Raw genomic sequence first — 144,179 nt, 5'->3', positions numbered from 1 at the left:
AATGTCTTCCTTCAACTACTGTGAACACTATGAAAGTCTTATGTGAGACCATTTGGAGACCACTCTACAAAGTCCGTGAGACAATCTGGAAGCAGGCGGTCATCATATCTTTTCTTACACAAAGCAAACCAAGACAGCAGAATACTGAGACGTTCTAAACAACCAGTTCTTGCAGGGTGAAAGTCCTGGCTTGAAGTGCTGGTTTTCTGTGGTATAAAGTTGGTGCCAACTTTAAGCCATCAGCTGAACACGGAATTGGGAAATTCTACACATCCATCAGTACCTCTCGGTCAAATGAGCTGACCCCATCATGCCACAGCTCCACCTGTGTGACCGTCCTGGGACTCCCATACACATGCAGGACTTGAGCCTGAAGTGGACTGTGGGACTAGCGGGGTGAGTTTAAGAAGGTGGGCTCTGGGTTAGGGTTTTATGTCAGTTTGTGTTTTACCAGTTTCAGTCCTGAGTTGGATTATCTCTTAACTTCCCCTGTAGTAAGAGACACTTCTCTCTGCCTAAGAGCTTCCAGCTGTACCTTCTTCTTGCTGTTGGGCTTGAAAGAAATGTTAGCTCTTCCCAGGTCCTCAGAAGCTTCCAGTTGCAGCTGGAGTCTGCTCTATTGCCTCTCAGCTGTGCACTACACCCTGGCTACGTAATCTGTCTTCCTGGGGCAGACTGTGCTGCTTCTCCAGAAGCTCTTGGGAGTCTACAGCCTTTTAAATTGCATGGGTTAAATCTTCATGAAATAGTGTTCTTTCATTAAAATCTGTCTCTCTATCCACTCCCAATGTCTGGTCTGCTTCCCCTTCTCAGTGAGTTTCGAGCATCCTTGGGCCCTCCTTGTTACTTGGCTTCCTTGGGTTTGTGCTTTGTAGTATGACTACCCTGTACTTTATGGCTAACGTCCAGTTATTTGGGAGCACACAGCATGCGTATGTGCTTCTGGGTGTGAGTTACCCAACTCAGGATGATATTTTCTAGTTTCATCCATTTGCCTGCAAATTTCATGATATCCTTGGTTTTTAACAGCTGAGTAGTACTCCATTGTGTAAATGTACCTCATATTTCTATCCATTCTTCAGTTGAAGGATGTCTAGGTTGTTTCCAATTTCTGGCTAGTATAAATAAAGCTTCTATGAACATAGTTGAGCAAATGTCCTTGTGGTGTAATGGATCATCTTTGGGGTATATAACCAAGAGTCTTGAGGTAGAACTATTCACAATTTTCTGAGAAACCACCAAATTGATTTCCAAAGTGGTTGCACAAGTTGGCACTCCCATCAGTAATGGAGAAGTCTTCTTGCTCCACATCCTTGCCAGCATGTGCTATCCCTTGAGTTTTTGATCTTAGCCATTGTGACCAGTGTAAAGTAGAATCAGAGTCATTTTGATTTTTAACTCCTAGCAGTAGAAGATATGAAACTCGAACCAGCTGCCTCCTGTAACAAGGCAAGAACTCCAATGGAAGGATGGAGACACCAACGTATCCACAAAAACTTTGACTCACAATCAGTCCTGCCTACAGGATGCACAGGGATAAAGATGGAGCGGAGATTGAGGGACTGGCCAACCAATGACTGCCCAGGTTATTGGGCTGGAAAAATGGTTCAGTTGGTAAAATGCTTGTTTTGCGAGCACAAGGACCTGAGTCCCATCCCAGAACCTACATTTTATAAAACAGTCAGACATGGTGGTGCACTGGTAATCCCAGTGCTGAGCAGGGAGAAATGGGTGGATCTCTGGGGCTCAACAGCCAACCTACTTGGTGAATTCTAGACCAATGAGATACCCTGTCCCCAAAGAAATGCCTAAGGAACAATAACCAAGGTTGATATATTGCCGGGGCCTAACCTTAGGCTTGGTCCCCTCTGAAGCATCCAAGGGGGAAGAGTTTTGTTGGGGATAAGGGTTGGTCTTGCCAGAGAGTAGGGCTGCTTTCTATAATAACTATGCTTATCTTGACTTTAAGTTACTGAGGTCAGAAGCTGCAGGCCTCTAGATCTGTTGACACTTGTTACTAACAATAGGTGATTAGATAAAGGATTTATTGCTATTGCTCCCTTCTCTGTCCAAGCAGCCAGAGTCTCTTTGGTTAACTCTTTGTGAACCAGAGAGGAAGGAAAGGAAAAGAATCAAAATGCTTTACACAAGCAAATATGCATATATACATTCATACGCACACAATCTGGCTGGGCCCAACCATCTGTCTCAATCAGTTCCACAAGCATTTATGTTCTTACATACATACACATTTCCCTACACATACACGTACAAATAGACATATACATATGGATGGATGGATGGATGGATGGATGGATGGATGGACAGACAGACAGACAGATGGACGGATGGATGGATGGATGGATGGGGCAGAGCTCTCCAAGCCAAACCAACCAACCAACCAACCAACCAACCAACCAACCAACCAACTTTATTTCTTTTCTCTAGCTTTTTTATACCTTCTTAGGCAAAAAGTTCTTTAGAAAATCACTTCGTAGATAAAATGTTACATAAAATGGGAATTACAGAAGGATATTAAGTTCAAAACAGTGTTTCATTCTAATATGCTCATTATAAGTTCAAAGCAACAGTTGTTCTTAAATGGCCTTGCCTTATCATAGTGCACACCTATGGCTATATCCTTGTACCTAAATGTTTTTCCTTGAACACAGATTTGTCCCAAGTCTATCTCTCTTTTTAGTGTGATTGTGAAAACTCATTGTTTTTCTTTTTATGCAGCCTTTACTTAGTGTTCTTGACTCTAACTTCATTACATCTTTCTAGCAAAGCAACCAAGACCATCTCTCAAAACTTTCTTCCTAAAATTATTTGAACCAAATAAGGAATTCTATAGAATCATCAATTCATCTAAACATCATTAATTCATGTAAGTTCAACTTTATTTTGATCTGTAAGAAATTTGATCAATAGGGTGAACTAATGTCCATGGATTATTACATTAATTTAATAATGTCAGGAAAGGCATATCAGCTGCAAAAGGCAATCCTGAGATGATGCCTCTTTGGGCCTTGCCATTTTGCTCACCCATTGTAGACCATACAGAAATGGTGGACAGCCTCCGGGAAGGCCACCTGCTATCCTTAACCCATCCTACATGGTTCCTGACAGCAGGAACATGCACAAGAATTCATGCGAGCAAACACACATGTATGCACACAGATATGTGTGTGTGTGTGTGTGTGTGTGTGTGTGTGTGTGTGTGTGTGTGATCTATTAACTACCCTGTGACTCATAGTGTTGATCCTACTAAAGGCCATATACCCAATGTCTCTTGCAAGGTGCAGGGAGAATATGTATCTTTAGGCTTGAGCAAGTCAGTGGTTGTGATGGGAATTCTGTCTCGTGGAGAATACTGTCTGTTCATTTTAGAAATGAGCTGCCCTGCAGACAATACCTCTGTCACCTCGCCCACTGCACAGACAGATATGGTAGCTCTGCAGCCAGGTCTGGTCATACAGGGGTCAGTTCCTCCTTCCACAGAAAGTAGACATCGTGATGCACTCAGGACAGGGCTTCATCTGCTACGAAGAGGGAATGAGTACTTTGCTGGCTGCGTGTCCTTCAGTACTCTCAGCATACTGCTTCTCTTCTGTTCCTTTGTTCTTTCTCTATGCAGTCCTGGCTGGCCTGGAACTCACAGAGACTCCCCTGCCACTGTCTCCCAGGTGTGGGCATGGAGGGTGTTTGCCACCATACCTGGCATTTCTGTTCTTGGAGCAAAGAAATCTATGTCTCCCAACTCAGAAAAGTGTGGCTTCTCTAATTTTGGCAGTGCTAAGTCCTATTCAAAGAGAAAGAAAAGCAATGAAGCAATTAGATATATGACAGAATTAATCTTTCTCTCGCTTCCACCTCTACTCTCTGAAATTGCATGTGATTATCTCTTCAGTTCTGTCTGGCTCCCAATAAATTACTTTTAAGATGTTATTACCTCATGCTTAGAATAGCATATCAGCTGTCAAAAATATTGTCTAGATTTCAGTTTTGTTCATCAGTTCTTTTTTATTTTTTTAGTTACATCTTTGTTTTAGTGTGACCGTGTACATCTGTATGTGCAACCATACCTGTGTGTGTGTGCGCGCACGTGTGTGTGTGTGTGTGTGTGTGTGTGTGTGTGTGTGTGTGTGTGTGTCAGAGGACAGGTAGTGATAATTAGTCATCTCTTTCTACCATGTTGGACCCAGGGATCACACTCAGGTCATGAGGCTTGGCAGCGAGAGTTTTTACATTATAAGCTACTTCTCCAGCCCCTGATCATTGGTTGTCTGAATCTTCTGATGTAGGGCTTCAGGGTGCAATGCTAGCATCATTTGGGATGCACTGCACATCTGAGAATCCCATAGGAAACAGTTCTGTGTGACCCCTGATCTCGCAGCACCGTCACTCCATCAAGGCAGAGAAGCAACAAGCATGTCTACAAGCAACAAACACAGTCACCTTGGGCTGCTGACATCCCGGCGCAGGAAATAACGAGGATTGTGTGGCAGAAAAGAGAGGCTTCCTGGCTGAAGCCTGCTCAGTACTCTGAAGAGCAGGAAGCAGCGCAGAGGAGAACCACAGGTCTCAGGAGCTTAGCAGCAGCCAGCAGTGCCCTCCGTAAGCACCCGCCCATCCCCACGACTTCTTCATCTGCGAAGCCTGTAGCACACCGGCGCCTCATCTCCTTCTTCACAGCTTCTTGCATTTTTTTACTCATTCCATTTTACTCCTTTCTTGTTGCCGTGGCCTCACCATACATACAACACCCATGCATTATTCAGGGAGCAATTATGAACATTTCCCTCTCTGGGCATATTTTCTTTGCCATATTATAATTCTTTCGCCTCTCGTGGTCAGTAGCAACTACTGATCAGTTGGCCTGCCTATCAATGCCCCCAATATGGAACAATCCATGTCTGGTTCTCTAACGACCACACACTTTAGTGATATGTCCAGCAGATTTCTAACCAGGGGTGCATGAGTAAGAGCTAATATCTAATCCAGTCTCACAGCAGAAAGAATGGTCCTGTCCTGCAGGCATTTTCCCTTGATGCTGTTGGTGCTGCCAATTCTCCAGGAGTTCCAGGAATAAGTATCTATCATTCCTCCTTCTTGCTTCTCCTTGTGACGGTGCCCTGGATTTACTCCATACTCCATATTCTCTCAGCCTCACAGCATAAGGACACAGGACAGGCAGAAGTGAGGGATCCTGACAAGGGAAACACAAGGAACATTTTTCTTCACTTCCAGAGATACCTCACTACCCAAAAAGTTGGGCTAGCCACACTACAGAAATTCTTAAACCCTATTTTATTCATATATGAAACAAGGGGTTAATAGATATCAATAGCTCAAAAGCAAACAAAACCTAATCTGAAAGATTTACTTATGTATGTGAATACACTGTTGCTCTCTTCAGACACACCAGAAGGAGGCATCAGATCCCATTACGGATGGTTGTGAGCCACCATGTGGTTGCTGGGAATTGAACTCAGGACAGGCAGTCAGTGCTCTTAACCGCTGAGCCATCCCTCCAGCCCACAAACAGAACATTTAAAACATAAACTCCATAGAGAAGAAAGGCATTCCGCTCACACCTGCATCCCATGCAACTGCAGCTGTGCCTCCTACATGGTGAAGACGGTTCCTCCTCTACAAAGAAGGGAACATTTACTGGAAGGGATTTATGTGAAGACACAGTTACAGACGTGTGTAAAGGTCTTACGGAGCTGCCTAGAGTAAGAGTCGTTGAGGTAGTGTCTTATATTCACAAGGCCTAGCAGAGAGCTGGAGAAGAGAATGGATCAGAAGGCTCTGCCTGACCTGATCCTGGCCCAGTCACTGGCGTTAGAAAGACATAGATGCCTACCTCCATGACCTGGCTCCCAGCATTCTTCATTTGCCAAGAGTTCACTCAGACACTTCTCTGGCTGTGGAAACTCTGCTCCCCATTTATATCTCTGAACCCTTTTGCTCCGATGACCTTGAAGGACTCTGTATCCATCCTTGTGATTCAGAACCACTCAGTCTGCATCCACAAACATTCCAACGTGAATACTCTCTCCCATCCCACCCAGGGAGGAAGAGAGGTGGCCCCAGTGTGCAAATGGAATTCGAGTGAGTGAAAACCAGAGCATCCATGACCTATGCAAAAAGGATGCGAGTCAAGTTTGTGCTGGTTCTTGTGCTAGTTACTAAAAAAACACAGTATTCCACATTTTAACACCAGGTATCTGCTTACCACTCGTACAAGCTCATGGTCACTGTTGCTAATTATCTAACACAACTCATAATACACAAACTACGAGTGGCAAAACTTCTTGCAAAGGGTAACCACGCACAAATAGAAGACAAAACAAAAACAAAAGCAAACAAACAAAACTCTGAACTTGTTAAATTTTGTCCGTTTCTTTAAACACCATTTCCTGCTTGCCTTTGCTGGGAGCTGCTGTCCTCCTTGCTGCTTAAGTTCCAGCTCCTTGTGAATGATTTCCCCTCAGGAATGGACTGACATTGCCTTGAGGTATTTTAAGTGAAAAAATAAAAAATAGAAACACTTGGTTCTTAAAATACAATACCCCCAGTGATATTTATACCTCTATAAGAAACTCTTGAAGGAAGACCCAGAGGAATGACTTTCCTCTGGGTTAGATTTCAGATATAAAAAATAAAAAATTATCTCTATTCCTGAAATTATATCTGTTGTGGGGTTGTTTTGTCCCTCTTCCACAAATGCTAAAACCCAGACAGAGCAGACCAAGAGCAACAGGAGGTGTCATGTGTGAAACAATACTGTTCTCTCCTCTCAGGTGACCTCTAAGGTTAGAGGCAGTCCTCTCTTCACAGTTGCTCTAGGATGGATTTTAGAACAATCAAGGCTAGCTGTGAAAAATCCTCTCTGGTTTAGGATACCCAGTGTTCTGGTGAAAAGTCACAGCTCCTTTTCCTCGGATAAAGTGTGAAAGGATTGTGCCCTCTGTAAAAACCCAAGCTGACCAGTGGTTCTGGGAGAATATTATTCTAATTCTGAAACTAGCAGCACAGAAAAGGCAGATGTGCCCATCTGAGTCGCAGCCTGGCACAAAGACTGCACCGATGCTGTTTAGTCTCCGCTTCTCTGGATTGTTTCCAGAGAGCTAAGGGAGCTCACATTTGTAAGCAGGAGGCCAACAATGTAACACTGCATCTTCCCTGTTTATTTTGACATCACTAGACATTCACGGAAGACAGCCTGTGAAGGAAAACCAGTGCAACCAGGAAAGGGGTACAGAACGTGCAGAAGCTTGTCTGAGATTTCAGGGAGTCAAGAATGAGGGAAGTTGTGGTATTTGGTGAGTGAGGCTTCAATACTAGAGACAACTGCAGTCAAAGGAGCAGGAACTATGGAAAGGAACAGTGACAGAGGCTGTGTACTCCTCTGGCAGCACATCCAGGAGCCAATGAGGCAGTGGCATCTGGAGGTGCCAGCACGATGTTTTCTGATACATTCATTCATTATTGGCACTGAAGGTCACAGACTCTCACAAAGTCAGAGACATTGATATAACGACAGTTAATATCAATACTGGAAACTGCAGAACTCCCCACCCCCAAAAAGCCAGGCGTGAACACATCTTCTGCACAATATTGTAGGTCCTGAGGGTTCTCTGTCTTCCTTCTCCTGGGCTTCGCCAGCTGTTTTGCTTCAGCTCTGTGCTCGCATAAACCTGCCTCATTTAGCCATGGTTAAAAAATATTGGGCACAGTCAAGGTGAACAGCAAGCAGAAGGCTTGGAAACCCTCTAGGAAGAAAGCTAAAGGCATTGGTCACCACAGCAGTAAATGAAGGATGGTGCGAGTCTTTGGCTTCTTCAGCTCCGCATCACCTCTGCTGTTACTTAGTAACCAGTGCTCAGTGTTTGTCTTGAGCCTCCCATGAAGGAATGCCAAAGGAACAGAAACCAAACTATCCATCTTTTTCATCTTGAATCCACCGAGAAAATATGACACAACTTCTCTCACCTCCCCTCAAAGGGATCTCAAGATGCAGCACTGAGCTCCTCACTAGGTAAAATCTGTTCAGCAAGAACAAAATAAAAAGACTGGCAGAGCTGGGGCAGCAAAAGACCACATGGTCCGCGTCCCGCCAGCAGGGATGATTTTTCTCCCAACTGTTAATAGAAGAGGGATATAGGTTTCTGTCTCATTTAAAGCACAAAAAAAAGTATCTAAATAAAATATTGGGAAGTTGAAAAGTTGAATTACTAGTAAAATACAATTCTGAGGTTGACAAACTTTAAACAACTTGCTTTTCTGGAAGGAAGTTCCTTCTCTGACAGAACAAGACAAATATTCCTCATAAGTATTCAAAGGGCAAATGATCATTTCTTAATCAGCCATGTCAGAGAAAAGAAACAAAAGATTCAGAAATCTGGAAAGATCGACCTTGGCAGGAGGCTACTTAGTAGCTTCCTTGCTCTTGGGACTTTGTTCTTGTCCTTACATTACACAATGCCGGAATGTCTGCCCTGCACCATGTAAGGGCTACAACGAACTGAACCCAAGAAAGAGCTGCTTCCCACTCCCCCTGAGCAATGTGGAAGTCACCGTTCATCAGATATCCACCGCGTGAGGACAGCCGGGCTTGCAAATGTTATCTTTTACTATGTATTTTCTCTTCCTCTGTCTTCAATTGAGGAAACTAGGACACAAGAGAGTCAGGCAACTGCCTCCAATTATACAGCTCATGGGAAGGAGAGAGCGGATTGGATCTCAATGTTACCTAAATCTGAGACCTTGACTCCTACCAAGCCTCCATCCAAGGCTATATATGCCATCCAGGAACTTTCAACTCACCTCTAAAGGCAGTGGGAGATGCTTTAGCTAAATGTAAAAGGAATTTCTGAAAAGCAGAATCTATTGACTGTGAGGTACTTTTCCAAAGTTGTCCACAAAACTGCTTTGAAATGAGAAGGTACCAGATGGGGGTTTCCTTTAGCGTAGGTCTGCCTCATGCATAGCAGCAAGTGAGAGCAGTGTATCTTGGGTTTGATCCCACACCATGACCTTAAGGAACAAGAATAGCAACAAAACTAACTTTCCCTTCTGTTTTCCTTGGCATTCAAACAAGCAGAAACTGATAAACAGACTGCAAATGGAAAGACTAGCAATGTTCTGGAGAAAATGCACACGAACTTTAAAGCGTTGAGGAGATGACAGTGATTTTCACTGGTGTCGAAGTTAGGCAAAGGTGTGTTTGTGTATGGTGACTAAGCCTGTGTGTATGGGAAGCAACCACTCCAGATGGCTGGAAATATGGTAATGTTGGAAAACACATGTAATGATTGGCACCCTCAAAGAGAAACAGATGTCTCCGCCTAACAAAGATTTTAGAATAACTTGCCTGCTGACCTCTTCAGATCTCTTTAACTGGATCTCTGCATCAGTCACACAGGGACACTGTTGACCCTTCAACTCACTGCACTGAGCCCGGGGAAGGAAAAAGAGCACAGGCCAAAAGGCAGCCAGTGCTCAAGTGCATAGATACAATAGGTAAACCAAAAATAAACATCCGACAAAATTTTATGTATTTTGCAGATTGCAAAACAGAGTAAGTGCTCTCACCAATTTTATGTCTTAATCAAATGAGATTACCACAAAACCAGAATTTTAACCCCAAAACACAACAAAATCAGTCCTGGTGGACATCAGGCTATCTGGGAACCACACTGTGCCAATTCTCCTTGGGCAGTATTCCCCAGGAGCTTTAGCGTAAATATATGTCTTATTGCTTCTAGCGTCCTCTCTGGGTTCTGAATGCTGGGAAGTAGGTTGTGATAGGAACAGAAGCATCTGGAGTTTGGGAAGGCTCATCTAAGAGGCTGTCCAGTCCACGCTTCCCCAGAGGCCTGTGGAACTGGATAGCGATGAGTGTGACCTCATACAAAATTGTACACTTTTTAAAACAAAAATTGTGAGGTTTTTTTTTTTAAAGCAATCGTTTTGTAACTCAACTGCATGGTTCAAGCATGAGTTTTACAGCTGACAAAGTTATATTGCTACGCCATGCAAAATAAGTACATGTATGATCTCGCATCCTGTGGACAACCATGGATTTCAGGTGTGCCCACAACAATCATTTATCCAGTGTATTTCAGAGAAGCCATAACATTAAACATTGTTGCTAGACTCTAGATATGAAATGACACATGAATGTTTTTATTTCATGAGGAGGTAGCAAAAGTAATAGAAGTTATTAGCTTTCCTAGTGGTTGGGTTTCCTAATCCACTAGCTCACTTCCCATAACAAATCTACAGCCTGACTCAGTGGATAAACGAAGGCCAGCCCTAGACACTGAGGAAGTTTGTCGCTCCTCACCCTAAACTGGGAAAGCAATGAGTAAGTGTCAGTGCAGAAAGACCGGTCATCTATTTTACAGAAAAGATGGGAAATGGCTTCAATTGAAGCTATTTAAAGACATCCTGACTTTTATCTATTTAAAGTCCTCACTGCCTTTTCTTAATATCTTTTCTCCCGTCTGTCCTTCAGGTGATAAAAGTTCTCCAGATGAGAATGCAGCTGTCTAATGGGGGCAGCATGAGAAGACAGCAGTGAGCCCCAGAGGGCTCAGGACATGGTGATAAACAGGGCTTGCCTGTGTGGGCTTGATCCAACTGGAACCAGCCTTTGGGACTCACTTGCTGAGTGCTAGAAAGCCAGAGAGAACTCTGGGGCATGTAGGTGAGAGAAGTGGGTGGGAAGGGGCCAAGGAAAGACATAAAAAAATTAAATTTTAGAAAGAGCGCAAGCTGGAGCCAGTCCAAGGGGAAAGTGGAAGTCAGTAGAGGGCCTAAGTGCAGTCCTCTCCTCACTCTCTCTGCACTTTTGTGGACACCTGTACCCTTCCCAGCAGCTCCGTACCCACCCAGGCACCTGAAACAACAAACCCTTCAAATCACTACTAAGTCTTGTGTATACAGTGGAGGCTCACTGTGCACAAACATAACATATTCTGACTCTCAAAACTAGGATCGACACTAATGCTTTCTAAAATATTAAACCATAAATAATTCATTGGCTTATGCTATGTTCCAATGGCTTCATAATAAAAGCCAGACCAGGATCCACCCTGAAGCAAATGTTGGAGTTCATACCTACTTTTCTCCCTACAATGATTCCATAAGTACTTCCAGGGTAGACTGCTCTGGAGGGCCATATCACCATTCCTCATATACTCCTTTTATCCCACCTTTGGTCTAGGTCAATTGTGATCCAATTTCAGTGTTTCTGACAAGTACTGAGTGAAAGAATCCTCAAAGACATCTAACTGTACTTCATAGATGAGTGAGTGCTTCTAAGAAGAGTTAAAAATATAAACCATGTATATTGTGAGCATGCCCAGGCGTGTCCATGTGTGTCCATGCATGTCCATGCCTGGGAGCCAGAGGATGACAGTGGGCATCTTCTTCAATCACTCTCCTTGGTTGGTGAGACAGGATCTCTCACTAAACCTGAAGCCCACCAATTAGGCGAGCCTGGCTATGCACCAAGCCCTAGGGACCCCTGTATTCCCAACTCCTCAGTCTCAGGTTGCAGATGTACACTGCCATGCCTAGGATCGATTGATTGATTGATTGATTGATTGATTGATTGACTTCTTTCTTTCTTTCTTTCTTTCCTTTCTCCCTCCCTCCCTTCCTTCCTTCATTCCTTCCTTTTAAACATTTACTTCTTTATTTTGATGTATGTGAGTACACTATCACTGTCTTCAGACACACCAGAAGAGGGCATCAGATCTCATTACAAATGGTTGTGAGCCACCATGTGGTTGCTGGGATTTGAACTCAGGACCTCTGGAAGAGCAGTCGTGCTCTTAACCACTGAGCCATCTCTCCAGCACCCCAGGTTTTCTTTATATGGGTGCTAGCGATCAGACTCAACATCGCATGCTGAGCCACCTGCCCGGACTCTTTTTTTTTTTTATCTTTATTAACATGAGTATTTCTTTTTTTTTTTTTTTTTTTTGGTTCTTTTTTTTGGAGCTGGGGACCGAACCCAGGGCTTTGCACTTCCTAGGTAAGCACTCTACCACTGAGCTAAATCCCCAGCCCCAACATGAATATTTCTTATTTACATTTCGATTGTTATTCCCCCTCCCGGTGAGAGGCCAACATCCCCCTAACTCCTCCCCCTCCCCTTCTATATGGGCTTCCCCTCCCCATCCTCCCCCCATTACCACCCTCCCCGCAACAATCACATTTACTGCAGTCTTGGCAGGACCAAGGGCTTCCCCTTCCACTGGTGCTCTTACTAGGCTATTCGTTGCTACCTATGAGGTCAGAGTCCAGGGTCAGTCCATGTATAGTCTTTGGGTAGTGGCTTAGTCCCTGGAAGCTCTGGTTGCTTGGCATTGTTGTTAATATGGGGTCTCGAGCCCCTTCAAGCTCTTCCAGTCCTTTCCCTGATTCCTTCAACGGGGGTCCCGTTCTCAGTTCAGTGGTTTGCTGCTGGCATTTGCCTATGTATTTGCTGTATTCTGGCTGTGTCTCTCAGGAGAGATCTACATCCGGTTCCTGTCGGCCTGCACTTCTTTGGTTCATCCATCTTATCTAGTTTGGTGGCTGTATATGTATGGGCCACATGTGGGGCAGGTTCTGAATGGGTCTTCCTTCTGCCTCTGTTCTAAACTTTGCCTCCCTATTCCCTGCCAAGGGTATTCTTGTTCCCCTTTTACAGAAGGAGTGAAGTGTTCGCATTTTGGTCATCCTTCTTGAGTTTCATGTGTTCTGTGCATCTAGGGTAATTCAAGCATTTGGGCTAATAGCCACTTATCAATGAGTGCATACCATGTGTGTTTTTCTGGGATTGGGTTACCTCATTCAGGATGATATTTTCCAGTTCCAACCATTTGCCTACGAATTTCATAAAGTCATTGTTTTTGATAGCTGAGTAATATTCCATTGTGTAGATGTACCACATTTTCTGTATCCATTCCTCTGTTGAAGGGCATCTGGGTTCTTTCCAGCTTCTGGCTATTATAAATAAGGCTGCGATGAACATAGTGGAGCACGTGTCTTTTTTATATGTTGGGGCATCTTTGTTATATGTTTTGGGTATATGCCCAAGAGAGGTATAGCTGGGTCCTCAGGCAGTTCAATGTCCAATTTTCTGAGGAACCTCCAGACTGATTTCCAGAATGGTTGTACCAGTCTGCAATCCCACCAACAATGGAGGAGTGTTCCTCTTTCTCCACATCTTTGCCAGCATTTGCTGTCACCTGAGTTTTTGATCTTAGCCATTCTCACTGGTGTGAGGTGAAATCTCAGGGTTGTTTTGATTTGCATTTCCCTTATGACTAAAGATGTTGAACATTTCTTTAAGTGTTTCTCAGCCATTCGGCATTCCTCAGCTGTGAATTCTTGGTTTAGCTCTGAACCCCATTTTTTTAATAGGGTTATTTGTCTCCCTGCGGTCTAACTTCTTGAGTTCTTTGTATATTTGGATATAAGTCCTCTATCTGTTGTAGGATTGGCAAAGATCTTTTCCCAATCTGTTGGTTGCCGTTTTGTCCTAACCACAGTGTCCTTTGCCTTACAGAAGCTTTGCAGTTTTATGAGATCCCATGTGTCGATTCTTGATCTTAGAGCATAAGCCATTGGTGTTTTGTTCAGGATTTTTTCTCCAGTGCCCATGTGTTCGAGATGCTTCCCCACTTTTTCTTCTAATAGTTTGAGTGTATTTGGTTTGATGTGGAGGTCCTTGATCCACTTGGACTTAAGCTTTGTACAGGGTGATAAGCATGGATCGATCTGTATTCTTCTACATGCTGACCTCCAGTTGAACCAGCACCATTTGCTGGAAATGCTATCTTTTTTCCATTGGATGGTTTTGGCGCCTTTGTCAAAAATCAAGTGCCCATAGGTGTGTGGGTTCATTTCTGGGTCTTCAATTCTATTCCACTGGTCTACCTTTCTGTCTCTGTACCAATACTGTGCAGTTTTTAATCACTATTGCTATGTAATACTGCTTGAGTTCAGGGATAGTGATTCGCCCAGAAGTACTTTTACTGTTGAGGATAGTTTTAGCTATCCTGGGTTTTTTGTTATTCCAGATGAATTTGCAAATTGTTCTGTCTAACTCTCTGAAGAATTGGATTGGTATTTTGATGGGGATTGCATTGAATTTGTAGATTGCTTTTGGTAAAATGGCCATTTTTACTATGTTAACCCTGCCAATCCATGAGCATGAGAGATCTTTCCATCTTCTGAGGTCTTCTTCAATTTCTTTCTTCAGAGGCTTGAAGTTCTTATCATACAGATCTTTTACTTGCTTGGTTAAAGTCACACCGAGGTATTTTATACTATTTGGGACTATTATGAAGGGTGTCGTTTCCCTAATTTCTTTCTCGGCTTGTTTCTCTTTTGTGTAGAGGAAGGCTACTGATTTATTTGAGTTAATTTTATACCCAGCCACTTTGCTGAAGGTGTTTATCAGGTTTAGTAGTTCTCTGGTAGAACTTTTGGGATCGCTTAAATATACTATCATATCATCTGCAAATAGTGATATTTTGACTTCTTTTCCAATCTGTATCCCCTTGATCTCCTTTTGTTGTCTGATTGCTCTGGCTAGAACTTCAAGAACTATATTGAATAAGTAGGGAGAGAGTGGGCAGCCTTGTCTAGTCCCTGATTTTAGTGGGATTGCTTCAAGTTTCTCTCCATTTAGTTTAATGTTAGTGACTGGTTTGCTATATATGCTTACTATGTTTAGGTATGGGCCTTGATTTCCTGTTGTTTCCAGGACTTTTATCATGAAGGAGTGTTGAATTTTGTCAAATGCTTTCTCAGCATCTAATGAAATGATCATGTGGTTTTGTTCTTTCAGTTTGTTTATATAGTGGATTACATTGATGGTTTTCCGTATATTAAACCATCCCTGCATACCTGGGATAAAGCCTACTTGATCATGATGGATGATTGTTTTGATGTGCTCTTGGATTCGGTTTGCCAGAATTTTATTGAGTATTTTTGCGTCGATATTCATAAGGGAAATTGGTCTGAAGTTCTCTTTCTTTGTTGTGTCTTTGTGTGGTTTAGGTATAAGAGTAATTGTGGCTTCATAGAAGGAATTCGGTAGGGCTCCATCTGTTTCAAGTTTGTGGAATAGTTTGGATAATATTGGTATGAGGTCTTCTATGAAGGTCTGATAGAATTCTACACTAAACCCGTCTGGACCTGGGCTCTTTTTGGTTGGGAGACCTTTAATGACTGCTTCTATTTCCTTAGGAGTTATGGGGTTGTTTAACTGGTTTATCTGTTCCTGATTTAACTTCGGTACCTGGTATCTGTCTAGGAAATTGTCCATTTCCTGCAGATGTTCAAGTTTTGTTGAATATAGGCTTTTATAGTAAGATCTGATGATTTTTTGAATTTCCTCTGAATCTGTAGTTATGTCACCCTTTTCATTTCTGATTTTGTTAATTTGGACACACTCTCTATGTCCTCTCGTTAGTCTGGCTAAGGGTTTATCTATCTTGTTGATTTTCTCAAAGAACCAACTTTTGGTTCTGTTGATTCTTTCTATGGTCCTTTTTGTTTCTACTTGGTAGATTTCAGCTCTGAGTTTGATTATTTCCTGCCTTCTACTCCTCCTGGGTGTATTTGCTTCTTTTTGTTCTAGAGCTTTTAGGTGTGCTATCAAGCTGCTGATATATGCTCTCTCCTGTTTCTTTCTGCAGGCATTCAGAGCTATGAGTTTTCCTCTTAGCACAGCTTTCATTGTGTCCCATAAGTTTGGGTATGTTGTACCTTCATTTTCATTAAATTCTAAGACGTCTTTAATTTCTTTATTTCTTCCTTGACCAGGTTACCGTTGAGTAGAGCATTGTTCAACTTCCATGCATATGTGAGCGTTCTTTCCTTATTGTTATTGAAGACCAGCTTTAGCCCGTGGTGGTCTGATAGGACGCATGGGATTATTTCTATCTTTCTGTATCTGTTGAGGCCTGTTTTATGACCAATTATATGGTCAATTTTGGAGAAAGTACCATGAGGAGCTGAGAAGAATGAATATCCTTTTGCTTTAGGATAGAATGTTCTATAAATATCTGTTAAGTCCATTTGGTTCATGATTTCTCTTAGTCTGTCTATGTCTCTGTTTAATTTCTGTTTCCATGATCTGTCCATTGATGAGTGTGGGGTGTTGAAATCTACTCTTATTGTGTGTGGTGCAATGTGTGCTTTGAGCTTTAGTAAGGTTTTTTCTATGAATGTAGGTGCCCTTGTATTTGGGGCATAGATATTTAGGATTGAGAGTTCATCTTGGTGGATTTTTCCTTTGATGAATATGAAGTGTTCTTCCTTATCTTTTTTTGATGACTTTTAGTTGAAAATCGATTTTATTTGATATTAGAATGGCTACTCCAGCTTGCTTCTTCAGACCATTTGCTTGGAAAGTTGTTTTCCAGCCTTTCACTCTGAGGTAGTGTCTGTCTTTGTCTCTGAGGTGTGTTTCCTGTAGGCAGCAGAATGCAGGGTCCTCATTGCGTATCCAGTTTGTTAATCTATGTCTTTTTATTGGGGGAATTTAGTCCATTGATGTTGAGAGACATTAAGGAATATTGATTGTTGCTTCCTGTTATATTCATATTTGGATGTGAGATTTTGTTTGTGTGCTTTTCTTCTCTTTGCTTTGTTGCCAAGACGATTAGTTTCTTGCTTTTTCTAGGGGGTAGCTTGCCTCCTTATGTTGGATTTTACCATTTATTATCCTTTGTAGCGCTGGATTTGTAGAAAGATAGTGTGCAAATTTGGTTTTGTCATGGGATATCTTGGTTTCTCCATCTATGTTAATTGAGAGTTTTACCTGCCAGGACTCTTAAGCGAATTCTTTGTCTCAGTGGATTTTTCATCTGGTTTCAAATTTTGAATATGCCCAGCTGCAAAAGTCACCTCCACGTACAACAGTGTGTTCTGCATACAGGATACATTGCTTTGGAGCTTTCTCTAAAAAGCTTGGAGGTACACGTGAAACTGTCTGAAGAGCAAAGGGAAGTAGGGGGAGGGGAAGTGTAATAACCAGTAGAAGAGAATGTGGATGGAATAGATTTGGTGTAAAATGTGTGAAATTTGAAAATACATATAAATATTAAAAGAAAGACGGAGAAGGAAGGAGAGAAAGAGGGAGGGAGAAAGGAAAAAGCAAGCAAGCTACCCATAAGAGAAGTCTGGGATCCAGGACCACTCTCAGCCCATCCTGGCAGGAAGAAATGACCCATGAAGAACTGAAATACCTCTCAGCTCATAGCTGGAGATCACATCTGTCCTCCTGACCAAGGTGAGGAATGTGCCGGTTCTGTGCTTTCTGGAGTTTTCAGGTCACACTCTAGAATAGCTGTCTGAAGAGCAGAGGTCATAATCTTGCCATCACCGCATCCTGGACCAGGGCAGAGTGCTGTGTGCGCTCCTCCTTCAAGGGGAAAGGGAAGGAGGCTGTGAGAAGCCACTTGTGCTAGCATTGGCACTCAAAGCACTGATGCTCAACTCGGGCAAATAGAAGAGAAAGTCCCATGTGCCTTGATGGAGAGCCTGGGAAGAAGGTGAACTCGAGGCCAGAAAGATGGCTCAGCAGTCAGAACCGAGTGCTGTTCTTCTAGACGGCTGCGTTTCACGTCCAGTACATCAGTAGGTGGCTCACGAGTGCCCGTAACTCCAGGGAGTCACACACCATCTTCTGGCCTCACCTTTTCTACACAAACTGTCTCTATTTCCATGACTAAATGAAAGTAGTACGGAAATGATAGTTTTACGATGGCATTTTCATACATGTATTATCATTATGTTCTGTTCGTGTCCTCCCCTCTTTACTTTCCCTGTCCCTGTCCCTCCTACTGGTCCCTCCTCTGCCTTTATGTCATATGTGTATTTAAAGTCTGGGTCCCACCTAAAAGAGAAAACATGATGTCTGTCTCCTCTTGCCTCACCTCTCCTCAGTCTACTCTCCTTTCCTCAAACACTCCTTCCTCCAAGCTCATGTCATAAGTAAGTCTAGATCCCCCAAGGACAGAAAGCATATGGTGATTGTCTTTCTGGCTGCATGGAGAATATGAAGATGTATATATATATATATATATATATATATATATATATATATATATATATATATCTTATTCATTGGATATTTTCACCAACTCATTAGCAATGACAAGATTAAATATTATCCTTATCTCCCCTCTCCTAGTCCTAGAAATTGACTTAGTACAACATTGGAATGTCTAGATCCTTATCCATAACATGCCTAAAAGTCATTTTACTAAGCCTGTAGAAGAGAGGACACTTGTCACTCACCACGAAGAGTATGTGAGACTTCTGACAGAGCTCCTGCGTTAGAGGAGCTTCAGTATTGGGACAGGCAGGGAGGGGCAGAGGAAAAAGCCCCGAATCACAGTGGTTGCTTATTTGGCAGCAACTTCTCCCTTAGGCAGCAAAACAGAAACAGGGGTAGTAATGAGTGAGTGTGTGTGTGTGTGTGTGTGTGTGTGTGTGTGTGTGTGTGTGTGTGTCTATCTCTATGTGTGCATTCTAGTGAAATACTTTGAAGGGCATTCTGAAGTAGTCCATAAAGACTTTAAGGTCCAGAAAAAAGGAAATGTCTTTGTCAGTGCTGCACTGCTGTGAAAATCCACCATGCTTTCTTTCCAAGAGCTGCCTGCTTACAGTTTCTGAGCTTTAGCCCATTACCATCATGGCAGCCAGTAGGGCATTAGAATAGTAGCTGAGAGCTCTGTCCTGATCTTCAGGCTGAGAAATAGGGCGGGGACTGGTAAGGGCTTTTGAAACCACACTTTCTCCAACAAAGCCACACCACCTAATTCTTCTCAAATAGTGCCACTGCCCACAGCCAAGTGGCCCACTATAAGAGCCTATGTGGGCCATTCTTATTCAAACCACCACACTCCACTCCTGACCCTCATAGCCTTGTAGCCATATCATAGCGCAAAATGTACTTATTCTGACTTCGGAAGGCCACATACTTTATCCCAGTCTCAACATTGTCTGAAAGGCAGAGTCCCTTCTGAGGCTCATGGTAATCTCTTACCTGTAACTCCTTGAAAATCGGAGTAAGAAGGCAGATCACAAGCTTCCAACAGACCACGGCACAGAACATACAATACCATTGCAAAGGGGATGAGAATGGGGAAATACTGAACCAAAGCAAGACTGAAAACCAGCTGGGCACACTCCAAACTCTGCACCTCCATGTCTGATGTCAAATAGCTCTTCAGATCTCCAACTCCTTTCAGCTCTGTTGACTGCAACATGCCTCTCTCTCCTTGGCTGCTTCCACTGGATGTTGGCAGCTCTTCTCACCAGGCATCTCAAAGCTCTGAAATCTCTCACATCTTGGGATCTCCAAGGCAATGCAGGCTTCATGTTCACAGCTTCATGCAAATAGGCTCTCTGAGCCTCCCTGCAGGGACACCCCTGCTGTGCTTCAGTGGCTTCCTGAACCATTGGTGAAGAGTCACCGCTTTGTTGTATTCTTGACTCGCCTGCCGTTTAGTTCTGTTGCTTGTTGGGCATCAGCTTCTGTTGCTGATGTGTTCCCTTCCCTGCTTAAGCTTGTCTTTAACGCCTTTTCACGAGGTGGAAGCTTAGCTGGGTGGGGTCTTGTCCTGCAGCCACCACCACCTTGATTCCTTTTAATACCAGACTTTTCTTTATACTTGATCATAGGCTTAGCTCCATTACACTTCCTGTGGCTTCTTGTCTCCTCAAACTTTCCAACTTGTTTTTCTCTTTGTCCACATTGCTCCTTTTCCTTGTAGATTTGTATTGGAGTGATTACTAATCTGTCTCAAATGGTGCCACTCATGATGACTAAGTGTTCAAATATATGAGCCCATGGGGCCATTCTTACTCATGCCACCACAGGAAGACAAGCAAAGGCGGAACACATTTGTCCCATTCCCCACTCCCCCAGACCAGCTGTGGCTCAGGAAATATGTCATATGCCTCTAGAAAATTGGGAGCCGCTCTCATCTCTATAGCTGTGGGATTTCTGAGGGACAGCTCTTCACACTCCTGGGAAGTCGTTTGGTTTGCAAGCCTGTCCTGGCATTGTGGGAACCCCTGATACACTGCGGTTCAATCACCCTTGGCTGCTCACGAAGTCCCAGTGCCTCACACTACAGCCAGGTGAAGTTTTCCACTCATCTTTACCCCTAGTAACACTCAAGACAGAAGGGCACAAGTCAGCTGGTGATGTCAGGAATAGAGTGGCAAAGATTTCTTGAAGACTAGAACACACACGTGGCGTTCATTTAAACTATGTACCATGCTGGACAGTGTGTTCCTGAGAAGCAGACACATTTCAGTGCATTATGGAGAAGGACAGATGCTACTTAAACATTGATTGCTTTTAAACTCTACAACAAATTCATTTGCAAAGGAAATCATCACTTGCCTATTAATTGTTGGTAGATTCATTCTGTCTCTTTGGGAGACCTGCAGAAAAGGCAACGCAGAAGTGAGGAAGTCTAATGGATTTCAAATCGAATGGAGGAGCAATATTGTCTACAGTGAACTGGAATTGGGCCCTGAAAAGCATCTTGCAGATGGGCTTAGGCCATTTCCTTGTACGGAAGGTAGGAGCATCTGCTGCACGTCACAGAGCTCTCTGCATCAAACTGTGTAGAAGAGTGGCAGTTCACTGGGACTAGGAAAACAGATGAGCAGGAAGCCACTTTCTGCCTAGTTTGAACCCTGGGACCTTCAGGGTGGAAGATGGGACGACCAGTTCACATTTCTTTTTGCTGTGTTATATATGCATGCCCCTGCAACATACTCACTCACTCGCTCACGCACGCACGCACGCACGCACGCATGCATGCACGCACGCACAGGCTCACACGTCATGCATTCACACACACAAATGTAACCAAAGATGTAAAGAAAGAATGTGTGTGTGTGATCAGGAACTGTCTTGTAAACTGCTTCACCATCTGGGTAGTTTTTTGAAGCTGAGCAAACGTTAGACTGTAGAATGTAATTTTAAAAGAACCCATGCTTTTCTCTGGCTAGGTGCCAGCATTGGCGGTCTCACCCATCCTCCACCGGCTAGCTCCAAGCAACCGGCTGGCCCTGGTTCCCGAGGCTGGCCTACAGAATGCTATCAAACACTCTGATCTCACCTAGCTCCCTATAGCACTGTGAAAGGAACACATTAGTGGGGGGAGGGGGAGGAGAATTAGCATCGAAGTACAAATAGCACAAAAGACCAGAGCTTTCTCTTTGCACGTGCCACCCACAGGTCTTTGTTTTTAAAGGAAGTAGCAATTCTATAGTTTACCTGCAAATTTAAATGTTAGCAAAGTGCAGCACAGGGCTGGGCATGTGGCTTTGTTGGTAGAGCACTGGCCGTGCATGCATGGGTTTGATCCTCAGCACCTCATGAAACCAGGTCGAAGGTACAGGTGGGTGATGGGAATCTCAAGGTCATCCATCCATCCCAGGCTACCCAGCAAGGTCAAGAACCTACCTTTTAAAAATTTAATAAAAGGTTCAAGTTGCTGAATGGCTTAGCAGATAAATGCATGACAACCTGAGTTCAGTAGTAGAAGGAACTAACACCCAAGGGTTGTTTTCGGACCTCCACAAGGTGCCATAGCGTGGACACACACACACACACACACACACACACACACACACACACACTATGATGAAAATAGATAAATCACTACAAACAGTCAAGAAAAACACCACAAAATCCAGTATTATACTTTGTACTTTTAAACCATGGATACACACACACACACACACACACACAGTACCACCGACAATACAGCAATGTTTAAAGTTTACAGCTTCTCTCCAGCTCTAAATGAAAGCTTCCCTAGGGGCTAGAGAAATGGCTCAGTGGTTAAGTGCACTGGCTGCTCTTGCAGAGGACCTCGGTTTGGTTCTGCGCATCTGTCAGGTGGTTCCCAGTGCCTGTAACTCTTCTGGCCTACACACACACATACACATGAACAAACAAAAAATCTTTAAAAAGTAAAGAAAGAAATCTTAGATAAACTGGACATGCCTTTTCTGTTTTCACGGGAATAATAACCCCAGTTTCAAAAAATCATATTTTTAATAATTTTATTATTTAAATTTTAAAAAATCTTTTTTAAAAAACGCAATGAATTGCTAGACTAGATTTCAAATAGCTTTTCTTCTTCATAACACACAGATGCTGTGGCCACTCGTCACTGCCTACAGTTCAATATTTGCATTTTTGCAGACACAAAATGGGCCTCAGATCTGCTCAAAACCAATGTGTTTCAATTGCAAGGTTTATCCCAAGAGAAAAATTAGAATACATTTCGCATGATAACAATCATTGATTTGCATTCCACAGCCTAAGCTGACTTCTACACTAATGTGGAAGAATTACAGGAAACCACCTCTGGAACACGCCCATCACTAAGTTTCCCAAGAGACAAATGCTTAACGGGGCACAACAGGAGCTGGACTCATATTCTTCGGTGCTGAGCACTCTTTGTCAAACACATTCTGTCAGAGTATTTATCTCCACACAGGACGTTGGATCTTAATTTTAGGTGTTCATTAAATTTCATAAAGCAGGTACATTTGTATGCTGAAATTTCACTGATACTCACCATCTGCTTGCAGACAGACAGACCTGCTTGCAGACAGACAGACCTGCTTGGACACAAACCCACTTGCAGACAGACAGACCTGCTTGCAGACAGACCTGCTTGCAGACAGACAGACCTGCTTGCAGACAGAATTGCTGTGCTCCTTCTTTGGCATTTTAAAAAGTTCTTTGATTTCAGTGCAGCTCGCACAGTCAAATCCTGTTCTTCTGAAGGTGGACCGGAAAGGAAACCATCACTCCTTAGAGAAACTGTCTTACTTCCTGCTGCTGTATGTGCTACCACCTGACTCACCTTCAAATCCAAAGAATTCGAGAACAGGAAACGACCTTGTGGATTACTGAGCCACCAACCTACTTACTTTAAGAAGTAATTAAAGCCCAGAGCTGCCTCTTCTGTAGATACCAATGCTTGAGAGATCGGCAGAGCCCTTTCTTCGTTAAGCCTGAGGGTTCCTGGAGGCTGATCCTCTTGGGCCCTGCTTAGCATGCCCCATGCTGTTTCCTAGCACAGACTCCTTCCAGGCTGAGGTGCAGGCTCTCTCTTTCCATCAGCTGCTCTGTAGATGCTTTCACAGCTTGGATTGTTAAAGCAGGTTGCTGGCTGGGTGTAGTAGCTCAGGCCTGTAATCCCACGATTTGGGAGGTGAAGATAGGAGGGCCAGAAAAGTTCAAATGTTATAGAGAGTTTGAGGCCAGCCTGGGCTATAGAAAACAAGAAATGCAAGCAAGCAAACAAAAAACTATGTCCCAACAAATCTAAACAAAAGAGCTGTGAGATGTCTTAGGGTTACCCTTGCAGAGAGGACTGGGGTTCAGCCCCCTTTAAGATGATTTTTCTCTAGTATTTTGGAAAACAGACTAATGTAATGGTTATCATAGATTATGTAGAGTATTCTGTATTTGGACTCTAATACATAGTTCTAAATACCACCCTGTACACCGCCTTTCTGTGTTATCTTTGGACAAACAAACTGGCAACTCCAAGCCTCTGGTCTGTGAAATAAATAAAGTATGGTACCACTCCAGTGGGTCGTAAAGATAGTTTAATGAAATCCAGTTCTGTAGCCACCACTGAGCATATGTTAGCTCCTGTTTGTCCTTCTGATTTCAAGTACCCAAGGAGAAGCTTGATTTTCATCTAAGGAAAACACACAAAACACAAACATCATGTAGGCACAAACAACCTTAAAATAGCCACTCTATAATTAACTCGGTCCTCAGAAGCAAAAACAATTTCATGATGACAGAAGGGAAAAGAAGACTTCAGTATCAGCTCAACGGGTAGCTGAACAAAGCCTGTTGACCTCCTTATGATATCCAGCTGCACTGTTGGATTTTTACAGCCCCACAGAATCCAGATGCATGGGTCACCTAGGCCATAATCTTCTCAACAATCTAATCAACCATTCCCCATGGGACAGTGAGCTGCACAATCAGAAGAGGATGTGACAGTCACCAGGCAGGAAGATTATTTTTTTCAAGTCCAAGTTTCTTGCAGTGGTTCTTTCCTAAATTTATTGTGCTTTATATATAAAATATAAAATCATGATAATCTATAGCGTGACATCTTGACCAACTTCAAGAAGGGGCTTGTTTTAAATCAGGGATCAAGGTAGGGAAGCCGAGGCAGCAGGAAGGAACTAGTCACATCGTATCAGAAGAACAGAGCAATTGGTGGTTGCCACTGTTCAGTTCCCTTTCTCCACTTGTACAGTCCAGAATCCTAGCTAGGGAATGGTGCCACCCACAGTGGGAAGGTCTTCCTTCAACACAATCAGGGTAATGCCCCATGGACACACCCCCAAAGCCCATCTATTGGGTGATACCAGACTCTGTCAAGCTGACAACTAACATTAACCATCACGCAACCTTTGTCAGATGTACAGTTTGTCAATATGCCTTGTGCTGCTGGATCGAGTTTGATGCTGTTTTGTAGAGGATTTTTGTATCTATTTCATCAAGGACGTTGGTCTATAGTTTTCTCCTGTTGTGTTCTCATCTGGCTTTGATAGCAAGATAGGTTGAGATGAGCTGATACTTGTTCTTCTGGAAATGTTTAATGGAACCCCACAGGAATGTGGTACAAGCTCTTCTCAAATGCATGGTATTTAAGTATCAGACTCAAAAGTCATGGCTTGCTGCTGTTCCATCCAAGGTGTCTGTCTCTTCATGACTCAGTGCTAATAGCATCTGTGTTCAAGTATCTGTCAATACCTTTAGGTAACTGCATTTTTGGAATCATCCCTAACAATCCCTAATGGCCATTGAATCTGTATGCTATCAGTTATAATGTGCTTCTCTCTCATTTTCTTAGCTAGTCTAGCAAAGAACTTATTCTGTTTGTCTATCAAAGAATCAGATTTTTGTCATTAATCATTTGAATTTTTGTCTCTGTTTTTGTTGTTGCTGCTGTTGTTTTAATTTCTGCTCTAGTGTTTTTTAAACCTTTCCTTCTATCAATTAAGGATTTCAATTGTTCCTTGTGTTTCTAGTTCCTTGAGATGAAAGGAACTAAGCTGCTTATTTGAGACCCTTCAATTCTTTTGATTTGAACACTGAGGCCTTTAATGTTTCTTGTCTTTGCTATGCTTCATTTCCATTTAAAAACAAATTATTGAGACATTTTTGTGGCCCATCTTATGGCTTGTCTTGGACAAGCTGAGTGTTGATGACAGGTGTATTTAGCAGCATCTGGCCCATGGCCCTGTCTGCCTTCCAGAGTGGGACTCAAGAACATCCAGGCCCACGGCTCCGTCACCACCACCACCTAAGAAATCCTGTGGACATCAAAGACATTCAGCAAAAACCAGGGCTAAACGCCAGGGCAATGTGGCACCACCAGAGCCTAGCTATTCTACCACAGCCAAAGCACAGTAAGATGCTCTTACATCCAATCTTATGAAGACGATACAGGCCTTCAAGGGGGAAATGAATAAATCCTTAAAGAAATACAGGACCATACAATCAAACAGGTGAAGGAAACATAAAGTATTCAAACCTGAAAATAGAAATAGGAGCAATAAAGAAAGCACAAGCTGGAGATTGCCTAGGGACGAGAACAGGAAATACAGATGCAAGCATCACCAACAGAATACAAGAGATGGAAGAAGGTGTAGAAGATACAATTAAAGAGATCAATAAATCAAAAATGTTCCCGACACAAACCATCCAAAATATCTAGGACATTATGAAAAGACAAAATCTAAGAATAATAGGAATAGAAGAAGATTTCCAGCTACAAGGCCCAGAAAATATTTTCAACAAAATCAGAAGAAAATTTCCCCAACCTAAAGAAAGATATGCCTATAAACACACACAAGAAGCTTTAAAAACACCAAATAGATTACAGCAGAAAAGAAAATTCTCCTGCCACAAAATAATTAAAACATAAAGAATCAGAATTACACTGACTTCTCAACAGAGACTCTAAAACCCAAAAGCACCTGGGCAGAGAGTATAGATGTCAGCACAGACTACTATTCCCAGCAAAGATTTCAATCACCATAGATGGAGAAAGCAAGATATTCCATGACAAAATCAAATTTAAACAGTATCCATCAATAAATCCAGCCATACAGGAGATACTAGAAGGATAATTCCAACCCAAGGAAGCTAACTACACCCAAGAAAACAGAGGAAATGAATAACCCCATACAGCAAACCAAAGGAAGGAACACACACACACACACACACACACACACACACACACGCACACCACCACCACCACCACCATTGAAATAACAGGAATTAACAATCATTGGTCATTAATACAACATCAATGAACTCAATTCCCCAGTAAAAAAATCACAGACTGACAGAATGGATACATAAACAGGTTCCATCATTTTGCTGTGTACTAGAAACACATCTCAGCAATAAAGATAGACACTACCTCAGAGTAAAGGGCTGGAAAAAGTTTTCCAAGTAAATGGTCCCAAGAAGCAAGCTGGAGTCATTTTAATATCAACCAAAAGTCATCAAAAGAGATGGGAAAGGACATTGCATGCTCATCAAAGAAAAATCCACTACAATGACATCTCAACCACTTTCTTGGAAAGCTGGGAGAGAACCAGAGGGTTCGAGGATACCATATGAAGGCCTATAGAGTCAACTAACTTGGGCTCATGGAGCTTCATAGATACTGAACCACCAACCAAAAAGCATGCATGGGCTGGACCTAAGCTCCCTAAACATGTATAGCAGATGTGCAGCTTGGTCTTCATGTGGGTCCCCTAACAAGTGGAGTGGTGGTTGTTCTAGTCTCTGTTCCCTCCCATTAGATCCCCCTTCTCCTAGCTGGACTGCCTGGTTGGGCGGTTGTGGGAGAGTGCTTAGTCCTGCTGGGACTAGATGTCTCAGGGTTGGATGGTATCCTTTGGGGGGTGGGGTGTTTCCATGTCTCTGAGGAGAAGGGGAGGGGGTACTGAGTGGAGAGGAGAGATCAGGGCTGTGATCTGGAAGTAACATGAATAAATAAATAGAAAAAATTGTGTTACCTTTCTGTATAGAAGTTCAAAGTAATCTAACAAAATCTGCACCAGAAATGCATTTGCATTTACTAAGCAGCACTTTCTAAATGTATTCAGCAAGTCATCATTTGTGTGTACATGTGTACATGTGATAGGCATGCATGTGCAAGTATGTGTACAGGTCTGCACACATACATGCACACATTCATACAAGCGTATGGAAACCAAAGACCAATATTTGCTGTCTGCCACAGTAACTCTCAACCTACTTTCCGAGGCATCTTCTCTCATTGAACCTGGAACTTTGCTTGCTGGTTGGAGAGTCCTTGGGATCCCCTGGAGAGTCTCTGTCCCCCAGTGGGATTATGGGGATGAAATGGCACATCCAGATTTTTATGGGAGTGCTGGGCATCCAAACTCGGGCCCATCTGCAGTTGTAGCAAGCACATTACTCACCTCTACCCATAGTACTAAGCACTGAGCCATCCTCTTAGCACAGATACAAAAATTCTGGATATCTGCTGTAGGATTGTAAAGTTAGCTAGGAGCCCTGCACTCCTCATACCCAAATGTTGGGGGGTGGGGTGAAAGTAAATTGACACATTAGTTACTTTTCCATCTCTGATAAACACCACAGCCAACAGCAACTTACAAACGGAGGTTTTTACATGGTTATGGCTTCGAAGGGAGGGTTCATAATGTGAGGGAGGCATAGCAGCAAGTGGTGGGAGTGGAGAAATGGCTGGTCAGAGAAACACCGAGAAACAGGGAACAAATTTGAAAGTGGGGTGTGTTTGATTGGGGCCTTGTTTGCCTCTGCACAAGCTGGGAAGACTCCATCTGCCATCCTTCTCCAATCTTACCCAGGCTGAAAAACTCCAAGCCGTTCTAACATGGACAGCCTACCCAAGCGCCCGCCCAGGTGCCCAGGTTCTGACCACACTTGGGCACAGTCCCGGATCCTGGCTGACGTGATTGCCCTCGCCCGAGGTCTATAAAACCTTTGCCTGTGCATTCTTGACTTCTCCAGCCTGTTCTTTGGGACTGCCTGGAGTTGTGCCAATTAAACTTGCATTTGTTTACTTTTAATCTGGTCCGATCTGGCCTATATTGTGTCAGTGGAAAACCTATTAGGGTGATGTTATAAACACTTAAGGTCTATCCCCAGTGATGTACTTCAGCCAGCAAGGCTGCACCTCCTAAAAGCTGCATAAACCCCCTTAACTGCACCACCAATGGGGGCCCAACTGTTTAGATGCATGAATGTAGGAAGGAGATTTCCCATTCAAACCACCATACTCAGTAGCAGAGATCCACTGGGTAATTCAGTGCTGGGCACATTTGTTGGTGGCCCCTCACTTCACCCCAAGGACTCTTTGCTCTCCCAGTGCAGTTGCTTTTCAGCGTCAGGCTAGGCTAAGTGCCTAAGCAGGCTTCCCCTACTTGTACTGCTGTGCAAAGGTACAAAGCTGAGGTGCCGGGACACCCACACTGCTTCTTTTCTTCCTCCCAGGGAAGGAGGGCTCTAGTCTGCTGGGCAAAATCTGAAGAGAGCTGTTACACACATATTTGTCCAATTTCCTGTGCTCTGGGTCAAGGGAGCAAGTCTGCCCTCAATACCGAGTTACATCTGGAAATATAATGCCAGAACTGTTTTAATCACTACTACACTTTAGGCAAAACAGCTTTCCAATTAAAGTAAGAGTCGCATGAATCCATTGAAGACTTAGCCTTCTTCTTCAAAGGCCATGGTAGTCCCTTTTAATCACCGAGCAGAAGCCCTAAGGTGATGAGGTTGGTAGGGCTTCTATTAAGAAGAAAGGAGTTTCCGGACCCTTTCCACTGAGCAACCGTCACTGCCAAGTCGCCCTTTCTCACCTGCATCCCTGGTTCTGAATACCCCACTTCCTTCTAAAAGTCTCTTGATAGAATGTTCCGCCTAATTATCCATCTGTTCAGAGTCCAAGTGCCCCACTGGGGGACTGTATGGGTGGCTGCACCCCAGGGATGTCTTGGAGACCTGCTCAGGGTTATTGCCTTTTCTTTTTCTTTTAAAGAACACCTGTTCTTTTAGGAAAATATTGCTGGAGATAACAGTTCTGCCTTTACTGTTTAATGCAAAAGAGAATGTCTAACCCACAGAGGAACGGGAGCCTCTTTTCCCATCATTTAGAGGTAACACTTTAATTAGGTTTGGACTTAAATTTATCTCCAGAAAGACAGCTAATATTATCGGAGAGTTTTTAATAACAATTAACCAAAACACACTTCTCTCCTTCCAGCCAGCACAAGAGCAATGGAAGGGACTATTCAAAACACTGTTTACCTAATTGGCCTCTGGAGAATGATAAATTACACCTGGCAAGTATTTATAGGTTTTTAATTTGGGTTTGTTTTTACTCTTTTAAGAAATTCACCAAGGGATATATATGCATAGAAGCCTAGGTTCATTAACTCAAGAAGTGTTTACTCTTGTGTTGTGTCATTCCCAGCGCTGGATTGTCCCTGGGGATAAAGTGAGTGTGGTCCAGTGGCCAAGGAGCACACAATCTCCGGAGGGAACAAGGTAAGTAACTGGGTTACAACATGTGATTATGACAATATGTGTAAAAGTACAGTGTGGGTGCTTTCATCTAAAAGAGACAGGCTTAGATAGCTGCCGGAACACAGAAGCCTGAAGATTAATTCTTCAGGTCATGGAAAAGATTTCTGGAGATGGCACCATTCCCTCAGTAGACGAAGGACAGCACACCTGAGCCAGTTATGCACTGGAGAGACGCAAGGGGTACAGAGAGGGAGCACTAAGTTAAACACTGTTCTGTGGGGTCATGAGGGACTGTGGGTGTAAAGCTAGGACAGGAGACCCTTTGTATGCTCAGACCATGGCCAAGAGGCGGGGCCAAAGCAAGCGAGCAGGCCTGACAGACACAGGAGGGAGGAGTCAGGCTGTTTGACAGGTGACTAGAGGGAAGGATGGAGAAGTTAGCTGTGAAGGGAAGTGACACCCACCCACCCACCCACCCAAAGATGGACTTCACTCCCCGAACTTGCCTTCGAGTGTGCCCCTGAGCAGTGAGAGTTTATGTGGCTTTGAATGGAGCAGCATGGCGTGAAGACCACTGCTGTGCTGACTCCCACATTCCCTCGACATGATGAAGTGATAGGAAGCCAGAAGGCACAAAAACTAGACTGGTCCTCCTCAAGTAGAGGTGAGACCTTGCAATTTTCCATAAAAAAATTTTTTTGACTTGGACAAATGCAAATATTTTATGATTTATTCTAAATTTTTCATTTCTCTGTAAAGCACAGCAAATCCTATCTGGAGGTTAGCTCCTATCTGCACGCATAAACATGGATGTATGGGTTTGTGTGTATGCTTCCAAATATTTGTTTTGGTGGGAAAGATTACAAACATATATAGAAGGAGAGAAAACAAAGAACTCCCACGTGGCTATTACTGGTTTTCACAATTATCAACATGTAGCCAATATTGAGCCTTCCATGCCTCGATCCCTTTCTCCCCCCTTGTTATGAGGCAAATCTAAGAAATGACATCATTCTATTTGTATATATTCTAGTATGCTTCTGAAGGACTCTTCTTCCCCCTTTCCTCTCAGAGCCAAGGCTGGCCTCAAACTCACTGTGCGGGTGCCGATGATCATGAGCTTCTGATCCCTCTGCTTCTGCCTTCACAGGGCTGGAATTACAGGTGTGCAGCACATGCCTGATTTACGGAGGACCAGGGAGGGAGAGAGCCTAGGGATCATGAATACGAGACAGAGCATCCTACCAACTGAGCTAATCTCCAGTCCAAGAACTCATGTTAACAGAATGAAACTACCATTTAAACATAAAAATAGCATTGTTGTCCTTCAAGTATTATAGCCAAATATTATAGCTCTCCTTCACTGTTTTAAATGTCCATGGTTGCTTCGTTTTTTTTAAGACCAGATCTCACTGTGTATCCCTGATTGGGCTGGAATTCACCATGTAGACAAGTCTTGAACTCACAGGGATCCAATTGCCTCTGCTTCCCAGGCTGGGGTTGCAGGTGTGCTCCACGGTTATTTCCTTCACACAGAGGACAAACAACAGCCATTGAGCTTTTGCTGCTGGGATTCCACAAGTTGATCTTGGCCATTCTTACCATCAGCGTCCCCAGGTGTTCCCCCTGGGAAGCCCCCAGATCTGACCAGGGCCTGTAGCTGAAGCCTCAGGGACCAGTGGGCTCACAGGAATTTTTTCTCTCCTTCCTTGGGAACGTTTATCTTCTGCCTTGATTTCCTGAAGGAAGCCCTGACAAGTTGACCCCATTTTTAATGACTGCCTGTGGCTAGAAACCATTTGACATTTGACCTTAGATAGTATGTTTATGCCCCTGTTGTGCCTGCATGGGTTGCTATGGCCAACACAAAACAGAAAAAGTGACGGAGTATGACACACACAGGTGGCCAGGAAGCTTCTACCTTTTTTTCTGGACAATTCAACCATTACATGAAACTCAAACTACATGAAGGGACCTCATGTAGGAATTCCAATTGACAGTCCCTGCAGAACCCAGTCCTAATGCTACCCCATTAGCTTCTGTGCCTGTGTGTAAAGACGCATACAGGTGATTCTGTCTTTTGTTATTGGGTTTGCTCCAGGTGCCTCAGAGTTGTTGTGAAGTAAATAAAAGCCATCTTCGCTTAGGCTGTATTAAAAGAGTTCAAGGCCTAAACACGGGCCTAGGAAACCACAGGCACAAAAGGTGGTGTGTCTTGTGCCGTCATATTTGCTGCAGCTTGATGCTGCATTAATAACCTCTCTTGTTCTTGCCTTGCCTGCTGTGCTTACAGGATTAAATCCCTCCACACTTCTGACTCAACCCAACCCACCGAGTGACTATAACTTAGCTGAGAACTCAGATAAGTAAGTGAACGTAGATCTTACCATCTCTCTGTGAAATGTAATGCCATTCCCATCTCTTCCGTGTTGCCTCACTCTGGCCTTCGGCCATGTCTGTCACTCATTGCAGAGTGTCTTGATTTAATTATTCTGGCGAGCAAGCCTCCAGATGACTATCTTGATGGATTTCAAATAGTGTAAGTCTTTATCAGTCTTTCATCCAGCTCACCCCTCCCTCTTTCCTGGGTCCTGCGCACCATAGCAGCTGCCCCCTGAAGCTCCCCTCTGCAGGCTTCAGATCTCAGCTCTTCTACCTCTGAGTCAGAGGCCAAGCCATCCACTTTCTTATCAAGTACTGTTGGTGTCTCCTACCTGACACCATACCTGGGAAAGTGGCCAGAGGGCCTGTCTTTGTTCTGTGTGGATTTTCATGACGAACCCCTGCTCCCTGTTGGCCTCTCGTTTCAGCCCTACTTAGGCAATTTTTGGGAGTCTTGCTGTAGGTTTTGGAATGCTCTTCTCAGCTTCAGCCCTGAGCTTCATTCCCACCCTTCAAGGTTCTTGATGCTGACGTGCTGAGTCTTGCAAGGTTTCTGTGGAGGTTAACTCATGCTAATCCCCAGTTGTAAAACTCTTTGTGCCTGCTAAGGACAGCTAACATAGATCACACACTGGCGAGTATCCAATCTGCACTGTGCTGTCAATAACAGTACCCAAGTAGGGGCGTTTGAGAGAGCCAGTTATGTCTTTTACAAATTCAGAAAGACTTCCTTTTCACTACCGGCCTGTAACTAGCTGCTGAATAGTTCATATAAAGCCCTGGGTTCAATGCCAGGCAGTGAAAAGGGGTCCATGCTGTAAAGTGAAAATGGGAGGAGAAACACATATAAAGAAGGTTAAGATCAACACTCAAAAGCCATTAGTAAGTTTCCGGTGGATGAACGAAAAGAACTCCAGCTCTGGGTGTGTCCCTGGAAGCCAGGGACAGGAATGCTCGGCGCAGAGAGCACGTGATACTTACAGGTACTTACTAAATACAAAACAACAACAACAACACCAAAACAACAACAACAACAACAACACCAAAACAACAACAACAACAACAAGTTCTGCATGCCCCCTTAGGTACTGAGTTACTTCATTGTTGCAATACTTTGAGGCCTGTCACATCTGCAGCTCAGCCCTGAAGGAACCGTAGGTGGTCACGCTGGGCAGGATGGCCAGTTTTACAGCTCGCTAATGGTAGGGAAGTTCTGTGTGATGCTCCCACGACTTAAGTTGGCAATTGTAGCTACTTTGGTATGGTGAGGTTGACACTTTATTTTTCTTCAAGGTTTTGTTTGTTCTTTAGTGTTCTGTCTGTCTGTCTGAGTATGTATATGCGCAGTATATGCACATATATGCATCCATGTGGAGGCCTGCAAAGACCTGAAGAGGGCATCAGATTTCCTGGAGCTGTAGGGCAGGGGACTGAGCTGCCCAGAGTGCATTCCCTGGGCCAAACTCTGTCTTCTGGAGGAGCTGCAAAGACACTGAGCATGTCACCAGCACTAATTTAAAATTTAATGTTGTTTTGTATGTAAATTTTAAACATTACAGTTCACTTTAGTTTTTGATATTGTCTACTATAAGCTGCAGAGCATTCATGAACTATACTTTAAAATTGTGCATGTTCTGCGACGGAAAGTCAGACAGTACTGCAGATCAACAAATGCCAAGCCTTCTCAACAGTCAGATCACACCACATTCCCATTCCCCCCCCCCCCCAGCAGGGGAAGGAACCCAGGGCCTTGTGCTTGCTAGGCAAGCACCCTACCACTGAGCTAAATCCCCAATCCCCACATTCCCATTCTTATGATTCCTAAAACGGTCTATCTCTCCTTGTAAATGCCACATGCTTAATGACAGACTCATCGGGATACTGTCTTACATTTTACAGAATATGACATTGTTGTGTGACAAAACATTTCCCGGAGAGACACACATCTACTCACCCCAGGTAGGGAGCCCAGGACAGACCAAGGTGGGCTTTTTTTACAGGAATATGGGGAGGGCATCGTGGTGCATACCAGCAATCTGTGTGTAGGAGGTAGAAGCAGGAGAATCAGGAGTTTAACACCATTCTTACCTATAGTGAGTTCAAGGCCAACAACCTGAACTCACTATAAAACAAAGTAAAACTTAATGCTTTCTGCTCTGCTCGCCCTGATTTGGTGCAAGCTGAACCAAACAGTAGAATGAGGAGAGATGGCGGACGCTAGCTGGAGAAGGGCTGTGACTCTCAGCAGACAAAAGAAACCTCTGGAAGCACTTGAGGAAGTGCATGAACTAACACTGGAATTAGGAATATGTGTCTACATATTACTCATAACAATATATAAAAGTCATGACTGCAGCACCAAGACACACCAGACACTAGACAGCCAAGGGCCTTAGCTCCAGCTTCACATCTGTCCCACCCCTTATTAAACTCTTTACCTTCCAAAAATCTTCTGAATTATACATTGACTAAGGTGTAACATGTCAGGAACATTATTCAGACCGCTAACACACTAGACCACTTGGTCCAGTACAACCATATGCTGGACATTCACTCAAAATAATGTTTTCATCTGGGAACATTGATATGCTTATCTTGGCCCAAGTTTTATAGGTTTTCACATGACAAAGGAGACAGTCATTTGAGCTGCATCGAAAGTGAACAATACAAGAAGGATTTACAACAGAAGCTCAACAGTCTGGTTTTTAAGGTTGTCCTATTAGCAATGCCTAAGGCAAGCTTCATCATACTGGGAAAAGCCAGTTACCTGAAATGGACAAAACCAAGAAACAGGCACAGGACAATGACCTTTTAGGAATTATCTAAAGCAGTGGTTCTCAACCTTCCTAATGCTATGTCCCTTTAATACAGTTCCTCATGTTATGGGGACCCAGCAACCATAAAATTATCTCATTGCTACTTCATAACTGTATTTTTGCTGTTGTGAAGTGTAATGTAAATATTTAATATGCAGGATCCCTCATCTAACTCAAGCGACATCTTAATTCAAAGCATGCAACTTCTAATGCGGTGGGCACTAAAGCACGGGAGGACTTCCATGACTGTCCAAGCTGAGTGTTGACCGGCACCAGGCTGTAGCCGCAGAGCAGCAGTGATGCACACTGGCCATGCCACACTTTCCCACAGCACACTGCCTTTGCTAGAGATGTCGGCTTCTGATTCAGGGCCACTAGGTCCTGGTCCACTGCGTTTGCCCCCAGCACAATAAGAACAGGGATATTAGTGTGCATAAAGGACAAATACGCGGTGTACTGAAAGCATCAGTGGGACCAATGAAAGGGAAATAAATGTTCAACATTCAGTGCGATGTTCCTAAAGCAACTTTAAAAATACTAACTCTGAATTCAAAAGCAATCCATCCAAAGAGAAAATCTTTTCAAATTCATTTTTATTGAGCTTATCAGTTGACTGGATTTGGGGTTGGGGGGATATTATGGAATTGCTCAAATCTGTTTCTGAAAACATACTCTCACGTATAACAAAACATTCAACTATAAATTAACTAGAGGACTGGCGATGACTCAGTCTTTAAAGGCTAGGCTCACAACCCAAACCAAACTGGCCAGGGAAGCTTGCTCCATCTGAAGCAGGTCTTGGGGCTGGGCTGGCTGTGAAGGAAACCACTGCATAGGTAGCATGGTTTGGTAGCAGAGTTCTCCCTCTGGTGGACATTGGTAGGAATTTTCAGAAAGGTTAAGATCGTTCCAGGACTCTTCATTGCCTGACCTGTAATTTTGTAGTTGTTTTAAAGTCAAGGTGTTTGGACTATTGGAGAGCTGAGATGTAGACCCATTATGGGGGCTTCCGGTTAGGGATTTCATTTGCTGTCTCTTCAAAATCCCTCTTCTGGATCTCCAAGTGATGACTGCAGAAAGTGGGGGAAGTAAGTAGATCATGCCTTGTGTATGAGAAGACAACTAACTCCCTTGATTTTCCACTGTCTGAAGATGTGATGAGAAACCACCACCTGAGGATGAGCGCTCTCCACAAGTGCCTTCATCGTGTACATGGCCTGTGAAACCGTGAGAATCATTGTTGTTAATAAGCTTCTAATCTAAGGTCAGGAGATCTCAACCTGAGCTTGCAGCCATCTCTACTAACAGCCCTTGGTTATATAGGCTGTTCGCTGGAATGTAGGAAGTAGACCAACTTTTATTCCCTTGATCCCCAGAGCAGCCCTCTCTAGCCCTATCTGTCCTGATTGTCCCTATCTGTCCTGATTGTCCAAAAACACTGGAGACCAAAGGTTATTTAGTATGCTCACTCTCGGAACTGGCTATAGCCAAGTGTCAGCAGAGGAAATGGTCGGAGGCAGGGGAGAGTAGTTAAATTCTGGTTATGTTATGAAGTTAGGTCTGGCAGAAATTTTGAAAGAATGGTCAGAGTATGAGAAAGAGTCCAAGACAGTACTGAAGATTTGAGCCCCAACAAATTGAATGGTTTCCATCTAGGGTGAGAACATCAAGAGGGGCTTCCATTTGGACTGGGAGTCAGGGTCACTGCTAAGCACTAGGACACAATTTTGGACATATTAAATTTAAGAGGCTTAGACTGGCAAGATAATTCAGTAAGTAAACCTGATGGCCTGTGTTCAAATCCTAGGGCTCACACTGGAGAGAACTGACCCCCGCAGGTTGTATTCTCACCTTCATACTGTGATACACACACACACACACACACACACACACACACACACACACACACACACACACACACACCACAGATTAAAATGGTAAAATGAAGGTAGATCTAATCTATTATACGTTTATGCAGCACTAGACTCAGAGATTAACACTTAATAAAGTAGAAAATGAGTATCGTTTTTAAAATCTAAAAGGAAACATAGGAAGGAGGCTTGAACACCTCCAGCCCTCCAATGTAAGGGATGAAGGGGGACCAAGAACTGGAACAAGGCAGGAGACACAGCCAAGTGTGGGAGGCTCGGCTTTTAGTTTGCAGAACGCACCACAGTTCCTTTGGCAATGCCATCCTTTGCAGACTGCACTCCCTGTAGTAATCGGACGCTTGCAGATCCATGCACTTTCACCTCCTTGCAGTGACTGGCACATGGCATACCAAAGTGATTGCCTGTGCTCTACCGCAGTGATTGTTATGATGGAGAAATGGGAACCAAACTACACTGCAGCATGATGACGGTCATTTCTCAGACATGAATGTCTTTTTACTTGCTTACTTGAATACTGCTTTTCTTCTTCAGTGAGCATGTATTGAGTATAATTTTATAGGGGCCGTTGGTGCCAGTGTGTTGTCTTTTAAGTCAGGATCTCATTACATAGCCCAGGTTGTCCTCAAACTTGGAGAATGATAAGGGTCAGGATGACAGGCATGCACAAGGCCATTTGTGTTGCTTTCATTAGAAAGCTCTATGAGAAAAGTGGGACATGCCGGGCATAGTGGTGCACAGCTTTAATCCGTCCACCTTCTTCCAGGAGATGGATCAAAACCAAGTGTTTAATAACAGTCACAAAAACCTGTAAAGAATTAGTAATATCACTACCAATATTGGAAAATAGCCAATATGCAAACTACATTTGTATAAGTTTTATAAAGAAAAAAATTTAAATTTGACTCGCATTCTAACTAGGAGCCACCAATGTGATTAATGTGGTTGGGTATTTCCTGAGTGTTTTAGGCTATAGGTCCCTCCTCTATTGCTTTCACACACATCCCCCCCTAGCAACTAATGACGAAAATGTCAATTTCACCCTTTGTGACTTTCGATATGACCTTGGGTTCTATTTCTAATCTGAAAGCTCCTAACCCTACCAACTGGGCAACTCTTTGTACAGTCTCTCCATCAGAAACATTCAGTGTCACCAAGGTCCTGCCTAGTTTTACTATTGGTGCTCTCTACTGCAAGTTGTAAAAACAAGAGATCATTATTGCATCATAAGTTTGGCAATAAGTAGATTTTCCTCCCAAGAGAAATTGCACGTAGTCGATTTGCCTAGTGGTTTTAAAATAATGAATACTAGTGTTCAAAATAATGAATTAGTCCCTAGCCATTTGCCAATGGTGACCTATTACTGCTCTGGTTTTGTTTCTCGGCATTGTAATTATATATATAAATTCACTGAATGTTTCATTCCATTGGTTTTACCTTCTGTTCACACTGACTTGGATCAGCTTACCCATCTCACTAAAGCAGGCTGTACTAGCTAGGATGTTCCTTTAATGTTCAGTCCCAGTCATTTCCCTCATAGCTGCTGTTGGGACTTCACCAGGAGGAGGAAAAGCCACAATCTTCAGTATGCTCATAATGCCTCACCCCAAATGTCCATAATATTCCTAAACATGGAAATACATCGCTCAGTTGAACAGCTGGGACTTTGCAGACATAGCTAAATGTGAAATGGGGGTATAATGCAGACACAGAATGACACAACAGAAAAGATTAGAGTGGGACCAAAGAGCAGAGGTTTCAAGAATCTCACTGGGCTATGGAGGAAGAAGACCAGTGAACAGGACGAAACCAAGTGACGAAACCAAGTGACGAAACCAAGTGACGAAACCAAGTGACGAAACCGAGTGGGGGTGGGGCAGGGAATGGAAGCCCCTCCTACTGTATTCAGAACCACCCGGCCTACGGTGATTTCAGACTGAGGTCAATCTGTATCTGTGGTCCCCAAGACTTACATGTGTGTGTGTTGCTACTCAAATTACAGTAATTCATTTCAGCAGAATCAACACAAAGCTTTTGGTGTATTTTTATTGTGAAATGTTGGCTTAGAAAAAAAGTACAAAATGTCAACAGTCAGATGTGTACAGGTACAGTATTTTGTTAATCTATACATGTGACCAGCTTAACACATTCATCGTAAAATGCATATTTAGACCAATATACTCTAAAAAATGACTGTAATATTCACAGGCTATTCATACATGATAAACTGGAGCCCATATGACCCTCACTGGGATGTGCTACCTGCAGCAAACAGGCTAGAGCACACTACAGCACACCACAGTACCTCTGCACAGGCCCACGTTCACAGAGATCAACTCATTAGAGCAACACACTACAGACTTGGGACTGAGACTCAATGACTTATTTATACAATTGCAAAAACAAATTAAGTTATAAAATAGTCATGGAATAATAGTCTAGGGCTGAATACTGTAAAGCCCTAAATTTTAGTTTTACCTTGCACTTTACAAAGCTTCACTATTTTAAACTGATTTTCAATTTCCACGTCCACTAATAAGGGAATGGGGAGATACCGTTTCTACTGTCTCCAGCAAGGTATTAGAACTACTATAGTTCATTTAGAATTGTGACTACTGTGGATTGAAAAATGGCCAGGAAACTGTAATATAAATCATAACAAAACTTAAAGCAATGTAATGACTACTTTATGGATGCAGCAAATCCTGCAAACAATGACCACCCACAGTAAGGCGTTACCTACCAAAGTTCAGAACAGTTAAATGAAGGTGCTTCTGAGGCCTCATGACGGCAGACTAATTCAACCGCACTGTCCCTTGAAAATGACGTGTTTCTGAACTTGAAGATTTCCTTTCGCTTGTAGTAATGTACTGTGGGAAGTTTACTAAAACTTGAATAATCTAAAATGAATTGTTATATGTACTCTTAACACTAATCTTTACTATGAAAACCATATAAACATTTCTCTAAAAATAAACCCTTCGGGACTGATAAAAACAAGTACAACTGTCTGCACATTCCTAAGAGAAAGAAGTCATATGGTGTGGCCAGCAGTGCCTGAAGGTTTAAAATTCAACTTGAAGCCAGAACTAACCGTGAGCAGGTGTTGGTTACTGGCTGAAATCCACTAGAGTTCAGAAGCTGATCTGTAATTTTTCAGAACCTATCCCACACTATCTTAATCTTTTATAGACAATTTTATTCTTTTGAGACAAATTTATAAATAGTGTCTGAATCTTATAGATTTCAATTATTCAGACTTAAGCACAGATTTGATTATAAAAAGTTATTTAATTTTCCAGATTTGTATTAAATTTACAAAGTAAGTATGGTGTACATAAATATTAACTTAGAACACATTATAAAAAAAGCAGATATATGGACCGTTATAGAAACGTTATAAATTTTAAAGAAATTTTATATAAAAATAAAGCAAAACATGTAACTCACAAAATATAAACATGAAGCCACACAACATAAAAATAAAATCTCTATGAAAATGGAGTTAGAATTAAATCTTTAGGAAAGTATTCCAACACAATTAAATGACCTCAATGACCAACAGCTCCCCTTACGCTACAGCAGCAAACCACAAAATCATCTGAAGTCTATATGCATTATCAGTTCATTCTTAATATGCAATCTTGCATGTTATTAATAACTTTGATTTCTTTTTGAAATTCAGTTATGTACATATGCACTTATATACAAACACTTATTAACATGATTTTTAAACAAACCATATGTACAAAAGATCAGCATTCCTATAAATAAAAACATTAGGTGGCAAAAAGGCACTTGTAAGTAAAAATCTACAGTTTTTACAAAACAAAAACACATTTTACCTTGGATGCTGTACAGTAAACATCAATCCTATAACAGCAATGAAATGTTGATTACTAAACTGATGTTAGTGATGTCACTTTAAAAACATTTACATATTCTCTTAAGCTCTTTTAATAAAAGCACCATGATTCTCTAAATTCATGTTGATATGAAGTAAAAATACAATTCCCAAAAAAAGTGTTTACCATTTCCTTGTTTAAAAGTTTTGCATTTCTAAATTGAAAACTATTTATTTGAAATCAGCATAGTGTTAAAAGCAAAACACAACCCCTGCTGCTGTTCTGACGACCACTCCATTATTGCATGTTGCATTTTATACAGCGCACGCACACACGTGCACTCCACAACTATTGCTAGAAAAAAGTTCCGGGTATCAAAGAATTAAGAAGTCACTCCAAACCAGCTGAAGTTTTATCTGCATGTTTACAACTTAAAAAATGCTGTGTGTAAGTTATAAAAGTGAATAGGAGACATACCAATTTAGTGGCATGTAAAAATATCTTTCCACTGTACAGAGGTCTGTCATAGGACACCTCGAGCACACACTGTCAGGCAGAAATGCTAAACAAGTGACTTTTTCAAGGAGATGTTAGCACGCTTCCACTCTTGTCAAACTTTTTACCCTTTGACAAGGCTGCAACCTGTTTGAGTAGTTCTCTGTTTTTGGCCTGTGAGAGACAAAAATTCAAGATTTAAAAGTTTTGAACTATTAATCATGCTGAAAACTACTACTCAATATTATTTAATTTATATAAAAATTATATCAGTGAAACACTAAGAGACCCATGAGTTGGTATATTTCATCTTTTTAACGTTAGATAGGCAGAAAATTCTAGATTGGTTTATCAGCTCTTGGCAAACGTCAGTATTTGTCCACAACTAGTTTTGGACAAGAAATGGTAAGTGGCTCTCTCACTAGAAGTTTCAAATTTAAAAGGAAAAACTTTTGGTTTTTTAATGCATGAAAGCTATTTAAATGCATGTTATTCTACATGCATTCTATTTGATAGTATCAAAGGATGAATCAAATATTTTGGAGAATTTTCCAGCAAGCTGAATGAGGTGTTCCATTTGCTGTTTACATACAGAAAAAGTCTGAGACGGTTTTGTAAAAATCATTCTATCACTCTGCCAAAGGCCCCTTTAAACATTTTCCTAACTTACCTATTTGCATATACATGGATGTGTGTATGAGCGCGTGCCTATGTGTAGGCCACCATATGAAGGTCAAAGGGCAACTTGAGGGCATCCATTCCCTCTTCCCACCACATGGGTCCGGGAAATCAAACTCTGGTTCTAAGACTTGGAGGCCAGATGCTGCTCTTTCCCATTTTCACCAGCACCAGTGGTCCCGACTTTAGTATCATCTAAGCATTTCCTAACGGAGCTGGTATCATTTCCTAACACCCCATTCCCACCCTCTGCTGCTGCCACCAAAGACTGAAAATTTCACTTTAGCAATGCTGACTTTTCAGCTGGTTAAGACAATGCCTGCTCATCAGAAAGAACACTGCCTGCAGGGGGCGCTGTTTGGTACTGCTTTTGTTCCTGGGGGACTTTACAGGTGGGACCTTCATTCAGTCTTTTCTCATTCTTCTGTTGGTGCTACTCTATGCAGCCTCTGGGAAGTTAGATAATGAAAGTTCCTCTTGTAAACTGCAAATCATCAAGGCCCTCTGAAGTCTCTGAGCCAAACGAAACAGTATGGATCCCGTGCACCACTAAACTATCCCGTGCACCACTAAACTATAACGCTACTTTAAAATCCCCAGGGAAGTCCCTGCCACTCATTGCATAAACCATCACTCTGACAATCCTAGCCCCTGCCAGAGATAAAGAGTAACAATGTAACTATGTATTATTTAACATTAGCCTCAACAGACCCACTGGCAAGAAACAAACTTTGGAGTGCAGAGCAGTGACCCGAACAGACAGGCCTTAGCCAGGTCTGCGGAGGCAGGCAGTTAGCAGCAAGCATTTACCCTGGCTAACCAAAGAATCAAAACTGCTTTCAATCAAGGAAAAGTGAATTTACATTTTCCTTTCTTAGAACAAAATGCAGGAACTAAAATAGATCTTGAAAGCAGTTTTTCTCTTGAGTACTTTTGAAGCTAATTTTCAATATGTAGTTAGTCTCCCAATGACATCAGTAACGTGTTGATAAATTATATATACAACAAAGGCTTTAAGAAAAACAGTGCATTGCTGTTATCCTGAGTACTTTATTTTGCAGATAAGCTTTTTATTGCAGGGGTTAAATGCATACATTGAAATTTCATTCTAATACTTATTTTGCACCCTACAGAAGCCAATGTAAGTATTGTAATACTTAAGTCAGAAACATTTAAAAATGTCAGCCTAAATAAAGTTAAGAAACTATATAGACCCTGCCTATCTATCTCCAGGTTCTACTTACCTATGACTTAAATGGAGGACACCTTATCCGTAACAAGTTGAAAAATAATTACACAGACATGGTACTACAGTCTGAACACAACCACATTCACACACTATTTCCTTTCTCTTTTTAGCTTATCATATTAAGAACAGAATTTTTACTTGGCATTATTGGTACTTAGGATTTATTATCATTTGGGGGGTGAATTTCAGTTTATATTTCTAGGTTTGATAGTTTAAAATATTTAAAAGAGCTGTTAGAGCAAGATAATTTTATTAATTGTTAAATTTTCTGTATCATAAAAGATTAAGACAGTAGGTAGGAAGGAAAAGGGGGCACAAACCCAAGTACTTGGAGGCTAAAGGAGGATGATGAGTCTGAGGCCACACTGGGCTACATAGTAAAGCACTACCTCCAAAACAGAACAAACAAATCAAAGAGATAAAGATTTAACTAGGTCTACTCACCTCGGCAACTGCTAGTAAAGGTAGTAGGTGGGAACTACATTTAGCTGTCAAGAGTGTCTCTAGCAGAAACTCAAAGTACACAGGGAAGCAGCTGATAGAGGACATTCAGATACCCGAGTAACCTGAGGGGTGAGGTGACGCAAGCCCGGCGACCGTACAGGTAAGCCTGAGACACACAATGTAGGGTCTATGTCTCACTGACAACTTACGTGACTTGTTTTACCTGTAAAACTCAGCTATTATAAGAAGCAAATATGAACAAACCTATGAAACACATTGACTACACCTTCCCTCTGCATGAGTGGCTGCTATGGTGATAGCATAGGAAAATTCAGTTAAGAGGAAGTGGGTTGAAGACACCAACCAGGCTAAAACAAAAAATGGTTCCCTTGCAACTCACTTTAAAAAGGAACTGTTCTTTGGAGCGGTGGAAGAAAATACCTGGTTAAGGCAAACCTAGGAAGTGCTTACCATGATCATGGCTACTCTATAACTTACATGCGGTTGACTATATTCCAGGGAATCATTCACCATAACTTAGTAAGTATACAGTTAAAACAATCGCTTGTGGGTGAAAACAGTAACTAATGCACAGGCGGCCCAGCTCATGATGGTAACTCTCTGCGGAAGGAGGTCAAGTGCCTTTCCATGAACCATCACACATAAACAAATTCCCTGGACGCACTATGCCCTGGCTCTACAGAGGCTCCTTTACCAATTTCTGTCACTAGTAAGAATGGTAAGCAGGGACTATACATCTGGATTCCAAGAAGTGCGTAAATTCTATTCATTACGACGCATACCAAACCACAAAAAAATAGAAAATATACCTTGGTGTAATGAAAAAAAAATCAGCAAAAAACAAAGCATACAAATGAAGCAAAATTCATGCATTCCTTTCAAAGCTGCACTCTCCCTTCAAGTCTGAACTCTGAATACGACATCATCTGGAGTTTAAGACTGAAAGCTTCTTCACTTAGGGGCTAAGGTTATGTAGCACTTGCCTACCATGTGTAAGAGCCAGGACTTGCTCACTAGAACAACAAAAATAAACTAATAAAACAACCCTAAGCTTGTCACTCAAAGATTAACTCCATAAATGTCACGATTTACAACTATAGAACATGAAATCAATATGCTATGGTTTCATGCCTGTTTATAGAACAGATAAAAACAAGTTGCAATGAGGGACTATCATTCCTTTCTCTGCTCATGTTCACTATCTACTCTTTGGTGACTCAGCTTCCACTGTGCAGTTGTTGCAGATATTTAAGGCCTATGAATCGACAGTGCGCTAGTACTTACTACATATATTAATACCTGATACACCTTCAACACCTTCAGAGAGCCCACAGTTAAGCACTGTCTTGATTTGCAGCACTTGCACACAGTACAATGGCCCTTCAATCATGGTCTGGAGACCTGGCTTTTGGGGGCGGTGTGCAGGAGAGGTTTTGACATATAGCTCTGGCTGTACTGAAACTCACTCTGTAGACCAGGCTGGCCTCAAATTCACAGAGATCCACCTGTCTCTGCCTCCCAAGCATCCAACAAGAACCAATTTTCTTTATCTACCTCCCTTCTGCACATCACATAACACCATTTACCTGAAGCTGCTCCACAGTTTCTTTGTGTGCTTTTTCCATACTGTTCATCTTAGCTCTCAAGTTTGACTCTTGGTACTGAAAGTCTGCCTTCAGTTCGGTTAACTGAAATTAAAAATAAGGCATTCATGCACACACATCTGTCCATACACTAACACAATAAACATTCTTCCCCACAGGCTTGCCTTGTTATGAAGGCAGAGGAAGTTGGTAGCAACTGCATATTCTGTGAGACCAGTTGTTGCTCCTACTGCAGTCACGATTTTAACGTTAAGGATCTTTGAGAAGTTGCTGTGGGATTAATTGGTTACACTTCCATAACTAGCATTCCAAAGCAAAGCTTAATGGCTTGTAAAGTGCTTCAACCACATACACTTCAGATAAGTCAACAGGTTTCCAGTTAAAATCATCTTCAATAATGAAAGGAAAAAGGCTCCATAATAGGTACATTTCCCCAACAGTTACCAACCAAGGGAGATGGTGTTTGTAATTGTTAATTTGTGCCCAATATTATGTGCATGAAGCCATTATACTACAGTTACCTATCAGGACAAAAATACAGGCAATGTGGCAGGAGGAAAAGCAATTATTGTGAAAAGTGAACAAAATTAGACAAGTACTAGAAATAAACTCAATGGTGTAAGGAAGCAGAGACCACAAGATGATGCTTTCATTAATTTGAACACAAACAAAAGGACAGCATCATAGAATTTTAAATACACAGTCTAAGATGCTATTAACTCTTAGTAATTACACCAGGTAATTACTAAGTACCTAGTAAATAAAAAGGTACAAAAGCTCAGAGAAAAAGTCAAGAGTTTTATGCTCATCCTTCCAAACAAAAGGCTTCAGTCCCTTTCCTGAGTCAGTAGTGTATTTATAAAGAGACTTCTGTTCTGAAATGCCAATTCTGACACCATCAACTTTAATAATTATTTTAGTTGCTGTACTGCCTCCAGACCATGAGCTTCTGCAAGGGAAAGATAGTGTCTGTTTATCTGCCTGTGATTCTTTCTGACTTAGTACAGTGAGTGCCTGGCTTTGGAAGTCACTCAATAGAGAAACAGAGACAGGAAAATAACTTGATCCTTTAGACTACAAAGAAACCCTGCAAATGCAGGTTTTAGATACATAATTATTTTCCTTACAACACTAATTATAAACTTGCTGGTGCCTTTTGTTTTTAAAGGAAATGTTAAGCAGGAAATTCCAACAAAGTAGCTAAACACAACAGTGATGCTGGGGATGAAGGGTCAGAGTCTCCAACAGCAGTTTTCAACCTGTGGATGGTGACCCCTATTAGGTTGTTGGAGAGTTGTTGAATGACATTTGCAGGGGCCACCTAAAGCCATTGGAAAACACAGATATTTACATTACAATTCATAACAGTAACAAAATTATAGTTATGAAGTAGCAACAAAAATAATCTTATGGTTGGTGCAGGAGGGTCACAACACTAGGAAAGAACCACTGGTCTACATTTGTTAATGTTTGGTTCAGAATTACTGCTATTTTGCACTAAATCTGATATTTTATTCAACTTTTGTTCAAAGTTAATGCAGATATATTTGGCTTTGTGTTAAAGTTTGTGTACACATTTTCATAAAAGCAAATTAATTTAAAATTGTCACTCATAAAGAACCCTAAAAAAAACCCCTACAACTATCCAATTTTTACCTTGCAAACCAATGCTAATTTTCACAAACTAAATTTACTCACACTGTGGTACATACTAAAATAAAGAGGTGGGGCGTGTCTTTAACCTCAGCACTTGGGAGAAGGCAGGCAGATCCGGAGTTCCAGGCCAGGCAGAGGCACACACTGAAACCCTCGGTCAAAATATAAAGAATGAAGTAATACAGTAAATGAAGGCCATCAGTCATCACAGTGCTAGTGTGGGAGCGTAGCACAGAAGCTGCTGAAGGCAGGCGCCAGGACTAATTCTGTCCTAGTGGACCTGTCTAAATTTTAATCTCTTTGCTGATGGCAGGCACCTTTTAAAGATTCTACCTCTTCTTTATGTTCATTTCTTTTGTCTGTTAAAAATACAATTAATGCTATTTAGGAGCCATTAAAATTGTCTTTAATGTTTTCACTATTTTCCCAGTGGATGCTTGTCTGTAACCTAAGTATGCAGTAAGTTCTCTTCCACGGTGATGAACAGCAGCATCAACACAGCATTTACATGTGTCAAGAGCTTAAGAAATACTTCTTACACACATGATCATCACAGTCAGTCCATCAAGCAGCATGGAGCACATTATCTATAAAATGAGAAACCAAGGCCTCAACTAATGAACATGTTCTTCTTAAGGCCACACAGAAATGGCCAGGGTTGGAATTCCATCCTGAATGTGGCTAACTATCTATAAAGCCAGTGAGTACACCCACTTCGTACAGACTGCTCTTAGACCCCTACTGCTAATTACTACCACAGGACACTGAAGTATTATTACTTCTCATTGCCTAATTGATACAGATTGACATAGAAACGCAGTCAATATACATCAAAGACTGTTTTCAACTACTTTTAAAACAATGATTTATATATTCCATTTATATCTCATTCTAAGATTAAGATATCAGACCTACTTTAAATTTGCATACTAACTGAAAACTAATGCTTAAAGAATTACTACTATAATCAGCTCTCAGTTAATTCTTAGAACTATGAACATTCTGAAACACCATTTTTACTTATTTTCATTAGATGGCTTAGACTTCAATTTGGGCTTCTATAAAAGTCGTGCATTGCAAGCTAAAGAAATTTAACTCAACTAAAGAAAATTTGCAAGGGTTAAGTTAAGATGCAAATCTTACCAGGCTTCAGTGAACTATATCCTCACCTTTTTATCTTTTTCCAAAATGGTCTGGTCTCTCTGCTGTAAGAGACGCTTAAGTGACATCACTTCTTCTTTCAGTTGACTGATAAGGACAAAATTGTCTGTTCCCCCACTATCTGCTGACTGATTTATAGAGCTACTAAAAAAGAAAAAAGTAAAACAGAATTACATAAAGTAGAAGGAAAATCTGCACATGTTCAAATTGCATAAATTAGACAATTCCACAAACATCCTTAAGGCTAATGCAAAAAAATATGTACCTGACAGAAATGGATGCAACTGGCAAATTACCTTACTAATGGCACACATTACATACACCTGCAGAAATATAATTGAGTATTAGCTTTTAGGGGTCAATACTTCTAGCGTAAAGCAATAGGCAGCCAATTTGTACAGTAACATCAGCAAACGTCGGCTAATGAGCTCGAAACAAGTCACACGCATAGCTTTAATCAAAACATTTGCTAAGCAGGTCAATTGGGAAATACCACAGTCAGATTTGTGTCTCTTTTCCTTGAAAAACTACAGTAATGTTTTCTATTCAGATTTTTTCTTTCCTCAGAACCCAAATTTATTCCCCAGTTACAACAATCAATAGTTCAGTGCCACTTTCTTATTGCCAAAAGTTAAGGTTTTCTTAACTGATTATGTATGCTTTACTCTCCAAGGTGACTTAAAAGGGGGGTCAGTGTGTGAGACCCATGTTTCTATTCTCATATAAAATATGTAATAATAATTGATAATTAACCAAAACTATTCAATTAAGTTCAGTTTTCATAGCACTAAAGAAATCTGTTTTTACCTATCTCCATTAGATGGCTTAGATTCCAGTTTGGGCTTTTTCTTTGGAGTTTCATTCTGAATTGCTGCAGAGGATTTATGGCTGAAAGCAAACATTAGCAGAAGTGATTAGAATAAAATAGACAGAGGCATCAACTTATAAGCTATTACTCCTCTGCAACGACACCGTTCCTTTCCAGTCTGAATAAGCACGTAGAGAGACTGACTATACACCGCGCACACACCAGCACTCACCTCTGTTTCCACAGTCCCTGCTCCTGCTCAGGACTTAGACTGCTGACTCTGAAAAACACATGAGCAACATCTGATCATATTTACTTAACACATTCTTCCCAGAGGAACCAAACTGCTCTAAATCTACTCATCAATTAATATATGAAACAAATCACATTTTAATAGGATAACCTCTAATTACTAGCCAGCCTACATTTTTTAAATACAGGTATAATGGTAGATTGTATTTTCTCTTTAAGATTTCCAATAACTCAATTTAAAACTGTACTCAGTTTTGGAGTACATGAGCACAAGAGCACAGCAGGATCATGTAAGAATCTAGGAATGACTCTGTCAACTGCCCTGGCTACACTACACAGAGGTCTGCATCTGCATGGTTATCCAAATGCAGATAAACTTGACCTAACTTGAGCTGCTAAGGATCCCTGTCAAGCTGGACTAGGAAGTAGCTTATTTCCTTTCTTCTTAGTCTCCCTAAGCAGCCTTCTCCAAGTCTACAGATGTCTCTTTGTCAGTACACAAAAGTCACACTCATCATACTGGAAAACTTCAGAAAGACAAATAGTTTCACTCAGAATGCTATGACTTCTTTCCCATTTTTCTGTAATATTAATAACTACTAAATAGCCTGAGAGTTGAAACACATATTCAACTTAAGAAATGCACATCATCTAAGCTGTAATACCATAAAGTTATTTAAAGTCCCCAAGTCTTACTTCCATATCCGTGAAATGGGTATAATTCATTTTGTTTATGGCTACAGGCACTTATACAAGTAAGACAACCTAATACAGCATGAACATGTATCACAAATATATACATTTACAAGTGTATGAAAACCAGTCACATTTTCTTAAGTAGAAGTAAAATAGAGAATTAAAATATACCCAGAAAACCAAAACAAACGAGAAAAACACTGAAGTTCCAAAGACTGAGCTGTAACCCTATTACCCTGGATCATTCTCCATCAGGCATCAAATTGCAGGTCTAAGGAGGGATTCCTCTGTACATGTATAAAACAAATGAAAACAAATCTCACTATGTGTACGAATTCCCAAGTCACATAAGTACTCACTTAAGTCCCAATAGCACAGTAATGACATATCAGAAACTCCTAGAATCGCCATCTTAGTGATCCAAGGCTGTCATCCTGGATCCAAACTGACTTTAGTGCTATGCCCTGCACGACAGAACTTAACCATCAACCTTCCTCTATTATATCACACCCATTCTTTCTGATCTACTCAACTTAAGATAGGACCCAACAAGCTGGCTTGCCTATTCATAATATGGTCTTTAGTCATCAGATACACAACTGTACCACCAGCCTTACGCAGTGACAGGTTCTGTATCTGAGGATCCAATTAACTACAGAGGAAATGTAGGTCAGCCCACAGTGGTCACTGCAGTGAACAATACTGAACTTTTGTCTCTTCTGCATAAACAGCACATAGTCAACAACGGGTTCTAAATATAATCCATTGTGTTAGGTATTCTAAGTAATTTACAGATCACTTACAGTACAGGTCATACAACACTAGACGACATCATGAAGGAGACTGGGGCACTTTCTCTTGTGAATAACAAGGGAATAATGTATCTGTATTTCTTAAGTACCCTTCCAAAAGAGAAACGAAAGCCAGCATTGTCTTTTTCCCTTTTTCATTAGAAAATTGTTATCCTTTTAAAAGATTAAATGGCTGCCACCTAAATTTACATCTTGGTTTTTTTCCCATCACGCTAGGAGAAAATCATTCTAAAGACAGCCAGGGAAGAAGAGATTCTAGGGTCTGAGGAACAGAGTATATACTGAGAACAGTATATACTTTTTTAACATTCTTCTTATAGCAAGGAACAGAATCAAGGCTTGTGCTCTTCTGCTCCTCAGTTCTCAAACCCTCCATTTTCTTCCTCCGTGAGAATGCACGCAGTCTACGACTGCCACCCTAGGAAACACTACAGCACAGCAGCAAGCACCACGGACTCAATGAAGCCTCACAGTCTAAGAGGTGTTTGCTGGTGTTAAGCTAAAACTTTTGTGTTGCAAAATGTGTAAGCCATTTGTTTCCTGCACATAAAATATTTTAAATAACTATCTGAAATTCTAAAGATGCATAGAAAAATTTAGAGAAAAAAACAAATTCTTCTGAAAAATAGGTATACATCAAATCCTTATTTGCAATTTTCAAACTAAATTTGTTTTAATGTTGTTTTTTTCTATAAACACTACAATTACATCTTAAAATCTTCTTAATCATACAGTTAAAAATTACTACTATATAGTTTCTCTCTATGTGAAATCACTTTAAAAACTAAGTAAGATGTTGTATTTGAAGTTTTACAATGCCACCTATGCTTTAAAAAAAAAAAATCCAACAACAAACAAAAGTATAAAACGAAGTACCCACAGTTAAAATAATGTCTCTTACAGTTTGGAACTGGAAGACTAAGAATGCTTCTGCAGGGGCTGGGCAGATAGCTTAAAGGTAGAGCCTGTGCTTAGCACAGAGAAGGACCTGGGTTCATACAAAATAAATGTATGTATGTATGTATGTATGTATGTATGTATGTATGTATGTATGTATATATAGTCTGTTCTCTGGAAGGATTAAATATGTATTCCTCCAGGTTGCTTTACATGTGTTTTTACTACGGTAAACAAAGAGCAAGTGAAATAAACTTCAAATACTCAGACAGAAAACAAGGGCTTCCCATGAAGCCTGCGACCTAGAGCCAAACTTGTTCTACAAAGTCACTCTCTATCCTCCAAGGTCGCGGTGTCATACACATACCCATAAGATTAAAAAAATAAATAATTTTATATAAATAAAACCTAAAGTTATCTTTTAAAATGGAAGCTTTTGTTAATTGGCATAACTGAAATGTCAATGCTGATGTACCTTGATTTTCATACATGGTTTTATAAATGAATTCTGCACTATTTTAATAAATACAGAATACACTGTGGACATCTTTCAGAGCATCATGTGCAACAGAAACTGGCCACTAGGAGGCAAGATAACAGACACAGTGAAAGCTCATTAGCAATGGCAGGACCGGTTATAACAAAGGATTTTAGTGCTTACTTGTGGTGGCCACTGCTGTGGCGATGGTGGTGATGGTGGTGGTGGTGATGGTGTTTTGAATGGTGCTGGTCTTTCTCAGTAAGAGATGAAGATGAGGAATTGGAATGTGAAGACCCCAAACTCTTCCTCTGTTCTTTTGTCTTCTGTAAAACCCTCTTGTATGATAAGGTGCAGAGCCAACACAGTAACTTCCCATCCACCTTCGAGGAAAACAGCTGGGTAAGTGCACTTGCAAACGGGCTGCAGCAAGTCTAGCAAGCCACTCAACCTGCAAGCACTTCACTCCACATGTGCAACTCTTACTTTCGTGAAATTCCAGAATAAATGCACGTATGCAGATTTTTTAAACTGAGCACAAATATATGTTTGGATTAATACTGTAAGGGGATTATAAAATTAGCTACGAGCACTGATTTATAGACCTCCAGCACTGTTCAAAGTAATTTTAATTTTGAGAGACACTGCCTTTATGTAGTCTAGAAGGTAAGTACAACAGGGGCTGGAGAGACAGCTCAGGAGTTGAGCGCATGTTTTGCTCTTACAGAGAACCCAGGTTCAGTTCTTGGCACCCACATGGTGGCTCACAATCAGCTACAACTCCAGTTCCAGGGCATACAGAAGTCCCTCTGACTTCCTCGGGTATTAGATAGGCACATGGTTCACACATGCAGGCAAAACATTTATAGACATAAATCAGTCTAAAAAAAAAAGGAGTACAAATGGCTGATTATTTCAAAGAAATCTAGCTGGAATGTTTTAGTAGTGAATTACCAAAATGACAGTTACTTCCCACAAGAGTAAACACTGACTTAAACAAGAACAGAAGCTGTAACAACAATCAATTCTCATTATATTCAGAGTTTATATATCTGTAGATTTGCCTATTATCTAAGTCTAGACTCCTATTTATGGTCATTCACATAGATGTGGAGCAGCACAAAACTCCTGTTAGCAGGCGTCACAGCCCCACCTATAGCAAAACAAGCCAGGATTCTCTTCCGTGCTTCAGCTCTCACACCGTAAACCACTGTTCTTTCCAGAATCATTCAGTACTGCCATTCTTAGTTTTAAAAAGGCTGTGATGGACCTTAGAAAAAAAAGCTAGTTATAGTTTTGTTCAGTTATTATTACTGCTCCTGGCCATGAGTTCAATTAGGTTCACATATAAGTTATCTTCAACAGACACTAAAATCACAAATGTATTGGATAATTGTAAGCATGTTAAGATTATAGGCAGGAACTTACTCCTGAATTCCTCTTAAAAACTACAGCTTGCTATTCACTGGTGCTCCTGGCAACTTTACAGACAGGAACTACTGCAAATAATGAGAACCAATTGTGTGAGGCCAGCGGAGAGAAAGTGACTTCTTTCCAAAATTAAGGTCTAGTTTCTGCCTTTCCTCATTCCATACAGGAAATGCTGGAGGGACATGTCTTACAACTAAGGTACATACAGTGCTGTGGGGGATCTGGGTAAGCCCCTCAAAGTGACAGTCATCCTCCAAAGCAACTGAAACTGACACACAGGAGGCTTGTGTGAATGCTCATCAGCAGAGGAATGGCACATACACCTAATAATTACGTCACTGTAGGCAGAGAGAAACAAACAGGAGTTTCAAACACGAGCCAAACAAAAGGCAGACACTAACTCTGAATCTTATGTGCTAATATGCCATCTGGTGTTTTTTCTCACAGCAACAATTTCAAGTAACCAGCAAGCATATACGTAAAAGGATTCACTTCAAAACGGAACTGGAATGAACAGTGCAGAACGCCTATCACAAAGGATTATAAGCATTCTCACTCAGGACAGTTCTACTGTACTGTCTAGGCTGGTCTTGAATTTCTGGGTTCCAATGATCCTCCTGCTTCACCATCCCACAGAGCTGGGACTATAGGCACACACCATATTCAGCATGACAGATCTTTCGGGTATAGTCATCCTAACTGGTCAACATGAACCCACACATGATGCAAAGTCATAATATGCTACTCCTCCATTTCTGTTTTCCAGTAGCAGGAACCAGGGTCTTAGAGGTGTACTGATTATAACAATTGCCAAGTTTGGTGCTTTAATTCTAGAAGATATCATAACGTAAGTAAACATACTTTTCTTCTTCCTTCCTCCTTCCGATCAAAAGCACACTGCTGTTTGCACTGTTCACAGGTTTGAGGTGCTCCATATTTTTTTTCTGAATTTGTACAACGCTGACACTTGGTACCAATAAATGCTGCAATTATGTTACAGTACTGACAAGGCTTAGGCTGAAAAATAAACATATTTTGTTTAACTGAGATATTTAAAACTTTGTTGCATATGACACATCCAGTGTTAGTAATCTACTTGGGGGGTTAATGAAGAAAAGTGTTAAGTTAAAAACATTTGTTTCTGCCAAGTATATATTCAAAGACAAATACTATGGGTCTATTCATTCAACTAACATTTATTGCTACGGTCATGAAGCTCACTACCCATGCTCAGAAATCTGACCACTGTGAGAAAGACAACGTGCGTGAGTCCTCAGTGGACTTATACGGCATTTTTACGGCATTTTTATACAATATAAAATTTGTTTATGGGCTTAAAGTTATTCACAGTAAAGTCTCATAACCTTTAACTTGAGGATATGAACTTAAGAGTGATTTACTAGCTAGCTTAACTGTTACATCATTTATGCAATCAAAAATAATTTTACCATGCATAGGTTGTTGCCACAGTAAACATAAATATCTTTTCAATATTAAAGAATTGTATTGCATATTCAATTTAAGTAAGAATAAGCATCCTTGATTTCTTGTATATTCAGGACAGTATAGAGTCTTAAGGTCAGCACTTTGACCAATCATAAACAGCACCGATATTACTATCAACAACGCGCACGCGCATTAGTCAATTTGTACCAAGATACTGTCATTGGTTTTGAACACTTGAATGGTGCTGCCATATAAAAAGTCCCAGAAATCAGGAGAAAGTTTGATTATTGAAAATAAATATGTTCACATTAAGGAGCTTGCCTCATTGGTACTTTTAAAAAATACCTTCACAAACTTCACACTGAAATAAGCTATAAAGCATCTAAAGCATGCAGTTGTTTTTAAACAACTTCATTTTCCCACTAACAGTACAGAAAAAGTTTTCCAAGAACTATGTTGATATGTGCAGATTAAGTACAGAGACTGGACTGTTTTGTGAGAAAAATCATGAAGAACTGAAACTAGTCAATAATAAGGACTTGAAATGAAAAACATACTTACTGTTCCAAACTGTTTGACATTTTGAGCACACTTCTTACAAATTGTGTTAGTTTTGCTGAAAAGGAATTGTATTCAGATGATTACTCATGCAGCTTTCCATGTAGGTATCATGTGCTGGCCTATAATAAATCTGTACATGACTTATTTTGGGTTAACTTTAGGATAGTTTTCTGTAAACCCAGTTTTCTTTAAGACAAATTTTCCATATACTATTTACGTACTACAGTGCCTCCAGGTCTCAGGATATATGCCCAGGTTGGTCTCTAAGTGGTAATTCTCCTGCCTCCACCTCCAAACACTGTGCTTATAGGCAACCAACTTACTGCATATTTTCTGTAAAGAAAACAAAGCAGAAGCCCTAATGTCTTCCCTCTGGTTCTAAACATTCCCTTACCAATACGAACACACATTCTCATGCATCAGGGCCCACCTCACTTCCCAGCCTGCCCTTTTCCACTGCCATGTCCACATACTCAGTAAGAAAACCACTTGTTCTCTTGAGTTGACTTTGTGTCCTCTAAAAGAGGGGTCTACTGTTAAAAGCATCTGTGCTAATCACACTGCTAAAGGCAGAGACTGCAGTCTTAGAAGGCAGTTGGAAAGACTGTAGCTCTTTCCTTAGGCTAGTTAGCAGTTTCCCCTTAAAAACAGTTTAAAAGTAATTGTTTATATTTTGATTGTTGGCAGAAGTATACATTTTCCATCTATCAATTTATCCCTTATTTTCACGTGTTCAAGTTGAAATCTGGTTCTAAAATAAAACCAGGATTTCTTTAGTTAAATGTCTTCTCTCATACTGCACATAGTAGCTTTTCATTTTAAATTTCAGAAACAAAAGCATTTTTTCGAAGCGCTTTAACACAAATATTACAACCCCCAGTTATTCCTTATACAAATGTGTAACAACGAAAAACTGCTCAGTATACAAACCTCTCCTGCTGAAATTCTGATCTGCAGTAAGTACATTTTACAATAGGATGTGCAATCCGACATTCCTGTAATAAGATAATACATAAGTCAGTTTTTATCTCAGACTCCCAACCTTGCTCTTCTGCTAGAAATTAATCGACCTAGTCAAGTGCCTGAAATGTCAAAAAAACCTAGCTGGCAACGTAAACAACTGGTGATTTATCACATTAACTGCCAGTTAGAGTATAATTCCATGGGGATATTTTTGTCCTTAGTGGATGCGGAGGGTCGAGGAGAGATATGGAAAAGATAAAAACCAAGGAAGCTGTCAGGACTGACTTCCAGGGGGTGATTTACATGTGAAACTATTAGTTATTTTTGTACAGTTGCTCACAGACAGCATCCCAGCTTTTATGGGATGGGAGGAGCTCCAAATCAGAGCACTCTGTTCCCAAACCAGTCGCTTCACTTTCCGGGACAGAAAAGCAGGATGCCATCAGCTCTGCAGCTTCAGGTTCGGGTTCCTAGCAAGAAAGTGCAAACACGGCCCTGCCTCCCAGTGGAAGGAGAAGGCAGTCCCTCCCAAATCTGGTATGAGAGAGTCTGCACCGGATCTCTGCGACACGGTGGACTGGTGGCCTCCTGGCTCAGCCCCACCCGAGACCGCCAGGCGCGGCCGAGTCAGCCCCAGTCTGAGAGCAGGCGGGACGCGGTCGAAACGGGTCTCGCCCACATAATGCCCGGACCCTGGCGGGGAGCGGTGCGCTGAACGCCCGGCGCCCACCGACCTTGCAGAGCTGTTGGCCCTGCGATAGCTCCTCGAAGGGGTAGCGCTGCGTGCACTTGGTGCAGGCGTACAGGGCCGACGCCGCCATCCTGCTTTCCGGCTCCTCCGCGCGCGCTCAGGCGGGGCCTCCGGGAACTCGGCTGCCCCGCCCGCGGGCTCTTCTGCCGCTGCGGCCCCGGCCTGGCAACTGCCGGGCCCCCTGCGTCCCCCTCCGCCTCCGACGCCGTCCCGGGACACCTACTACCGCCCGCCCCGCCGCTCCAGCTTAGGCCCGGACCGTGGCGGAGGGAGACGAAGCGGGAGCAAGGCTGTGGATTCCGCTTCCTCCTCGGTCTCGCGTCCCTCCCTATGATTGGCTACAGAGAGCCCTCACGTCACTCGGAAGCTCCGCCCAGTCCCTTGCTTCGGTTAGGCAGGGAGCGCCCACAAAGAGAGAAAGAACCAACCAATAGGAGGCTGCCGCTCTCGGAGCGCGAACTCCGCTTTGAAAAGATCCCGCCCACAAGCCGCGGCCAGTCATCCTTTGGCTGGTGCGCCTGAGCCCATTGGGCACAGGTTCACGAAGCGCCATTTTTTTTTCAGTCCTTGGCTTCCATTGGACCATGTCGTTAAGCCCCTCCTACTCCTGTTTGTCATTGGCCGAAAGGTCAGTACTTCACCTGGAAAGGCAACGCTCTCTGGAGTTTATTCCTGGGATGTTGATGGAGTGTATCAACTTTCCAATCACCTTTATTCAGCTTCCGTCATCCACACCAGTAGGCGCTGAAGGCTCCAGAAGCTCTACCCTTTGCTTCCTCCTTCAAAACATTCATCCCTTTCCAGAAGCTCCCAGAGCAGTCTGCCAACTCACGACGTTGCCGTCCCCGCAGGCTCCGCTGTGCGCTACCTTGTGACGTCACCGAGAGAAGAGGCGGGCTCTCCCCTGCCACCAGAAGTTGTCCTCTTTTCTGATTGGTCACTGGAAGGCGCCTGTCAAGACGCGTTGCCTTTCCCTTGCGCGCTGAGTGTGGCATCCTTGTGGTTTGTGAGACCGAGGCTCCTATAAGGTTCACAGCTCGCCCGCCCTTTCCATCGGGGACTTGGATTCGGCTTGCCCCAGGCGTGCGGCTGTCGAATCCGGGGGAGGGGCTCCAGGACGGCGGCCCGCGTTGCGCAGGTGGGAAGATGGCGGCGGCCTCGGTCTCGGCGGCTTCTGATTCTCAGTTTTCGGTAAGGGGTGGCGTTTGTGTGGGTTCCAGGTGGTCTTGGACGGCTCTCTGGGTTGCTTCACTTTTCAGGCGCCTAGATCTGGCGTCAGCCCTGGTCCCGCAGGATGGCGGGTTGCCCGAGGACGCGTGCCACTCCGGGAGGCTGCAACTGTGTCTTCTGGAGCAGCAGCCCGCCTCCTTTCCCGCTCTGCGCTCGCAGGTCCTCGCAGCCGGAGCTGTGGAGCGTTGTCCCGAGCCAGGCTGGTGCACGCTCAGGCCTGCTAAAACAAAGCCCCGTCAGTCACGTGAGCGTAACGGCCCAGCTCGGAAACCCTCAGTAACAGGTAGATGTGCAGGTCTGTAGAGTGACAGCCGCTGAGGCGTCCGTGGTCCCCAGAGTGCATTTTCGCCGTTGCTACAGGGCCTCTCAGTGTCTGTTGCGCGACCCTTGCAGCCGGAGCCCGGGCATCCCTACTTCCCATGGCATGACTAGGATACAGTGTGGAAATGTTGTTTTGGAGAAGCGATCGGGGAAATTAAACCGGCGAGATTAGTCACTGGTGTTTTAAGAGTGGATTGTGGAGCTCAGTCTTTTGGAAAACGCTCCACTAAGAAGAGATAGGAATTAAATGTGAGAACGCTCGAGTTCTGTTTAGAGATGCCCCTGTGCCTAGCTGACCCTTGGTCCTAAAGTTACAGGGAAGAATTGAATAGAAACCCCATTCTAAAGAAGGAGCAAAGCACCGTACTAATTAGATAATTGCTGCGCTACAGGCTTGGGTACCAGAGGAGTCTGGGAGAGATTGATTAGCAGTATTAGGAAAGATAGGATCTTGAAGAGAGGGTGAGCTGGCTGCCCTGTTGAGAGAATTTTAAAAGAAGAAAGCACTGCAGGTTTAAGATCTATGTGGCTAGACAGTAGGAACGTCCAGGACCCCAGAGACATCTAGAGGTAGCAATGATTAAGAAGAGCTAGAAATACAGGTGAAAATGAATAATGAGGGATGTCAGGAAATTATCAGGGTAATTTTAACAGCGGATGAGGTAACTTAGGAATCGTAGTTTCAACTTTCTGTGGCTACTAGAACTTGTGAGAAGGTCAGAATATTTCGTTTTCCAAACAGATCTAAGATCTAGAGAAGAGATGAAGCAAGTCATTGGGAGTTAATCCAGTGTCAGGTCAACGGAAGGTAAAAGAAAAACTACCAGAACTAAGTGCCAGCAGATGCATGAATTATACGAGATACAGTTGATTAAACCTGGGGAAGGAGAGCTCTTTCTTTGCTCTCAAAACTTAGAAATTGGAAACTCAGGCAACTTCGATTGAACTGCACTCAAGGCCATCAGGGCAGTGCCACAGGGATGCAGTTAATCCCTAGTCCTTAGGGTAGACCCAGCAGAAATTTAAAGCCTGTTTCATGGAAAAATAGATCTTGTGACTCTGTCTGGAGTTGGGAACAGAAGAGAAACTATTTTTACTCCACCATAGTAAATGTGTGTAACAATAGTGTTTGAAATAAAAGGTTTGGAGATGCGTTGATAGAAAGATGCTGTTAGTAGGGTAACAAGAAAATGCCTCCGTGTTAGGGTGTAAGCAGGCAACTGGAGGTAGGAAGGGACCTTTGCAAGCAGAATAATTGCAGCAATGAAAATAAGAGTAGGGCTGGAGAGATGGCTCAGCGGTTAAGAGCACTTGACTACTCTTCCAGAGGTCCTGAGTTCAATTCCCAGCAACCACATGGTGGCTCACAACCATCTGTAAAGAGATCCGATGCCCTCTTCTGGTGTATCTGAAGACAGCTACAGTGTACTTATATATAATAAATGAATAAATCTTTAAATAAGAAAATAAGAGTGGATTGTGGGTATTTGAAATCAAAGTCCGTATTGCTGAAAAAACTGGTAGGGAGACTATCAAAAGAAAGTGTCAGGAAACGATATAAGGGTTAGCCTGGTACTTGCTACATTATGTGGGAATTGTGTGAGTGGTAAGAATTTTGAGTTGTAGTCCATGGGGTTTTGATTAGATCTATTAACTTGACTCAGTTTTTTAAGGATCATTATCACTAGCAAGCTGATTGGAAGAGCAGACTTAAGAAATGTAAAAAGTGAGGGGTTGGGGATTTAGCTCAGTGGTAGAGCACTTGCCTAGCAAGCTCAAGGGGTCAGTCCTCAGCTCCGGAAAAAAAAAAAAAAAAAGAAATGTGAAAAGTGGTGTTTCAAGTAATTCAAACTAAAAATAGAGCTATAGCAATATTAAAGTATAAAAGATTCTAAATATGTTATGGAGAAAGAACCCTGGATGATTTGCAGAGAGTAGATGAGAGGTAAATAAAAATTACCTCTATTGGGTTTTATGTTTGTATGGGTTAGTTTGGTAAATGGCAGTGGTCTTTGTTTTGGTATGCTGGCAGAGGAGCAGATTTGGGGACTAACCAAGACTTTAGTTATAACCATGCTGCATGTTAGTTGAGACATCCAAGTAGCTAGTGAATAATGTGAATTTAGAGTTTTAGATTGAGATCTCCATTCTGTGTTTTAAATTTGAAAGACAAATAAAAATGAAGAGCCTGAGAGTAGATGAGACTTCCCAAGCGGTTAGAGATCCAGGGAGTTGATGAAGGAGAGTCTATGGGATTAAGGGGAAATCCTTGTTGGGTTCCTCCACTGAGGGTTATGTGAACGATCACAGAAATGTGATCCATGCTTCTGAGAGATTGCTGACTTCAGCAATGTAGAGGAACTGGTGAGTTTGATGAGCTGTTTGCTTCTTAGGAATGAGTAAAGAGGGGTGACTTAAAGTAGCAATTGCAAACATCCTTTGAAAGATTATTTTACTTAAAATTTTGATAGTTTTAATTGATGTGTGCATGATGATGAGGGGAGGTGCACCTGCCACAGTTTGTTTTTGGAGATCACAGGACAGTTTTGGAGTTGTCTCCTTTCACCATTAAGTGGATTCTGGGAAGTAAACTCGGTTCATTAGGCTTGTTCAGCACGTACCTTTATCTACTGCACTAGAGTTTGTTTTAAAAAAAAAACTCAAGATCAGTCTAGGGTTGAAGAGTCTTGTAGTTCAGGAAAAGGTTTTGTCTTTCCCCTTTCCTGGCCCTGGGACAGATGTAGTGGAGAAGGGAAATAGAGACACCAGGAGGGGTTTAATCTGAGGAGGTGAGACTTTGAAAAGCTAAGTGGAGACAGACAGGTTGCTTGCTGCTAGTTTTGAAAGAAGGAAGAGCTAGTTCATGGATTTTCTTTTTAGAACTAGTTGTTTATTCAGTTCAAGTGATCACATAAATTTTTTTGCTTTCGTGAGGGGGAACTAGAACAAAATCACTTAGTTTAGCTTGAATGTTAAATGATGGGATTCTAGCTGTGTCTAGCTAACCAATAAAAACACAGTGTTCGGGGCTGGGGATTTAGCTCAGTGGTAGAGCGCTTACCTAGGAAGCGCAAGGCCCTGGGTTCGGTCCCCAGCTCCGAAAAAAAGAACCAAAAAAAAAAAAAAAAACAAAAAAAAAACAGTGTTCTCTGTTAGTTATATGTAAGATCAAGGTACCAGACAATTCATAATAACATTGACAATATTTTAAGAAGTGAAAACTTAACTGTTTTTCAGGTTACTTTCAAAATAAATTTTTATTATTATACAGGTATTTGGAGAGTTCTGCTTACTCCAGGACATACATGGTTTATTGTTGCGAATACCCATCATTCCTTTGCAGACTTCATTAATACAAGATTGAAAATCCTAATGTGTTATGACACTGAGAAGGCCGATGAGTGTGTGAGAACTCTGAACAGCTGGCAGTCATCCTGTCTTCTACCTTGGCTCCTAGAACCTCCATGACTTCCCTCTTTCCTGAGTGTCCAAACTATAAACTCACCACTGCTAAAATTCTCGTTAACATTCAGAGGTAGACTGTGGTAAATATATGTCATGTAGAGCATAATGTCAAATCTGACAGATTCATGACAGATGCTATGAGAATATCTGATAAGCCTGAAGGTGTTTTACAATTGTTTCCCCTTTTTGGGAGCTAAATATAAATTCTTTAAGAAAAGAACATGCTGGTATCTATGGGCTGTGTTGCTGTAAGAGGACCATGTCTGGGTCCATGGTCTTCCCGCAGCTGGAGCCTTGTTTCTACAGATGTTACAACCGAGGGCCATTTAGATGTCGGTGTTAGAAGCTGCTACCCGAAGCCCATACTGCCAGCAGGGGCCATCTTGGACTGTGCAGCCACCTGAGGCCACTGCAGCAGGGGGGGCTTTGTTGATATCCATGGACTGGGCTGCCACCTAAGGCCATACAAATGTCTGATCTGTGCTGCTGCCTAAAGTCATGTTGATGATGTGTGTGGGTTGTGTGGGACTGTATGGGCCTTTGTAGCCTGTGTTGACCCCGGAGGTCATGTGCTGTCCTTGACCTGTGCAGCAGCTGAGGGCTACAATGGTGTCTGTGGCTTATGCTTTGATAGGTGGCCATGTTGATGTCTTTGTACTGTCACTGGAGACCATGCTGAGGTCCTTGGCATGTGCAGATGCTGGAAACCTTGATGATATTCATGGTCCATGCTCTTGTCAGAAGCCACATAGATTAGAAGTCCATGATCCGTGCTCATGTGGACAGTACAGGGAAGGGAGGTTCTTTTTGTAGTGATATTGACAACTACAGATTCACAGTTGAGAAAGGGGGACATAAAAGGCTTCTGGGACAACCCTTCACCCTCCCTCCCAAAAGTAACAGCCTAAACAGGAAGTAATTGAAAAGAATTCTTAAAAACTGTGGTAAAGACTACACAAAGATAAATTGTGTGTAGATCTCCACAATTGATGGCCTCTGGGGTACAGGTGGAGAAAGACTCGGTTTTCTTTGAGGGTCTGGCCACTGGGAATTTGACCATACTCCAGTGAATATATGGACAATAGTTTCTTTGGGTAGAGGGTGCAGTTCAGTAGGATGGGGGGTTGGGCATAGGAGGACTGGGAAGTGAGAGTGTCAAGAGTGCATGCTTTGAAATTCCCAAGTAATCAGTAAAAACATTGTATTTTATCGAGGATAGAGTAATTCAGCAATTTGTACCTGTTCCAGATCTGAAAGATTTAACTTGCCTAAATATTTGTATTTAGGTTGTTTGAGCATGTGTAAATTGGTAAACATTTAACCCTAAAAATTATATCTTGACATTTGGTTTAGATATTTGAAAGATAATTGCAGTATTTTGTTTTTCAGAGCGTCCTAGCTGAACCATCAAGGTCTAATGGAAATATGGTTCATCATTCTTCATCACCATATGTATTGTATCCACCTGATAAGCCTTTCCTTAACAGCGATCTGAGACGCTCCCCAAATAAGCCCACGTTTGCCTATCCGGAAAGCAACAGCAGAGGTAATCAACCGTGACAAAGTAAACGCCATTTGTTCCCTTGTTAGTGGAAACTTCCTCAATATGACGCCTGTTGTTGTCCCCTTTACTTCTGTGAATTGTGTTTTCATATAGACTGCTGAACATTCTTCACCAACTCATGGAACCTAAAATACGTTGTTACTTATACTAGTCTGTCATCTCCAGAATCAGTCAGGAACCAGTCTCAGGTAGGAGGCAGAGAGATGGCTCAGTAGTTAAGAGCACTAGCAGCTCTTCAGGAGAATCTGAGCTCAATTCCTGCCACTCAGATGGCAATTCACAACCGTTTGTAACTCTAGTCCCAGTGAATCTGACACTAGTTTTATGTACAGGCTACACACACACATTCACACACACACACACACACACACACACACACACACACACACACACACACACAAATATGCAGGCAAAACATGCATACTTACAATACCTCTGTAAAAGTAAGGATCATCTGTAGATAGCACTATTTGGACTCTGAATTACATTTTTCTACAGAAGACAGACATTGGGAGGGCGTGTGTTGGTGGGGGCCAAGTCCTAGGAGAGTGATAGGAAGTGTTACATATGATCTAAAAAGGTGTCAAAGAGTAAACAAAAGCAATACTTTTTTTTAAGCCAGGAACTTTGTTGCTATTCCCAGTGCTGTGTGGCAGAGGCAGACAGCTAGATCTCTGGGGCTCACTGCCCAGCCAACATACCTTTAATCAGTGAGCCTCAGTTGTGGAAGCCTTGACAGAACAAACATGTGTTACCTGAGGATGGTAGCCAAGTGCATATTTGACCTCTACGTGATATATACTTGTGTGTACATACAACAAAAAGACCGAGACGTCTATTGTGTGCCTGTTGCCAGGGATACACGAACAAATAAATGTCTGCCTCAGAGAGGTATCAACAGACCAGAGATATGTCTTGGGGTTTCCATTGCTGTAAAGAGACACCACAACCAAGGCAAGTCTTGTCCAAAGGACATTTAATTGGGGCTAGCTTTCTGTTCTGAGCTTCAGTCCATTATCACCATGATAGGAAACATGGCAGGCATAGTACTGGAGGAGCTGTTTATATGCTTGGCCCAGGGAGTGGCACTATTAGAAGGTGTAGCTTTGTTGGAATAGGTGCGCCACTGTGGGTATGGGCTTTAAGATCCTTATTGTAATTGCCTAGAAGCCAGTCTTCTGCTAGCTGCCTTCAGGTGAAGATGTAGAACTCTCAGCTCTGTCTGTACCATGCCTGCCTGGATGCTGCAATGCTCCTGCCTTGATATGGACTGAACCTTTGAACCTGTAAGCCAGCCCCAATTAAATGTTGTCCTTTATAAGACTTGCCTTGGTCATGGTGTCTGTTCACAGCAGTAAAACCCTAAGACAGGTATATTTGAGTTCTACACCAGATCCAAAGGTAGCAGGGAGAGAGAGAGACATTGAGCCTGGTTTAGACTTCTGGAACCCCAAAGCCCACCCCTAGTGACATTTCACCCAACGAGGCTCTATCTATCCCAACAAGTAGTACCATTCCCTGTTCACCAAATATAAGCCTACAGGGGCTTTTCTTACTCAGAGCACCTTAGGACAGCTGTGAATTTGTATGTAATTAGCCAAGATTTTTGGTTTTGTTTTCAACAGTTAAAACTCTGATGTGATTTAACACAGTGATGGTTTTTAATTTTTACTTGAGTAACTGGTAGAACCTTTGAAATGACTTTGCATGGGAAGTGCTTTGTAAACACAGAATTCTGCTGTGTGACTTGCATCAGTCCTCTGAAAGTCTCTTCAGAGCTGGGCTCTCTGGCTCGCACCTCTAACCCAGTCCTTAGAAGGAAGGCGCAGGCAGGATTACTGTGATTTTTTTTTTTTTTTTTTTTTTTTGAGGTCATCCTGGGGTACAGAGTAAGAATCTTTCAGACAAAATTTCCTTTTTTGGTTAACTTATCCTTGTGCATACCTAACTTACTGTGTGGTGTGCTTTTTATATTTGGCAGCCATATTTTCTGCTCTTAAGAATCTTCAAGATAAGATTCGACGCCTGGAACTGGAAAGAATTCGGGCAGAAGAAAGTGTGAAAACCTTGTCTAGGGAGACAATTGAGTATAAGAAAGTATTGGATGAACAGATACAAGAGAGGGAGAACTCAAAGAATGAAGAATCAAAGCACAATCAAGGTGTGTTTAATTATAAAAGAAACTAAAATCTATCCAAGTATTGTGAAGTTATTTCAAAATTGCACACTGGTATTTTATAGTTGACACTGTCTAGCCATTACAGAATTACATCATAATCAGGTGTATTGTGAGGAGCAGGTGACATCATACATAGTGCTAATAAGTATGTGGCAATGTGTGGCATATCTGACTCTCGAAAGGAAGAACCTAAGTCGTCCAGAAAGGTTTCTAGGAGGACTGAGAGGGAAGGGACTGGAGGCATGGGAGGGCTGCTGTTTTGTTTTGTGGTACTCTGGCATACTGACCATGGCATTCCACCATGAGCCTTACTACCTATGCCCCATGAATTTACTGCAAGTCCAGTTCCTGCTTAAAAGCTGTTGGGACAAGTCTGTGTGTTAGCTAATTCCTACGTTTTTGTATGTATTCATTTTAGAACTGGCATCTCAGTTGGTAGCTGCAGAAAATAAATGTAATCTTTTAGAAAAACAATTGGAATACATGCGAAATATGATAAAGCATGCAGAAATGGAGAGAACATCTGTCTTAGAAAAGCAGGTATGGCACCTCTGAGATGAAATCAAGAATGGTGACACGATCAGCAGACCTGGAGGTCTGATGGCACTGTTATTATAACACATGCTGATAATAAGGCCTTGGGCTCGGTGGAATAGATTGGCTTGATTGGCTCTATTACGATTCTTGTACATGCTTATATTTGAAAGATAATCATGTTAATGTTTGGAGCCTGCATTATACCTTGTAAGTAATTGGTTATTGAAATAGGATCTCATATAGCCTAGGCTGCCTCATTTATGTTGTCCAGGAATAACCTGGCCCCTCTGATCTTCTGAGTCCATCTGCAGAGTGCTGAGATTGTAGGTACACACCACTGCTCTATACATGGTGTGTGAAGTGCTCTGGCTCACATCCAAGGCCTCTCTGATGCTAGGTAAGCACTCTACCAGATGAGCTGTGTGCCCAGTTACTACACTTGTTACATTTTAACAAAATATTCCTTCTGTTGCATCAGTCTTTGTATTTAAGTAACTAGCTACATTTGTAGAGGACAATTTCAACATCAGTGCCCATTATATTTTTTAAATATCCTTTTCATGTGGACAATTTAATTTTACTATGGAAAGTTTGATTAGAAATTTCTCTTGTATAATTCCCTATTGTCATGGACATGTGGAAAAATGGCATACTTAGGTTCTTAGTGTTGGGCTTTTACAAATATATCCATTTAGTGTATTTGCCCATTTATTTTGACCCTGAGACCATCATTCTTTAAGTATATGGGCAGTCTTTCCAAATCAGATCCTAAGTTTGAAGGAAAGGAAATAAATGAATACAAGTTCTCATATCTATTAAGAAATTATTTAATAGGACCCAACTGACTAGAAGTCTTTGTGTATTTATATAGTCTGTGTGTCTGATAGAATCTCCTTATTATAGGGTATAGGCATGTTTTTCTTATATAAAACTGCATACTAGGTAAAATACCATATGTTGAGAACAATATTCCAAGGCTGGCCAGATGGCTTAGTGTAAAAAGGTATTTGCAGCGAGGTCTGGAAAACAGATGTGATCCCTCAGACCCACATGGCAAACAGGAACAGCTTGTATATGGTGTCCTCTGACCTTCCGAGGCATGCCATGATACACAGACAGTGAGACACAGAGATCGTTATACCCTTGAGGTGTTAGTGTTCTATTCCTAGAACGTCTTTCCATACCAACAAATCTGAAAGGATAGGCAATTACATATAGTATGATGTTGGCTGTATGCAGAGTCTACAGCTTTCTGATGATCATATTGTAATATTATATCTCGATGCTGTTTCTCAGGTTTCGCTAGAAAGAGAACGGCAGCATGATCAAAGCCATGTTCAGAGCCAGCTGGAAAAACTGGATCTTCTTGAACAGGAATATAACAGACTCACCGCAATGCAGGCCCTTGCAGAAGTCAGTGAACATGACTTTACCTACTGATGTAGAATGCTGTGGCTGTCAGTTGTTCATAAACATGGGTATTTATAATGTAAAGGTCTTTCTTATACATAGTCTTTAAAGAGAAAAAATAATTTGAAAAGGAATGTTGACATTCTGCAATTTTGGTGGCTGAGCCTAAGGTAGTTTTTTGTTTTTTGTTTTTTTTAAACTGAAAAGTGAAGTGTTTTTGATATTTAAATCTGGTATCATGTAACTTTTTTTCTGAACTAATTTTATTTCTATGTTTTACCCTGAAGATATTTAATACTACAGAATGAAGATCTAGATTTGTCTTTATTTGTCTTTACCTTTATACAACCTGTGTTCTTCGGTCACAGATTTCCTTCATAATTTGGCCACTTAACTCACAGCTACCTCACTAATTACTGTCAGTTGATCTAGTAGGACACTATTAGGGGAGTGTCATGGAAGTTATCAAGGCCTGGACCACTAGTGGCACAAACTAACATGCTTATTTTAACTAGCTTTAAAATTCTACAAAAAGATACTTTTAACCATTACTGTTTTGATATTGTTATTACTAGAAAAAAATGCAAGAGTTGGAGTCCAAACTCCATGAAGAAGAGCAGGAAAGGAAGCGTATGCAGGCTCGGGCAGCGGAGGTGAGTGGAAGGACAAGCAGGGGTTTTAGTGGTGAACAGTTATACACGAGCACAGCAGAGTCATGTGATAGCTTAGTAATGGAAACTAGGAATGTAATTTACAAAGTAAAATTTGAGCAGTCTTTTGATGTTTCAAATTACAGAGTCTGAATTAGTAGTTTAAAACCTTTGAGGTTGGAGCTGGAGGGATGTTGCAGAGGATTAGAACATTTTGTTGTCTTTACAACTGACCTGATTCAGTTCTGAGCAACCCACATGTGGCTCACAATCACCTCCGCCACCAGGCACATGCACATACATAAATGCAGGCAAAACATCCATACATGGAAGTTAAAAAAATACTTGTGAGGTAAAAACAGGTCAGACACAGTACTGTTCATGTAAAGCTAAGGTATGATCCAGTCCCAGATCATTGCAGTGTCCAGTATAAAAGTGTGTCTTGGGTTGGAGGTAAAGTTGAATGGTAGAACAATTACCTGGCATTCATTCATAAGACACTTGGTTCCGTCCTCAGTACTGCAGCAAAAAACTGCCACTTCCCTTGAGACTGTTAACATACCAGAACAGAAGTGTTAAGCTAGTGGCCTGTCCTAGTAGAAGAGCAAACTACTCTTGGAGGTAGAATTGTGTAGATTTAAAGCCTCAGTTTATGTATTCCTACCAGAACTGCGTTATCCAAGACACTGCAAGAAAAATAAAGTACTACGTAGACTCTGTACAATAAAGTTGTTTTATGATTTAGCTAGAGACATTTCTTTGATTATTTACTTGTTAAGATATCTTCCAGATAGTCTCTCTTTTCTAACCTCTCTAAAGTTATGACAGTGTGACTTTTATCACAGTAACCCTAGAAGCAGGTTCTCATCGCAGAACTTACTGGTAGAGGCTTTATAGTTGTCTGTGGCACTGTGTCTAGTGTCCAGCATTCTCATAGATGCTCTTGTAGAAATAGAAACATTGCATTTTTTTTTCTTCTGGTGCTTCTTTGAGTCATTCTTTTTTTTTTTTCCTAAAACTGATAGGATTGTAGATTTACTGTCTGTGTACTTGTTGAGTTAATGGCCATTTAACCAGTTTTGATTTTTAGAGAATTTCTTCCTACTTTCGAGAAAATTATTTTACTGTTTCTATTCCTTAGATGTAACTGTGCATATGTGTTCTTTATTAAATTATGGTGTATAGCCCTTGTGTGCCAAATAGGAATGGTCACAGATTCATTGATTAATGAATTGTTAACAGTTTGAGTTCTGATGGTGAATGCCATAGTAGTGGAGGCAGATACATTTCTGTATCTCGTTGGTTCTGATTTGTATAATCCCAAACAAATTAGTTAGCCTGGGTTTTATATTGCTAGGGAACTCAAACAAGAAATGATAATAAAGCACTTTAAAATTCAGGCATACATTCAGGAAGTCAGCTAGGAAAACTAGATATATAAGCTAGAATCAAAAAGTGTCTCGAGTGGTTTCTGTTACTGCTGACCCTTGTTGACATTGTAAGGATGATTTCCTGTGGGGTTCTTCTCATACAAACTGTCACTAAAGTATGCCCAAGAATGGCATGCTCCTGAGGGTGGAGAGCCTGGCATGCCTCAGAATGCATGAGATGGGGAAGGAATGTTCTCAGTGTTCTTTATGTTTCATTCATTACTTCTGCTGTTTCTTAAAGCTCAGTGATAACTTCTGGGGAACTTATCCTCACATAGAAATTGTAAACTCTTTAGAGGACAAATCTGCCAATTGGAATTTTTACCAAACTCCAGGCTTTCGGGTATATAGAGAGACAAAATAGCCCCTTTATGAATTCTATGGAGAGCAGGGCTATTGAAAGATAGTTTGGAGGAAGTTGCGGCTTTCCCCTATGATTTATTTTATGCATGTGGGAGTTTTGCCTGCATGTTCTGTATATATGCCACATGTGTACAATGCTTGCAGAGGCCAGAATAGGGTGCTGGACCCTTGAATATGGGATTAAATAGTTTAAAAAGCTGCCATGTGGGTGGGAACAGCCAGAAAGTGCTCTTAAGCCTAGCAGTCTATCCAGCCCAGAAAAGTGCAACTTTAAGAAAAAAAAAAAAAGATAACAGTTGCTGAAACAATTATTGCTGCTTTTGAGCTTTAAACGGGAAGGAATCTATTTTGCTCTTGAGTTGCCGTGGGTCTGCTTTTACAGTAATCGTGATTGTTAAAAGAGAACATAGCGCGCTGTCAGTTTGGAGCTGCATACATTCCATTTACTTTCTGAACTAGAATTTGCAGACCACCAAACAATGCTTCCAGGCAGTATACAACCAGCCGTGGGTCAGCAGTTCACCTATGAGAGACCGAAGACATAGTACAGCCATGCTGTCTCTGTCATTGAGATGACTCACTGTATTATACAGACTTACTTGGCATCTCAACTGTGAATTGTGTTTATTTTGCATCATTAACTCCATGCTATTTTTTTCTAGTTACAGAGTGGTATAGAAGCGAACAGACTTATATTTGAAGATAGAAATACTTCATGTGTTTCAACCAGCACTAGAAAAATAAAGAAAAAGAAGTCAAAACCACCAGAAAAGGTATGAAAACCGAACCAGTCAAAGTACTAATTTTGTAATAATTTGTGTGAAAAATACTCAGAGCTGTGTGGTATTAGAACCTTGGGAAGTGACTCTCATTCTTAGTTTCTGTGTTCAAAGGTGAGGATAAGATTTACTCATGAATTCTTACCTTGGTCGTGAGGACCTATATGAAAATTGGAAACTATAAAAGATCATAAAAATACTAGAAATACTCAGCCTCTTACTACCTTTGCTCTTAAATGCTTTTTTCCACTACATAAACCTGACAACTGTTTTGTTAGTATCCTTCCAATGCCCTTAGCCGTCAAGTAGTAATTCTAGGTTCTTCAACACTTGTATGATCCCAATATAAACAAGTGTGGTTTAAATGTAAAATGTCCTCCATAAGTCACTGGAAAGTGGGCCTTGAGGTTCTTAGCCTGACCCACTTGTCCTCTGTCTTTACTTCCTGTTGGTACAGTGTGATAAATGCACACTATCCCCAGACCTATGGTTGCCATGCTTATTCCATAATGAGCTGAATCCTATTAAACTGTGCCAGGTAAGTAGCTTGCTTAAGTAGCTTGGTTTCTGCAGAGAGAAAAAAGTGAGTGGTACGACAAGGAACCCAATAGTATGACCCAACAGTGAGCAGGAGTCATGGATTGGTTTACCAAAACAAAATAAAATAAAATGATTTTCTTTTTTCTCCATCCAGAAAGGTTTTAGGAACAACTTTGGTGCACAGCCACATTACAGATTGTGCTTAGGTGATATGCCTTTTGTTGCTGGAACGGTGAGTTGTAGCTACTGATTTTTATATTTAAATTATTTTCACTGTCTTTTGCTTTTTTATTTCCTTTTAAGTGTATGTATATGGGTGTTTTGCCTTTGCCTGTCTCTATGTGTATGTCTGTGTTTAGTGCTCATGGGGGCCAGAAGAGGGTATTGGGTCCCCCAGGACTAGAATTTCGAGGAGCAGCTTTTAGAGTAACCTGCCATGTGGGTACTGGAAATTGAACTTTGAATTCCACTGAAAGAGCAGCCAGTGCTCTTAACTGTTGAGCCATCTCTTTAGACCTTGTTTCAGTCTTCAGAACACATTTTAGGGGACATGAACTAAAAGAAAAATCCTGCATCGGCCTTGGGAGTGCTGGACTTATAGATGTGAGCCACTATATGTGGTCCTAGTAAAACCTTCTTGTAGAAGGCACCACCTTAGGTCTTTTTCTTGAGTCTTTGTATAAGCCTCTATAAGTATATATGATTGTGAAGTTATTCGTGTGTTTATTTCAGACTTTGTTTTCAATATAAGAAATGGGGAGTTGGGGTACTTTGACCCAGTCCATGGGAAGGTCAGGGTACAACTTGAAGGGAGCTCTCTTTCTACCACAGGTTCTGTAGATGGAACTCAAGTCATAAGGCTTGAACAGCAGCTGTTTGTACCCACCAACCATCATGCTGTCCCTGTAGAGGATGTTTAAATCTGTAATAATCATTTACCTACCCCATTGACGGTTCCTCTTTGTATTTGTCCATAAAGTCCTGTATAGAGTCCCTTCCACCCATTTTGTTGTTTTGGCTAATTGTCATTGAAGCCTTTAATCACACAGGACTCTTTAATGTGAACTCCTTTTGAAGTTGTTTTATATATTCTTTAGAAGTGTTATTCCAAAAGTTTAACAATTGCTTAGTTCTCGATGAGCTCTGAAGAACCCCTTTTACTTATGGTTACACAGGCTTGCCTATGTAAAAAGGAGTCACTAGAAAAGTAAGACCATAAGCCCAAGTTTTTCATTACTAGACTCAACTGATCATAAAGTTACACTATGAATCAGAAAACTAACAGTGACAGAACTTTTCATCACATACTAAAGTATACGCACTTGTAAAGTATACGCACTTGGCCCACTGGCCGAGAGAGAGAGAGAGAGAGACAGACAGACAGACAGAGGTGTGTGTGTGTGTGTGTGTGTGTGCGCGCGCGCGTGCATTGTGAGTGTTTACTGGTAAGTAGTGAGTACTCTGATTGTCATGAGCCACCTTTTCATTCCTAGGATCACCTCATTTGAGTTTGCTCTGTGTGATTCTTTTCCCACAGCAACCAGTCAAGACAAATTGACAAACTAAACAAGAAAGTTTAGTTTAAAAGTTTAAACAAACTAAACTAAACATTTTTAAGCATCAAGCACATTAGGTCTTAAGTTATTCCTCCAAGTAAGTTGTCTGCTTGACCTATGCAGCTAAACAATCCCAGCCAGGTACTGAAATTATTTCCTACTGGAAACAAGAAGTTCAAGAAAGCATCAGGTTTTATTCTATTTTTATGTTGTGACTGATAAATGTTAGTGCTTCCTACTATAAGGAAGCTGAGGCAGGAGGTCATAGTGGAAGCCAGTGACAGAGAGGACAGAGCTATAGTAGTGGAGACCATATGCCAGACAGTGGTGGTGCACACTAGAACCCCAGTACTTAGGAGGCAGGGGCAGGCAGATCTCCAGGTTTGAAGTCACCCTGGTCTACATAGTGAGTTCCAGGACAGCCATGGCTGCACACACAGAGAAACCCTGTCTAGAAAAAACAACAAAAAAACTAAAAATCTGGTTAGAGTCTTAAGATAGGGTTCTCAACCCCTTTGGGAGTCAAATGACCCTTTCACAGGGGTAATATCATCAGAACAGAATTACATTATAATCATAACTGTCACAAAATTGTAGTTATAAAGTAGCAATGAAAATAAATTTATGGATGGGGTCACCACAACATGAACTATATATAGTAAAGGGTCACAGCATCTCTATTGCTCCAGGAACTGAACAAACAGTTGAGAATAGACAAGCACATTGTGCTAAACAATAGACAGATGTAGAACTTGTCAGTGGGCTGAGAAGTGCAGTAGTTAACCAGCCAGACCATTAGAAATGGTATATATGAACTAGGCTTTTAAGGCAGGTTATGAGAGTTGCTTCACCAAAGAAATGTCATCTGCAGACACAATTTACTCAGAATAAGTCAGAGACCGGAGAAGGCGACGCAGAAAGTAGAGCTGTGCTTTTTACAATTATAGAGCCATTTTCTCCATCCTAGTTGTTTGGCTTATTAGGAGCACATCACAGGATTTGGGGTAGAAAAATAGGGTGGCGCCAGGAACAGAAGAGGCAAGAAGGCCAGTTGGCTTTTTTGTTTGGTTTTAGATGTGGTCTTGAACCCTCCTGTAGCACAGGATGAGTAGTTTGTGGTTCTCCTGCCTTTGCCTCTCAAGGGCTGGAATTACAGGTGTGCAGCACCACAACCAATTTATATGATGCTGGGGACCAAAGAAGGGTCTCTTACATGCAACTTATGGACCTGCCAGCCAAGCTGCATCCCCAGCAGGACGTGCTTTACTGAAGATGTCAGTACATCAATCAACTACGTGGCTTTTGATACAGGTGGATGGCTGGTTGCTAATTTACCACAGCATAGTACTTAAGCCTTAGGATTTAGAGGAGGTGTACTCTTACTCAGGGTAAGAACTAGAACATGGGAATCAAGGACACTGTTTGCTTGATGTACTTTTCTCTTTAGTCCACCAGTCCCAGCCATGCCGTGGTAGCCAATGTTCAGCACGTCTTGCATCTGATGAAGCATCACAGCAGAGCCCTGTGCAATGACCGGGTTGTTAACAGTGTGCCCTTGGCAAAGCAAGCTTGTTCACGAGGTAGTAAGAGTAAGAAGTCAGTGGCGCCTCCCTCCAGCAGTGTTAACGAAGAACTTTCGGATGTCTTACAGACGTTACAGGATGAATTTGGGCAAATGAGCTTGTGAGTTTACACTTTTTAAATTTAAAATTACATTTAGTTCTAAAATCACATTTTTTAGCTGCTTGGATATATTAATCCTAATTTATTCACTGATGTTGAAGATAATCCTTACACTAGCCTGCTAGCTGGGAGTACATAAGCCTGTCATTGCTAAAAACCTCCCTTTCTCATTTTGTTAGATGTCGAATGCCAAAGCTCAGGTAAAAGCTTAATAGTATTGAGGGTTAGTCAAATGTCACTAATGAGTTAGGACAGTGTTTGAAAACACTGGAGAATTTGCTTTATAAGTAATTCTGTGGGAGAAGCAGATCAAAGTGCAATTCCAGGTGTGCCACACCACAACCAACTTATATGATGCTAGGGACCAAAGAAGGGTTCATATTAGTCTGCAACCCTGGCTGGACCCAAAGTTGTCTGGAATTAAGAAGACTTGCCTGTGTCCTCATTTGGTAAACATTTGTCTTTATCTATGTGTATATGACATGTGTGCAGGTGCCCAAGGAGGCCAGAAGAGGGCATCAGAGCCCCTAGAGCTGACGTCACAGGTGGTGACGCGCCACCTGTGTGTGATGCCCTTGCAGGGGACTGAGCTCAGCAGTTAAAAGGGGCCATTGAGTCGCACAGTGACATAGAAAGGACACCACCGTTGACTGAGGAGCTCAGTAGTCTCTTGTGTTTTGTATGCAGTGACCACCAGCAGCTTACTAAACTCATACAGGAATCACCCAGTGAGGAGCTGAAAGACAACCTGGAGTGTGAACTGGAGGCATTAGTGAGAAGAATGGAAGCGAAGGCCAACCAGATAACTAAAGTTCGAAAGTACCAAGCCCAGGTGACTCCTGCCCTCCTTGTGTCACTTCTACCCTTTCATGCATAGTAACTGATGACACTGAGGTGTCAGTCTGTGTTAAGAGGTTTGGTAAAGAAGTGTTCTTATGTTTCATGAGATGTGTCTTTACTGACTATAAATTCCTTAGCTTTATGAGCAAATCTAAGTAGTTTACTTTGACTAAATTGTCTTAAAATATGCCCGAATTTTCAGTTTTCAAAGTCAAAATATGTAAAAATAGTATGTTTGCTTGTATTAAATAGTGACTAAACCTAAAAGGTTTACTCGGGTTTAGTAAGCCTACTTGGGGTTCCCATCTAGAGAAATGGGCCATGCATCTGAGATTACTGTGAGGCAGAGGTAGAACAGGAGTGGGTCCAGCTCCTCGGCTGACAGTAATTGGAGTCTGGGGAGAAGTGAACAAATTTGAAGTAGGTTTTAAAAGTAAAAATACCTCCCAAGCTTCCAAATCTGTATGATATGGAAGAACTGTTTCACTGGCACAAAACCAAGTGTATTGAGAATGCCATCTCACTTAATTTCCTTAAAACCCATTATACAGGTACAGTAACTGGGGCCATATTTCTGGGAGCTATGGCTGTATCTCAGTGAATGAAATAACCTGCCCAAGGAAATCCTGACTGTGTGGTTAATGTTGGGGCTGGACTGCCAATTAACTAGCAGCTCTACTCAAGAGCTTACAGTCTGGTCAAGCAGGGAGCACTCTTAAGTATTAGAAGCCTGCGGGAGAATATTACAGTATTTATATAACACTTATTTACCTGGTTGTCTATTTACATAAGTGATTTATAATTTCTGTAGATTTATGTGCTTTAAAAAAAAACGTAGAATCTATCACTTGAGTGTTAGAGGGAGATTATGTAAGTTAATGGTGTACTTAAGAAGTTGAGGCAGGAGAATTAATAGTTTAAGACTAAACATAGCAAGAACCTGTATCAAAACCAAAGCTAAAAGAAAATGTTTTTATTGAATTCATTATTTTCCTTGCTTTGATTATTTGCCAGCTGGAGAAACAAAGCACAGATAAGCAGAAGGAACTAAAAGGTAACAAGAAGACTCTTGATGAAGAAGGAAACAGCAGCAGTCGTTCATCTGTAATCACAAGGACCACAAGTAAGAAGGATTTTACCAAACAGAGACCTGGAGAAAAAAGCAGGAAAAATCTTCAGTTACTGAAGGACATGCAAACCTTACAGAATTCATTACAGAGTAGTAATGTGTGTTGGGATTACTGACACCAGGTCATATGATGTACCTTACTGGTCATAAACAATGTACTTACTGGACCATGAGCAGACTTTCCAGGTCTCGTGCTTGCTAAGCTGCCATTACTGGCCGGTGTTAGGGCCAGGCTTCATTACAGTGTGATGTGCTGTGCAGCACAACTAAATGGACATGGAGTTCTGCAGCAGAGAAGCCGCACTGTGTCTTTGAACTTGCTGGATTCAAACACTGCACTTTGTAAACAAATGACCAGTTTTTTACTTGTGGGTGTGTTTTTTAAGTAGGTATATATGTAAATTGGGTTTGAAAATTCAGAATATGAGGGTGTCCCCATAGTCAGTGCTTGAAGTCTTATTTTTAAATCTCCCCAGAGCATGAAGTGCCCACTACTTTCCCTTCTCCAGATGACCATTAAATGTACTGTTTTCAAGAGGACTTTGTTTTGCTTTGGTATTTCAGACATTGATCAATAGTAAATTTACTATTAAAGACCCAAACATTTTAAGTCAGTTCCCCATGAAATATGTTACAATGTCTTCATAAAACTCTAAACAGTTGTTAATGAAGTAAATGAAATTTTGGAATAAAGAATGAGAATGGGGGGTGTTGGAAAATGTACGCATTTGCAGGTTTTAGACAGTACCTGTTTGTAATCATGTTATGCTAAGCACTGTTTAATTTGACTCTTAGAGAACCCCATGCTTTTTCCATACAGTATGAGGGTAGTATGTGAACTGAATACACACATCTATCATGTCAATGTGAATTATTAATTTTGAATAGATCGACATGTTAATCTTTATGAATTTGGTACTTCAAGTCAATAAAGCAATTTTTAAACTTTGCTTAACAGCCACCTAACAAAGGCTTTATTTGTTATACAATCTCAAAAAGTGCATATTAGTCCCCTGACTGAGAGACAAGAATATTGATGTATGCTGTCATTCTTGTGCTTACATAGACCCAAGCCCAATGTTCCTGAATGGTTTAGACGGGCTGGTGAACATGTCAGCTAAACACTAAAGTAATTGAGGAGATTGTGGTTTACAGTTGAAAAGTATGAATTATTTGTGCCACTTGGGCACTGGAAGGCCCAATCTCTTGAATTAATTTTCTAGTTCTTAAGAACCCACATAGGGTAAGACTTTTTTTTTTTTTTGAGATTGATGAATCTCCTGAAATTGTATATAAACTTTTACTTGTGTATGCAATTTTCTGATGAGCAGGTTTGCAGCAACAATGAACTGAAAACAGTGAGCCCATAGATCCCAGGAAGGTGAGGAACTGCTGTAGTGACATAGTAAATATTCCAACTACTGGGTTGACTCCTTATTTGGATTTCAGGACCTTAAACTGTATAACTGTCATTTGAATGATAATGGCTCTAACTCCTAATCAGAATAGTAATAGAAAGATACTGAATCCTACCTATCTCCAGCTGGAACCCAACTGTAGGCTTTGGGTTTTGATCGGCTTCAGTTTCTTGTTCATTCACTCATAGCAGAGCTCCTCTATACTCTGTACAAGATGCCAATATGGATCCCGTGCTGCGTAAGGAAGGAGAGCTTTCATGCGGGTGGTGGGGGTGGGGAGGGAGGCAGGCGGGGTTTTAAGTCTACCAGGAATGCAGTTGAGTCCCACAGAAAGCTCGTTTCGTGTGCACATTCCACAGAGGATTTCTTGGAGGTCACAGAAGATAGCTGAAGGTTTTGGATGGATGAGATAGATAGATAGATAGATCGATCGATCGATAGATAGATAGAGAGAGATAGATAGAGAGATAGAGAGATAGATAGAGAGATAGATAGATAGAGAGATAGATAGAGAGATAGATAGAGATTCCTTTAAGTCATACCAAGATGGTAAAAGGTTTCAATGAGGAAAACAGACTAGGGAGGAAAGTGAGCTACTACAGAAATGTTAATTGAATGCTGGGAACATAATAGCACCTCAAAAATTTTTATAGCTAATACACCAATCAAATTAGTTGGTACCAATTTTTGAGGATACTGGGTACTGCTGGGGTACAGCTTTTGCCTGGCAAGTGTGAGGCTCTAAGTTCAATAGCCACATAAAAAGATGCAGGGAAGAGATCCGTGTGCATATATGTGTGATGTACCAATTTCAGCATCATCATGGCTACAGTTCAACAATGAACGAGAACAGTGGTTTATACAGTCTGATTTAGATGTTAAAGCCGGGGGGGCTCAAATTGGACAGTTGCAGATTAACATTTTGGGGGTGGAGGTGGGGAAGACACTTTAGACTACTGTGGACAAGGGTAAAGTTTGAAGTCATTTAATTAAAAGACCAAGTGGTAAGAAGCTCGTTTGTTACAGTACATTACATATGGCTCTTATACAGAGTGAGACAGACACCAGGAGTCAACTGTTCACACCAGCACCCAACTCAGGCGAGCAGAGAAGCGAGGCTTTACTTGCTGGCACCGAGACTAACTCACATGCAGAGTGGTCTTTGATAAAATGTTCATGTGAAATTTAAATATAGCACTTAAGTTTTTAAAACTTGCCAATCAGCATTAAGATAAGTGGAGTAATGGTAAGGTTTTAAAGTGTCTGTGGTATTTGTGATCAACATACAAATGGAAATTGGCTGACGGGAAAGAATATTTTTGAATTCCTGGATGACAGTTACTTTGTCCCTTTACCCCCAAAGCAAATATATAAGGCATCGTTTCCTAACTGCTGTTGAAAATACGCTAATTACAATGTCAGCAGCAATTTCCAACTACTACTATGCTGTAACAATTTTAAGACACTGCTTTTTACTATATTAAATACCACAAAAAATGGGACAGTTGAGATCAAGGCTTGGTATGTATGCTCTCAGGTGCAAGAACAGCCTTGCTTTTCTCCCCACCTAGAGCTCTTAGCAGTGCTTTTAAGACAGCTTTAAATGAAAAGCTGGCTCCCAGGGTGAGCACAGGACTGCAGTACTTTAGTATTCTTTGGGGGACTTCAGATTAGTGTCATCTTTAATTACAAATGAGATCATCTTCATTGTCACTTGCACCGCTATGTTTCTAAACTCATCTAAGAGAGATTTGAAATAAATACAGCATCTGAAGGATTCTCCCACAGATGGGTTTAAAACACAGAAGGCTTTCTACGCATAAGGTGCTGTAATGTCAAGTTCCTGGCAACATGCCTAGTTCTTTCATACAACAGTTTGGACAGGAGTCACACACTGTGCGGGAGAGCTGGCTCTCTCTGAAGAGGAGGTTGAGCGGTTGGAAATTTCTCTCTGAAGTTCCTCTACTTTTCTTTGAAGCTCTGTTCTTTTGGCAAGAAGTTCTTTGTATCTGCTGTGGATAGGTTCCTGCAAGAGCAAACAGAATCACTGCAACAGGAATCCAGGCAAACTTGAGGTCTTAACCTTCCCTGAGCTTTGTGGTATTGCCTGTTTAAGCAGCCGGACAGCCCCACCTCAGGTTCTTAGTGGAATAAACTTGTGCTTTGTTGTCACCTCTGCTTGATCTTTCAGTGACTTCAGATGTCCCTGGAAGATGCTACTTTATACATATCATTTAGTTAAAACTCTTGAAGGACTATGGACCTGCAGTTTTTAGGCTTTTATAAAGTTATTTTCTTCTATATACTGAAAGACCACACCACACAGAAAGATGTGTGCAATTGGGAAAGTCTTGTAACTAAGGACAGAGTGGGAAATTTTGAGTGTGACAAACCTAGTGGGGTCATACTGTATATTGTAGATGTGTACCTGTGGTTTCATCCGGGGGTTCCACCTTATATAATAGCCCACCCAGAGCTCTAGGTGGCGCATGCTGGCTACTGGGTAAAGGACATGATTGGAGTAGCTCCCAAAAAGAGGATTAGTGAAGTCTTCCAGCTGGCTGTTTATATAGGACCACAGTGACACTGTCTTCTTAGGAAGATTCTGCAAGAGGGAAAGAGTGGTAAAGATCCCCTCCCACATCAGCCATTTAGACCTTAGGTGAGACCTGTGTAGGGTTGTGGATTGTAAAAATTAAAAATAGAGAATGCTGGAAATAGGATCAGGATTCATCCACATGGGTAGATCCAAACCTTAGCTTCAAGGCACCCTCTCCTGTTCTCCCCATACACATGGACCACACATTTTTCCATGGACAAAAGAAGCATGCTCCACATGATTAAGTCAGTATTATTTATAACAGCCAAAATAAAGAACAACCCAAAGGACCCCCAACTGATAGGACATACACAATGGAAGATTGACCATTAAGAGGAAGTGCGTGGTATGACATAAATGTTGGGTAGTAATGAAAGGAACTAGACGCAAAGGTCACGTTGTGAGTGATCCCATTTAAATGAACTAGTCAACGTTTATATGAATGACTCCATTTAAACAAAGTGTTCACAAGTGGCCATCCATAGTGAAACCTAGTACTGCCCAAACCTGGGAGAACACGGACTAGCAGTTGTAGGATAATTTCGGTGTGATGAAAAATGCTCTAAATTAAATGGTGATGGCCTACAATTCTGTGGTTATACCATTGTATTGTCACTTTAAAGGCAAATTTTTTATTTAAATTTTATGATTTAAGACTTTTAAATCAAGGGTAGTTTCTCAAAAAACGGACTAATTAGAATACTGCTGTGGTATTTGTGACTATAGCCCACAATATACTGAAAGCCTACCAATGCATAGAAATATATTCACTATCAAGTATAACACCTGCAAAGTAGGCTCTTGGAAGAATTTATCTCCCTGTGTTACAGAAACAAGTGAACTCAGATGTCAGTGAGTCTAATGCCTGACCCTGGTAGTAAGGCTTTTCAGTGTGAGTGCTCTCCCAGAATAACCTGCTTTCTGACAGCTTTCAGAATGACAGCTGACATGCATGAGGGTCTACCAATACCACTAGGAGTGACACCTTTACAGAGAGTGGTTCTTTTGTTTTGCTGTAGTAGCAGACTTGAACGCAGCGCTGACCCTGTATGTACTTCTCCAGCATCCTCTCTACACTTTCCTTCAAATTATTTTGAGATGATATGTGGTTTAATGGGCTGGCTTCAGACTGTGATCCCTCAACCTTAGCCTCTGGAATATCTGGGAATATAAGTGTGATCCGTTATCCCTAGTTTGAGTTGAAATAATCAGTCCTTATCCACCTTGTGAGATACAATATAACAAACACATACCAAGTGAGAGTCGGAGATCATACTTTACCTCTTTTCCCCTCTGCTGTTCACTGTTACAGAGGAATGTCCCAAATAGACAGCTGTACAAGTGGTCCAGGATGGTAATGAGAAAATACTCATTGAATTCAAATGCGGTAGGGAACTGCAAATTGAGCACCACAAACTTGAGACGTTTTTCACGCACATTTATCCTGAGTAGATCTTTTATTATAGTATTTAGACATTTAAAACTACCTAAGCTATCGTGGCATTATCTGTTTTCCTTCCCAAGGTAAAGTCTCTCTCATGCAGTAAGTATTGAATGGTTTTGTGTTTGCTCTGCCTTGACACTATAATTGCCAGCCACTGATTTCTGACATGTAACAGTTCTGATGAGTCTGGCATTCTTTTAGTTTTCGACATGTCTTATTTCTAAGAATTAAAACTATCAAATGTGCCCAGCAAAGGCCATCAGCATATACACAGGAGTACCAGCGGTAAACTACAGCTGTGCAGATAACTTACTAGTCAACCTACCTGTTCTTAAAGTTCACAACTGGTAGCATTGGTGCAACTCTGAGTTCACCCTCAGTGGGTAATTCAATTTTTGGAGCCATTTTTGGAGGGCTGTCAAAGGAATTAAGGACTTCCCAGAGGTAGTAAAGGTTTAATTGAACCCAATCCTATTAATATCACAAAACCATCCAAAACTTATTTGTAAGTAAATCTATTAATTATGAGCTTTGTGTAAAACATTCCACAATGACCTAGGAAATACTGCCTTCGTATTTTAGAGAAAGTCTCTGTTCAACCTAACTAAAAGCTATAGGGACATGTAGTTTACTGCTAAGCCTTCTTTAGATATGTGATTAACATATCTATGAGCTCCTTTCAACTTTTTGGGCCCCTTTCTTGATTTAGAATTATATCACATTTTTAAACATCATGTTCCCATCCTACCCAAACAACACCCGAATCAGTTCTAACTCGCAGGTCACACCTGGTGACCTGGTTATGGGCTGGATTTTACCAATCCAGACAGCTGGGCCGTACCTTACTTGTCTTACTGGCATGTCTCCAGGGACAGAAACTGCGCCTAAAAGCTTAACCCTACTTCTGGCTAAGCCATTTTCAGACCCTACAACTCCGTATCCTATCATGAACCTTGCTAGACTGAGTCATTTACACAACTATTTCAAACAAGTCTGCTGCCTAAAGGCGGCTAAAGGGTTTCTAATAGCTCCATGATTGACAGGACCTAAGTCACCCCTGCCTTACACTTTCTGCCCTAACACTTCTTCCTTTTAACATGGCTCAAAACAGTGCTTATTTTTGGCTGAAATTTGATGTAGTTTATTTGTTCATCTTCCTTAGCAAAGAAACAGAACTCTCAGTAAGCAAAGAACTTCATTTCAAAGGAGGAATACTTTTAATTTTTATCAGTGTCCTGTGCAAGATGCCACTAGAATCCAAGTGTTTATTAATTGTTTATTAATACTGCCCTAAAAAACAAGTTTTAATACCCAACAATTACAACAGCTATTATCTCTGGGATTCTATCTAAGAATCATAAGCCAGTCAGGACCACTCTGAGCTTAGAGATGTGTGGGCAGGGTGTTAGCAGATGACGTGTTTTACCTGTCTTGTCATCTGCCAGACACAGTCAATGAACTGAAGGAAAACAGGTGATCGGTCTGCATCAGCATGGTTCTTATCGCCATGGCCAACTCTCTGAAGCAAAGACAAAGAAGTGTCACATGTAGGATATTTCACTTCTTACATTGCTCTTTTCTCAAAGTATAATTTGGGCAGTACTTTTAATTTCTTCAGAACATCTTTTGAAAGTATTATAAAGTAAACAACTCTACTGAGCAGAGACATATCTTCACATATGCAAACTTAAGATGACTACTTTAATAAATGAAACCTAGATTCTAAAACAGAGAAAGTCGTTAAGAGCCCAGATTTTTGTCTTAAAGATTTCACTTCTCTGTGGTAAGACATTTCTTATGGTCAGTCACTGGACAAAGGGCACCTAACTATATAGCACGAGTCTCAAGAACTTTCAGAAGTACTTGGATCTGCTCTTCACAGAAATGGGTTCCCACCCATGCAAGTGGAAAATCACAAAGCAGGGATCCATTCAAGAAGTTGGGGTATACAACTTCTGGGGCAGCTTTCAGTGTAAAAAGATACTGTCATAGTCCTAAGATGTTATTTTGGTTCACACTGCCCAGTGTGCAGTATTGGTATTCCTGGTGCAAATGTGTCCTGCTGTCAGCTGTCAAACTGGGCAGTGGGGTGGACCACAGCAGACTGTCTTCCATCTCGCTAGATGCTCACCACTGAAGGAAGAATGTCCAGTGTTCTTAGACAAGTATCATTGTTAGCAAAGCAGGGAAAATTAATGTTATTAAATAAACACTTTAATTACTGTGATAAAACCGAGAAGGTACACATTTCATCTGCTATTATCCTGTGCATCAGGATGAAACAAAATAACATTTTTAGCGTTAAGTATGGATCGTAAGACTTGAGGATTTGAAGTTTTCCTTAAAGTGAAGTACAATGGACAGCATTTGTTGCTAATCAGATGAAGATTAGCGTTTTAGTACACATTTGCCTTATCTACTTCTCTGATACAACCACATGCCTATGCCTCTGATAACAGTGGAACAAAACAACAGACAGATCGAGAGGCTCTGTTTAACTGTGAGCTAGTATTTTCTGTGGAACAAAGGACAAAAAAATACCACCCCCCTGGATTTCACAACCTTTAAGACATTATATAAAGTAAATATCTGCTAAATTTTGACAGAGTTCAAAACATCCTTCAATTCTCCAAAAATGCTACTAAAGATACTGTCTACCTACATAGGAAAGGAAAAATTTCCTTTACATTCTTCATTAAGGAAGAATTTGTTTTAAAGAGTTTTCTGGTAAGTACATCATTGTGTAGAGAAAACTGGGAAATGTAAGCTATTGGGAGAGATGCCTACCGTGCCTAATGTTATGTGACAGTTCACATTCAAAAGAGCCAACCAATTTCAAGTGCCAGTTCCTTGGAGTTCCTTACAAATACTGTTAGTAAACCCTTCTAAAGACTAGGATTAAAGAGCATCCATGCAGACACCAAGACCCACATCCCTCAGTGACTTCTAGGCCTCTAATGTTCTGGCTTCTCCCTTAATTCAACTCTTGCCTTGTTCATCATCCATCCAATACCATGTAGAACAGAAGCCACTAACATCCCATTAATGAAGGGCACGAGCCCATGGCACAGTATGAGAAAGCAAAGGCGAAGAGCTTTCTCTTCAGGACATTACTGTTTTCCTAAATAACTGAGATAACTGTGGGCACCACACGTGTAGACAGCCTTAAGTAACTAACATAGGCACACAGCTGGGACAGGAGAAAAAGAGCAAGGATGTGCATCCTGAAAAGCTTATGGGTGATGTAGGGACACAGCTCTGGCCAAGTACTGACGAATAACAACGAATGTTTCCCTTTGTCTCCAAAAGGAAGCAGGATGCCTCATTCCATCACCACGAAGAGATCCCAGCAGGGAGTCTAAGGGGGACCATGGCCTCAGGAAAGGGTACGAGCGTGCTTCTGGACATGTTAGTGAATCTAAGTACTAATTTGGTAGGTACACCTTAGCTGGTTGAGGTATAAACTTTGGATTCATGGCTAAACAAAAACTTTAATCCAACTAACACTCTCAAGACTTAATTTTGAAATTTACTGTAAAATCTGAGCCTAGTCCCAGTGGCACAGACAGGAAGCTAAGGCTGGAGGTTCACAAGTAGAACTGTAAAGTAAATGTAGGGTCAGCCTTGGAAATTTGGCAAGACCCCCATGTCTCAACACTTTTTAAGTGGTAGAGTGCTTGTCTAGACTATGTATCACCAGTTTTATGTAATAAATTTTGAATAGTACAGGGCTCAAAATTTTATCATGTCCAAGTTTATGGAAAGCATAAATAGGAAACTATATTTTGGTCCAAAGGAGTTAAATTGTAGTTAAACTTATTTTATTTTTATGTGTATAAGTGTATCTGCACATGAAGACTGACACCCAAAGGCCAAGAGAGTCAGATCCTCTGGAGTGACAGGCACTTGGGAGCCAGACCTGAGGGCTTGGAAATGAAATGAAATCCTTACAAGAGCAAGTGTTCTTAACCATTAAGACCCCAGATTTTTTTTACATGATTACTTTAGTTCCAAATTACCTCAGGCATTGATCTATATTAGTAATACTTGTTTGTATAACTGAATTAGTATCTGTACCACTGTCATTCTTCTCACAAGCCCACAGGGAAAGCTAGCAGTATTGTATAGCCTCATTTAGAGGGACAGCACCATGACTATTAGTGACAGTTTAATTTCTAGGCAGGGATCACAGAAGAGACAAGGTCAGACAACTAACAAATGCCCCACACTCTAACACTTTACCAAATATAGTACTCTTATGACTTCACTTGCTGAGTAAATGGCCAAATTTATACCCTGCACGAGATACATGTAAAAATTAAAAATGGAGGCTCAGGGTGGCTCAGTGAGAAAAGTATTTGCCACAAGAACATAAGACCTGAGTTTGGTCCAAATGCCTAAATAAAAGTTAGGCCCAATATGCATGCTGTAATCCCAGCATGGAGACTGAAATGGCAGATCGCTTGGTTTGGCTGGCTAGCCGCCTACCCCAAATCTGGGGCCTCCCAAGGGTCAGTGAGGGATCATGTCTCTAAGTTAGAGTTAAAGTAGAAAGTAACTGGGGAAGAAAACTGACCACCTCTGAGGTACACACAAATGCACAAGCACACATGAGCACACAATGACCAAACCCAGTAAAATGAATTCTTTACTCACTAGTTGGAATCGATGTCCAAAGCTTAGCCACTCTTTCTCCACAAGGACTTCAAATCCTCGTATGGTTCGATAGTATCCATCCAGCATGAGCATGGCCAGGGACGTGAGCTGAGCTGTGCGATCCCACCCATCACTGCAGTGCACCACCACAGACGTCTTCCCAGACTCCACCTTGTCAGCAATCCGAAGAGCCCCCGCAAGAATGAGCTGGAAACGAGTTTTACAATGAAAGTTAAAAAAAAAAGTTAAGCACTTCTTAAAATAAACTAATACAGTTCTGTTAGATATATGACCTGCACAGATTAAGACTTCTGTCAGTCACAGGGAAAGAAGCATCAATCAACAATCAATACAAAGGAGGCAGGTGCCAAGGCTCATGCCTATAATCCCAAGAGTCTGAGGTTAAGGACTGCCTGGAACCTGTCTCAAAAACAGGCCAATAAATGAGGAACAGCATATTAAATGGACGGGAGTTGAGAACAGAGAAGACTGGAATTGGATACAAGGTGGGAAGACTCAGAAGTGAAAGGCACACTATCTGGAGGATGGGGAGAATGCAGATGGACGGGAAAGAGGAAACAAGCAGTAGCCATTGCAGACCTGAGTGTGCAGTCATTGCCTCCACTACCCAGCAAGTCCTTCCTACTACGTTCCCAAGAGCCAAGGTAGACAGGGATGGAGGCTTTGAGAGAGAGTAGCAAATACACACCTTGATGTGTTCCAGCCAGTGTGTAGATTCTAAGTTAGACAACCAGTGAGTTTCCTCAATGTTGGGGTACACAATCTCCTTAAGCTTCCGTAATGATTCTCTCATAACATGGATATTATGAATGTCCAGGAAAACGAGTTCTGCATTTTGATAAGCGTCTTCACTTTCATAACCTCCGCCCTTTGCCTAGAAAAGGGCACACATCACAGAAAGTCATAAGAGTGCATAACCATCTTTATCCATTACAAAGTTCTATCCTAAAGTGTACAGCATAAGAAGACCCCTGCTATACATAAGGAGACCCTGTGGGGAGCATGAGTAGCTCAGGCCACTTGGAATAAACACATGAGCCTCCCACTGTTTCTGACACAGAGCCGTGCTAAGCCTATGTGGCCAGCACATCAGCATTGTAAAGACGTCCCGTGCCTATCAATCCTATCTACAACCTAGCAAACATTTCCTTCAGATTTACTGAAATAATCAATTAAAATTCCATATAAATAATCCAACCTGCTCTTTACATCATTTCACATTTAATTAGAAGACAAAACTTCTTATAGCCATAATGATTTCCAAGTTAGTGTCCGGTTGCTGTGACAAAATTCTCAAGGAAGGATTCATCTGAGGAGGATAACTTCACTTCCAGTTCCAGTTTTACTGGCAGGTCCCACATTTCTGAAGTGGGATGCTCACCGTGGGAAAGAGCATGGCAGAAGAAAACCATTCTCCTGTGCCAGCCAGGGTGAGGAGAAGAGGAGGGCAGAGGGGGCGCTCCAAGCAGCTTGACCCCCAGCCCAGCGCCATGTTCTATACTCCACAACTTTCCAAAATCTAAAGTTTGACTCAAATGCATTAACCTACTGTCAAGTCAGAACTTTGATTTCTCAAAATGCCCTCATGGACACACTAGCCTTCTTTCCAGTTAAGTGACAAGATTAGCAGCAATCATAGTTTGCTTACACTATAAGCAGCTAATTCATTTTAAATTTTAAAAAGTATAAGAGAACCCCACTGACATTACTCTCTTCAAATGTACAAAAAAGAAAATATATGCTTTTCAAAACAAACTGTTGTAGGGAAAGACGAACTAATTTCCTCAAGTTAATATTACATTTTATGTTAAAAATTTTGTCTTTCGGGCTGGAGAGATGGCTCAGCGGTTAAGAGCACTGACTGTTCTTCCAGAGGTCCTGAGTTCAAATCCCAGCAACCACATGGTGGCTCACAACCATCTGTAATGGGATCTGTGTGTGTAATCGTATACAAAAAATAAATAAATCTTAAAAAAAAAATTTTGTCTTTCCTAACTCATACATAATCACGCTTTGTAGAGCCTTAGCAGAACAAATGAGCACACTAGAGCAACTACACTAACATGACCCTGACTATGGTGCCTCTGAATTCTACTCCAAACTAATTTTAGAAATGGGACAGATGTCTAATCTACAGAGTAATGTATATTCAAGATTGTCACAGAACTTAATGTCAAATGTCAGTAGTACTTGTTAATGACAACTTGTGAAGAGCGCAGACGGATGTGAGGGTTTTACATGGTATGCCACCCGTAGGCTGTGTGTGGTATACCTGCTCCCTGGCTGGTATCTGGAAGATTGCTGGAGGATGTTTACAATGGGAGGCTCACTAGGGGAAGCAGGTCTCTCACAATGCCTCTCAGGAACTGGCATGTGCTCACAGCAGCACTTACATTTCAGGATATAAAAAGTCACTAACAGCAACTCTCACACTCGGGTCAGAGAAACTTGCAAAGCAATTTGGTTGCAACAAATCCCAGAAGATGCGGAAGCCCAGCACAGAGACAGGAAACGCTAGGGTCCTCATCATGGCTGTAGTTACTTTATAAACCCACTACAGAAGCAGGATGGAAGTAATAAAGAACCCACAGCCACGACGAGCTGTGAACACACTAAGAGTTCGGTCTCCACTAAGTATTGTTTTTAAGTCGATTAGATGATAAACCAAAAAGCATGACAGTCATTTAAAACTGGCTGAACGACTAAGTCAAGATCCCAAGCATAGGGCAGTGTGGGGAAGACTGTCAAAAGCCCCAGGGTTGGCTGCCATCAGTGAATGGGAAGCAACAGTGCAATGGCTATAACGACCTCAACCCAAACTAGGCAAAGTGACTCGCATCCAAGGACCAGCAGCAGCCACAGAACAAACGGAACCTAAATCTGAATGAACCCCAGGTTCATCTCAGGTGTGAACCCCAGGTTCATCTCAGGTGTGAACCCCAGGTTCATCTCAGGTGTGAACCCCAGGTTCATCTCAGGTGTGAACCCCAGGTTCATCTCAGGTGTGAACCCCAGGTTCATCTCAGGTTTGGAGATAAAATAGAAACAATCCAACTATGATGTGGTCAGGTAACATGGAAGGAAAAGGCTGGACAGGCAAGAGGAGTCCAGAGATAAGACTCCCAAGCCACTGAACATGGTTTTCTGTGACACAAAGATGGTGTGGGGACTGCAGGGCAAACAGAGTGGTGCCTCCAATGGGATCCTGGCTGCAGGAGCAGTTACAACAGTAATGCACCTGGCTGTGAAAACGTCAACAGAGCACGTGTGTGGTGCTAAAGAATGGGGGTGGGGGTGCGGTCAAACACAAGATCATCAACACTTTGCCCTACCATAGTTGCTGCCTTCTAGTCCTTTTTCCTCAGACACAGCTAAATCTAACTCCTGCTTTTACTCAATGCACAGACTTTAGAGAGGAAAATCAGCACTTGCTGGAGAATTCATTTGACTTCTTGGCTATAAGGGTCATTCACATATCACATTCTATAAAATATCAAGAAGGATAACGTAAACAAAGAAGAGTGTTGGTGTTCAGTGGTGTAAAGAAAAAACCATGACGAAGTATGGGTGACACTTGTTTGACATTTGTGGTACAAATGTAGTTCAAATGATACATAGTTTTAGGAGTCTGCTTTGGAAAACTGCAACTTTTGGCATTCAAATTAATAAATACTCTTTGAAAGAATTCTGCGTTACAAATCTTTTCGGACGAACTTGGAGTTTTATCCTCAATAAAACCTATGTTTGACTGACAAGAAAGATGATAAAATAACCATGCTTTACAGGCTGTAAGGACTCTGGATGTCATGATCCTCCCTCGTCTCCCCTAAAAGAACACCTGGGACTCACACGGCCCTCTTGAAACCTATGCAGATGCAGAATGAGGAACATTCTCATAAGCTAAGAATAATCACTCAAGCGCCACTCACAGCAGGAGGACAAAAAGGTCAACGTACACTTCAGTTGTATTTCATTGATGTAATACAACTACACAGGTTTGGAAGTAAAAGCAAAATTTAATGATGCTAGAGGTTCTGGGGTGTGTTAAAGCATTTTGTCATTTGCTTAGCTAACCCCATTAACTAATTTTTCTTTAATACAGATGAAATAGTCTTTGAAAGGCTTAAAAATGAACTTAAGCACTCATCAACTCAGCACAATGTGATGCCCATCACTACCTCCTTAGGTCTGACCACTTCTTTACAAGGCTACTATACAGACAAGTTCAGCTGCCTTGAGTAACACGAGACTAGTGACAACTAATTACTAAAGAAAACCTCACCTTATTGGCAACAGCATTGACACTTGGCCGAGCATCAAATATAAATATTTTGTGAGACTGGGCATTGGAGTCCATGATGGCCTGAAGATACTTCTCATCCTCTTTGCTGCGCTTCCCACTCACTCCAACCATGGGCTGGCTGCAGCGGGTGACTGTGGCCTGACTTTCAGGATGAATCCATGATAAAACCTGAAAGAGAGGACATGGTCACATATACCTACTGTGTCCCTGCTTCCAAGCTTCCTAGAGAGCAGTCTCTGTACGGATGCCTGGCAAAACAGGCTCAGGCCTTCAGGGTACGAGGAAGACCCTTATTTCTAGCCAAATGCTTTACAGAGATTACCTAATTCCTAATCAGACACTTCTCAAACTCATTGATCACTAAACAGAGCTAAATAAACTCTGCTTTGTTTGTTTATTACTGTATCAGCAAAACTGTAAAGTCCTCAGTATCTACATTTGCAACTAAAACTATTTCATCTGCTCTTTTAAGATAGTTATATATGATACATTTGTAAGGTTTCCTACTTTCTTGCACTCAGTGGGGGAAAAGGACTAACTGTCCTTTTCATCGTAACTAAAGAACACACAAGATACAGAATGGTAACCAGTACACAGAGCTAATGGCTGAGTTCCGAGCTAGCAATACTGTTTTACCTTCACCCTTTAACTTGGTATCCAGCACCCTCACATAGAGGCTACGGCTTATCCCCTGGATCCATGGAGAGGCCTACTCCGCCCACTTACTGGGATCCGGCCCCGGGACCTGAAGGATGCCACTCTCTTGAGTTCCTCATCAGGAATGTTTGCTGGCACGGCCAAGAGGGCAGGATATGTGTCACAGAGTTCATAGCGTTCATTGACCTTTGTTATTCTCCAGCTTTCATTTGGAATCCCCTACATACAAAGACACAAGACAACCTGTCAGTTAAAACTATAACTGACTCTAGGTTAGTAGCCGCGTAAGCTACTTTCGCCTATCACTACTACCCACATCTTACAACTGTTCAAATAGTGACGACCAGGGTTTTAGAAGACACATTTTAATGTGGGGGTCTGCAGTCACGTGGCACCAGATGTAATATCAGTCAGCCTGTTAACTCATTAGACACTAACAAAGTAGTGAGCCTCTGCTAAGCATATCCGGGGAAGGGTGGGAAGAGACAGACACAGTACCTGCTCTCACAAGAGCTGTCTCAGGCAGTGATGAGACCGATCTGCTGCTGTGCAGACACAGTCTACGTCCTCTAAAGCTTTCTCTGGTCCCTAGCACTCTGTCAGCAAATGTTCTTACTCCACTTCCATTTCTGCAGGATATAATGACTGGCAAATAGTTACCAAGTGGCACACGTAACCGTACAACCAGGTCACCGCACCCTCTAGCTCCCACTAACAACCTGCCAGCCAACCTTCTGCTTTAAAATAGTAAAAAGAAACCGATTACTACTACTACTACTACTACTACTACTACTACTACTAACTACTACTACTAACTACTACTACTAACTACTACTAACTACTACTACTAACTACTACTACTACTACTAACTACTACTACTAACTACTACTACTACTAACTACTACTACTAACTACTACTACTACTACTAACTACTACTACTACTAACTACTAACTACTACTACTACTAACTACTACTACTAACTACTACTACTACTACTAACTACTAACTACTACTACTAACTACTACTACTACTACTAACTACTAACTACTACTACTAACTACTACTACTAACTACTACTACTACTACTACTACTAACTACTACTAACTACTACTACTAACTACTACTACTAACTACTACTACTACTACTACTACTACTACTACTACTGCTGCTGCTGCTGCTGTCATTATGGAGAGGGCGGGAAGGGTAAGGCAGGTCCCATGGCCCTCCTAGAGGCCAGAGGAGAGCTATGTGCAGCTGGCTTTCTGCTTCCCTGTTGTGTGCATTGGGGGTTAGACTGCAGTCTACAGGCTTGTGTGCTGAACGTCATCTCACCAACCCAGGGTAATCTACTTCTTCTAGCTACCTTCAAGTCTCTGTGGGTTTGATGTTCTACAGTTACTCTATGTCTCCGTGTGAACTTTACAGTAATCTGACATTAACTCGTCATTCACTGTACAAACTGGTTATTTTTCATTAGTCAGACTAATACTAACTTACCTACTGAAACACAGTTTGCTTGTATCTTGTGAATTCAAATCCTACCTTCTACAACAATAACTGTTATCACGGACAAACTGCTTAACCTTCCCATGCCTCAGTTTACCCCTGCTATGCAGGTATTTAGTACCTTTACACCTTATGTTTACCACATGGTTTAGTAAATAAAATCAGTATGCAAAATGTTAGTAACATACAGAGCACACACTAAGCAAATTCTTCCCCTAGCCTCCCTCCCTCCCTCCCTCCCTCCCTCCCTCCCTCAGCAGACACAGTTTATGACGCAGCAGGCATAGCTACATCCTGACATCATCAGTGAGAAAGAAAACTAGCCAGTACCTTCCCTACTCGAGCACAAGCAATAACAATACCAAAGAAATACCAGATGATTCCTTCAAAAAGACAGAAGAAAGAGCCTCAACTAAGAAAAACACATGTACCATTAATAAATACTCATCAAGTTTAAATGCATCAAAGTTGAGCAGAAAATATCTGAGATGCTATCAACAGTAATACATGTAAAAGGGAGATATAGTTCAGTAGTAGAGTGTCTGCCCAGCACATGTGAAACCATGAACTCAATCCCTACAGGCACACATGCAAACACCAAGTTACAATGGATAGGTATTGACTAAGGTAAGTCGAATGCTGACCTTAGCACAAGGGGATGTATCTCTCTATCCTCTGTGAAGAATGGACTCAAAACTTTGCAGAGGTAAATTAGAAGCAGTACCATTACTATTTTATATCATAAACTACAGGGTGCCTAAAATGAAAAAGCTGAATGAATAGTATTATGACATAAGAACATTACAGTTTACACACACTTTCATCTTCATACTAAGCAAAACACTTTTTTACACAAACTGATACTTATAAACTAGATAAAAATTCATAGAGGGTCACTAGTATATTCTCAAAGCAACTCAAAGGAAATGAAAAGAAATCCACCAAACCAGATTAGCTTCCAGTTAAAACAAAAGGAAGAGACACTGAAAAAACTCCTTACCTTGATCGACTGTCTGTCATAAAATAGACAGACACAACAGAACACAAGAGCTGGACAGAAAAGCACATACCTGTCTTCTGTACTCTAGAAGGGGGTCATACAGTTTCCACCCATTTTCAGGGAATACTTCTTTATACTCAAAAGCAAAAAGAGGCTACAAAATAAACAGTAGTTTAAAAACATTTAAGAGAGTAATGAATCAGAAATATGTCCCAAAAGTACTTCTGTTTTGATCTACTTATTTGTAAGAATAGTTTGTATTTAAATAGTTTGTTCTATGACTGAAATTACTATTTAATTTACAACACTAAATATCTCTATATGCTTTGAAAAGTAGAGAAAATCCAAAGACCAACTTATAAAATTTACCAAATGCTAACACTAACCTTTTATACTTTATCCTTTAAATATTTTGGCACCTTTTATAGGTTTCACTCTAAGTAATAAATGACATCTCCAAGGTACTTCGCAGCAGAAGTAACGGGCCCATCACTAGCCAGCAGCACCGAGTGGCTCTAAAGTCTGTACTGTGTGCTCTGACACTGAACAAGCTTTTCATACCCTGCATGTAAGCTTTTTAACATGTAACTAGGAAAAAACTATGGTGTTTCAAAGGATAACTGCAGCCCAGAGGAGAAATTCAGTGCACTGGCTCTGACTGGGGGTGAATGACGCGCTATCATGCAGTTGAGAGAACCTCGCACAGCTAAAACACTGCTACACTAGTGACTGTCCCAGACTCCTAGTCACTGCCAGCTCTCCCCAGGGAGACTTCCAACTCTAATGAAGACTACATAAGCTTTTATCCTAGAAATATCCTGATGAAAAAATATTATATAAGCCAGCCTGTCTCAAATAAAGACACATAAACAAAATCGCTTGGTTACTGATGTGCCTACCATGTATAAAGCCCTGGGTTCAAGCTCCAGTTTGCTCCTCCTCCCAAGAAATCAACAGGTACTTATAGAGTGTCACATAGGGGACCTTAGGCACAAGACAGCCTCTAGCTAAGTGTCAAATCAGGAACATAAAAGGTAGCATCTGGACAACCTAGCTGGGTGTGTTCACACTAACAATTACAATATGGATTAGAGAGAAACATTACCAAGCCGTTAGACACAGGAAATGCATATTTCATTAGATTCTCAAATATTGATCTTCTTGTTCGCCCCTCTGGTTTATGAGCAAATCGTAAATTCCTGATATCCTAGAAAAGATATAGCGTCTAATTAAATCATTTTCTTTCTGTTTAATGAACAAATGAGGTTACTTGGAAATGTTGGGTAAAGGGAAGATCTGCATTTATACAACAACAGCTCCTGCAAACAAAGAACAATGAACTGGGAGCAGAAGAAACCTAGCACACACTACATGGCAGAGAATCTTCCTGGGCTCTCGGCTCGGCCGGCCAAAGGGGAAGAAAATGACCTAAGTACTGACAGAGGCCCACTATCAACATTTGTTCTTTTTGGGCAGATGGCTCAGTAGATAAAGTGCTTGTCTCATAAGCACAGGGCGTAGCTTACTTCCCAGAACCTAATTTTTAAAAATAAAAACCACAATCAGTCGTTATCATTTCTATCATGTACAGTGATCATCTTCTTACTTTTCTTCTTCCTAGGGCTCACTTCAAGTCTCCTCTGCTAGACAGGACTGGCCTGCCTTTACTTCCTCCTCCTCCTCCACTGCAATGACACGCCTAGAGCTGGCTGTGCCCACCCAGACTCGGCCTACACTGGATCCTGGGAGCCCTCTGCGTATGTCCTCAGCCACTTCCCATGCTCAGGCACAGTGACATTAGAAGCCAAATTTATGCTGGCCTAGCACCTAGTAAAAACATTTGACATTAAAAATGATTTTGAAATATCCATTTTTATTTAAGTATTTTAACTTAGGCAAAAGTTGAATTTACTTTGTTATAGTTTCATCGTTGTTGAGATGAGGCTGTACCCTACTCTGTTACTCAGTACTGTACAATATAAAATGATATACTTATAAGAAACAGTTTTGTTGGGGTTGGGGATTTAGCTCAGTGGTAGAGTGCTTACCTAGCAAGCGCAAGGCCCTGGGTTCGGACCCCAGCTCCAAAAAAAAAAAAAGAAAAGCAAAGAAAAAAAAAAAGAAACAGTTTTGTTTGTTTTTAATACTGACACTCCATTTTACAAGCAATTTTAGACTTCATTCCAGGGAAGAAAGACGACTGTATCCTTGAGAGCACCCCGAAATGACACTATGTGTCACACAGCACCCATCCAGCCAGCAGAGTCTGACCAATGGATTTACTCCTGACGGTAGGAGAACACTCCGGTAACGTAGAAAAACCACACACAGAGACAACACATGGTGTATTTTCAATGCAAATAGCTTACTGCAAATCTGAGCCAAATGAGTAGCATCTGTACTCTTCTGTGAAAACACACATCTGTACACTGTGCCCTCCTGTACGTTTCTATGACTAGTGAAGACCCTCAGATCACCTCTTTGGTTAACTGCTCTCTAGCAAAGATCCAACTATAATGGTACAGATCCACAAAAGCAAAACAAAACAAAACAAAAAACCTTATCTACAATGAGTTCAAAAGCCAGCCTTCCTGAAACTTTATGTACTATTTCTTGCTAAAGAAATACCAAGAAGCAAGGTATACGATATACATGGATGAGAGCTAGTATACTCAGAACCTTGACATCAAGACAATACTAGGGGTTGGGGATTTAGCTCAGTGGTAGAGCGCTTGCCTAGAAAGCGCAAGGCCCTGGGTTCGGTCCCCAGCTCCGAAAAAAAGAACCACAAAAAAAAAAAAAAAGAAAAAAAAGAAAATACTAGTGACTAAGTCAATAATTTTAACAGGAGATTCAACAAACTTTTAAGATGAACATATGCAAACACTCTGGATGATATATACTGTCTCTTTTTCTTAGGGCACTGAGAGAATGCAACAGAAGTCATGCGGTCTAGAATTGAGATGTGCACAAGCCAGGTGGTGGCAGCACACACGTGGCAGGCAGAGGCAGGCGGATCTATGAGTTTGAGACCAGCCTGGTCTACAGAGCAAGTTCCAGAACAGAGACCTTATCCTAGAAAACAACAATAACAAAAAAAGAGATGTGCAAAGATGTTGATTAGGTCCTGGTATAAAATGCCATGTGATTTAACAGTGAATAACACTCACTACCCTAAGAATACATTTTTAGTATGTAATCCACTTGGACCAGTTTCCAAGTAGAGGTTCTATTTAACAGCTCTAGAGCAAATACAACCATACCAAGATTGTAAAATTTACCTTGCACACCGTTTCCAGGCCATAAGAATTTTCACCACGGCTAGATGCACCACCGATTTTTTCTACTCTACTTATCACCCCAAGAGAAGCATCTAGAACAAACGGAGGGTCCTGCAAGATGAAAAGAAAACAAACAACTTATAAAAAACTGCAAAGTGCTTGAATAACATGAACAGGACACCTGCTTCCCCAAAATGTTAAAAATCTTAACCAGAAATTCTTTAATCAAATATTATCCAGAAGTGAACTGGGAGTGGTGGAGCAACCTTTACACCAAGCACTTGGAGAATGAGGCAGGAAGACTTCTGAGTTTGAGTCTAGTTTGGTCCCATAGCAAGTTACAGGACAGCTATGACTACATACTTAAGACTTTATGTCTCAAAAATAAATAAGTCAATTAACCAGAAGTAAGCAAACATACCAAACACACACAAATATATAGACAAAAGCCTCACCCGTTCCATGCTCTTGAAATATAATCTGTAATTTGTGACAGTCAGCGTCCCTCGTACAGCACCAGTGAACGGACATATGTAAGTCACATCTTTGGCTGAAAAGACAAAATAGCCACAGTTTACTTGACACTATGTGCTGTTAAAAACAGATTACGCATTTTATAAAAGTAATTTGACTGCTTGGCTAATTGTAACAAATCAGAGAATAAATGGTGTAAAAAAATCCTTCAGAAGCTTAATCTAAACTTCCAACTTTATCTTAATCTAAGAACTATAGTATCCCTGGCTGTCCGGGAACTCATTTTGCAGATCAAACTGGCCTTGAACTCAGAGATCAGCCTGCTTCCGTTGAGATTAAAGGCGGGCACCACCACCAACTAGCTAATGCAGGGTTTTTCAATCTTAAAATATTATAAATTCCTTCCATGCCATTATTAGGGCAAAATATTATATTCCCCCAAGGAAATGCAGGTCAAATCTTAAGAGCCACAAGATTCTACAAATTTCCAAGGGGAGTTTGGAGGAGACAAAAACCTACACAATCTGTAAGACCCTAAAACTTCCTGACTTTGGTTTCATATCAATCAATTTGAAGGGCTGACTAGTTTGTATGGGATTTGAAATGAAACCAATCTTTTAACAGTTGTCCTAAACTCCATGTCAAACCCCCCAGGAAATATGAGGTACACTTTCTTAATCAATTTCCAATGTTTGTTTCATTTAGAAATTTCTGAAATTATTTAAGCCCATCACTATATAAAGACAGATTTTGTTGTCATTATGATCTTGTAACTTAATTTAAAAAGTTTTATCAGTGTCATTGAAATGGTTCTGGATGACATCAGACCCAGTTTCTTCTTCAGGAAAAGCAAGTGGCATCCTTATCCTGCAGCCATTACAGGATGTCCTTCTTGTATTTCATTCCTAGGCATGGAGAGAAGGTGGATGCATATGCACATGCTTCCAAAGTTGTAAGGGCTCTGCAAACACAGAGAGGCCCACACCAACCGCCACTCCCAACACTGGTCTCTCGCTGGTCTCGGCTTTGTTCTACAGCCTCCCTCACTGCAGACAAAGAGAGCTTTTAGCTGGCTCAACCAGGGAGAAAGGAGACTCTGAGTGGCATGCAGAGCAGAGTGAAGGGCAGAAGCAGCCCAGACTGGTCACCCAGTGCTTAGTTCATGGAAAGCTTTCACCTGTGTATGTGTGACTTAGCCTCAATCAGATGCATGTGTATGTGAATATATATGAAGACATTTTCTAACAACTTTTAGATGAGAATTTAAATGTGCAGAAAAGTAAATGAACTGTTCAGCATTCCAGAACCAATAATTATTATAAGATGAACTCAGTTCTTTTGACTAAAAACTTTTTACCATGAACATTAGGCTATGTCTTAGCAAAGCTAAAGCACTAACATATCGCAGTCTGCTTAGTCTCGGACTCCTCATTAAGGCTGAGTAACTAAAGCATGGGAGTGCCAGGCCATAATACTCTGAGACAATAAACTCCCACGGCATGCATTTAATGCTTCTACTACCACGTCTGCTTTTTATCACGTTTACTTATGTGTATGTGTATGTGGGCATGCATATGCTATGGCCACAACACGTATGAGATCTCTTCATCATTACTAACTATGTCCACTTCACGTCATCCGTAGGTATCTGCACTAATATATTCAAACACCTCCATGTGCTGTATACATGAAGACAGTTATAACGAGGCAGAAGCAGAGGTGGCAACCCTGAGGTGGAATGTAGACAGAGTCTGAGCGTCCTCATTTGGGATGGGATACATGGATAGTTAGGCCTGGTTCCGAGATGGAGGCACTGGTTTACATGCAGGAAGGTGGAGGCTCAGGTTGAAACGCACATTTGTACTCATTTAACCCATATGTGGGCAAACCTACTAATGAGATAGTAGGTTTCTTAACTGAAAAAATAAGCAATAAAGAAACCGGTTGTGGGTGACACCGCAGGGCATGGTGATACTAAAGGAAAGCAGCAAATAGAAGACTCTTGTAAGGCCACACACTATAATGCAAGCAGCCAGGGCACTGATGGTAAAATACCAGAAAGAAACCAGTATAAGCTGGGCTATGGTTTTATTAGCTAAGAAGCTCCCTGTGCTATAGTGTCCTCATCCACCAAAGCAAGCTACTGTCTCTCCCACAATATTACCCTAAAGATCACTATGGCACGACTCCCATCACTTAGCATCCACAGTGATAACGCATGAAAGATGGTGCTTACTTTACTTAGCTAAGAAACCACTCCCCAAATCTATGAATATCTGCTTTGTGAACAGCATGGCAAGAACACGAAGCATAGCGCAAGCCTTGTCTGCACACAGATGCTTGTTCTGCAATGAACATCAAAGACGTCATCTGAAAGATAACCTGAACTTATTCCAGGAAGAAAGTTACAAAAATAGAAAATAAGATGCTGTACTTTAATAAAAATCGCTTGTATAATGTTTTTAGCTGGCCAACAACAGTGGCTGAATGAAGTGATTCACAATAATAAAACTCTTCTTCACAGAGCTCGGCAACAACTTAAGAAGAATAGCACTGAACCTACATTTCCTGCAGCCAGACAGGATCGCTGCCAACAGCTCTGGGTCTGGGCTGGCAGCACGCAGGCTGGAGGGAGAAGTCTTGCACTCTACAGGAGAATGAACGGACAGAAAGGAACGAAATGTAAACAGCATTACAGACCCATATCTTTGATGTTCTCTCCTGGAAGCAGGGCTGGTTCCTCCATTTCTGCTAATTTGTTTGCCTCCCTCAGGACCTAGATGGGGATATGTAACAAAGAAATATTCAAAGAAATAGCCTGTATTCAAAGGCTATTTTTTTCATTCAAATTTCATTTTAGACTGTTAACCTTTATTTGAAATTATAACCTTACTACACTAACTTTAAGTCAAATTATATAAACTGCAGTATTGCCACATACAATTTGAAATTGCAATTTTTCTATTTTCTAAATGCCTAAAAATTAAAAAAATCTTACATTCACTAAAAAACCTGCATATTTTCACAATAAATCCTAAATAGCATAAAAACAAAGTAAGTTTTAATCCTCAATTTCACAGGTGAGAAAAAAAGGTCCAAGTGGCAGTGAACTTACTTGGTTCCAGAGCTAAAAGAGTGCCCTGTGTCCCATCATAAGAGTAGGAAAGTCCAAAGCCCACCCTGCTTCCAGTGAACCACTCCAAGGATGCAGAGCACATTTACAATCAGTGACACTAGATCTTTGTGTAGACTTATTTAGAGAAGTCTTAAGTGATATCAATAACCTTATTAACAGGGAGTATCAAATTAAATCCTGACCTTGGGAAACATGTTCCACTTTTCTAAGAAGCAGATACAGAATCAAGGTCATGCTGTCAAGACGCCTCCTACATAGCAATGTGTACAAAGGTGCCAGTGTGGTCCGTGATTAACCCCACCCGCCAATCTTGTGTCCTTCCTGGGGGGGGTGGCGTGTGCGCGCGCGCACACACACACACACAGACACACGCGTGTGCACGTGCACAAATGACTCAGGGAACACTGCAGACGAGTGAGCATGGGGGATGCAGGAGATGAAAAGTGGGAAGGAACACTCTGGAAAGTTCTCCTGGACACGACATGGTCACTACAGGGGAAAACTCACTGTAGTTATATTTATTTGTATAAGAAAAAGTCACCAGAGAGTTAGGGCAGGGAACATGAAGTGAAGGATGACTTGTTGAAGTATTGGTGGGTAACAGGAACCAGGGTGGGAGGGTGTGTGTGTGTGTGTGTGTGTGTGTGTGTGTGTGTGTGTGTGTGAGTGCATGCGTAAGAGGGTATGACCAAGACCCATTTTTTTTTCTTTTTTCTTTTTTTCGGAGCTGGGGACCGAACTCAGGGCCTTGCGCTTGCTAGGCAAGCGCTCTACCACTGAGCTAAATCCCCAACCCTAAGACCCATTTTTTATATGTTGAAGAATAAATCAAAGAAGAGAAAAAGGGGAAACAGGATCCTTTGGAAAAAACAGACTACAATATTATGACTAGGGCACAGGGCAGGGTACTGGATGAGTATCTCACGATGCATAAAGAACTTTCAAACATCACCAAGGTGTGAGACCTTATGAAAGACCTTCCCAGTGGGAGTCTCTACAGTGAGAGCACAGTCACTCTAAAATGTGCATTACAGGCCCACAATGAAGTAAACAGTGAGATAAGTAATTCAACAAGGGAAGGCAGAGAAAAACATCTCACATTAATAATACCAAAAAATATACACAAATGTTCCGCCCTCAAGGATGGGCTATATGTAATAACTTCTTTCTGAAGACTGAACATAAGGAGACAGAATATTAGATAAATATTAGATAAACTGAACTCCTCAAGCGGTTAAGTAGTCAGGTGCGTGCTAGGGTGAAGAGCTGTGGTGACAGATTGTCACCTTGACAAGGCTGAGGACATAGCACTTCATCTGTGAGGTCTTCCCACTACCTGCAACCCCAGTTTGACAATGAGCAAAGTGGTACACATTCCACAGAACACTGGGTCAGCTTCTTCACACTGAGAATCAATGGGAGCAAGAGTCAGAACTGTGACAGTAATGGAATGCCTTATTGACACCACTGTCAGATGTTCTGGGTAAGTTCTGGGAGCAGAGAGAACAGAGCGACACTATGGAGATATCAATCAAAGGCAGACTTCAGCAATGGAGTAAGTACTGCTTCACTACATGTCTCAGACACACACACACACACACACACTATACTATACTATACTATACTATACTATACTATACTATACTATACTATACTATACTACAGTAGTCTAACTATACTAATAACATAAGACACTATGTATGACCTATACAGGAACTCTTCACTAACAGTTAAGCAGCTTTTCTTTAACTTTAAACTGATGTAAAATTAAGCTGACCTAAGAAGAATAGTAAATAGTAACATTTCATGTTATTGATGAACACTCTGGCTTCATTACGTGTGAGTGTGAGCCAGTCACTTACTATTTATGGCAGATAGAGTATCCTAAGACAAGGAGAGAAGCCTCTATGCCAAGGTCCTCAACCTTCCTAATGGTGTGACCCTTTAATACAGTTCTTCATAGTGCGGTGACCTCCAACCATAGAGTTAATTTTGCTGCTACTTTGTAACTGTAATTTTGCTACTGTCATGAATCACAATGTAAATGCTTTTGGGGACAGGTTTGCCAAAGGAGTCGCAACCCATAGGTTGAGGCTGCTTTATACAGCGATGGTGACAGTAGAGGTAAAATTTGTTTTTAACACTTTGAACCAATTCTGGTTTTAAGTAAAAAAATCTGACCACAAGTAGACCCAAGCAGTTAAAAATTAAGCTTATGCCCTACTTTATTTTGATTAACCCAATAATAGACAAAAATAGATATGAACCATGTATGTGTTAGTGTTAATAAGGAGAGCAGTAAGACTTACACCCACTGTTACTAGCACCAAGTAAAACCTGAATGCACGAGCTCTTCCGATGCTAACCAGGACACTGTAATAGCGAACGCACGCAAGCACGCACGCACACACACACACACACGCACACGCACGCACACGCACACACACACAGATTATGAACATAAGCCCTGAGGCTGGAGACAGGCCTTTAATCCAGTGTTACACAAAAGATAACAAGTGTATTAGAACCTTTATAGATCCCTAACCTGTCTTCATGTAGTTGTTAAAAAGATAATAGTCTCAACAATTCTCAACAGCAAGAACTTCATTACTGAAGATATTTATATTCTCCACCATGGCTGAATAAAACCAGGAAGAAAATGCTGCAGACATTTGAACCTAGACTTCCCATCTTTCAGAATCTTGAAAATGAATGTCTGCTGTCTAAAAAGAAATCCTGAGGAAAGGGTAGAATTAATAACATACAAAAAAAAAAAAATGCATTCTTCCATCACCTATAGGTAAGTGTTTAAAGAAAAGCAGAGAGTCCACAGATATACTGTGCTTCAGTGCTTCACTGATGTGGTAACTTTGTAGAGATAAGACATGAATGCTGGAACACTTTTAAAAGGTCCCGCAGTATGTAGGAGTGATCCATCACCAAGGACTTATGTGACTTACCTACAGAATCAGGTTCAACAGGATAGAACAGTGGTGTGGTGGCTAACCATGGCTGTCAACTTGACTATCTGGCATCAACTAAAACCCAAGCGGTGGGCACTCCTGTGAGGGGCTTTCTTGACTAGGTCATTGGAAGTGGGAAGCCCTACCCTTTACCTGAGCCACACCTTCTGGTGGCAGTGTGCACAAAAGGACAGGGAAGAAGGAAGCTTCTGCTCTTTGCCTGCTTGTCCTCACTCTTACTGTCAAGTTCATCTATTCTGCTGATGAGACACTCTTTCACTGTTGATAAAATCTACTTCTTCCAGATACTAACGCAGACTGAAGAAAGCCATTCCCCACAAGCTCTCTGGCATTGCAGCACCAGATCAAGACTGCTGAAGACATCCAGTCTCACAGACTGCACAGCTACCACATTCTGTGCCTTTCCATCAGGACTGCTAGGACCACAGCCCGTAAGACACACTCATCATCCCATCAATTCTGTTCCTTTACAGAACTCTGACTAATGCAACTGGCAATACAGTAAAGTACAGTACAGTATTAGCTATGAGACTATGGACATATTAGAGTAACGGTTGGCTATAGTACATTTTCAATGTATGTTAACTATTTATTCCCTGTTACTACAGAATTATTCAGGAAAAATCATATCACAAAAGAAATGTCTCAAAATACTTAAACATATTAACTTAAGGAATGAATCATTCAATTTTAAAATAGTAAGTAAACATTCAAATTTACTGGCCTTGTCTAGAACAGTGTCTTAGTTAGGGTTTTACTGCTGTTAATAGACACCATGACCAAGGCAACTCTTATAAAGACAACATTTAATTGGGGCTGGCTTATAGGTTCAGGGGTTCAGTTCATTATCAAGGTGGGAGCACGGCAACACTCAGGCAGGCATGGTGCAAGAAGAGCTCAGAGTTCTACACCTTTATCTAAAGGCTGCTAGTGGAAGACTGGCTTCCAGGCAGCTGGGTCATCCCACAGTGACACACCTACTCCAACAGAGCCACACCTTCTAATAGTGTGATTCCGTGGGCCTAGCACATACAAACCATCACAAATAACGAGTGTGGGCTTTGAGAATTTTCTGTTCTCACCTACTTCATTATTACAGGTTCAACCGATAGTGCTGGAAAGAAACTGAACAGTATAGATAAAACATACATACCCTCAGATCAGGAGAGAAGTTGTCTGCAGAGGTTGAAATAGAATCTGATGATATAGCAGAAACTGATTTGGTATGAACCGAGTTCTCTGAATGAGAAGTGGAAGCACTACAAAAGATAAAAACACAGCATGTTTGGAAAATGGGGCTTTACAGACCAGTTTTAAATGTCTGATTTATAACTCCAATAGTTATAGCAACTTGCATTGTCAGCAGATTCTGGGTTGCCTCTTCAATGACTTCTAGAAAGACAGAAAAATTGCAGACTCCGTTCTTTAAGAGATAAATATGCTTACTACTCAAGTCTGAATATACTCTTCCAGTACCCAAAAACATAATTTGGATGCACCCCTTCATTTTATCCATTTACCCATGCACTCATCTTTTCATTCAGCTAAGGGACATCTGTGGAGAGTGGCTGGTGAGACGGACGGCTCAGCAAACAGGTCCAATAGGAAAACTAAGGGCATTTGTGGCTGATGTAGCCGTGAATTTATGAGGGAAGAGATCTGTTTTACAGCAATGGGAAACACGGATCAGCATTCCTCCAACTTGAGAGACAAACCATAAAATGAAGGATGCTCCTGATGAATGCATTATAAAATGCTATCAAGAACAGTCTGAGACTGTCCAAACTGTCTATAAACCAGAGACAGCAGAGATTAACGCTCCAACTTTATTTGGGGGAGCCACTGCTGAAAAACCACCAATGGCCTCACCACCGAGATGGTAGACTGACCAACCAGTTTGGGTAGGGCAAAAACCTATGACAAAAGAAAATGTACAGGCATTGGAACAAGTAGTCCAAGAGCAACTAGAGGATCAACACAGCCCTTAGAACTCTCCTGTATTTGTCATTAAAAAGAAATCTGTCAAATGGAGAATGTTGAGGGACCTAAAAACAATTAGTAAAATCATTGCAGCTTGGAATCTCATGGCCTTCCTTGTTACCCAAGGAATGGTCTATGATAGAGACTGGTTTGAAAGATGCTTTCTCACAATTCCTCCACAGGAACAAGCAGGTAAAGATGCCTTCACAGTGGCCACTGTGCCAACCAAAAGGTACCACTGCAGAGTCTTGCCACAAGAAACGTTGAATAGTCCTACCTTATAACAATATTTGGTGTAATAGCCATTAGAAATAATTTGTAAGTAGTTTCCTCAATCCATAATTTACCATATGTATGATATCTCACTGGCTGATTCAGATTTAAATACCTTTAGAAAAATGTTTAATGAAATAAAGAGAATTTTGCCTTGCTGGGGATTACAAATTGCTCCTAAAAAGAATACAAAGAGGAGATCCTATTAATTACCTAGGGTGTAAAATAAATCTATAAAATATCTGACTACAGATGGTACAAATCAGGAGACTAATTATGGACCCTCAATGATTTTCAAAAAATTGTTGGGAGACATTAATTGGTTAAGGTCCACAAGTGAATTAACTACTCAAGAGCAAAGTAATTTATTTCAAATCTTACAAAGTGAGAAAAGCCTAAATAGTCCAGGAAAATTATCAGCTGAAAAAGAATTAGCTCTGGTAAGAAATTACAAGATGAACATGTAGATCATCTTGATCCAAAGATGTCCTGTAACAGTAATTTTGCTTTCTAGTCATTCTCCCACAGAAATTTTTATGCACACAGAAATTTCTATCTTAAAATGTATATTTTTAGCACACAAACAGAATAAAAAATTAAAAACCTATATAGAAAAGGTTTCTGAATTGATTCTGAAAGGAAAAATGAGACTTGGTCAATTACCTGGAATAGATCTGGTTGAGACTGTGGTACCTTTTACTAATGTTGATTGCCAGAAATGGGCAGAAATGAATGCTGGCAAAGAGCCTGCAGTAATTTGGGGGGTGTGTGTGTGTGCAAACAACTGCAATTTATATAAAGAACTAATTGGCTCCTCCCTCATAAAATAAAGGGATTACAATTTCTGGAGTCCCTACATTTTATAGTGATGCAAATAAATCAGGAAAAGCGAGTTATCGGTCAGAAAAAAGCAAGTAGAGTGGCTCAGGGACCTTACGAGTCAGTTTAACCATCAGAGTAATATGAGTTCTTATGGTATTATTAGATTTTGCAGATTCTCTTAATATAGTAACTGACTCACAATATGCAGAAAGAATTGTTTTGCATACAGAAACTGCTGAACTTATTAAGGATGATTCCAAATTAACATCACTATTTATTCAACTACAAGTTATAGGAATTAGAAGTCACCCACTGTATATAACACATATCAGATCACATATGGGCCAACCAGGCCCTCTAGCACAAAGCAGTAATGAAATTGAAGCTCAGGACTTCATGAGAAACACCATGTTAACAGCAAAGGTTTAAAAAGGATTTTACTATCACTTGACAACAAGCCAAGGAAAGTATAAGGAAATATCCTACTTGTTTATGTAACAAAGCTCTATGACCTGAGGGAGTAACCAAAAGCACACCCAAGGAATTTGCCAAGTGGATGTGCTTCATTTTGCAGAGTTTGGAAAATTAAAGGATGTGCACCATACCATAGACACATCTCAGGATTTCGATGGGCAACTGCTTTACGTTCTGAAAAACCTGAGTCAGTAATTACGCATTATCACAAGTTGTGGCAATTATGGCAATGCCTATACAAATGAAGACTGACAACGATCCAGCATGTCTCTAGTAAAATGAAACCATTTTTACACATTATAATATAAAGCAGGTAATACCACACAATCCGACACAACAAGCAGCTGTGGAGAGATCCACTTATGCTTTAAGATGCTAACCAACAAAGAGAATAATGAACCCCGCAGAGATAAATGCACAGGGCTTTATGAACTTAACATTTTTTGAATGTGAGTAGAAAAAAAAAAGCGACAGCTGCTGAGACACTGGATTGTGGAAAAAACTGATGAAGCAAATCAGGGATGTCCTAACTTCAGAAGGGAAGGCAGGAAATGTGTTATACTGGGGAAGGGGGTTTGTGTTTGTTTCTACAGGAACAGAAAAACTGAATTCCTTTCAAAACAATAAAAATCAGATTTGACAGGTTGAGACTTCTGAAGATCTTGGCTGCAGACAGAAAGAAAGAAATCAGAAAGACCAACAAAGCAAGTAACTTATATACTGATCCCTCTGCACGGGGACAGTTCTGAGACTGGCTGAGATATAAAACTGTCTCCAGGCAGGACGTCAACTATGCAGAGTCAATGAATCTCATTGGCTCAAGAGTCCTCATGACTTATTATTACATGCCGTCCTTGGTTATACAGTCCAAACTAACAGATAAAGAAACACAGATGCCTTACCTGCTCAAACAGGGAGCAAAGAACCATCTTTGGCTGAGCTGTACACATCGCACATTGCATACACAGGACAGACAGTAGAATATGTTCTCAAGGATGCCAAATATACATGGGCTGGATATTATTAATATAAATCTTACCTGATAGTTTTCATAATTATTATTATTGTTTATAGCTTGTTATTAGAAAAAAGTCCTTTTTTCTCCTGAGAGACACACCAGGATACAGCAAATACAGAGGCGAATGCCAGCAGCAAACCACTGAACTGAGAACGGGACCCCCGTTGAAGGAATCAGGGAAAGGACTGGAAGAGCTTGAAGGGGCTCGAGACCCCCATATGAACAACAATGCCAAGTAACCAGAACTTCCAGGGACTAAGCCACTACCCAAAGACTATACATGGACTGACCCTGGGCTCCAACTGCATATGTAGCAATGAACAGCCTAGTAAGAGCACCAGTGGAAGGGGAAGCCCTTGGTCCTGCCAAGACTGAACCCCCAGTGAATGGGATTGTTGGGGGGAGAGTGGGGAGGGGAACACCCATATAGAAGGGGAGGGGGAGGGGTTAGGGGAGTGTTGGCCTGGAAACCAGGAAGGGGAATAACGAAATGTAAATAAGAAATACTCAAGTTAATAAAGATTGAAAAAAAAAAGTCTTTTGTTAGACTAAAAGGGGGAAATGTTGGCATGTTGTTGTACACTGTATAAAGATTACCCTTGTATTATTCAAATGCTGATCTCTATGGCCCTATATCTGGTTGCAGTCTAGAAATGGCATTGTAATGATTATCCTAAGAATCTCCTGTTTCAATGTTATGCAAGCATTGCTCCCCAATTACCTCTGATTGGTTAAAAAAAAAAAAAGTTGATGAGCCAATGACTGGGCAGATGAGATAAGAGGGCTTAGACTTCTGATCCCAGCCAGGGAAAGGGCAGAGGGATAGAGAAGATTCACAAGGTGAGGGATCAGAAGCCACAATGAGAACACACATGCAACAGAAAGAGGCAGAGCAATTCTAAATGCAGGTATTGGGAACTTTGGCTGGGAGTCACTAGATTAGATTAGAGGATTAGAATAGATTAATACCTCCTGATTCAAGTGTGATCAGGAGGGTAACTTGGCCCAGGCCTGCCCTAAGCTCCTCAGGCTACCCCAGCCATGTCCAAGTGCCTTCAAGAGTGAACACTGGGCTGTTAACTTGCCCCATGTCCTCATAGCACAGGGACATCAGACTCAGATCACCCTCCAGCCTACCTTTTAGGCCTAGCCATGGCCAACTGAATGGGTCTGGGCTCCCTTGGCTTGACCATTGTCATCTCTAACAGAGAGCTCTGAGTAGGCATTATGTGACCCATCTCCTCCTTCTTGAACACCAGGGCCACTTACTCAGCCTGATGGAGTTTAGAGGACCCACCTCTCCTTCTCATTTCCCTTTGATCAGGGCGGGGGCAGCCTTACCAACCTCACCAGACCCCACTTCTCGACTGCATTTTCAGGGATGTTCCTCTCACCCATTCTTTTTCTGGTGGTGCCAACCTGTGCCATTCCCTTATTGGTAAGAGAGCTTCTAGCCAAAGTGGGAGACTCTATTTCCTTTGAACACCCCATTTGCCTGACCCCAAGTCAGCCAGAAGCCCTTTTCCTCCTTCTAGCCACCCAACCTAATGGTTCCAACACAGCATTTCCTTGGGAAGGGGAGGGGATGGTGGAGGGGGAAAGAAAGAGAGGGAAAGGAAGAGGAAGAGGGAGGAGAGAGGGGGAGGGGGAGAGGGAGAGGGAGAGGGAGAGGGAGAGGGAGAGAAACAGAGGACGAGAAGACAAGGAGAACAGGAGGTATCCATTAGACCAGAAGCACATGTCTGAGTAAAATGCACCTCCAGGACATTGGACTGCTAGAGCAGAAATAACCCAGAAAGATTCAAACAGCAAGTATTTAGGGTCCACAGCTGGGGAAGTAGCCAGTCCAGCCACTAGAAAAGTTTACTAGGGATTATCCCTCAGTAATTGCCAAAACCAAATAAACCAGTCCGAGTTACATCCGTTTTTAAGCTAGCTGTGGATAAGCATCAATCAATTAATTTATAAACTACTTCACCCCTTTAGCACTTCCATTCTTGCAGCTAAAAATCCCAAAGGGGTCTGTGACCTGATTCAAGATCTCCAGTTCACGCATTCTGCAGTGGTCCCGCTCTACCCTATCATAGCTAACCCTTACACAACACTCTCCTATCCACTATCCCCTCAGGAACCTCCCATTTCTCAGTCCTGAACCTCGAGGATGCTTTCTTTTTTATTCCCCTTGACACTCAGTTACAAAACATCCTTGCTGTCACCTGGACTCACCTTAACACTCCCCTCTCTACCTAAGGCACCTGGACTGCCCTACCCCAGGGGTTCCAGGATAGCCCATACCTATTTGGCCAGGCTCTGGCTGATGATCTCTCTCTCTCTCCTCAAATCTAAAATTATACAGTATGAAGTCTCCTCTGCAATCCATCTCTACAAATTAGCTTAACTGGCGCCTCTGCTCTTCTAAAAGACTTCCTGTCCAGTTGGGGCTAACAGAGTCTCACTAAGGTCCAACTGTCCACCCTTCAGGTCACCTTGGGACTAACCATTACCCTGAATAGAAAATGCAGTCCCATGCAGATCCCTCTATCAAAAAGGAGATGATGGCCCTAAGAATAGCCAGCTTCCTACATTCCTGATGCCCTCCTTCCCCTCCTCATCTACCCGCTCTATGACCCTCACATGAATCCTTTCTCACCCAGTACCAAGCCTTAGCAGAAGCTCCATAGCCCCTCATCTAGGCCCCAGCTCTATAACTACCAGACCTAATCCATCCCTGCTCCCTCTATGTAACAAAAAAATGAGAGCTATACACTTGGGATCTTAGGCCACCAACTGGTACCTTCCTTTACACCCGTGGTATCTGTCAAAAAAAAAAAAAATTTAGACCTTACCACTCAGACAGATTCCAACCTCCTCCTCTGGGAGATGCAATGACCCTGAATTCACTGTCCCGATTTCCCAAATGCTAACTAAGCCCTCAATATCCCTTGTCATTTCCATATTCCATGCCACCCCCAGTCCCAAAGGCCCACAGCTCTGTGTGGCAGCTGAAGATAAATGCTGTCCTATATGACAGCTGAAGACCTATCACCACTGGCCCGGTCATGGAGACCACAGGAGTCTAGAGCAACCATCTAGGTAATGGGGACATTTCTGCCATTTAATTTATACATAGGCTATTTAGATTATACTTCTACTATTGATGTTTATATACAAAGATAAAGAGAGGGTATGTCCTGAGTTGAACTACCCGCATGTTCAGATCACTTTATCTAAATATCACCAAAGGGACTTTCAGAGAAGCAATCCACAGCCCGCATGGTCTAGGCAGGCAGGTCAGACCTTGGGACTTCCTGTTTCGATTCACCTTTCTAAATCCAACAGACTAAAAATAATCTGCAATGGACGAGTCTCAGATCTGCAAGAGGAGCCGCAAAACACTGCAGAGGGCGTGTCAGGAGAGAATGGTCCTCGGGTTTGAAAATACTGCCTGTGCTTTTCAGCATCAGCAAGTTGTGTGTTGTGACAAGGAAACCAAGTTTCCAATTATTGGAATTCCATAGTGTATTTAATTATGCAATTATCTTACTATATTAACAAACTCTAAAGCACAGCCGCAGTTGCTTGAGACTTGGGCAATTTGGAAGAACAAAATTTATTCTTTCTTTTAGTTGATTACTTCTCAGGAGTCCATCCGTTCCTCTGGATTATAGAAATGATTCTATTTTTGAGCTGCTTCATTCAGAAATATAAAGCAAGCCAGACCTCACTGTTTGCCATTCCAAATTTAACCCCAGTACAAACTAAACATATTTGGGGGGGGGATGTTCACAGAATTCACATCATTTTCTCCCATGAACTGCTTCAGGCTCTTTTTCTCTTTTGAAATTCCAATAAATATAGTGTAAATAGAAATTTTAAAAAGCAAAAAAAGAAAAAGAGAGAGGGGGTATGTCCTGGATTTCGACACCAATGTTGTATTTATAAAAAGATAAAGAGAGGGGGGATATGTTCTATGGAGGTGTGAAGAAAGGGGGTGCCTCAGTGGGCCCATGCTGAGGCAGCCCTTCCCCCTGAGGGACCAGCCACATGATGGTATAGTATAGAATAGAGTCTATTCAGGGCTTGGGGAGGGGAGTCAAGAGGGTAGTAGGGCAGAGAGAGCGAGAGCGAGAGCGAGAGCGAGAGCGAGAGCGAGAGCGAGAGCGAGAGCGAGAGCGAGAGCGAGAGCGAGAGCGAGAGCGAGAGCGAGAGCGAGAGCGAGAGCGAGAGCGAGAGCGAGAGCGAGAGCGAGAGCGAGAGCGAGAGCGAGAGCGAGAGCGAGAGCGAGAGCGAGAGCGAGAGCGAGAGCGAGAGCGAGAGCGAGAGCGAGAGCGAGAGCGAGAGCGAGAGCGAGAGCGAGAGCGAGAGCGAGAGCGAGAGCGAGAGCGAGAGCGAGAGCGAGAGCGAGAGCGAGAGCGAGAGCGAGAGCGAGAGCGAGAGCGAGAGCGAGAGCGAGAGCGAGAGCGAGAGCGAGAGCGAGAGCGAGAGCGAGAGCGAGAGCGAGAGCGAGAGCGAGAGCGAGAGCGAGAGCGAGAGCGAGAGCGAGAGCGAGAGCGAGAGCGAGAGCGAGAGCGAGAGCGAGAGCGAGAGCGAGAGCAGAGAAGAGCAGAGAAGAGCAGAGAAGAGCAGAGAAGAGCAGAGAAGAGCAGAGAAGAGCAGAAGAGTAGAGGCTGACCATGAGCATGTGGAGAGGAGGAGGGAAGGGAATGGGGAAAGAGGAGACAAAGAGGGAAGAGGGTGAGAGCGAGAGAGGAGCAAGAGGAAGCAAGAGCAAGAGAGTGAGGAGGGGGCAAGCAGCCCCTTTTATAATGTCAGGTATACTTGGCTGTTGCCAGGTAACTGTGGGGCAGCACATACCTGGCTGTTGCTAGGAACTGTGGGGGTGGAGCTTACAGAATGCTAACAACTATAACTTATCCTGCTCAGATCTCTAATGATACTGAAGGCTAACTGTAGCTTTAAAAGCATCAAGCATAGCAGCTTCTTTCCCAAGACTACAGCTGTCTTCTCTTCATATGTAAAAATCAGGCCTCAGGACTCACTGGAGAGCACAACTTACCTTGCTACCAGACTCTACAGGAGATAAATTCAGAAGACAGATTTCATTGTAGCTTTTTAACTATCCTTTTTTGCAATGACTATTTCTCAGTAACCAACCACTGTGTCTCATGGTAAGTGGTTGGATGGGGGAAAAAGTTTAAAATTTATACAACTTATAAAGGTCTAAGAATGAGTTTTAAGGCATGTAAATGCAAGCTCTCTGTGTTATTGTTATATCAAGACTTCAGAAGTTCAGAATTTTAACGCTGATAAGTGGAGTTCTAACAAGCTATTAATCTAGCTCTGGTAAGCATGACTACTATTATCATATCATAAGCTCAAGATTTTACATTTCTTTTGGTTGTCTGCTAAGGACAGATTTAAAAGTGCTTTTCACCCATGCTAAAAACATATGTATTCAATCTATATACCCAATACTCTGGGGTTCCCCCCAAACCCCAACCTTCCCTAAATAATCCAGCCATCTTGGTTACATGGCCCTTTTTTGGTCAAGCCTTTATTCTCTTGGCCCAGACTGTTCCTGTCTTCAGGTTCCTGCCCTGTCTGAGTTCCTGTCCTGACTCCCTTCAATGATGACCAGTGATATGAAAGTGTAAATCAAATAAAATAAATCCTTCCCTCCCCTAGTTATGGTCTCATCACAGCAGTGAAAACACTGACTAGGACAAGAACCTTCTAAGGTTTCCGCACCAATGTTGTATTTAATAATGGCAATCACAATACTTCATGCCCTAGAGCATTAATGTCTCTCTTCATGACAGGAGGCATAAACAGAACAAGTCTTAGAAATTAATGAAGCATTACAGCAAAGCTGGTTAGAATACAGCCAGCTCTCTGGAAGACTGTTGGGGGACATCAGTTACACTTTATTCACCTAGACAGTTTTTTCTATAAGAATACCCCTCATAACACCACTACAATTATACTCTAATGTATTAAATTCTGACCATCACCCCTTAAGAAGGCCATTAACAACTCACAAGCAGCTGGGATGTAACTTAATGGTTGTGTGCTGTCCTAGTAGAAGTCAAGATGGTTCAATGACCATCACAAATGCATTTGTCTAAATTTAAAGTGTCATTTTAAAAGTGGAATAAACCTGGTACTGTTTAAATGCTAATTTCTGGTCTCAGAAAAGAATGCATCCATGTGTCCACACCTAACTCTGAAACAACACGATTTAAATCTACACTGAAGGCAGGAAGAAAACAGCAAGCCTGCTCACTCTCCACCCCAGTCATCCCCACTCTGTCAGTGGCACAGCTTCATCCACCACAAGAAGCTACCAGAAACCCACCATCTGACTCTTAGTCATTCCCACGCATCTGCTCATCTCTGTTGCTGTATCACAATGTCCTTTTCTCCTCTGTTGCCTATTCAAAACTCTATGACTCCAAGTGCAGTGCCGATATGAACCCCAGTACAAGCCGGGTATCCTAAGACAGACGGGAACTACCCTGGCCTTTTCCAAACAGTGTCAAAAGGTAAGATAAAGACCCTTCTGCTTTTCTGGAGTTTCATTTACTTGGGAACCTCTGGAATATATATATATTCCAGAGAAATGTTTAAGATACGAACTTACAAATTAAGGAAATCCCTCCTAAACAAATGAATGTTGGTACCTACTTTTGGGATCCACACCTGGGACTACCAAGCCTACCACCACTAGTATTTTTTAATGAAAATAACAGCAAAGTATTATTGCCCCTAAACACTGGTTTGCCGGACTGTTAATAAATTCTTCACTACTTTCTTGTCACATTGTCACTTGGAAGCAATCAACAGTAATAAACAGAAAATAAAATCCAAGCATGAACAGATTCCAATATTCATGCTCCTCATTCCTCCCAACCCAGTATTCCACAAGTCAGTAAAACACTTCTTGTAAAAGTGAAAATTAGACACAAGAAACATAACTAACATCACACACATGCTTAACTCAAAGGAGCCCAGAAAGTTAAGACACATGTCACCTACTTTTCACACTCCTAGTGAACAAGTCTCAAGAGGGTGCAGGATCAGCCATGCTTCTTCTACTCCCAGTCTGCAGCTGGCCACAGTTGTTACAGTGAGATCTAAACCACTTGCTTTGTTTAAACAGCTCTTTTCACTGCCAATTCAATTTCTGTTGAATATCCCATGAAACGAAGAGGTGCTTTCTGAGTGTTCTCCGGTTATTAATGTCATCTGTCCATGAATATTAAAGAATGCCTTCTGAATTGTGATTGGAAGAAAATTTTTCTAGGAATGCAAATTTTGTTCTCAGCACTCACACAATGGACTGCAGTGTTCTTCCTAAGCACTGTATGTGCTTGTGCCTGTTAGTCATTCTGTTGAAAAATTTACTTAAAAAAATAATAAAAGGCCTGCAGTGTGTTTCATAAAACAAAAACCTACTGTCAGAATATCTGTCTCCAAATCAGAAAAACAACTTCACCAGAACACGGTAATGTTCATGTTTAATCTTTTTTAAATGCCATGCCAGATCTATGGGTTTAAACTTAACCAATGTAAAGGACAAGAGTGTCAGAATTGATGTTTTATCAAGGGAACTGACAGAGATGAGAGTCCACTCAGAGAACAAGATGAATCTGAGCTCTGCTAGCCTTGGCTGGTGTTTATTGGCACTTTTGGAAAATGCCAAGGAAGAACAGGTCATCCAGGACACATGGTTAGATTGTAAGTATTTTATTTCCAGATCAGTTCAGTGCATGTGATGTTAATTCCAATAAAAATCTGAACCGATTTATACTGATAACAGCTTAGAAGACTTTCCCCCACAGAAGGTTTTGCAAAGATCCTATTTAGAAGTTTAACAAAACCAGTAAACACCAATGTACTGTAATCAAAATGAATGTCAACATGAGGTGGGGTGAGGCCAGGAGCAGGGACTCCTGAGCTTAAGGTCGAACCCAGTAGCTACATCAGTCCTAAAACAACTCCTCAAAATCCATTTTATTCAGCAATCTGCATTCAGCAAACAATTTAAATTAGTGCTTAAGTAGACTCACAAGTGTGGCCTACAAGGAAAACTTTCTTATGTGTATCAGTTAATTGAGAAAAATATTCTAAGGTGAACTTTGTCAGAATGTATCTCAGGTTAACTGGCAGGGTAGTCAGCTTAGTCAGTAAGCTTTGACCTGGGCAGCTCTCTAATCTCAGCAAGCACAAAAAAACAAATGAACACCAGGACTCTATTTCGTGGGAGTGTTTTCCTGGCATGATTTTATGTGTACCACAAGCATGCCTATTGCCTGCAGCGGTCAGAAGAGGGTAGTTAGGGATGATTGTGGACTGCTACGTAGGAGCTGAGAACTGAGTCTCCTGCAAGAGCAACAAGTGCTCTTGACCTCTGAGCCATCTCTTTAGAATCTCTTTACATCTTAATAAATAAATTTACTGTTGGAGATTGGTTCTAATGCCCCGATTCAATCATGAATCTGTATGTCCAAACACTGAAGGTCCTTGTTCCCGGTCCCCAATTGGTTTTTGATCATCAATAAAGATGTCAGTGGCCAATGGCTGGGCAAAGGGAGAAAGGGAGATGGGGCGGGACCCTTACATTTGCTTGGGCTAGGATGCTGGAGAGGAGGAGAAGCAGAATCGCTATGACTTGGGGGAGAGAGAATAATCAGGTTTAGAGCTGCAGAAATCTACATCCGAAATGTCGATGGTAACAGAAAGTGGCCCCAGACGTGTCCTGGGCAATTTAGACCAGCGGACCTCACAGCAGGTAACAGGGCAGCAAAGTTAAAAGTAGATTTAGAAGGCATTGAGCCATGAGTATTGAAGGGGAAAGTATGCTACCTGCGGGAGGATTAGAACTGCCCAGTCTTTGAGTAGCTAGCTAAGGCATTTCAAAAATAAGCTAATGTGTATGTCTCTTTTGTTCCTGGATCAAAGGAGCTACTGGGCGGGTGGTTGGAAGTGTGAACTATTTTAAAGTCACCACTACATGACTCTAGTAATCTCATGCTATCTGCAAATGTGAATGCATTGTTATTAAATAAATTAATGCCATTCCTTAGACTATGCAGGTATTTTATGGCAAACACAATTTACTGTTCATGTCACTGTCCTACCAACTGACTCACTTTCCACACAGACTTTTAAGTGGTGAAGAAGTGGAGTTGGATTGCATTTGTTTCTTTCCCTATCAGCAAGCTACTAAGAAAGGTCACACCCTACCCCATTCTCTTCCTAGCCTGGGAAAGTTAAATGGCTAAGCTATCACTCCTGGATTCCTGCCTGGCAGTGGTGTGCATCTAGACTCCTGAACACTGTTCTCAAGAGAGCAGGCTGGTTGGTGCAGAAATAACAGTCCATGACATCATTACTTCTTTCTTGCTTTTGTCAGTTTTCCCTCTATTTTTATGACAGGACTGAGGAATGTCCACCACTCTGCTGGAAATATTTAAAATGAATAACGAGAAAGAGAAGACCTAGATGAAGTGAGAAACTCTGCAATTAGCCTTAACTGAATTGATTGGACAAGATGAGCTGTCATCAACTCTCCAACAAACTTCCTTTAATCAGCAAAATGTACACCCTATAAACTTTTACCACTTCTGCACTATAACTGATATTGGGAGTAAAGACAAATGAACATTTAGGTGAAAATCCAAATTCCAGTTCTATTTTTTATTAGCAGGGACACTGGAAATCTTTGGGTCTGCTATCTACCAAATCAGGACTCTTGAGAAAACAGCTTTGCAACTACAAAACTGACACCTAACAGCACGCTTATTAGCTATGCCATCACACTGAAAAGATGGTGACTGCTTATTTGCTAATAATTTCCCTCCATGATATTTGATGAAGGAAGTCTTCCAATACGGTATCCTTGAGTATTTCATGTCCTGAAGGTGATAATCTGGATTGATCACTGAGACTCCGCCCTAGTTTCCTTTCTTGATGCTGTGTAAAATACCTGACTAAAGCAACTTAGAAAAGAGTTTATTTCAACTTACAACTCAAGGGTGAAACCCTGCACCGTGGGAAAGTCACAGCAGTAGAAGCCTGAGACAGTTGATTACTCACACCCACAGTCAAGAAGCAGAGAAACATGCAGCAGCACTAGCTCTCGCTTTCTCTGTTCTATGTAGTCAATACTCCCTTGCCCAGAGAACAATCCCAACCACTATTAAGATAGGTTTCTTCCCACATAGAATAATACAATCAAGATATAATTTCCCACAGGTATATCCAGAGGCCCATCTCCCAGGAGATTCTACATCCTCAAGTAGATGGCAGTAACCATCACAGACTGACACCATGAAAGAGAAATTCAGGCTACTTGTGTAACAATAATATACCCTTAACAACTGAAGAAAATCTGAGCACAAGAAATAACAAGTCAAGTGATCATTCTTCATTCTGATTTTAAGCTAAAATCAATGGCAAGCATATACAGCTAAACAATGAGGCAACTCTGTTGGTAACAGTTACAACTGTGACAGTCTAGTTTTCAAAACAGTTCACATCACTGGACAAATACAGTGTCATTCTGATGTACCTTTCAGCACGTATGAAACTTAAGTAAATTCCTTTGGTGGGGAATTAACACCATATCAGAAAGTCCTCTTTTCCTTTATTTTTCCAATTATAATGCTGGAAGTTGAATACCAAACACAGGCTCTACAACCGAGCTACCTTCCCAGACTAAGTCTCATTTTGGAGATGATCTATTTGCAACTCTGACCCCATGCTTACAAAACAAATGACAAGGGAACTGGTGTCTGTAAAGCCAAGGGTAATAATGATACACAGATGACTGACTGCTTACACGCAGCACTCTGCATGTGCAAGATCCAGTTTGGTTCCCACATCATGAAGCAAGTAACATGTGAAAAGCATCCTTTAACTAAGACATACCTCAAAACACTCAGAAGTTGAGTAGTAACAGTTTATAACCCACTTTCTAGTAATTCCAGTATCACGGAATATTTTTTAAAAAGTGGGCTAACTTCATTTACTAATACAAGATGTAACTCAGGAACTAAGAGACACAATATAAAATATGTGCAATAATATCGTTAATTCAAAACATTACTTAAGAGTTTTTAATAAATACTAATGTATTACAAATATGAGTTCATTTCAATGGCAAGATCTTTGCTTCCGTGTGTGAAGTATCAGGTTCCATACAAAGTGAGGTCAGTCACTCCTAACACTATGCTTCACAGAGCTGAAGGGGAGAGGAACAATGACAGAAGGTTCCATACACAGTGAAGTCAGAGCTGATCATGACACAGCTAACTAGCACCTCCCACTCACAGACACTAAGAAAAGAACTTCAGAATCATAGCAAACTCAATCCACACAGGAATAGGGATGTCCTATTTTTAAAATGAAAAAAAAAAAAGTGCTTTTCCTTACCCAATGATTTAAAAATCAGAACCAGTCATACTTCAGGCTAAAGATCAGGAAACAGCATGCCATCTTCAGGTAAATGATACATCTGTGGCATCTAGGTTTTTTCAAGTACAATGGTAGACTGGTTATGATATTAAAATGTGGGACAAAGGAAAAGCTTATACATATGAAGCACAGTGATGCTGTCTAGCAAACAAAAAGTTGCAGCATGACCTGTGAAATCTCCAACTCAGGGTTGGTACTTAGTACAAAAATACTAACTTTTCCCAGCCTCCCAAATTCAACTGTCTTTGGAGAAACAACTGAACTTCTCAAAGTCTCTCCCCTCATCCACAAAAATCTGAGAGCTAGACTAAGACTCCAAACAGCATCTGAAGCAATGGTGGATGTCAGACTTCTCAGCACAAGTTCTTGGACCTGTTCCTGATGATTCAGAACAAGCTGGAAACTACAGACTAAATGTTCACTTAGCAGCACCTGTGACTAGAACATGCAGGTCTCCAGAGTGTCTGAAAAGCACTGAGTAAACCTGATGTGCCTACCGGTAACAGAGCAACCACAGCACCAAGCTCTCAAAATTTAGGAACTCATTGACGGAGTTTGCCTAGCATTTAAAAGAGCCCTGAGTCTGACCTGCAGAATCATAAATCAAGTGCAGTGATGCACTTCTGTAAGCCTAGCATGAAGGAAGTAGAACAAAGGGTCAGAAGTTCGTGATCACACTCAGCTGTAGAGACAAGGCCAGGGCCAGCTGTATTAGTCGCTGTCTGAATGGAAGTGGAAGGAAGGAAGGAAGGAAGGAAGGGAGAAATGCTGGTTCCAGTGCACAGAGTACAAGACATAGTAAATGCGCAGCAACCGGGCCTGAAACAGAGGTGAGAGGAGCAGGTGGAAAAGGGAAGGAAAAGGCAGGTTTGCCTCTTACTGTCGTCTATCATTAAGAGATACAAAATGGAGCAGCATGAGCCACATACAGAGCTGCTACCACACAAATATAAGGTGTTTACCCTATTCACCCTGTCCTCATACCAAACTTCAAAGTCCTAGGGGGAAAGGGAGGAAGTACACAGAAACACCCCCATGCCTCAAAGTCAAAGGGAACATTACTGGGTGACCAAAATACAACGACTGCTTTCCCCAGGTAGAAGACAGCGCAGGATGTTCTTGACGGGAACATGGAATTGACATTAAAGTTTGAAGTCACCGATTACTCATGTGCACAGATTTCATTTGGGATAATATCGGATTCCAAGGATATTACTGGCAGTGTTAGTTTCTGTCCACTTTTTGCAGTTTCCCGCTCACTTACATTATACTTTTTGAGATGTTTTATCTTCAGTTCTGACGATCTTCAAATGTCAATGGTTCTTAACACATGAACTGTAAACAAACACAGAGGAGCTTAGGGGTCAGACACTGAATGAATGAGCCCTGGAGGTAAGAATTCTAAATGTCTGAGGGGCAGCGGAGGACGGGAAAGTCTTTACTTGCATGATTCATGTGATCGTCAAAACATAAAACTATACATCACCAGTCATCTTTCTTTCTGTATGAAAAACAAACTGCTCAGAGCTAAAGAAAACTCTCAGTTCACTAACATGCCTTACACCGCTCCACAGGGCACATGTCAGGAATACACCCGTGACCGGCATCAATCTGTACAGGAACTGCTCTCTAACTGCAAAGCTGCCTGCACCCAGGCACCTAATCTTCAGGCGCAATCATTTCTGTGTCACACACAGATCCTGAAGTCAGAAAGACTTGGACTCCAATGTCAGTCCAGTCCAATCTTCAATTGTCCTCTCTATCAGTGGACAATGTGATTCTGTCTGCTTATACAGCCTTATGTGAGAACAGCACATACGTACGCGGTGTCACCGTGAGCACACAGCAAACGTTCAGGGCATTATTCACATCACACTGTATGCTATCCCTATTAACTTTGCTCTAACAACTATCACATGGCAAGTAAACTTAGCCTGGGTGTTTCTATTTTTGCTACTCCTTTGATATGATGAAATAATGCTTTTCTAATATTAGGAAGAGAAGACTTAATGTTTTACTTTTGACCATTACAGGCCTCTGCTTAGGTGAAGAAAACTACGGCTCACAGTAACTGGCCTGCCTGTCATAGGTCAATTACTCTCCTCTTACACAAGTGGAGTGAGTTTGACACATAACTGCTTGAGCAAGTGCTCACTTTCTGTCATCAGAAAAAGGACTCCTACAGAGAGGGTACTGGACAGATTTGTTATTTGTACCTGTGGAATCCTACAGCCTGATGAACAATGGTCTTATCAGTCCACAGAACACTTACCCACTCAAATACTCAACTCCTCATGTTTGAAATCACACTCCTAAAGTATTTAAGTTAGGAATGGGGAGATGGTTCAGGGGGTTAAGCATCTGCTTCAAGTATGGGCATGGGAGTTCATATCCCCAGAACTCGAATAGAGCCAGGGACATCTGTAGTTCCTGTATTCCTAGAGCTAGATGGGTGGTGACAGGGGAGAATCTAGGAAAACTCACGGTTTAGCCAATCTGGCATACACAGCAGCAAACAAAAGAGACCTGCCTCAGACAAGGTAGAAGGCAAAGACCAACATCCAAGGCTGTATACACACACACACACACACACACACACACACACACACACACACACACTATAGCATATGTGTCCTCATTCATATACACAATACACATACCATATACATACAACGTTTTCCCCCCAAGTTTAAGAAATATTTAAGTTAGGTAATATAAAGATTCATACAACATTGATTTCTCTGGATTTTTATTGTTTTAGGGCAGAATTAAAGACAAACATAATGTTGGCAGAAGTACTGATAAACTAACATAGTAAATGCATAGGCAGACAGTTTGGAACTGGAGAGGAGGAAGCAGTAGCTGACAAGACCACCACTTCCACTACCTTGCCCTGGGATCCCTTGAGGTCTCTGAAGTAAAAGTGCAGCATAGCTGCCTAGTCTTTGGTCTCTGCTTGTCCAACTCTTCCTGGCCCAGCAAGTGCTAAGTACCACTTCCAGTTTAGACTCTGAGACTATGACTATAAAGAAAAAAATAGGGGTTGGGGATTTAGCTCAGTGGTAGAGCGCTTGCCTAGCAAGCGCAAGGTCCTGGGTTTAGTCCCCAGCTCCAAAAAAAAAAAAAAAAAAAAAAAAGAAAAAAAGAAAAAAAAAAGAAAAAAAGAAAAAAATAGCCAAGACAATACACAAGCACATAATTTGGAGTTGAAGGTACTGACAAGTTTCCTGGTTTGCTGCAGCACACCAGCCCTCATGTTCTATTGTGACTACTGCCTGGCAACCAGAGGTATCTCCAGCTTACATGGGCACCACGGGAGCATGTTTCTTGCTTTTAAATGGTTAAATTGTGACTGGAAGAATCTACTGTCTGTCTCCTATACTGTCTGTCTCTCTTTTTCTCCTATGCCTTAAGCCAAAACCTCCAAGCTTTGCCTTAGCACAACGTCTTAGAGAAGAGCCTACAGTCTACACTGATCCTAGACTGCCTTCCAGCTAGTCATGGCCACAGTTCCTGCAAGAGGCAACCAGACAGTAGGTTTCAAGCAACCTATCACCTCCATGTCTTTTAAAGAGAGGAACTGTCCCTCTACCTGAAATTTTAATGGCGGGCTCTAACTGCAATGCTGATGTTGGCTCTCATGGTAACTTTGGAATGTAAACACATGAAGAATTTGTGTCCTTGGTACTTAGATTCACTACATCACAACTGCACCACCTCTGAGGGCTTTTTATATGAGAAAAGAAAACAAATGTTGTTTCCAGTCACCGTCAGTTCAGGTTTTCTGTTGAACCCTAAGTCTAATGCCAACTTTAGGTGTAACTCAATGGATCACTACTTACCTAGCACTCATGAAGCCCTGAGTTCCAGCACGAGCATTGCAAACCATAACTAAACTATCAATAAAAATGTAACATCTGGGACCTAGGCAACAATTCAGTACATAAAGGCCCAAACACAGCTGTGAACCTACACACACACACACACACACACACACACACACACACACACACACACACACGAAAAGAGAGACAGGGAGAGAGAGAGAGAGAGAGGCAGCTGAAAACCTAAAGTAAAAAAATAAGAATTTCTCACAACAGTTTTAAGACGGGGGACTGGGGTTATACTAAAGCATATTTTTAGAGTTCAGTTTGTATCTGACATAACTTAATCTAGACTAAAAAGTATTCAAAGAGCTCAAGGTTATTCACAGTAGCAACACTCTGTGAGGGGCCTGCCCTGAGTCCTGAGCACTCACCGAGGACAGCATGCACTTTCAGAGGTCTCCCACCAGTGGGTGGCATTAAGCCCAGTTAGCAGTGTGGACAGGGACTGATTATGACGGTCTCCATTAGGAGCCATCTTCCAGTCTCTTTCACTCTGAGTATCAGGAACCTCCTGACATTATCACTTCACTGATTTATCATATATAAGTACACTGTAGCTGTCTTCAGACATACCGGAAGAAGGCATCTGATCCCATTACAGATGGTTGTGAGCCACCATGTGGTTGCTGGGAATTGAACTCAGGACCTCTGTAAGAACAGCCATTAACTGCTGAGCCACTTCTCCAATCCCGACATCATCACTTTTTAGAGCTCCGCTTTTAACCTGCTTCCTGTAGGAATCAGTCTTATAAAATCATTCCAGATCCGTAATTAGCATTCAGGTATTTATTTCATCTAATTACAAGGCATAACCATAGCAAGTACTTTACATATTCAAAGCCATTTTCCCTAAAAATGGAAAATATTCCACACTAGAATCTGGAGAATGTCCATTATTCAAAACCCTACATCACATACAATCTTAGGCTCTGGTGGTTTTTAATACAATAGCATTAATTTGGCAGCTTTCCAAAGTAAACTTCCTGACTTCTGGACATCTGTGCCCTGCCCAGTTATTTCCTTTTCTTGGGGACAATTCAGGTTGCTTTGGTTGGTTTATTTATGCTCTCATATAATTTCTCCATGATAATACTTTTTATAAGTATACCTTACTGTGATATATCTTATAAGGAAAAGTCTTAGAGTCTATGCTTTTGACTATGTTATTCATAGCTGCGAATAATAAATACTCAGAAATTTTCCTTTAAAGCTTAGATTTAAGAAAGAAACAGGGTCCTGAGTTCAAATCCCAGTAACCACATGGTGGTTCACAACCATCTGTAATGAGATTGGATGCCCTCTTCTGGTGTGTCTGAAGACAGCTACAGTGTGTGTGTGTGTGTGTGTGTGTGTGTGTGTGTGTGTGTGTATTAAATCTTTAAAAAAAAAAAAGAAAGAAAGAAAAAGAATACAAGGCCCAAACTCAGTTTTAATCTCAGCATTAACTTTCATACTAGAACAAAATCATGACAGTAAGGCTAGTGGTGATGGCTTAATTCCAGCCACCACTTTTAATTCCAGCTCTTGGGAGGCAGAGGAAGATGGATCTCTTGATCCTAGACCAGCCTGATCTACATACAGAGCAAGTTCCAGGACAGCAGGGATACACAGAAAAACCCTGTCTCAAAAACAAAAAAGAGTCTTGATAAAAGTACTGGTGAGTTCATAATAACATTGGGTCTTAAATAAGAGAATGTTAAAGTTCATTTAGAGTCTAGAAATAATAAAATTCAAAATAATTTTTAGATTGCCAATACAATCAGTTTAAGGCGCTGCGCCAATAAGAACAATGCCAAGGGAGACACTCAGCCAGTCACCTCATCCTGAATCTTTAACTTCGGACACTAGTCCTGGCCAGCTGTCTCAGAAACCATACCATAAGTCTCGATGGAAATACATAAGGATGTGATTTTGTATAAATCTATCACTACTGGAAAAACCTGGAAACACATTCCTACCAACATATCACTTCAAGGGATGTTGAAGCTAAAACAACAGATGAGATTTTGCAACAACATATGCTTTAGGCGTTTGGAAATTCTTTACCTCTTAAGACCATGATTAAAATTCACAGAAACCGTAACCCTGGATTTACTAGTTTCAAGTGGTAATAACTTGAAGAAAAACATACAATTTTAAAATGCAATTAAGTTGTGGGGTAGGCAAGATGGTGCCCACTTATAATTACAGTGCTCATGAGACTGAGGCATAAGAATTTTAGTTCAAGGCCAGACTGGGCTACAAGCAATCAGTTGTGAACGGCCTTCAGTGTATGTACATCCTCTTGCTTAATGAAAGCTAGGCATAAATATGGGACATGGACTCACAAGCTAGCTAATTAATTTATCAACTAGAAAGGAACTGATAAATACCAAAATAACAAGAGACAAAGAAGTGTTACCCAGAATAGCTATAGCTTGAGGATCTATGAAGAAAAAAGACATTAAAATGAATTACAGGGAAAATTAGAAAATAGGAGTCAAAGCAGTCCGAAGGAAAAAATGAGGACATGGCAAGCTCAATAAAGACAGGGCTGTGCACAGAAAAGGAAAGAAAATGCTCTCAGTGAGGACCACACAGGGTGCCACGTGCTGTCACAAGCACATACACTGAGAATAAACTTGACAGTGCCCAGAAACTTAGTAGAAGCCTGAAGATGGAAACTAGATGTAGGCAGTAAAATATTACAGACACTGCTGAAGGTCAGGCCTATCTGAGCCTTCACAACCGGCCTACAGTCGGTATTTGCTTATATTTATATTCCAGAGTCCAACTTAAAGAATCAGAGAAAGACCAATAAAATAAAAATTAAGGAACAGCTAGATGACCGGGATGTTAAAGTAAATTTTGTTGCAGCATCCTGGGACGGGGGGCTGCCTGTGTGCACTCAGGAATTGCCTAAAGAGAGCAATACCAAGCCAGAGTCACCCTTACCTGCTTACTACAGTTGATTAGAAACTCTGAATGCTGTATAAAGAAAAACAAATCCTCTTTTGAAGCCAAAAATATCAGATCGATATTGTCACAGAAGGCAGAGTTAAGCCGACATCTCTAAACTGACTCATGCAATTCCTCAAGACCACATGATTTTAGCAGAAACTACACTTCCCAAAACCTTTCATCTAACTTTAACAGAGTATGTATACCCTTACAAAAAGACCCTGAGTGGGTTGGGGATTTAGCTCAGTAGTACAGCAGCAAGCGCAAGGCCCTGGGTTCGGTCCCCAGCTCCGGAAAAAAAAAAAAAAAAAGACCCTGAGATGAGTTATATGTTTGCCTTCATATTTATGTTATTCCCAGAAATTAACTATTCAAACAACAGTATCTCAACTAAATTCATCTCATAATAGAAGCATTTGAGACCATTAGAAATGAGGGCTTTATCAACTTCAGTTATAAACTTCCAAGTTTTTGCTGAACGGAGATAATCTCCACCCTCCACCAAATAGAAGCCATTCTCCTCATAGCTAAACTCAATAGAAATTTAAGTCTGAGCTGAAGAGATGGCTCAGCAATGGAGAGCAGTTGCTACTTTGGCAGAGGACCAGGATTCAGTTCCCAGCACCCACATGAGGGTCACAGCTGCCTGTCCTCCAGTTTAAGGAAATCTCACCTCCTGGACTCCTCCATGCATGTGGTGCACATGAACTCATGCAAGTACATACACAAAAGGACACTTTCAAGTACATGAAAACAAATAAGGTAATTTCTTATTTGAGCATCTGTATAAAAACAAAAAAGAAACAAAGTACAACTTTGGAGTGACAGGGCAGAAAAAAGTTGAGCTACCAGAGTCAAACACCAACACTTTGCTTTAGTGCTTAGTACTTTGTAGACAGACAAAACAAAACTTGAAATAATTTAGTCATGCGCTTAACACACTAAGTAGAAATAACAGTTTACCTTGCCTGTACATTCGAATCACCTGTGGCTGGCTGCCCACATTAAGCTTTAAATTTAAACTAACAAGTTTCTATAATGAAGCTATTACCTACAGTTAATTAAAGAGTGCTCCAAACCGACACCACGTATAATGGACATTGTGTTACTGATAGTTTAAGTTGGGAAGCTGGCTCTGTGAGGCTACGTCCCCTCTCCATTTCAAATCTTAGCATGCTTGTTTCAGAGTGTCCTCTATGGCCACTTTTCTGGTGAAGGGCTGGACCCTAAATTCTGTGACTAGAGCAGAAGAATGAAAATGTTACGTCCTTGACAACAGAACTCCTGATAAAGTTAAAAAACGCTACGTTCTTAAGCACAACTGGAGCAAAATCCAAGACGGGAAAATGAGCAGGAATTAGAGGGACAGTGGCCATGAAGAAACTGTATTTTCACCTCTCACATCAAAGGCCCAGAGGCGGAAACACTGCACTGCTGGGCTCTCCATACGCGCACAGGATGCCCGTGGCTTCCCCTCTCTTCCGGGTCCAGGCTCTCCAGGCCCAGGTCTCTCCTCCGCAAGCCCGGGCCTCCCTCCCGCACGCCCTGGCATCTCCAGCCACACACGTTCCCGACTTCTGTCCCGGCTTGGCACGGTCTCTGTCCCCATACGCCCCGGCCTCACCTGGACAGTGAGTCCTCGCTGGGAAGCCTTGCCGCCGGGAGCTGCGCGCCAAGACTCTCGCAGCTCGAGCTCTTCTCCATGGCGCGAGAACAGGAGGCCGCTGCGCCCTCCGCGGCCGCCGGCGCGAGATGCAGAGGGAGGAGCGCGCAGGGCCGCAGCCGCTGTCAACCCCTCGCCAGGAAGACTGCGAGACCGGAAGCGGCCATGTTCCCCCAGCCTGCACTGCGCGCGGGGGCTGTTGGGAGTCGGGCCCCCTTGGCTCTACAAAGCGGTGCGGTGCGCACGCGCCCTGGCCACCCAGTGAGAGGCAGCCTAAGAGTCTGGTGGATACTTTCAGCTACAGGGAAAGCCCTCATAAGGAAGAGGACACCAGTACGTCAAAGAAAAGAGACAAGATGTGAAGGCTTGGAAGCGGCTGACTCGAGGGAAATGAGAGGAATGTGGGCGGCCTATGGGATGAGGGGGTGAGGTGGGAGATTAAGGAGCAAAAGTATTTAAGGATGAGGTTAGAAATAGTGAAACGTATGTCATACGTGATGTGAGAACCTATTTTGTAGAGGTCACAGTGAAGATAAGCAGATTCAGATTCCACGGCCTCCAGTTACCTTGCGTTTACATTTGCTTCCTTCTGTGTACGTGTGTTAGCATCACAGAATGTGTTGATAAATGTAAAATGCCTAAAGCAATGCCTGCTTAAGAAGCGCTCAGGCTGTAGTCAATGGGTGCGCATATATAAACAACCTAACAAATTTAATAAATGGTTACTGTTAAAGAAAGAAAACTAAAGGATGGCAGACCATTAACAAGTAGTTGGTAGGAGAAAGGTAATAACACCCACCGGGGGAGGGGAGGGAAAACGCTGAAAATTACATTTCTAATGTTTACACCTCTAAACAGCGTTATACAAAGGAAAGTGAGAATGGAGTTGAAGTTTTCAGGCCTCCTGTGACAAGAGTATGGGTTAAAGTGGCCGGGAAGTGTGTCTGTAATTGATAAGCACTTTGACACCACCCTGTAAGGCGTACTAAGTATTGAAGTGAGAAAGAGGAAGAATCTGTTAAACTCATAAAAGAATTAGAGACACTGCTGAATGCCTGTTGCAACATAGAGAACAGACTTCTCTCCTGTGTGCGCCTTCATATTCCCTTGCAGAGCAGGAAGGGAGTGTGGGGATGGAATGAGATAAGCGACAGGAACTGGGTGAAGGGAGAACGTTAATACCATGACTTTATGTTACTCAGGGCACAGGAAGGACAGTACTAGAGGAATCTCTCTAATTGTAACTCTGCCTTAACCACCTCACATGTCTGGAAAACAAAAATGCAAAGATTATTTATGTAAATAAAAGAATCTTAAACACTCCTGCTAGGATAAATATAATTGTGCTTTCACAAACTAGATTTAATTTAAAACAATGACTGGATTTTAAAACACAATCGTAATCTATAGAACCAAGGAAGTAATTTGTGTGCTAGCTTTCCATTGCAGTATGCCCAGTGAAAGATTAGTTTTGGCTGATCGTTTCAAAGATTTCCAGTCCATGGTCACTTGGCTCCATTGTTTTTTGACCCTGGGATAAAAGAGAACATCGGACCTGGGAACACGTGATAGAAAAATCTGCTCATCTCAAAGTGACTAGACAGGAGACAAGGAGGAAAGGAGAGAAGGAAAGAGAGAGGAGTTCCAGCCTGCTGTTAAGGGGGATTCTTAACTGGTCTCCTCCACCTAAAATTCCCACTACCTCCCATAACACTATCAGTTGACAACCTAGCCTCTAGAGCACATGACTTGTGGGAGATATTTCAGCTCCAAAGCCTTTACACTGTGTAAGTACATTTGTAACAGGTTGGTCTCATGCTGCATGTACTCAAATGCTAAATCCAACCCAAGATCTGCTTGCTCTAAGACTAGCAGATCCTTATCTATTCCAGCTTTTGTTGTAATAAGCCTTGACCCCCAAATTATCTGTGATTGATTTAAAAAGGTGCCTGTAGTTGAGCAGAAGAGAGGTAGGTGGGGCTTTGGTTCCTGGGCTTGGTGTCTGTCTTGGGGTCCCATGAAGAGAGGAACATGGAGGAGGAGGAAGAAATTTTCATGGGTATGGAAGTGCATGGCCTTGAGGGCCTGCCTGTTGGAATAGGGGCAGCTCAGGCGGAAAATGGCGAGTGTTATCTCAGGGTTATTGACAGGGAAGTAGACAAAATAGCATAGAGGATTGATATCTACTCAGTTCAAATGCTTGGTATAATAAGCTCAAAGGCTTATTATAAAATATAAAGGCTTTACTTGGGAACAGGAACTAGATGAACTAAGGTGGGGTAGAGTATTTACCAAATTTATTACAGAGAATATTTATCAAGTAATATTTACCAAAACATATAGTCCCTACAAGATCAACTTACCCTAATTGTGTTCTACATAAAGTAGAAAAGTTATCAATGGATGAATGAATATGTGATTGATTATGTTAATTCCCCAGATTTGAGGAGAAAGTTCACTGACCCAAATCATTATGGCCAAATTAATTAAAACAAGCTTTTTAAAATTTGTATACATGAGCTGTCTCTCCCTAAAGATAGGGTTCAATAGATCAGCCTTGGACATGGGAAAGGTTTTCATAGTTCAGGGGTAGGGGTTTCTAATGGGGTATTGGCAGGCAAATACTCAGGGTTATAGAAGCAGAACATGCAAGTTGATCATATAACCTCCTGAAACAAAGACAGCAGTGCAAGGTGGCTATAGCAAGGTGGTCATAACAGTCTTTTTGAAACAAAGCATGTTTTCCTTTTTCTAGAACAGTTTAGAACCATTTGTAATTAAGGTTACAGGTGGGGCATAGCCCGAGAAACACAGATTTAATTATAAATAGGCATTGAACCTATTTTGTCTTTACTATAAGGTGGGTTTCAAATTCAAGTTGGAGGCAGGCTGGTTCATCAGTTAACCTCAAAAGATTTAGCCCTTCTCCTCCTCTTTCCATGCAATGATAGATGAGAAGCAATTATTTTCATCTCTGTAATGTTTCAAGAGATCTTAGTTGTACCTCTCTGAATAGGCCAGGAAAATAAATAGTCAAATGAAACCTTTGGCAAACATGAATATCTTTAAGGTTCATGGTAGGATGCATCTATTGCTTCTCTGTTTCTATCAGCCTTTTTAAACGCTGACTCATGATCACTCAACACTTCAACTTGTGTCTTCCAAACTGTGAATGTTGAAGAAAAACCAACCCTTGAATGGAAGACCCAGCTCTAGCACTGTGTTGATTATAAACCCGACTTCCTGGGTGATATAACTGTGCCTGACCCTCTCCAGGGACTGGAGAACAGTGTCGAACAGCGTCAAATGGAGAGAGATGGCAGCCAGAAAAGCCTGCATAGCAATCCTGATCCTGTCACTAAACTCACTTTGAATGTTTGTTTCTCATCTCCGCAAACACAGAACAGGTTGTTTTTCTTAACAGTCACTTGCACAGGAAGTTCTTAGTAGACAGATCTGTTGCCATTATTGTTTCTTTTCCCCCAGCACTCCAATTTTACTGCCCTGAATGATGAAGAATAACAAAGCAAAGAATGATTTCAGGTGGAGTTTAAATCGCTGCATTCTTTATCTTACACATTGCTTGTTATGCTATACAGCCAGGAAATATGAACCTAAGACTTTTTTACATCCCAGTTGCCTCGATTTTTATAAAAATACTTCACAATCATGGGTTGGGGACACGGCTCAGTAAAGTGCTTACTGTACAACCATGAAGACTTGAACTTCATCCCCTAATGACCTGCATAAAAGAAAGGAAGGGAGGGAGGGAGAGAGGGAGGGACAGATGGACAGACAGAGACAGAGAGACACACAAAGAGAGACAGAGAGGGAAAGAGACAGAGAGAGGGAAAGAGAGACAGAGACAGAAATACACAGAGAAAGACAGAGAGAAGGAAAAAGAGAAAGGAGGAAGGAAGGGAGGGAGGGAGGGAGGGAGGGAGGGAGGAAGGAAGGAATAGAAAGCTGAGCTTCGTGGCCTGCTTGTAATCTTACTGCCAAGAGGATAGAGATGGGTGTATTCCTACTTGTCTCTGGCCAGCCAGCCTAGCCAAATTGAGTTCAGGCAAAAAGCAAACTAGTCTGCCTCACAAAACAAGAGGGTGGTGTGCTCGTCCGTTTCTGTCAACTTGACCCAAACTAAAGTCAGCTGGGAAGAAGGAACCTCAATTGGGAATCACCCCCATCTGACTGGCCTATGGGCATGACTGTGGAACATTTTCTTGATAAATGATGAATGTGGGCAGGCCCAGCCCACTATGCGTGGCACCATCCCAGGGCAGGTGGTTCTAGACAATGTAATAAAGGAAGTTGAAGGCTGGAGAGGTGGCTCAGTGGTTAAGAGCACTGACTGCTCTTCCAGAGGTCCTGAGTTTAATTCCCAGCAACCACGTGGTGGCTCACAACCATCTGTAATGGGATATGATGCCCTCTTCTGGTGTGTCTGAAGACAGCTACAGTGTACTTATATAAATAAAATCTTTTTAGAAAAGAAAGAAAAAGAACATTGAACCACCCAGACCCACCCCTAAAATCTACATTATCTGTGAACAGAGTATGGGAAAGGACTGGTCACTGATCTAAAGCTGCAGGATCTCCATGACAAAGGACCACATCAGGATAACCTAGTGAGGATCCAATATTGAGGCTGTTGAGAGGCCAAATCTTTTAAGTTCAGACTCCATTTTAGAGAACCTGACCTAAGTTTGAGCTCACGTAAACTAACAGGCTGGTACCTAGCATTAGTTTCCAAGTTACTCCCCCAGCAAACCTCCACCTCCAGGTTACAAGCTCACCCCTTTCCTAAGGCCACCAATGCAGAAGGGAGCAGAAATTAAGTTTATGTATGATATGATATGATTCCCAGTACCAGCCAATTTTGTTAAAGGCCATAGTAGCTTTCCAATTAGATGCTTGCACACTTAACACACACACACACACACACACACACACACACACACACACACACACACACACTTGCTGCTGCTTATCTTAAAGCCTTGCCCTGATAGATCTTCAGGGCTTCCCTACTACCAAAACCATGGCGGTATGCTGGGGTCACCCAAGCTAGCTTGAATAAAGACCTTGCTGTGAGTTGTATCAGATTGGCTCCTGTCTGTGTTTTAGGGGCTCACTAACATTTCCCTGGCACTACACTGTGACAGAAGCCAGAGACCTTGAACCAGCCCAATTATTCATTGCAATAAACATTTGCAAGAGAAAGATGTGTGGACAGAGGGGTGTACTGTGGGACACAGTGTGACACACTACATACAGTTTTCACAATGAGATATTTTCTGTGCTTTGTTTTGTGTGTTTTTTATTTTCTTTGGGGGGGTTGCAAGGGTGGAGGACAGATGACAGATACAAGGAGATGGGGAGATGAGTGGGACTGGAATACATGATGTAAAACTCACAGAAAGAACCAAAAAGTTGAAAGGAAGAAGAAAGGAAGAAAGGAACAGAGAAAGAAAGAAGAAAGGAGAAAGAAAAGAAAGAGAGGAAGGAAGGAAGAGCTAGCTGATCAGGTTGGGTAACAGCAAGCCAGTAAATAGCTTTCTTCCATGATTCTTGACTTCCCTTAGTGATAGAGTATGATGGGGGAATGCATAAGTCAATTAAACCCTTCCCTCAACAAGATGCTCTTGGTCATGGTGTCTATTATAGCAGCAAAGAACCAAACTAGGACAGGCACCCAAGGCCGAGGAGGGCTCCATACACATGTGCATGTGCCCCTATGCAAGTACACAGGTTCCCATATACACACAATATCCACAAATATACATATCCACATTTAAAAGAGGGGAATTAGAGAGGTATCCTAATGGATAAAGTGTAAGTCATGTACACCCAGAGTTCGGATCACCGGCATCCAGGTCAATGCTGATGGGTATGGCCATCCTGCCTATAGTTACAGCATGCAGGATGTGGAGACAGGTTTCCTGGCACAAGCTAGCTGGCTAAACCAGCTGAATCATCCAGTTCTAAGTTCAAGAACCTCCTTCAATATAGAAGATAAAGGGAGATTGAGGAAAAAACCAGATGTCAGATTCTGGTTTCCAGATGTGTACATGTGTATGCACGCGCACACACACACACACACACACACACACACACACACACACATATATATATATATATATATATATATATATGCTGTACATGCATATGTGTTCAAAAAATTTCAGCCTATCCCACATCAAACAAGAGATGCTGCAATAATTTATGGTCTAGGCACATATGTAAAATGGTTAATTTTAAAGTTCTTCTCCAAAGTTAATTTCTAGTGTTTAACTTGCAGTGTTATTTCTCAAACTGCCTGTGGAGAAGACCATTAGGGTTTTAATTTCAATTATTAATCAATACTTTTAAAAATAGAAAAATCAATTGCTAACAAGCAAAATTTAAAACACTAACAGTATGCAAAAATATAAGGTTAGACTTCTTTCTAAAAGTATCTAGCACACTACTTCATGAAAAATTCACAAACATAAATACTCTTTCATTATATACTAGATGGCATTTTCATGATATAGACACTGGTTTTCTTTTAAAATCACTATTTAGATCTATAGGTGTGTAATCTACCAGCTTGTCAAAGGTGTTAGTTAGATTGCCAGAATCTAAATAAGGAAATAAGTGTCTTTTTTTTTTTTTTTCGGAGCTGGGGACCGAACCCAGGGCCTTGCGCTTCCTAGGTAAGCGCTCTACCACTGAGCTAAATCCCCAGCCCCAGGAAATAAGTGTCTTTTGAGACAGTAATATGTTGAACTGTGAATGGAAAAGCATAGGGGTAGTAATATGTACTTCCCTCAAAACATAAACACAACCTCTAGAAATGTCAAGCATGCATGAACCTTTAAATTATAATCGCTACCCCCAATCTTGGATCTTATATCTCACAGTTTCAGTCAACTGCACTCAGCCATACTGAAAACACTGCCTGGAAAATTCCAGAATGGATACATTTTAAAGTACATGTTATCCTGACTAGCTGATGGAATCCCATGCTAACTTCTTCCTACAAGAACAAACACATCACTGGATAGTCACCTTGTAGCTATCTCCATTTTCAAATAGTCTCACAATATCACTACTTCAGTCCACGTGTTCAAGCAACCCTCAGAGAGTGGACCAGTGCTACACCACAGTGTCTGTCACTCACGTCCATTTCATCATAGAGACATTACAGTGTATCATCACAAGAAGAATGGTTGTAGGCTACAGGGGTATGAGAAAGATCATATGTATTGTAGAATTTTCTAGATTAGCAATGCGATTTATTCAGCTTGACTGCAGCACATTAGTTACTTTTGCTGGGATCAAATTCCCGACAAAGCAATTGAAGGGAGAGGAACTTACAGTCCATTGTGGTGGGAAGGTGCAGTGCCAAGGAAGTGTTAGTGAACCCCAAAGACCAGCCTAGCAGCCTGATCCAATGCAACCACATCAGGGCCTTTATTCGAGCTAGCTTGGGCTCAGCCTACCACGGATATGCAGGACGGATTTGGTGGAGAGGAGCCCTTAATACGGGAAAAATTTTATAGAAAGCAGCAATTGGGGTTGGAGGGGGTGAGTGTGTCTAGCCTGGCAAGTATCTGATTGGAGAGCTCCTGTGGCCTTTAGCGTGATTGGCTGCTGCTGGTAGTCAAACCGTAGACTTAACTTCTGCTTCCCTCTGCATTGGTGGTTGTTAGGCAGGGGGCGGGCTTGTTGGGGATTAACCTGGAAATGCTGGATTTGTTGTAAGAGTTTAACCTGGAATCTTGTTGGGGTTAGCTTAGAAACTGGAGCTAAGCTCAGGGCTTGTTGGGGGGTAACTTGGAGACTGATGCCAGATACTGACCTATTAGTTTACTTGAGTTCAAATTCAGGTCAAGTTCTCTAAAATGGAGTCTGAACTAAAAAAATTTGGTCTCACAAAGGAACGGCAACAGGAACAACTTGAGAATGGGACTCCTCACCTTCTTACATCTGAGAGAAACCAGAGGCAAAGACGGAACAGGAAACAAACCAGGGCTCTAAGGTCCGATCCTAGGGACCCACTTCCCCCAGTGAGACTCCACCTCCTACAGGTTCATGAGGAACTAAGGAAGCAGTGTCAAAGGCAGCTGGGATGTGAGACCATCTTCAGGAAAAGATTATACCATGGACCAAGCCCCTGCAATTTCTGGCTAAGCCCTACTTTAGTTTGCACGACAAGAAGGCAGAGTATACGTGACTTGGGAGAACTAGAAGTGAGAGGGCTCCAGTCACTTCCTGTTAGAAGAGCTAAACAAGATTTAACTGGTTACCTAAATAAGACAGAGTTAGTGTTAAATCAACTTAATCCCCCACTAAACAAAGGCCCTCACACTTTCCAGAGGATTAGAACAAAACTTAGAGCCTCTAAAAGAAATGTCTGGGACATAATCCAAAATTGCTCCAAACACACTCTCAAAGGAAAAACAATCAAAAGAAGTTAAACTCCCAAGTCCGACATGTTGGAAGTACCAGGCTTCAAAGCAGCTGACATTACTAGGTCCACTGAAGTAAAAGAAAACACAATGATCCTCAGCAGAAAAGCACACGTTTTTAAAAATATAAAAATGTAGATATAAAATAATATATATATAATATAGTATGATATAAAAATATTGTAGTATAATAGTTGATGGAGGGTCTGTATTGTTGTGACAAAATGCCTTGATGTCAACAGAGCAAGGATAGCATTACATCACAGTTTTGAAGGTTTGATTCCGTCAAGACCAACTCTGTTGTTTCCACCAATGGTAGCTGGCAAAGAGCAGTGACAGTTAGGTCACATGACCACAGGCAGGGATCCAAATAAAGCTGCTCATGTCACAGAAGACAGGAAGCAAAGTGGACTGCAGAAAGGAGTCAGGGCAAGGCAGAGCCCCTCCTACCTCTCAGTGACCTAGTGTCCCAACTGGGCCCTCATCTCTTACTCTTGACCATCTCCTACTTGACACTGCCTCCCAACAATCTCATCATGTTAAGAATCCATGAAGGAACTAAACCACACATTATGTCAGACCTTTCATTATCCAATAATCCCTAAAGTAACCTTACAGACACAGCCAAGGATATGCTTTTTATCACAGATATATTATGATCCAAGATGAGATGATTATTCATCACAAGGCCAAGTATAGATTTTCTAGCATGCAGGAGAGCCTGGGTTCAATTCCCTGTACTGAATAAAACCCCTTTACAGTAGGGGATACTTATAACCTCTGGAAGTGAGGTCAGGAAGATCAGAGTTCAAGGTCATTCTCAACTACACAGGAATTTACAGACCATTCTAGGATATAGACTCAGCATCTACTACTTACTTACTAATCTATCTGTCTGTCTATCTGTCTATCTGTCTGTCTGTCTATCTGTCTATCCATCCATCCATCTATCCATAAACCCAACCACCCATCCGTCTACCTATTCATCTGTCTATCCATACACAGAGATAGACAGACACACACAGAGATACAGATCAGTGAGTGACCCTAGGGATGTGAGGAAGGAAATGACACATTGGTCAGCTTTTACTACATAGCTCGCACTGTGATACCAATCTCTGAATCTCAGAACGAGTTCACTGAGAATGTTTTGCTTCTCTCTGTAATTATTTGGCAGCTGCACATGTGCTGTGATTCTGCTCTATAACATATTTATGAGATACTAAATAAAGGAGTATCACTTACTGAGACATGACAAGTTCACCTTTCTCATGGCAGAATGAAGGGGTTCTTAAAACTTCTTGGATAGGAAATTCATCATTTCATTCATATTTTGGCATAAGAAGTATATTCCACCCTGGAAGAGGAAGACCTAATATAACCATGCCCAATGGACTGGAGCAGTAAAAAGTTTTGAATAAGTAGTCCACTCTCACACAATATTTTTCATAAGGAAGGCTTTTACCACCAGGAGAAACAGAGGCAAAATGTAAACATTGACTCAGATAAGGAAATAAATCAAAGAAAAATGTTATATTATATAAGCAACATGATTCAATGAGCAAAGTGAGGACTTGGGATGCTGCCACGAGAACTGATGCAGTTCTATAACAATGTGGGGATTGAGAAACAGACTGTCAAGGTTAAAGCCACGTGGCAAAGTGGTGCCCTGCCATACTTCCATTCCCACCTGTGCGGGAGTCTGACTGATGCAACTGAAGTCGTATCTAGATTCATATATTCAAAGAAGTCTGGAAAATGTATTTCTGCTTTCATCCTCTGCAGATTCAGAAAGAGTATATACAATACTGGGTACCAGGCCCTGTATCCACTCTGAGTCATTCCTTCCCCTACTCTACTTTCGTAAGCACCATCCTATTGATACTTCAAATTCCAAATAATAATGATATATGTTACCAGCCATAATTAAATTACTCCAGACACAGATAAAAACATACTTTCTAAAGAGGGCACGCTAGGTCCTAGGATCTGTATCTCTGAGTAGTATTTATTCCTTTTCTCCATAAATCAAAGTGGCAACATGATGCCCCAAGGAGATGAGATGGGATTGATTAATGATATTATTGAGTGATGAAAGAAAGCAGCCATACTATATAACACAGTAAGGAAAAGATACATGAAGCAAGTTGGAGTGTGTGTGTGTGTGTGTGTGTGTGTGTGTGTGTGTGTGTGTGTATACCTTCATATGTTTGTGCTCATGGAAGTCAACTTGAGTGTCAGCTCCCTCAGAGTCACACTGAGATTTTGTAAATTATTTGTGACTATTATGAAGGGTGTCGTTTCCCTAATTTCTCTCTCAGCCTGTTTATCCTTTGAGAAGAGGAAGGCTACTGATTTGTTTGAGTTAATTTTATATCCAGACACTTTGCTGAAGTTGTTTATCAACTATAGGAATTCTCTGGTGAAATTTTTGGGGTCACTTAAGTATACTATCATATCATCTGCAAATAGTGATATTTTGACTTCTTCCTTTCCAATTTGTATCCTTTTGACCTCCTTTTGTTGTCTAACTGCTCTGGTTAGAACTTGGAGTACTATAATGAATAGTTAGGGGGACTGTGGACAACATTGTCTTGTTCCTGATTTTAGTGGTGTTAAATTTTGTCAAATGCTTTTTTGGCATTTAATGAGATGATCATGTGTTTTTTTCCTTTGATTTTGTTTATACAGTGGACTACATTGATGGATTTCCATAAATTGAACCATCTCTGCATCCCTCAGATGATGCCTACTTGATCATGGTGAATAATCACTTTGATGTGTTCTTGGATTCGGCTTGCAAGAAGTTTATTGAGTATTTTTGCATCGATATTCATAAGGAAAATTGGTCTGAAATTCTCTTTCTTTGAAGGTCTTTGTGTGGTTTAGGTATAAGCATAACTGTGACTTCACAGAACTAACACTTCACAGGTAATGTTCCTTCTGTTTCTATTTTGTGGAATAGTTTGAAGAGTATTGGCATTAAGTCTTCATTGAAGGTCTGATAGAATTCTGCACTAAAACCATCTGACCCTGGGCTTTTTGTGGTTGGAAGACTGTTAATGACTGCTTCTATTTTTTTAGGGGTTATAGGACTGTTTAGATAGTTAATCTGATCCAGATTTAACTTTGGTACCTGGTATCTGTCTAGATTCATTTCCTTCAGATTTGTTGAGTGTTGTGGTTTGCCCTGGAGTTATCTGTATTTTGATGCCAATTCCACTGCTCCAAGGACAGCTGCCTAGTCACATACTCAGGACTCAGGTGACTTCTCCAGAACCTTCTCCCCATTGAATTTGTAAAATACAAGTGAGGGGCAGATACAGGATAGAAGGAGGCCTGTCATTGGATGAGATGGAAGGATGGGCAGGAGAGAAGTTTGAAGGAAGAGGAAGAGACTGGTAGAGAAAGGAGGAAGAGACAGGAGGGAGAGGGCGAGAAGCCAGGGCAGGTGATGTTAAGATTCTGCTCTGTGTATTTACAGGTTGTTATTAATGTTCTTAAGGGATGGATGGTACTGGGCTTTGTATGTTTAGGTAGGCAATTATATATTACCAATTGGGTCAAAGATTATTGTGTGTTCTTTTATGTGACAGTTTGAGTGTAGGAAAGTGTGCAGCGGCAGGAGACACTGGGCTGCTGTGGAGTTGGGATGTGTTTCCGCCAAGATACCTAGCAGATATCTTGGGGCACTGTGGTGCCGGACCAAGCAAGGTAAAAGACAACCATACTTTTTTATCTTTTATTATATTTTACAACAACAGTTGAGGGTTTTTGTAGTAGGATCTGATAATTTTTTTTTAATTTCCTTGGTTTCTGTTGTTATGGCTCCCTTTTCACTTTTGATTTTGTTAATTTGGATACTGTTTCTGTGCCCTCTGGTTAGCCTGGCTACGAGTTTATCTATCTTGTTGATTTTCTCAAAGAACGAGCTCCTGGTTTTGTTGATTCTTTGTATAGTTCTTTTTGTTTCTACTTGGTTGATTTCAACCCTGAGTTTGATTATTTCCTGTCATCTATTCCTCTTGGGTATATTTGTGTCTTTTTGTTCTAGAGCTTTCAGATGCACTGTTAAGCTGCTAGTGTATGCTCTCTCCAGTTTCTTTTTGAGGCACTCAGAGCTATGAGTTTTCCTCTTAGCACAGCTTTCATTGTGTTCCATTAGTTTGGGTATGTTGTGCCTTCATTTTCACTAAATTCTAAAGTCTTTAATTTCTTTCTTTATTTCTTCCCTGACCAATTTATCACTGAGTAGAGCATTGTCCAACTTCCATGTATTTGTGGGCTTTCTGTCATTTTTGTTGTTATTGAAGACCAGCTTCAGTCTGTGGTGATCTGATAGGATGCACGGGATAAATTCTATATTCTTGTATCTGTTGAGGCCTGTTTTTTGACCAATTATATAGTCAATTTTGGAGACGGTACCATGAGGTGCTGAGAAGAAGGTATATTCTTTTGTTTTAGGATGAAGTGTTAAATTCATTTGGTTCCTAACTTCTGTTAGTTTCACTGTGTCTCTGTTTAGTTTCTGTTTCAACGACCGTCCATTGATAAGAGTGGGGTGTTGAAGTTTCCCACTATTATTGTGTGAAGTGCAATGTGTGCTTTGAGCTTTAGTACAGTTTCTTTTATGAATGTGGTTGCCCTCGCATTTGAAGCATAGATATTCAGAATTGAGAGTTCATCTTGGTGGATTTTTCCTTTGATGAATATGAAATGTCCTTCACCATCTTTTTTGATAACTTTTGGTTGAAAGTTGAATTTATTTGATATTAGGATGGGGACTCCAGCTTGTTTCTTGGGACCCTTTGCTTAGAAAATAAAATAAAATAAAATAAAAAGCCTTTTACTCTGAGGTAGTGTCTGTCTTTGTCATTGAAGTGTGTTTCCTGTATCCAGAAAAATGCTAGGTCCTGTTTATATAGCCAGTCTGTTAGTCTATTATGTCTTTTTATTGGGGAATTGAGTTCATTGATGTTAAGAGATATTAAGGATCAGTGATTATTGCTTCCTGTTATTTTTGTCCTTAGATATGGGATTATGCTTTTGTGGCTATCTTCTTTGTTGAAAGAAAATAACTTCTGCTTTTTCTAGGGTGTAGTTTCCCTTCTTGTGTTGGAGTCTTCCATTTTTTATCCTTTGTAGAGATGGATTGGTGGAAATAAATTGCAGAAATAAATTTGGTTTTGTCATGGACCATCTTGGCTTTCCATCTATGTTAACTGAGAATTTTGCTGGGTATAGTAACCTGGGCTGGCATTTGTGTTTTCTTAGGGTCTGTATGACATCTGCCAGGAACTTCTGGCTTTTATAGTCTCTGGTGAGAAGTCTGGTGTAATTCTGATAGGTCTGCCTGCATATGTTACTTTTTTACTGCTTTTAATATTCTTTCTTTGTTCTGTGTATTTTGTGTTTTGATTATTATGTGACAGGAGGAATTTCTTTTCTGGTCCAATGTATTAGGGGTTCTGAAGGCTTTTTGTATTTTAACGGGTATCTCTTTCTTTAGGTTAGGGGACGTTTTCTTCTATACTTTTGTTAAAGATACTTATTGATCCTTTGATTTGGGAATCTTCTCTCTCTTCTATTATCTATAACCTTTGCTTTGATCTTCTTATTGTGTCCTTGATTTCCTGGATGTTTTGGGTTAGGAGCTTTTTGCATTTACATTTTCTTTGACTATTGTGTCAATGCTTTTCTACTCCTGAAATTCTCCCTTTTATATCTTTTATGTTGTCAGTGATGCTTGAGTCTATGACTCCTGATTTCTTAACTAGGTTTTCTATCTCCAGGGTTGTCTCTGTTTGTGGTTTCTTTATTGTTTCTATTTCCATTTTTAGATCCTGGATGGTTTTGTTCAATTTCTTCACCTGTTTGGTTGTATTTTCCTGTATTTCTTTAAGAGAGTTATTTATGTCCTTCTTAAGGTCCTTTATCATCATCATGAGGTGTGATTTTCAATCAGAATCTTGCTCTTCTGTTGTGTTTGGGTATTCATGGCTTGCTGTGTTGGGAGAACTGGGTTCTGATGATGCCAAATAGTCTTGGTTTCTGTTGTTTATGTTCTTGCTCTTGCCCCTCACCATCTGTTTATCTCGGATGTTAGCTGGCTTGCTGTCTCTGACTATAGTTTGTCCCTCCTGTGTGCCTGTGAGCCTGTGATCTTAGGTGTGCCAACATTTTTGGGAGACCAGCTTTCTCCAGGAGAGATTTGGATAGGAGAGCTGTGGCACAGGGGTGGCTCCAGGGCACAGATGGAAACCAGAAGGATCCTGTCCCCAGATGCTCTGTGGTTCCAGTTTCCTGTGGGCTCCAGGCAGCTCCCACTTGGGCCAGTAGTGCTGATCTCACCTGTGATCTTAGGTGTGTCAGCACTCCTAGGAGACCAGCTCTCCAGGCAGGATTTGGTACAGAGAGCCATGGCAAAGGTTAGCTCTGGGGCACAGATAAGAAACCGGAAGGATCCTCTGACTATTCTTCTTTATTTATTTTAATCAGCATATGTTAGTGGTATAAAACAATGGGTTTTCTGTTGACTTTTCATCTGTTTCCATCTACTCAAATCATGTGCATGTAAACACACGCATGTTCAAGTATGAGCATGAAGTAAAATGGCACATGTAAAGGCACTGAGTATCTGGCAAAAAACATTTATAACTAATTTATTTGCTAACACTGTTGGCTGCATTAAGATAGACATAATGTGGGGCAGACAGAAAGCAGATTAAGCATTGTTTTGGAATTACCTGAAGATTCCTGTGGGTATTTTTTTTTTATAAAAAGAGAACCCAGGTACATGTTAAACAATATTTAAAGACAGAACCACTTGACATGCATTTTATATGTTGTGTGTGTGTGTATAATGTTTTAAATCAGATACCATTCTGACAGATTTAAACGAAGAGTGTTTCTGTAACTCTTCTTCCTCTGCATCTTCCTACCCTTTGCTAACCCTATTTCTACCTTATGACCCATCCCCCACCCTCTGTCTTCCACCTATCACCCACCCCATGATCTTTTCATCTTTTATGATGTA

The 144,179-nt window shown here is 41.5% G+C and overlaps 3 protein-coding genes and 1 long non-coding RNA gene across 59 annotated transcripts; 1 reads left to right on the top strand and 3 right to left on the bottom strand.

Moving 5' to 3' along the window:
- Window positions 1–2,300: 2,300 nt before the first annotated feature.
- Window positions 2,301–19,873, bottom strand: LOC148003950 (uncharacterized). 5 transcript variants are annotated; one of them, XR_015627510.1, is made up of 5 exons: window positions 19,076–19,814; window positions 17,271–17,446; window positions 5,870–6,144; window positions 4,459–5,209; window positions 2,301–3,802 (listed from the first exon to the last, which is right to left on the bottom strand). It is a non-coding gene; the product is annotated as an uncharacterized LOC148003950 (long non-coding RNA). The 5 variants fall into 5 exon arrangements; XR_015627508.1 differs by lacking the exon at window positions 5,870–6,144 and having other exon boundaries at window positions 2,302–3,802; window positions 19,076–19,823; XR_015627507.1 differs by lacking the exon at window positions 2,301–3,802 and having other exon boundaries at window positions 4,034–5,209; window positions 19,076–19,846.
- A 15,557-nt stretch (window positions 19,874–35,430) lies between these two features.
- Window positions 35,431–57,873, bottom strand: Fam76b (family with sequence similarity 76, member B). Of its 25 annotated transcripts, XR_015626842.1 has the most exons (12): window positions 57,633–57,873; window positions 56,208–56,272; window positions 55,278–55,332; window positions 54,132–54,287; window positions 53,477–53,608; window positions 52,023–52,222; window positions 48,937–49,006; window positions 48,704–48,784; window positions 47,905–48,040; window positions 45,062–45,163; window positions 41,066–41,257; window positions 35,431–36,071 (listed from the first exon to the last, which is right to left on the bottom strand). XR_015626842.1 is itself a non-coding variant. In XM_087563035.1 (11 exons), the coding sequence occupies exons 4-11, from the start codon at window positions 54,203–54,205 to the stop codon at window positions 35,952–35,954; spliced, it is 915 nt and encodes a 304-aa protein (XP_087419161.1). In that variant the 5' UTR covers window positions 54,206–54,287; window positions 55,278–55,332; window positions 56,208–56,272; window positions 57,633–57,873; the 3' UTR covers window positions 35,431–35,951. The 25 variants fall into 25 exon arrangements, 15 of the variants coding, with proteins under 15 accessions (XP_087419161.1, XP_087419159.1, XP_087419166.1 ...); XR_015626844.1 differs by lacking the exons at window positions 41,066–41,257; window positions 53,477–53,608; window positions 57,633–57,873 and adding exons at window positions 48,162–48,219; window positions 56,975–57,309 and having other exon boundaries at window positions 48,937–48,984; XR_015626846.1 differs by lacking the exons at window positions 41,066–41,257; window positions 53,477–53,608; window positions 57,633–57,873 and adding exons at window positions 48,162–48,219; window positions 56,975–57,309 and having other exon boundaries at window positions 47,905–48,037; window positions 48,937–48,984.
- A 111-nt stretch (window positions 57,874–57,984) lies between these two features.
- Window positions 57,985–77,637, top strand: Cep57 (centrosomal protein 57). 20 transcript variants are annotated; one of them, NM_001108124.3, is given in 11 exon segments: window positions 57,985–58,182; window positions 63,397–63,553; window positions 65,553–65,732; window positions 66,169–66,290; window positions 67,584–67,700; window positions 68,273–68,350; window positions 70,803–70,913; window positions 71,614–71,691; window positions 74,463–74,698; window positions 75,386–75,530; window positions 76,553–77,633. In NM_001108124.3, coding segments are annotated over 11 exon segments (1,500 nt in total). In that variant the 5' UTR covers window positions 57,985–58,137; the 3' UTR covers window positions 76,784–77,633.
- Window positions 77,638–79,054: 1,417 nt separating this feature from the next.
- Window positions 79,055–129,721, bottom strand: Mtmr2 (myotubularin related protein 2). 9 transcript variants are annotated; one of them, XM_087561657.1, is made up of 18 exons: window positions 128,080–128,310; window positions 127,019–127,051; window positions 124,658–124,815; window positions 121,462–121,532; window positions 105,306–105,411; window positions 100,733–100,808; window positions 98,014–98,108; window positions 97,559–97,669; window positions 95,383–95,484; window positions 94,348–94,431; window positions 91,835–91,984; window positions 91,088–91,276; window positions 87,494–87,679; window positions 86,785–86,991; window positions 83,555–83,647; window positions 81,966–82,079; window positions 80,514–80,690; window positions 79,055–80,111 (listed from the first exon to the last, which is right to left on the bottom strand). In XM_087561657.1, the coding sequence occupies exons 6-18, from the start codon at window positions 100,776–100,778 to the stop codon at window positions 79,950–79,952; spliced, it is 1,716 nt and encodes a 571-aa protein (XP_087417783.1). In that variant the 5' UTR covers window positions 100,779–100,808; window positions 105,306–105,411; window positions 121,462–121,532; window positions 124,658–124,815; window positions 127,019–127,051; window positions 128,080–128,310; the 3' UTR covers window positions 79,055–79,949.
- Between the last annotated feature and the right edge of the window lie 14,458 nt (window positions 129,722–144,179).

Source organism: Rattus norvegicus, chromosome 8 (genome assembly GCF_021556685.1).
Source record: "Rattus norvegicus strain SHRSP/BbbUtx chromosome 8, alternate assembly SHRSP_T2T, whole genome shotgun sequence".
Classification (NCBI taxonomy): domain Eukaryota; kingdom Metazoa; phylum Chordata; class Mammalia; order Rodentia; family Muridae; genus Rattus; species Rattus norvegicus.
The sequence above is the reverse complement of the archived record's forward strand: the minus strand, read 5'-3'. Positions and strand labels throughout refer to the sequence as shown.

Coding starts and splice junctions, on each gene's coding strand:
- Fam76b (XM_087563030.1), bottom strand. CDS start 57,061: ATGGCGGCGTCGGCCCTGTACGCCTGCACCAAGTGCACGCAGCGCTAC. Junction 52,223..54,131: donor AGGAGGAAGGAAGAAGAAAA/GTATGTTTACTT, acceptor TTTTCCTCGAAG/GTGGATGGGAAGTTACTGTG. Junction 48,785..48,936: donor CAGGGACTGTGGAAACAGAG/GTGAGTGCTGGT, acceptor GTTTGCTTTCAG/CCATAAATCCTCTGCAGCAA.
- Cep57 (XM_087561662.1), top strand. CDS start 63,433: ATGGTTCATCATTCTTCATCACCATATGTATTGTATCCACCTGATAAG. Junction 63,554..65,552: donor TCCGGAAAGCAACAGCAGAG/GTAATCAACCGT, acceptor TATATTTGGCAG/CCATATTTTCTGCTCTTAAG. Junction 68,351..70,802: donor TGCAGGCTCGGGCAGCGGAG/GTGAGTGGAAGG, acceptor ATTTTTTTCTAG/TTACAGAGTGGTATAGAAGC.
- Mtmr2 (XM_087561655.1), bottom strand. CDS start 100,778: ATGGAGGAACCAGCCCTGCTTCCAGGAGAGAACATCAAAGATATGG. Junction 94,432..95,382: donor TTCCTGTGTCTAACGGCTTG/GTAATGTTTCTC, acceptor TTTATTTTGTAG/CCTCTTTTTGCTTTTGAGTA. Junction 87,680..91,087: donor TCAATGCTGTTGCCAATAAG/GTGAGGTTTTCT, acceptor GCCCTTTTCTAG/GCAAAGGGCGGAGGTTATGA.